General features: G+C 46.2%; 1 protein-coding gene across 1 annotated transcript; it reads right to left on the bottom strand.

The window, feature by feature from the left end:
* Nucleotides 1-42,991: 42,991 nt before the first annotated feature.
* On the bottom strand, nucleotides 42,992-88,552 carry SLC6A1 (solute carrier family 6 member 1). The gene is made up of 15 exons (XM_032120653.1): nucleotides 88,291-88,552; nucleotides 61,235-61,639; nucleotides 60,151-60,282; nucleotides 58,678-58,778; nucleotides 57,182-57,291; nucleotides 56,940-57,072; nucleotides 55,547-55,681; nucleotides 55,326-55,429; nucleotides 54,986-55,110; nucleotides 52,904-53,016; nucleotides 50,709-50,840; nucleotides 50,127-50,229; nucleotides 48,771-48,871; nucleotides 47,231-47,398; nucleotides 42,992-45,372 (listed from the first exon to the last, which is right to left on the bottom strand). Exons 2-15 carry the CDS (start codon nucleotides 61,467-61,469, stop codon nucleotides 45,268-45,270), a joined length of 1,797 nt encoding a protein of 598 aa, XP_031976544.1. The 5' UTR covers nucleotides 61,470-61,639; nucleotides 88,291-88,552; the 3' UTR covers nucleotides 42,992-45,267.
* Between the last annotated feature and the right edge of the window lie 50,815 nt (nucleotides 88,553-139,367).

Below are 139,367 nucleotides of genomic sequence, written 5' to 3'. Positions count from 1 at the left end.
CTGTGTGCCTGAGATGGTGAATAAAACAAATGAAATGTGCAATTCACTGCGTGATTTGGCCTTGGCTCTTAGGTCACCTAAATAAAGCTGCCCTACAGCCTCCCAAATTTCTGAGCAGCCTTTTCCAAAGCTGGACCCATGCCATGCACATCCTGCGCCCTGTTCAGCATCAGAGGAACCGAGGAACTCAGGGAAACTCGTGGAGACCTCAAGATTTTGAGGCTGCAGTAAAAGAAATGGAGATTTTTAGCAGCACTCAGTAAGGTGCAGTTCAACTGTTTCCCTTTCCTCCCTCCCTCCCTCCGTCAAGGAAAGTTATATTCTGTATTTTTTGTGTGTGTCTGTGTTAAATCTTCTGCTTACTCGAGGTTCTGCACCGTGTGAGAGCTTTACCAGCTCTGCCAGCACTGGGCTGAGGAAAAACTTTCCATTTTAAGGTGTAAACTCACTTTTCACTGTGTTTGGTCCTTGAGTGTGTACTTTAAATCTTGTTATCCGGAGGAAGTCTTCATGTATTTTGATAAATTGCTGGCAAGCAAGGGTTCCATGCTGTGCCTGAAGCCTGCTGATAATCCCGAATTTGTGCTACAGCTGGAATCCCAGTTCCATTTGTAACAACTCCTTTTTTGTGTGTGTGTGAACTAAAATAACCAGGCAAAGCCCCCACCGTGCTCGGATGCACGATGCATGTAGAGCTTTCCTAAAAATTAAAAACAAACAGCCAAAAATCTTATGGCTTCAGCTGGCCACTTCCTGTCCTTTCTCTTGGCTAAAAGATTCCTTCTGAGGAAAGCCAACCACCTCTTCTTTCAGCAGCAAGATGCCCAAAGAAGGAATTTCATTCTTATCCTACTTAAAAAAACCTATCAGCCCTGCATCTGCAGCTGCTCAGATGGGAATAACGAATGGGAATTTGGAATATGGGAATAATGGATTATATGGGAAAAGTGAATTATATGGGAATAATGAATAACATTACTGAATACGTAGTGAACAATTTTAAGGATTCCAAGCCACATTCAGGCTGTTAGGCAAGGAAAGATGAGGTGCAGCTTAAATTATTGGGCTGAAACAGTGGGTTTTGCTGCCTCTGAAGCTGTTCTGTAAAAATCCAAGCCAAAATGAGAGATTTGATGCCTTTCCAGCCAAGCTGGGAACTCAGAACGTGTCTGAGAATGTTCCTGAGCACGACGCAGTGGTCGGGGCCCTGTTGTGAGATTTAGATGCAAATTCAGTCCCTGTGAGCTTTTCTTAACAATGATAATGAGCATAATTAGAGGATCCTGCTAAAAGGTTAACAACTTGCAGAACTTCTGGGAATTTTAAAGCATATGGATTTTTTTTTTCTCCCCCAGTTTCTAATTAAAAGTCTCATCTCCAGAATTTTTTCCCTGAAAATGTCCCACCAGGACACAACTCTCTATGCTAAAGAGAATGTATCTCCTTGCTTAGCTTTTTTCCCCTATTTTTTTTTTTTTTCCTTTAAAGGAGATGTTTAATTTAGAGCAGCCCTTTAATTAGTGGCTGGTTAAATGTCCCAAGGGAAGGCTTTCTGCAGGGGGAAAAGCTGAGCTAGGCTTGCTGCTGACCACAGTAAAGTGCAGGGTGGGTTGGGAAGGAGCTGGATCCTAGAACCTGATGGAATCTGATGGAATCTGATGGAATCTGATAGAATCTGGTGGAATCTGATGCAGAAGAAAGAAATGAAGTGTTCAGTTTGTGTTTCCAGCCTCGAGTGGGAGCTGGGACAGACTCTGAGCTACCTCAAGTATCAGGGCTGGTACAAGAAAAGTCCCAGCTGAGCTTGAACACCAAGGAAAATTTAAAAAGTGCTTTTCAACTCTCAGCATTTGCTCTGATGAGCTTCTAGCAAGGAGCTTTTATACCTGCACAATCCTTCTGCTGTCTGATGTGAAATTAGAGCTGAATGTGGCAGCAGGAAATAAAATTAACTGCTTGATTTGCCTGTGCCTTTTTGAGACCAGGTGGTGCCAGAAAGAGAGAGAGGATTTGTTAGTTGGCAGTGCCAGCACTGTTCTTCCTGCCACTGGATGGCAGTGTTTGACTGAAAAAATTAAGTATTTATGAGGAAATGAAACTGATTCCCCCTTTTCTTGACACGTCTTCCTCTGGGTTTACGGCTCTCTGAAATCTGGAGAGGAGGGAAATATTATATTGCATTAAACTGCAACTCAATTTCTTTGCTCTGCCTGTTATCATCCCCACAGTGCTTAGAAACCCCCTGGGCTCTGAACCTCCGTGGGTTGGATGTTGGAGGAAATGTTGGATGCTGCAGAAAATTCCCATTTTACATCAGGGCTGGTTGCAGACAGCTCTCTGTGAGCTCAGCACCGTGGCAAGCACAAACCTCAGTGCCCCCTTTGCCATCCTGCCTCTTGCTCTGAGAAGCAGGTTGATAATTAGGGCATATTAATTTTGCCACAATGAATATTTATGCCTCAAATTGCACAGGTGCTTTAAATCCTGAAACACTCTGGTGTGTCAGGTGAGGTTACAAGTGGTGTTTGTCAGACAGGATTAATTTGAGGGAAATGAATATAGGTTAATAGAGCTGTTTATTCCTGCTTAAATGTTGAATGTATAATTTATGGTAGAAGTTAGAACGTATTTAATTTGATTGGGTGGGTCAAAGGGAATATTTAACTTAGCACTGTATCTTCAAGAGGGAATAATGTAAGAGTTAGGTGAAAAACACCCAGAGGTCTCCTCTCTTGAAAGGCTTCTTCCACAAATTTGTTGGAGTTTTTTATGTTGTTTGATTTTTTAAACTGAATCTCTTCAGAGGAGTTCCACAGCTCTGTTACATTTTGTGCAAACACCTCGTTTCCTGGAGGTTTTGGACTTATTTTGTTGTACAAAAAGCATGTCAGAACCTTAGCAAAACCTCGTTCTTCGTAGCTCTGCTCTGCCACCAGCCAGCATTTGTGTGGATTATTCAGCTTTGGGCCAAGCCAGCAGTTGCTTGGGGGCTCATTTTGTTTGATTTATTTGCAAATGGTCAACGAGGAAGAAAAAAGTGGGTTGCAGTGGAGACAGAATGAAATTCTGTGATTGTGTCTGGACCAGGGCTTGTTTGCAGGATAAACTTGAGCAGTCTGGACATGAGGGAAGAGATGGGTGTGAGGAGGGCAGGTGCCCACCTGGCTGAGTAGACTTAGACTTAATTCACAGTTACTTCAACAGGCCATTTCTGATGAAAGGATCCTTTTTTACCATGGCTCTGAGTAAAACCTGCTAATTCAAACCAGTAACTTGATATATTTGGGTTATTTCCAGGGATGAGATGGGAGCCCTCCAGTCTGGCTCCCAAAGATGGAATTCCTGGTTGGAATCCTGCCCTGGGCAGCCCCACTCTGGTGTGCAGGAGCAGGCAGGGGCAGGACCTGGCCTGGCATCCCAGGACACTGAGAGAGGCACAGCAGCTTCCAGTCATGGAGCTGGTGCTGCTTCCAGGGAAAGCACGCTCCCGTTGAGGGAAACACATCATTTTTGTCTACACATAACAATTTGCACTCTTCTCACAGAGAATAATACCTGATGAACTCATAGCTCCTTGAGAACTCTGCCTTCATGCCAGGGCCTTTTCCTTGCAATAATTAAATATAGAAGTTGCAGGGAGGTTTGGATGCATAAATCATCTTTAAACTGCACCAGGGCTGGACATGATCCACTGTAAATGTGTCTTCTTCCATTTGCCTCTCCAGCTGTTGCACAGCTCCTGACACACGGAGCAGGGAACTGGAAATAAAACAAGAGCAAGTGTTAAAATTTTTATTTGCTATCAGCTATGGCAGCATGGAAACATTTGTGTTTGAAACCAGAGGTGTTGGGAGCACCAAAAGGACAGAAAAAGCTGGCAAAGCATGAAGGATAATGACACAATTTGTGGTTTGTGTTTGATTTAAGAAGTGTTTAAGTGATTGACAGATATTATTCTCAAAAACTTCCTCACATTAATCCACACACACCTGGGTCCTTTGCACTTGGTAAAACATCATGGATTTATGGGGCTCTCCTTGTTTATTTGGGGGGAGATCAGCTCCCTTTGCATTTCCATTTCAAGTTTCCTTGGGTTCACACTGCAAAGAGAAAGCTCTGAAGGTGTTTCAAGAGGATGCTCCAAGGCTCCTGTAATTGTGGAGCAAGGAAGAGAAGATCCTTCTGCAGTTCTAAGTAGTTTCTAATGGAGATAAGAGGAATGTTATCCCTTTGGATTCACTCTGATGTGCTTCTTTTTGTGCCTGTCCAGATCAAAGTGTTCACAGGGTTTTGTTCTGCTTTGATGCTGCTCCAGTGCTGTGAAGTGCCATCTTCAAGGTCAGGTTGCCACAGCCTGCTTGGGTCCCCTCCTTGGGGTACATGTAGCACAAAACCACTTTCTTTCCCTTTTTTCTTGGTTCTGTATCTAAGCTCTAATTGGATTTTGGCTACAGGTTTGGGAAGCATGAGGTGTGGGAAGAGAACATTAGCAAATATGTTTGATATGGAGAAATGGAAGGAGCGGGATCCCACAACCTTCCCCACACTGAGCTGCTGGTCGTGATAATTCCATTTTCCTATTAATATCTATTTATTCTGTGATGATTTTGATAAGCTTTTCTGCCAGCTGCATCTTTTGCCAGAGGATTTGCCTCCTCCCTTCCCATCTTGAGCTTTCCAGTATCCTGACCTGGGGGGGGGATGCTGTTTTGGGGGTGATGAGGGTACCAGGCTTCACTCTCAGCCAGAAAGGGAAGCTCTGCCCCATCCATCCCATGCTCAGCAGTGATGGGTTTCCTGCTCCAGATCAATAAAACAAGTGGAGGTCACTTTCCCAAAACTTTCTGAAGGCCATTTATCATTAAAAACATTGCAGGTGTACCATGGGTTTGGTCCAACTTCCACTTCCCGACTTGGATTAATTAAAAAGACTTGGTGATTAGGGGAAAATTGATGCTTCCCTTTGGTTGTGGGGTTTGGTGGGGGTTTTTTTTGTTTTTAATTGGGTTGTTTTAATTGAGGGGTTGTTTTGGTAAGGGACAGAATTTATTTGTCTGAACTCTGCCCCCAAAGAGAGAAAAAAACGGAGTAATTTTTAAAGCCTAAGGAAAAGCACAATTTGCTTCATTTTGGTCAAGAAGAACAGACTGAAGAGCTCCCTAAAGAGCTGACTGAATCCTTAGAATGGCACCATTTAACTGAGACACTTCTGTAGGTGTTGTCACTCGCCATTCCCACAGGATTTCCATCACAGCTGCATCCCGAGGAGTTACTAACATTCAAAATAATCTGGAGCTGGTGATCTGTAAATACCAAATGCAGGCTCTGTGACAGGGCACGTGGAAAAACGTGATGGGAGGGTTCTGAGAGGATCTGAACTTTCCATGACCTGTGACCTGTTGATCACCAGCTTGGCTAAGTCTGGTTCTGCTCCCGATTGGTGGCGTGGGAGCAGAATTTTCTTTTATATGTCAAATAAGAAACCTGGACTAATAGTTGGAATCCTGGTGCGAAAGCAAGAGTCTACTGCAAAACCACTCAGCGTTAAGTGTGCTATGAACACAGTAAAAGTTCTTTGACAGGTGAAATTACAGCAGTGTAAAAAAAGTTTTGCCACCCTCAAAATAAATTCTTTACCTGTAAAAGTGGTTGTAACTTATCCCATTTTGGTTGTTCATGATCACATATAATTTGTTATGTTGTTCATACCGCACCGAGTGTTTATTTCTGATATCGATTATTGTTGTATACTCGTTCTACTCATTCTGGGGAGATGGGAGAACTCATCTTGGGAAGAGCTAAATGGAGTAAAAATTCCCCAGAGCAGCCCAGGCATTGTGTGTGATAATGAGGCTGCCACAGAGGAGTGCAGGCAGTGTAATTTCTCTATCAATCACTGTCATCTCTGAGCGTGTGGGGCTGGTGGCAGCTGCAGGAACAGCTGTACCCCGGGTCCATTGTCCTTGTGACCACCCCGTGTATTTCGGCAGCCTATTCATGGCACTCTCAGGGCTTGAAAACTGGGTGGCAGGAATAAAAATCTGAATGTTCTAAATGCCACTGGCTCATTAGGCAGCGCTTCCCACAATAACATCTAATTTTTGAGAGTTCGCTTGGCAAAAGAAAAGACGTTTGCAATGGGACAAGTGTTTCACAGCTTTACAAATGCGAGCAGCGTTTTCCCAGCGAGCACAAAGGGGGGAGAAAACACTCCCCAGATGGATCTAATTGCTCCTTCCACTCCCCGTGCTTGATTTCTTCCCAATGCCCGAGGGAAGACTTGGCCTCTGTGGCACAGACAGTATTGCCTGGCGTGGAGATCCAGGTTCAGGTGGACCAGGAGATTCCTCAGGAAGATGGGGAAGATGGAGGATATGGAGAATTTCCTGTCATGTACCTGATCCCTCACAGCGTGAAATGACCCACAAGATCTCGGTTGTATTTGTTATCCTGCACTCCTGGAATTTTGGGATTTAAGCTCCACGTTCCCCCTAGCTGAATTTTTCTGTTTGCTGATTCCTTAACAGTTTTGTGCCTTGCAGATGTTGAAGTTTTCAGAAAAAGAGTTGGACTCTTCCAAGGCACATGGGAACCGGGCTAATGGCTGTGTTGCAGATGGGATTTTTATTTAATTAGAAGAGGAAAAGAAGGTGTTGGAGACCTTTGAAAATAAAGAACTTTTGAAGGGAAAGGAAGAATGATTTTAGCTCCTGGGTTAGGAGATGTTCCAATATAAATTTTGTAGTCTCAGGAGGCTGAGCCCTCCTTGCACTTGCTGCAGTGAATCGAAGATATTAATATATTTCAGCATTTTTTTCTTCAGGTATAAGCGCCTGCTAAACTTTCTGTAGGGTTTTATTTCTGCCCTGCATATCAAACAAAACTCTGTAGGCACTCTTCCTTTTCCAGAGTTCATCACTTTGCTGCAGTATTTTGGCTGCAGAGCCCTTGTGGGTTTGATGAGTATATTTTGCTTGGCAGTTGTAGGAGCCATATGGAGCCCTGCTGAAAGCTGAGGCAGGCTCGAGCCTTGTAGAGATATTGAAAAAAAATTAAAATCTGAACACAGCTGCTGTTTCTACTTGGGAATTGGAGGGAGTCCTCTAGTTTTACATGGCACTGAACCTCAAATCTGCGTGGTGGTAGTGGAGAATTAACTGAAATTGAATAAAATTTCTATTTCAATATATGGTGGAGCACTGCATTTCCAGTTCCTCTGGTCAAAGGTTGCCCCAGCTCTTTCTGTGGCTCTCACTTCATTTATTACAACTTCATGGCAACCTCCATTATTTTACTTCAAGCAATGACAGAATTAGCATTTGCTTTGTATAATTACACAATGTGGAGAGCGTTGGTTAACAGTGCTTTTTACTTATTTATAGTAAATTTATTTCCTCTTCCCTTTTTTTTTATTTTTTTAAATGTTTCTGGCTCAGGAAAAAAAAATGAGAAGCTGCTGAATCTCAGTCTCTTTACTAACACACAGCTCCTGTTATGTTTATCTGTTCCACCCCTCTATTCCCTGGAAACATAACTCTCTGTTCAACAATAAGGTCCAGTCTGGGCTGAGAGCAAAATTTTGCTGGTGTTAGAAACATTGAAGAAGTTTAGAAAGGAGGTGTGTGGATCTGAGGGACAGGAAAAGAAAGTGGTGGTGCTTTGGGATTTCCTGGCGCTGCTCCTTGGTGTCTCCTGCCCTCTCATTTTTCCTTGAATCCTTCTGAAAATGGAGCAGACATGAATGGTATATCTGAATAATGTATAGAATCAAAATAAATGGAGGGAATTATGGTTGTACAGCATTTGCAGCTGCTGAAAGGCACTAAAAAAACCCAGTTGTGTTTGGGTAAACTCACCCACATTTGTAGCATTTCACACCTCCCACCAGTGTGGGACTGCTTCTGTTGTGTGTTTGTGCTGTTATTTTACATATAGATCAAAACAACAATTGCCATGTGTCCTCCAGTGTTATGGCTAATAAAATGCAGCAGAATATTTTTGGTCTTCTGTGGTGATCTAGTGTATGGAATAACTACAGAGGATTCAGAGTTACAGGTTAGGACTTAATCTTCTAGATTTAGCCTTTCATTTTGAGCAGGTAAATGAATTCTAAGGGGCCCAGCTTTCAAAAATGGGATACTGGACTTGTGAGAGCAAGGAAGCAACTCCAGTAAAGCTCTAATAACTTCTGAAAATAAATATATATGTGTGTTATATCTAACAGAAGCCGAGTATCTGTGATCCAGCTTAGCTGAGAGCCGAAGGTAATCATAGGGATGGTTGATTCTGGCGCTTCAGAGAGTGGTTCTTCCTCTGAGGAAGGGGATGTGGGGCATGGATATATGAGATATTAGGAAAGATACTTGAGGAAACTCATAAAGAAGAGCTGCTTTTAACAGATGAGTGTGTTTTTAATGTTTGGACATGTCGGGGCTTAAGAAAGAGGGAACTGTAAATGTTGCCTGTGGAAGACCTGGGGAAGGGAGGGGATAAATGGAATATCCATATGCACATGCCAGGGAAAAATCCTGCTGGTGCAGGAATGTCTGTGACGTGTGCATTAATGGGCTTCTATTTTAAATAACACTCCAAATGGCTGGGCTGGAGGGAGCTGGTTCCTGGTTTTCTCTCTGTTGGAATGCTTGTTTTCCCATTTACAAACAAAAGGAATGATGGCTGGCCCTTGTGGACAGCTGGAACATGACATCTGGAGAATACAATAGAGAAGATAAGAGATTGCCCCTCACTTATCTTGTGTCATAAATGGATTTCTTCTCCTCCCTGGAGTCCTCCTTCTCCCTCCTTCTTCCTCATCACTAAAAGCTCACAGTCTTTTTTTTCTTCCTTTTTTTTTCTCTTCTTTTTATTCCTTCAAATGGAAAGCATGGAGCAAATTCCAAATGGTCTGCAGTGCATAACACCATAAAGTTTTCTTTTCCTATTTCACTGTAATTTGTGAAACAGTTTTCCTTCACATTCAATACTTTAACAATGAGCACGTTGAGAGGCACCTGGATGAACTTGCCAGCCCTCTCCATGTACAGCTGTAGGTATTGACCAGAACATTTGGATGACGTATTTTGGCACGTTCCAAAGGCTCCCCAGAGCCCTGACCCTGGAATTTTTGTGTTTCCTGAAACCAGGATGGCCAAGGAAGGTGTCATCCTTTGGCTCCAGTTGTTGCAAACAGAAGAAAAGTTCACCTTGGCTTGTTCTGAATCCTTCCTGCTAAAGCCTCTGCTCTGAGTGTGAGTGTGAAGTAGAAAATTGTCTTTATCAACAAAAGTACGATGCCAAGTGCATGCTTTTTTTCCCATTAGAACAGCCTTTTCTTGTCCCAAGGAGATGAACTATCCCATCGTGGTGTGTCCATGGTGTGTTCTGGCAGTGGTTTTTAGTCCAGTGCATTCTCTCATCTCATTTCAGTTTAACTTCACCCTGATCTTGAGGATAATAAAGACGATACATATTAATTATGCACATCAAAAAGTAATGTGTCTTACTTTAATTAGTTAAGTGATCATAAGCAGAAATATGAAAATACACAGTCTATATTTACCAAGCTGCTTTACTTAGAAAAAAGCCTAAAAAACCCCCACAAGCTGCTGCTGAAAGACACCCAACACAAATTAATTTATTTTCATGTCATAATTTTACTTGTAAATCCACTGCTATTGCTTAATTTTCAGATTTATTTCCTGGCTACTTATTTCTCCTTGATTAAAATGTATCCTGATTAATGCTGAGCTGAAAGGCTTTGACTGTTCAAGAACTGACATCGCAATGAATTTCCCAGCTTGCAAAATTGCCTGGGGGAGATCTGCTCCTTCAGATTTGTGTTTTCCCCCCCACGGTAGCCTGATTATCATAGCCAAACTCCCACATCTTTCCTCATGCACAAACTCTCCTGCTCACTTTAAGAAAATAAATAAAATTAGAATGATTATTCGCCAAGGTGCACAAAACAGAAATATTTACGCGTTGTGCGAGAGCACGGGATGTGTGTTCTGCTTCTCCCACTGAAGAATTCCGTGGCTCTGGCCCTGCCAAAATCCATGTACCTCATTTTCCAAGCCCAGCTTTGCCTGGTGAAGCAGACAGGATCACCTGCAGTGCATCAGCTTGGAGCATGCGAGGGGATTAAAAGCCCCAAAGCCTCTGGACTTCAGAGATGGAATTTACTGGCATAGAAAATGCTATTCAGAGGGGAATTTATTTACAGTGGTGTCAAGGAGACAATATTAAAGCTCTTTGCTGAAGAAATGTGTAAGTAAATAAATAGAAATTCAATCCAGAACATAAATTAGGGATCAATTATAGAATTTATTGGGTGCTACACGGATTAAACTCGGTGCATTTAAGTCTCTGCTGCACTGGAGGTCAGGCAGGTCCCAAACAGAGGATAAATGAATAAATGATGTCTATGTACCAGACACTGCGGTTGTGGGCAAGGTGTGAAAGGAGCTCCTGCTCAGGAGGCTGAGCTGGATGGTCTCAAACCCGACTGGGGCCTGGGAGCTCAGCACCCTGCTCAGGACCATGCAGGATAGTCGAGAATCCCCTCTGGGATCTGGGAGCTCAGCACCCTGCTCAGGACCACACGGGATAGTCGAGAATCCCGGCTGGGATCTGGGAGCTCAGCACCCTGCTCAGGACCACACGGGATAGTCGAGAATCCCCTCTGGATCTGGGAGCTCAGCACCCTGCTCAGGACCGCACGGGATAGTCGAGAATCCCGGCTGGGATCTGGGAGCTCAGCACCCTGCTCAGGACCATGCAGGATAGTCGAGAATCCCCTCTGGGATCTGGGAGCTCAGCACCCTGCTCAGGACCACACGGGATAGTCGGGAACCCCCTGCAGGTACCTAGATCCTCAGCACCCTGCTCAGGACCACACGGGATAGTCGGGAACCCCCTGCAGGTACCTAGAACCTCAGCACCCTGCTCAGGACCACACAGGATAGTCTAGTGCCCCGCTGGGATCCAGGAGCCCAGGACCTTGCTGCATGGAGATCCATGCTTCTGCTGCTTGGGAGGATCTTGCTGTCCTGTATATGTTCTTTTCACATGTTTTCTATGGTCAGTCTGAAGTGTCCTTTGACCATCAGAAAGCTGTTTGAACCCACCCGGGCAGTGAACATTTGGTTCAGAGCTGAATTTGTTCCAGCAGACTCTGCACTGGGCCCACAATATCATCTGGAAGTCACTGTTTGTTTTTTATTTTATTTAAGCTCAGGACCCTGCTCAGGACCATGCAGGATAGTCTAGAACCCTACTGGGAACTGGAACCTCAAGTCGTAGTGCTCCCCAGGGACTTAGGCTGAGGACCTCTGTGATGTTTTGGGCTGGACATGGACGAAATCCAGCCGGGCTTTGCCTTCCTTCTTCTCCCTGTGCTGCTCCTGTTTGCCTCATACCTGGGTGGGTGTTGGGGCTGAATTCTGGAGTATTCCCAAGGCCAGGCCTTCACTCTTGTTTCCTCTGGAATTCCTTGATTATCAGAGCCCAGAATACAGAGAATATTTCTCTTCCTCTTTTGAGGGGTTCTACCCCCCCGGACAACACAATTTTTGACCTTCATCCATGGAGGAAACTGCCTAGCCTCTGGGAAAAGTTAGAATCTACAGCAGTGTGACAGGTGATAGAATATTATGTAGATTGTCACTGGGTGAAAAATTTAGAATTTTGTGGTTTATTAGTATAGTAAGTAGATAAAGTAGAAAAAAATCAAAATGGAGGGCTGTTGTTGGCCTCCAGACCTTCTTCTTCACCTACTCCATATTCTGCAGCAGTGGTGTTATGGGATGATTGGATAGAGGATTCCACAGTTTCTGCCTGCGTGTCTAGAAGATTTATTAGACATTGGTAGAAAAGTGAAAATATCATACGTCTTGATTGTTGGTTGGTTAGTTTACCTTTAAAAAGGTTGTGAAATCTTGATAATTCGGCTTTTGCTGCATTCTCTGTCTCATGCTATGTCTAGGTCACGTCAGTGGCTTGTACTTTGCTGATAAGACTTAATAAACTACCAGAAGACCGAGAAAGCCAAAGATCCCGTTCATCTCTTATTCCTGGCAAGGACTTATTCTCCTCCATCCAGGGAGGACTTTGGGGGTCAAGAACCCTTACACTTGATGGCGACAATCAGCCTGTGTTGGCACTTGGAACGTTCATTTTTCCTTTAATTACGGCTCTGTGGGGATGCTGGGTCGGGGAGCACTTGGCATTCCCAGGATGGGGAAAGCTCCGGCCGTGCTGGGCCCCTCCAGTGCTGCCTTTCCCTGGCTGCTCTTCCCTTCTTCTCCTGTCACCTTCCATGCTTGGCAGGAGTTGCTTGGGGCTGGGCTGGAGCCATCGCTGTCCCCGTTGGAATGGACGGGATAATTCCCTCCAGGGGACAGGTCTGAGGGCCAGGACAGGGCTGGAATCCTCGCTTGGAGAGCCCGAGAACTCAAACCCCTGCAATGCCTCATGTCCCAAGCCCAGCACTTCCCACTGCAAAGCTGGGCCATTGCACTATGTCAGAAAAAACCCCCAGTGAGCAGCAAATCTCAGTAAGAATCTCTCTTCCCTGCCCCTTTCCCAAAATCAACTGCTACAACAGAACAAGGCAGGACTTCTGTAGCTTTAAACACTTGAGGCTCTCCTTTTACTGCTCCTTTAGGTAAGGGAGAGATGGGCAGTGCTCTTCTCCACTGGTGTAAAATGTCGCAGGAGCTACAACAGTGTGAAAAGCAGGAGATTGAACATGCAACCTGGAAATAATTGGGGCCCTCAGTTATTTCAGCTATACATTGAAATCAAGCGGCTGCAAGCTGCACTTGGTTATTTTTAGATTGCTTTGATGGTTTGATGATTTAAAGTCCCATCACTGCCTCCAGTATTTATCCCAGCAATCTATTTTAAATTTGATCAGAGACTGTACAATCCTCCGGAGTTTGTTCTTGTGTTATTTAGGAGCTGGCTGGCGAGGCAAGAGGCTGCCCATATTCCAGTGTTCAGCAGCAGTGTGTGCAATGCAAATGGGAACTTTGGATAAGTTCCTCCCTGATTCCTCAATTTTTGTGATATTCAGGGGATACTTGTGAGAGCAGGAAACCTGTCAGTGATGTGAGAGTAAAAGCAGTAAGGCTGCTTTGGCTACAGGCAGAATCTAAGGCTGAAAGAAGATGGAGTGAATGGGGAAAGGAAGGGAAGGAAAACCCATCCGAGGTTGGGAGAACTCATGAAGTTATAAAAAGGTGTGCCAGACCTCCATGGTAATGTTGGGCTTCCTCTCTGTGATGTTCTGAGTAGGACAGCGGTGATAAATAAACCCTTATATTCAGATGAACAGTATATTAAAAAAACAGTTTCCAGCTCTCAGCATCAGTGACTTGAGAATCAACCCTTAGACTCTTCCTAAAATTATGATTTACCAAGTTAAAGTAGAGGACTTTTGCACAGCCCTTGCTTGGCTCTCCTGGAGGGAAGAGGCACATGGAATTCTTTGTCCTGAGTGGATGAGCAGTTGCAGACCCAGGCAGGTATTCATGGCAGCTCGCTGTAAATCACTTCAGAATCACTTGGTTTGTTTTTCTCAAGTTCTCTGCATCTTAATCCATGCAGTATAATCTAAAAACATCCTGGGGAGTGACTGAGTTTCAGGGCTGACTTTGATTTAATAAACTTAATTTTATAAAGGAGAAAACAGGGAAATCTTGCTGTTGGTAGGAGCTTTGGGTTCCTACTTGACCCCTCCTAGGATTTTTTATTATTTATTATTGCTGGGGAATCAATGCACAGAACTTGTTTTTACGTGGGCCAATGTGAAATAGTTTTTTCAATTCAAAATTCAGGATTTTTTATTAAATTTTCCTGTACATGTATGAAACCCAACAGGGCTGAAATAATTGCAAAGTCCACCAACAGATTTTCTTTGGTTTGTTTGTTGCTGTTTTTTCGTTGGGGGTTTGGAACTCGATGACCTTTGAGGTCCCTTCCGAGCCATTCTGTGATCCCATGAAAATCCCATAAGTTCACTGTACTCCCATAGTTATTCTGCCAGAAATAACCATCAAATTTCTGACATTTTTCCTGTTGCAAGACCATCACAGACAGCTTCTTTTTTTCCAGAGCTGCCATCCTGAGGTCAGCTTTTCCAATGTGGCAGAGTCAACCCACCACTGCTCCAAAATTGCCATTTTTTGTCGTTAATACCTGCTGAAGCCTGTGTTCCAGCCAGGGAGCAGCTGCTGCAATTTTTCCTTTCTATATTTCATGCCCACTCGATAGTTGACTTCTGCCACGTGCTTGATTGGAGGCAGATTTGTATTTGACTGCTTTGGAACAGCTGAAAATTGTACAAGGGAAGATTTGTGCTGGGCCAGTGATAAAATCCAGGAAATAAATATTTAAGGAAGCATTTATCAGATGAATTTATTGCTGAACTTTACACAGGCTGGAAAACCAGGAAAATACCCAAGACCGGGAGGGATTGTTTAGGTTCCAAGTAGAAGTTCAGGTATGCTAATGTCTGTATGAGCAGTAGGATTAGCTAAAAAATGGATGGAAGACCATTTTTTATTTTGCTTTAAGCCTTTTGGCTGCAGCAGTTTAGGATTAGAGAGGGCCAATGGCTCCGGCTTAATTTTTAGTGTTCAGGGAACTGTGAATTGGGTTTTTTTTAATTATGACCAGGAGCAGGTTGGTGGGAAGAGGGCAGATTTTCAGGTTTTAATACACTGAAGGATATGGAGGAGCAAGTTGGGGGTTTGACTGAGAAAGCCCAGAGGTGGGGAACATTTTCTATTCATGAATCTTCCATTCCTTGTGATGTTAAATCTGCTCAGCAGCATCCAGGGATTTCTTGAGCCTAAGGACAAGAACACTCTTTTTGGGTGGGTGCCTCGAGCAGAATTTGTTTCCAGCTTCATCAAGTGCTTTCCACACTCAGAGGTCTGCAATAAAGGATGAAACGTGGCCTTCTGTTTTCTTTATCACGCTACATAAGAAGTTGATGTCGAATGAAATAAGTTCTATCCAGTTAAGGAGAGAAAAGTCAAAACTTCCTGTAATTTATTTGCTTAATTGAAACATATATTTGATGAAAAATATTGAAGCTTTTTTGTCTCATGAAGCAACTTAGTTTGGATTTTATATCTGAAAGGTTTTTGAGTTTTGCTGTTTAATGAAGGAAATGGACTATGACATCTTTGGGAAAGAAAAGAAGAAATGCTTGCACTCTGCAACTTAATACATTCATAAATATAAAGGGTAAAAATACAGAATATGAAAAGGTAAAAATACAGAATGTGAGAGCTGAGTGTTGCATGAGGAACAGCAAAGAATGGCTGTGCTCCCTCAGCGAACAGCTCATTGCCCACCTTGCCCCGTCCCCTCCCAGCAGGGCTCTGATATCTGCCCTGCAAACCTGATTGAGTCACGGCCTCATTGTCTCCCTCCCACCTCCCTTTCTGTCTGTGAGGTCAGAATTCCATAATTTAAGCAGATTATTGCTTTAATTAGCAGGCACATTCTCAGAGTTTATCAGGAGGCAAATGCGCTCCTTGCCCATGGTGCCGTCGGAGCCGGCGTGAAATGGGGACGTGGGGTTTTGTTTGCTGCCGGATCAGATGATCCCTGTGCAGATCTCTGGTGCTGAGGTCATGATTTGGGCGACATCAGGGGAGTGTTGCTAAGCAACAGGCAGCAGCTTGCATCCCACATTTTGTTCCTCTGGTTTCGTGGCTCGGATCTGTCCTGCCGAGTCCATGTTCCAGACCTGGGAATGGGGTTTGTTCTGGTGTGGGTTTCTCGCGTGCAGGAATTCTCCAACTCATCGGGTCCAGCCTTTTGGAATGAGGTGGACTTGAGCAAAGCTTTGTGGGTTGAGCTGCTAGCCCAGACTGTGAGGAAAAGAAACAAAATAAAGCATTATGGAAAGAGAAGGTGGAGAAATAAAGTGATACGAAGGAATAGAGAAACCCACTGTATCCTCTCCTGGATAAAATCCCAGCTGGTCCCACAGACACCTCTTTTAAAAACACGTATTTATTTAAAGCTGCATAGTATTTGTCCTCCTCCACACAGAGCAGGCTAAAAATGTCCTTTAAATTGTGCCACGCACAAGTGGAAAATGAGATTCATGACTACATGCCCTACATTTTGCATTCAGCTTTGTTTTGAATTGTATATTCTCTCCATTATTAGTTCTTTCTGTTTAATTCCACATGAACATTCGGCAGTAGTTCAGAAATGTTAATTAAACTTTACTATTCACCAGGGGGAAATTACTCTTGTTTGATAGACAGGGAGCACGAAGTGGAAATGGATTTGTATAACCTGTGTAGGTGGGGGACCAATATACAGAATGCACTTTTCCTGGTGTTTTTTTGGGGTTTGAATTAGCACTGGCAAGCCCAGGAGAACGTCAGGGGAGCTGCTTCCCGCAGTGTCTGAGGTCTGCGTGACCAGGGTCACATGGAGTTGATCTCTGCAGAACAACAGCTGAGGTCAACCTGCCTTTCCCAGCTGAAGCCCCAAATTGCTCATTAATTTTCCCTGCCTTGATGTGCTGATTTCAAGCACGTGGAGTGGGGGTTGTCTAGCCCTGATCAACATGACAGGCAGCAATTTCTTCCCCCCAGATATCAGTCTAATAAGGCAGGAGGGGACTGTTAGCTCTGGAGGGTGCACTGAGAGGGGAAGCACCGGCGTGATCAGGTGTTTGTTATGTCCCCACAGCGCCAGGACTGGTGAGCAGCCACCCCTGTAAGCCTCCAAATCCCACCTGCCTCATCCAGCTAAGCCCCTGGAGCCTGCAGACCCCTCTTGTTTCCCCCCACAGGAGCAGTGCCAGTTGAACTTTTCATCTGTGAACACCACAAAATGCAGTTTGGGAGAAGTGTCCCTGAGAAACGCTGCTGGTTTGGATTTTCTTGGCACTGCCTTGAGGCAGGTGCTTCCCCCTTCATAAAGGTGAATCTTCTTTGCACAGCAGCACTCTGCAGGAATTTCTGGTGGCAATAAATGTTCCTTTCAGATGGGAATTTCCTTTTTGCTCCCACTTGGAGCCAAGCAAAATGCATCCATGTGTGTTATACTCACAGTGGTTTCCTTCCCTTTACCCCACCAAGGGCACTGAATCAGTGCTGCTGCATCACTCCACAGCTCACTTAGCTACAGAAAATTAAAACTGGCTCTTTGGGTATCAATTTCACTTTTTCCCCCCCAAGAAACATGCTGCAGACACACGTCTTCCTTATCAAAGCCAGCCAGGGTTCATCAGCCAGCCAGAACGCAATATTTGGTTCTTAGGTTACAACAAATCCTTCTGGGGTGGTGTTGAAATCTAGCAGGGCAATATAATCCTCTTTTTTAGCCTTCTGATTATCCCTCTTTCTCAGAAGGTTTCTCATTGTTCCAGTCCATCTTTGTTTCAAGCAGATGGCTTGGTCTTTTCACATATTCTGCATCCTTAGTTAAAGTCTAATTATTGTCTCTCTTCCCAAGTGCCTCATACTTTGTGCTGACAAGCACACATTTCTGTTATCCCAGGAGTGATTTTAATTCTCTTTCTTCTTAGCCAATGTTAAGTTCAGCCTGTTCAATTAATGGTATAAAAGAGGTTGTGCATAGAACAAAAGTGTGTCTGGGCTTCTTCAAGTCACTGTGTGTATTTGCAGAAACACCTGAAAAATCATGGCACCTCTGTTGCCCAGTGGCATCAGGATTTTGCTACTAAAATAAGGTTTAGAATAAAAAAAAATTATAAATCCTAAGGCTTTGGTAGCTGCCAGTGTGAGGCTGATGGGTAGAGTTTCAGAAGGTCAGTGCTCAAATGTTGATGGATTTTGTGAAATTCCGGCTCCTCACATCACGTGCCTAATTAGGAGATTGGAGGCTCTTGGAAAATGAAGGCCACAAAGCTCAGTCTCCTCCAGAAGCAGCAAAAGGAGCTGAATTAGGATGCTGGGAAGAGACCTACAGGCTTCAATTAAACAGATCTGAAAAGCTATGTGTGTCTTGAAGGGCTGCCATGGAGGGAGCGAGGTCAGGCTGGAGCACCAGGGGAGAAAAACATCTGCATCCCACTGAGAGGGAGCCTGGGGCTGCAGGAAGTGCTCCCCAAGGGCTGGAAAATAATACAGGACTAAAAGGAGGTTGCCAGATAAAATGAGGGAATCTCAGGGCATGATTTGCAGCAAGTGGGTGAGGAACAGACTAACCCCATGCTGGCAACTGGAGTTGTTCACAATGCTGTCCTGAAATCCATCTGGCTGGATTTCCCAGCAGAAAAGGCAGCAAAGGGGCTAAAAGGAAAAGCCAATTCTCACAGATTAAATCAAATCTAAATTTTCTTAAGTATTCTCCGTCATTTTCCAAGAAAGAGGTGAAACAGTGAAGAAACAAGTTACTTTCTTCTCATGCTGGAGTGCTGGACATGCAACCCTCAGTGGAACTGAGCACCAGAGGAAAGGTTAATTCAAGGGACCCAATAGTTCTGGGACCCTAAAAGCTGCATGTGGTGGTTATTTGTCCATGCAAAGCATTTGGTCATCATCCTACTGGAGACCTGGAAAGCTAAAAATTGTAATGTGTGCCTTGGTTTCAGAGCAAGAGCACAGAGAAATGTAAACATCCAATATTGTCAGCCATCACCACCTGCTGCTCGGTGACACTGATGCTCAAACTGACTCTGTGTCCTTGTAGAGGAGCCAAATCCCACTCCTGAGATTCCCTTGGAGTGGGAGAACCTCAGGGCTTTGTCTGCATGCTCTGCTTTTGTCTATTTATTTATTTGTTCTTATTTTATCTGCAGTTTAAAAGCTCTTCTTGAATTAATTTTACGTTTATTTGAAAATAGTGTACATAAAACAGGTTTTGAGCAAGGCTTCCTCTGGAATATATATCCAGATAAGGATGGAAGGTGATTCATTTCCAGGTGAAGATAAATGATAAATTAATAATTTAATTGATGAAATGAAATGAAATGAAATGAAATTAAATTAAATTAAATTCCCCCCATTGGGGAAGGGGAATTTGATGCAGTGAGGCAGCTGTAAAATAATCATTGCATAGTGCTCATTTGATCTCACAAATCATTGTGAATCAATTTAATTCTTTGGATACCTCTGGAAAGTAATCTAAAATACCTACTATAATATATAATATATAATGTAAAAAATCTACTGGCTTTAGCTTAATGGCTAATTATGGCCAGGTGATATTTTGTGGTCTCTTGCTGTTTTCACCTGTGAAAACCCGGGGATTTATGCCAAGAAAAATGGCAGAAGCTGGGAGCTGGCGGCAGATGACGTGGAAACCTTTGCCTGGGAAGAAAAGGGTCAGTGAGGTGACACTGAGGGAGCCAAACAGCCTGGGGGTCAGCCCAGAGTGTTTGCAGAGCATGTTTTTCCCTTTCTGTCTTTGTGAGAAGCATTCCCTTTGGAATGGCAGGGGGAGCCTGGCCGCGGTCTCTGCGGACATTGAGGAGCTCTGACAATACCTGCTGCCCTTAATCCCGGGATGTTTTGATGAGCACGGGCCTGACAAGGAACTTGTTTCCCATCAGGGAGGGATGAGAAGCTCTCCCAGGTAACTCAGACCTCGGGCTGGGTTTGTCACCACAGGCACAGGTGCTTTCCCTCACCTTTGGCACTGACTTTGGCTTCACGTGAGGATGATGGAGGGGAATAAATTCCATATTTGCATGGCTCAGCTGAGGATTGATGGGAGGCAGATTTTTAGGACAAGCTAAAACAATACACAGTGAGCAGCAATATTACTTCATGCTCGAAAAATCATAATTCAAACCATTTGTGCGGAGAAAAACATCATTTCAGAGCTCCAAAGACTCACCTGTAGCAGCACTTTACAAGGTAAAGCAGCACAGGGGGACAATCAGTCATCAGAACCAATTAACTGGGCAATAAAGCGTGGGATTAGCTGAGTCTGGTCATTGAGAATCTGCAGTGTAAGGGCAGGCTGAACTTTGCTGTTCCTGACAGCAGCTCACGTGGATTTCCACCTTAACAAAGCCAGAATTCACCCCGGATACAGGCAGACATCGAAATGCCTTTGAAAGCAATTGCTCCAGGAAAATTTCCAGTATTACAGGAAATAAATGTATTTTATATGCCAGGACTTGACAGAGTCCAAAGCTATCCAGAAAAGAGATGGGAATAGCCTGAGACATGTCTCAGATGATGTGGAAGTTGGGAGAGCATGGCAAAGGAGCTGATTGAAAGAATCTGTCCATTAGACAGCACTGATGGAGGAAAAACCCGTTGGGTTTGGAGGGCATGGCTGGGTCTGGACAGCAGAACCTTCAGCCCTGGAGGAATTCCCAAAGGAATTAAATGAGGGGACTTTAAAAATCTTTTTCTGTCTCTATAAGCATTTTTAGAGGAGAGATTATCTTGGCTAGTTCCTGAGGAACCACCTGGAGTTTAATTTTCGTTTGGAGACCAAAGAGACACCAGTGAATAACCCCGACCCTCGCTGAGAAGCTGCACCTCAAGCACTTCTCCTTCTGCATTTCAGTAGGAAAATAAGGGGGTTGTTTTACGAGAAGTGAGTTAATTGTTTTGGCTCTTATGAGGTTCATCCTTAACTGTAAGAACTTATTTTATTCCAGTCTTAAAGAAGGCCTTACATGTACAAAACGAGCATTTTTCTTCAGCCTGACCCTGTTGGGCTAAACCTGAACAAAACCACGTTTTCTTCTCCCTAAAATCCTTGCTTCCCTTAAATCAACATCGATTAAACAGCTTTATTGTGTCAGCTTTATGAGCTTTGCACAGAAGGGGATCACACGTTAACAGCCTGATTTTTGAGAAGTTGCTATGGATAAACCCAACCCAATCATTATTTCTGTAACTACAGGTGAGCTTTGCACTTTGGTTTTCCAGCACCAAGGAAAACTTACTGACTGAGAATGAATTTGAGTTCTTTAAATTCACCTAAACTGCCAACTCTGGCAGCAGCTAATAATTCAAAGCTGCTGTAAATCAGTTATTTTAGGCTTTATTGGTTTGTACCTGTAAGCAAGAATTCAGCTATTCATGTTATTTCCCTGAATTGACTTCCAGGCTTTTCAATATATTTTGCTTGTTTATTTGGTCAGTTCAATCCCTTAAAACTCTGGAATGAATGTGTCTATACCTACCTGGGAGCAGGCTTTAGTTTTATGGGTGTGCCTCTCTGTATGTGGAGAGGAAAAGAGAGATAAACTAATTCAAACATAATTAGGGAAATCTGCTTGACTGGTAACCAGGACAGAATGGATCCAATTTTGCTTTCAACCACTTCATTAGAATTTCTTTCCCCTGTGGTTCAGCGGTGGTTTCCCACTTTCCCTTCTCAGTGTTCACACCAAGAGGTGATAACAGGGTGACAAGCAAGGTGTGTGATGGAAAGAGAGGTCACTTGGGCAAGTGAATCAAACATGGGCTGCCAAAATCCTAATGTAGGCATTAAGGAGAGATTAGGTTAATGAAGTCATTAATGGCTTCATTGTTCAGAGGAGATCTAGAGGAAGAGCAGCTCTGATGCTGCAATTACCTTCCACAGTGGGAGTCAGTGCTGCTGAGGGTAAATGATGATGATCAGGGCTGTGGGGCTGTAGAGGCCCCGTGTGTAAGGCTGAGGATGGGTACAAAGCTGGTGATGCTCCAGTGCAGGAATAGAAGTCACTGAGCCAAGGCTCAAGTGGCCTCTCCAGGAGCACAAGAAGCAATGGAAGTGTGGAGGGCAGGTCCTTGGTACAAACTGGGACCATTCCAGCAGCCCTGAAAGGACCCTGCCTGTTTTCCCGTGGACCTGCTGCCAGGAAAAGCCCTGCTACAAGCAGCTGCCTGTGCCAGACCCCAAATATTTACATATCGTGGGATATTTATCAACCAGAGTTGTTCAGAGCAGTCTGGCCTGTGAGAGCAAAATTCCCTGTGGCATCGGAGGGAAAATGCAGCGTCCTGGTCAGTGTGTGCAGGGAGGAATCAGGGGCAGTAATGCCCAAATCCTTGTACACACATGGAATGGATTTAATTATTAAAGTTATTACAACTGTTAAAGTCTCTCTCTCCTGAGACCAAGGAGATCCAGTCTTGCAGCGCTGCATCTGTCACAGAGCTGATTCTTGCACCCGAGGGCTGCCAGCCGGGAAATTCTGCTGGCTGCAAAGGGAGCTGCTCTGACCCTGTGAGGAGATTCAAAATCCATCTCTGTTAAGTCCTGCAAAGGGAACTGAGCTGAGAGTTGTCTGGAGAAATGAACTTTTTGGAGATTCCTGATTGATGCTCCTTTTTCAGCATAGCTCAAATTGCTTTTTCAGGATCGGACCTGGAGGGTGCTCCCTTAGAAACCTGAATTGTCTACAGGGAGTTGCTCGGTACTCTCTGTAGAACAGTGACATAAATCCTGTCCTCCCTTCCCCAGTTCAGCAAAAGCATAAAAGGTGATGCCCAATTTATTATTTGCACATCATTGGTGCAGCCCGTGTTCTCTCAGCACACACTCGGGGGCTTGCTGGAGTGCAGGAGGAGTTGGCTGATGTAAATCTGCCAGCAGGACTTTCCCCTCCTCCCACAGCTTTAGGATCAGTGCAGGAAAGAGCTGGATGTCCTCTTTGGGCACTGCCATGCAGTCCCAGCCCCACCTGCTTTGGGAAGCAACTTAGAGAATGAAACAAAGCCTAAACATCTGATCTGGCACAACCCTGTGATAGAAATTTATCCCCAGGATGGTTTTTATTCACTGTCTCAGACAGAAATCCACTGGCAAAATCACTTTTAATTTTTTATCCTTTTTTTTTTGAGAGGAACTGCCCAGTTAGCAGCATTCACCAGCACTGCTGTCTTTGTAGCCGTACCAGGCACGCACAGCAGTGCCGTGTAGCTCCAGGTTGTTTTCTGGGGCCACGGAAGAAGGACATGGATCTATTTGAAGAAAAGGACTTAACACTTTCCCAGCTCCTCTGGAAGAATTAAAATAGCCCTCAGAAGAGGCAGGTTGGGATTGTATTTTAGTGTGTGTTAACCATCAGTGAATGTAATGCTCTGACATGCAAAGGCTGCTCTTACACAGAGGAAGTTTAGGAAAGTGAAGTGATTTATGAGGAATAACGTTTGCATTAGCAGTTTGATGTTGTAACTCAATCCATCAGATTTGACTTTGGTCCATTTATTTTGTACTTGCCTTGCCCAAGGCCTTGTTTCTCATTGCAATAAAAGGTCAACTCCCAGCACTGAGTTAAGCAAGAGCAGGGCAGGAGAGAGTTCAAAGACAAGGTAACACACGGAGCAGAAGGATCCAGACGGGAGTTGATATTTAAAATACATTTATTTGAAATATAAACACATACTTAGGAATAAATCTGTCTTGGCTTTTAAAATCATCCACCTACAGCTTGCATTTGGTGTGTCATTTTGGGGACAGCAGCTGCTTTGAAAGCCACATGTACCCATCAGTGTCACACTGAGGCAGGTGCCACAGATTCTCCTGAAACCTGAGAGGCTGCAAGAACCCTCAGTGAGCCCAAAAATCCTTCCTGGTGACAGTGGTGGCATCAGCCTTTCACAGTGCTCGGTACCCAGGGTCACAGCAATGGTCTGCACATGAGCACTGCTTGAAACAAAACCACTGGAACTCTAAAAAGCAGAGTTTGTGGTGCCAGGGAGATCATGCAGCAATCCCAGCTTTTGCAGGGAAGATGCTGGTCAGGATTATTGTTGCTACCAGCTAAGACTGAGCCCGAATGGAATTGAAGTTCGGATGAGGCTCAAGAGGAAGCGGTGGAGAAGGTGTTTTATTTTTCACTAGTGTGCACTGGAGTCACATGTGGCAAGCACAACAGCTGTGGCTGTGCTTGCTGGACATGGCCAAACACAAGGGAGAGTGGCTGTGTCACATTTGCTTGATTTTCAAGTGATTTTGTGCTAAATTCAATCAGAGCTTTACCGCAGCAGCGAGAGCTCCTTTTCACTGGTTGGTGCAGCTGCCATCTTCCCAATAAATGTCTTTCCACAGCAGCACAGGCACTTTTTGTTTGCTTGTGGGGTTTTTTTTTTCCCTTCCAGTGGCTGGCTAAGTGTTGGTGCCAGAGCAGGGCAGAACAAACAGGTCACAAGGAATGAAGTGCTGTCAAGTCTCCCTTTGCTGCGGCTGCCACGCTGCTCCTCGCTGTTTGCTGAGCACCCAGCCCTCGTCCCAGAGTGTCCCCTCAAAGTGGCACATGCCACTTTCTTCACGTCTCGTTGGGCTGGTGTGAAGCTGCAGAGCCCTTCTCTGGCAGCCTTGAAGGGTTCAAACCAGGCCATATTTAGACACCAAAAAAAAAAAAAGGCTGCCTCTGGATTTTAGCCGCCTGGAGAACGGCTCTCCTCAGCACCCTGCCTCACTTCCACAGTGCCACTGTGGCTTTAGATTTGCTTTCTCTACTCTAAATGCATCAAACACTTGAACCTGGCAATGTATGGTGCACATTTAACAACAGAAATCAATGAATTAAATTGCAAATTAGTGCATATCAACACTTGAGTTCTTTATTTTGCCTTAGCCAATTCTTGGTTTTCCAGTTGCTCTCTAAATATTAAATATATACTTATCTAAATATAAACCCCACAACTTCTTGGCTTTATTATTTAATCCATTATACAAACAAAACTCTCATCTGAGAGGATCAGAGAGAGGAACTGAAATTAGCTGGTCAATGAACGGGGATATGGCGAGAAAAAGCTGCTGTGGAGCCCACAGAAGAACATGGGAAGTGTCAAAAGAGGCATTCGTGGTATTTACTGACAAATGAAATAATTAACAATAAAAAACGTGGTGGATATTTCTGTGCATGAAAGGGTTGGGCTGGATTTCCATCCTACAGTTCTCTGATTTGCATATTAAGGCATAATTGCTGCTCATGATCAGTTATGTTTTGTCAAATTCAGGATGAATAATGGTGCTGAAAAACTACCGATTTCAACCACTTTTGGGCAGTTCAAGTTGCTGTTTGAAAAGCAACATCCCACCAAGAGAACAAGATCTGTGCAGAGGGGTTTTAATTGACCAGTTGAACAGCACATAGTAAATGAGGAGATGAAAATACCCAATAGTTAATCTGGGAATTATTCATCTAAATACTTCTCAGATCAATACCAAACAAAATCAGGAGGAAATACAATGCTTTAGATGAGAAGAGACTTTTATAGGTGGCAGTCCTAGAGAGCAGTTTGCCTCACCTGGGAACATGAACTCTGGGAATAGGGGATATACTGTAGTTGCAAATGTTTATTTACAGAAAAAGCCACTAAAGAAGGAAGAAAATGCTGGAATAGGCTCCTGTGGGACTCATTCCTGGTGCCTGGGAGCTCCTGTGGTGCCAAACCCGCCAGGTGGGTGCATCAATTGAGCTGTACTTGGATAAATAGCAGAATATCAGTGTTGTTAAGGGCTGAACATAGAAGTTGCAGCAGTGGAATGTGACCTCCTCGTGGCACCATTGCTGGGAAATGCCGTCCTGTATCAATAGCCCTTACCCAAAGTGGCATCAGGGGATGGAAGGACAGCTCCAGCCCCAGCCCCCAGCCCTGGCTGGGCTCCCACAGCTCTCCCTGGGACACTGGAAGCTCGAATTTAAAATGCTGTCCAGAGAGGAAAACACTTTAATGCTTGGAGCTTGTCTTGATTGTGAGCAGGTTTCGTTCCAGGAGGTTTTCCCCTCGTGCTGGCTGGCCAAGGGACACAGCCCGTGCTGCAAAGCTGCTCAGCAGCCTCACAACATCTTCATTTCCCTTGCACTGGAATGGGTGCCCAGGGAAGCTGAGAGCTGAGAGCTGAGAGAGGGGCTTAGAAACCACAGGCCACTCTGCCAGGGGCCAGGGAGTGTTTTGGCTGCTAATTGTCTTGGCCAACATTTCAAGCTTTAATTAATTTTAGCCCGTTTTCACCTCCCCTGTTATTTCTGGGCATTCACCTGTAGGCAGCATTTATTGGGAGTCCTTTTTTTTGTCTGCATTCATTGCTGGACAGTCCCCAGGAGATGAGAGAGGACTTTTCAATACAGAAATATAAAAACAAACACTCTTTGTCCCCCTCTGCCCCTGTGCAGTGCACTAACCCCACTAACGACCACAGCAGCATCACAGAATGAGATGAAGGTTAGAGGCTTGGAGGAAGCTGAGGAAAACCCTCCCTACGTGCAGGGTCCATCTGGTTCTGCCCAAGTCAGTGGGAGCACAGATTTCCTCGGTGACATGAAGCAATTCAGGTGATATCCATGTGTTCAGAACTCAAATATCTCCCCACTGGAGCTGCACTTGTGTTTGTCTGAGGACAATAATTCCCTCCAAGGGCGGCTCCTCACACCCCTGCGCTGGGGGGTTCCTGCTGTTCCTCCCTGGAGAATTTCTGCTGCTGGTTGCAGAAGTGCAAATGCAGATGTGGGGTTTGGTGGGTGCAAGTCTCCTTCTGTTCCTGTTGGGCTGTTGCTTGCTGGCCACAAGGACTCTCAGCTTCAACCAGACACCGCAGATTTTGGGCACAAGAGATGCTTTGCTGAGAAAATATGGTTGAAACGGACTGGGACAGAGTTAAGCAGAGAAACCAGTTCCATACATAACTCAAGACGCCTTCCTTTAATGTTTTTGGAATGGAATCCAAGGTAGAAGATATTTTCTTGACTTCTTTCATGGGTGAAACATCTGTGTGGTGATGTGGAAGGTGTCAGCAGCCCTGCTGGTGTCCCTCAGGGTAATTTATTTCTGACACAGTTCCTACAGAGGGTGTGCCCTTCTGGAAAGGTCTTGTGGGAACGGCTTTGCCTCTGCAATTTAGCAGCTGTTTTGTCTTCTAATTCATTTTTCAGTGCTGGTGAGAGGTCTGTGTGAGGAACAGGTCTCTCAAAGGATTGATAGCGTGGTTCAGACAGATTTTAATATTTTGTTATGCTGATATGGGTGATAGTTTTAAGAAAACACTTTCACCCCCTCAAAATCTGCTTTTTGTATTTCTCACTTCCCCCAGCCTATAGCCACTAATCCTCTAATCGCCTTAAATTATCTCTGAAGGTCTCGTTTCTTCATCTTTGAAACTTTCTGGATGCTTTTAAAGAACATTCCAACCAGGCTGCACAATGGATAGTGCCCCTATTTGGCTGTGAAAACCCGTTTTTTTTCCCTGCAAACATCAATTTCAACCAGAGACTCTCCACACTGAACACCTATTTCCTCTCTCGAGTGAGATTTATGTTCCCCTCTCACTGAACGAGCAGCTGAGGCACAGCAGTGTTGCACTGAAGGAATACTCCAGAATTAAATGTTTTTCTGGGCCTGCAGGCTGAGAACAAAATGTATTGGTTTTATGCCTGTGGGCAAAACATCCTAAATCTCTCCCTGCTTGTTTCCCCCGTTGTTTGCTGCACAGAAACTGGAGTGATGGTCCAGCCACGGCTGTGAGCTCTCTGCACAACATCATCTGCTGCCCCTGGGGTTTGTGTTTTCAGAGCCATGAATCAACACAAGGTGATATTTACCCTGGTTGGATGGGATGATGCCACCGTGTCCCAAGGGTAAACCTGTCCTGTCACAGGGGGATGGCTGGGAATGGACCAAGAGAAGCACAGGGATTGCTGAAGGCCTCGTGGAGTGGAAATCCAGGGAAAATGCCCAGACTTGGGGCTTGGTTTTGGGGAATTTTGGACCGAAAAAGTCTCTGTGAGGCAAAGCGAAACCCAAAAATAACTCACAGGTCCCTGGTGGTGTATTTATAGAGGAGAAGGTGTGATCTGGTGAGCACTGCAGGGACACCCTGTCCCTTCAGAACTTTTGGAGGGTCTTACTTTAGGATTGGAGAGATCTTACAGCTGTGGGAAGGGTCAGGGGGATAGAAATGTGCCCTGGCCATGCCAGGAAAGGGCTCAGAGTGTGGGACAGCCTTTTGCTCTGGAATCCACATCAGTAATTGTGTGTGATCCTCGTGGTGGCACAGACACCCAGGCTGAAACCGCGGGGGCAGTGGCACATCCACAGCCTAGATGTGCTCTACCCTCTCCTGCTCTTCTGCAGGAAGTAATTCAGAGCCAAACCCCAATATTCTATTCAACCATGACTGCCTCAGCCTTGAAATTCCAGGAGATCTGAAAATCTCATCATTTCCTTAGAAAATTGTGGCTTGAATGAGATAAATTTGTCTTTGGGTCTTTGTTTCAGGAGTATGCTCAGTTGGCTTCATTCTGAAATGAAATGTTTGCTTGTTTTGCATCCTTCTTTTTTTATTTGGCAGAAATCTGCCACCAAGTGTGACTGTTTTACAGATAGTTTGGATGGCAAATAGTATTATCTGTCGGAAATGGAGCTGTTGTAGCAGCCAAAGTCATTCTCTGTGCTGAACAATTTGCATAAAGGAGGGAAGCAAAGGGCTCCGGGTATTTTACTGATGGTAAACTGAGGCTCAGAGCCGGATTTGTGCTCCAACCCATTTCCAAACTGGGGTCTGAGAACAAGGAAAAGTGTTCTGCTGAAGGGATCAGCAGTGGTGGGAAGCAAAGCACAGAAATGTATTGAATTTTGTGGTACTTTTAAAGGAAGCTTGGCACTGTGGTGATTTCCAGGGAATGCTGAGGGTTGGGAGTGAGGTGTGGACCTAAAAAAGTGGGAATCAGTATTGCTAAAGGAGAGCAGAGCAGTGCAGTTGGTCTTTTTCTGAACAAACATGTCTCTGCGTATGAAGTTGTAAACTTATTTTTATCCCAAGTGCAGTCCTGTGAGACTCCCCTCAAATAATTGGATTACACAGGAATAGAGGAGCACATAAAGAGGAGCTCAAGTGAATGGTACTTTTTGTTATTTCTTTGAGATGTTCGTAGTCTGTGTGGGCAGATAACAGGAGAGAGAGAGGGAGTTCAGGCAGCACTACGACCTTGCATTAGAAATAAATTGCAGCCCGGAGGAGTTCTGCTTTATGGCCACATTTTAAAGCCTTTGATAATAAGCAAAGTAAAGAAAATGGAGTTGCCATTGCTGCAGAACACACAAAGCTCCGTGTCTGCAACCTGTCCCAGATCAGCGTGGCACGTGCAGGATTTGTTGTAGCAGCAGCATCCCGTGGGAGCTGCTTGTCCAGAGGGAATTTCAGCACTTGCAGCAGCAAGGGATCTGCTCTGGGAACTTTCTCCTGTCTGGGGGTTTTTCCAGTGCCCATCCTGAGCGTGCTCTGGTTACCTGAGGTCTGTGCTGCTCTGCAGAGAGGGGAGGTGAGATTTAATGTGCTGGGAGAGACGCTGAGCACGGGAGAAAGGGGAGGGAGCGCAGTGAAAAGTTTGCGCTCCCGACTTGTCAGCATAATTTTGCCCCTGCAGGATCCTTTTTTTCCCCCTTTTTTCTCGGCTCACACGGGGATGCAGAGCATGTGAGACAGGCCATGTGAGACAGGCGTGTTGCCTGGCAGCTGGAGGTGAGCAACCTGTGCAGGGAACCGGGGGAAGAGAAGGGAGAGGGAATGGATACGGCCCTTATTGCATTGCTCCTTTAAAACTGAGACAGGAAACCTTTTGGTGAAGCTCTCCTGCATTTCTTTCCCCAAACAAGTGACTTCTCTCTCTCTCTAAGCAGGACACACCCAGCTGATGAATTGTTGTGGTAAAGGAGGTTGGGCTTCTAGAAATCATAAAAATTTGGGGTTTCCAGAGTGAACAAAATGCGAGAATGCACCAGAGGAAGTTCTGGTTGCTGGAATGGAAAAGGTTAATTTGCTTGGGCTGAACTCTGCGAGGTCTAGAATGAATTGGGGTGGCAAAAGTAGATCCCTCCCACCAACAAGTGTGATGATGTACTCAGGTATTAGAGGAGATGGATCTGGTTAACAAATCCTGTGTTAAGAGTCAGGATTTGGGATCTGGATTTCATGGAGTTATCTTCATCATTCTCTGCTGGTTTGTGTTAAGTACACAAAGAGGGGTCACCCTGCCAGATTCTGTGGGCACGGCAAAAATTTGGCTCACCCCTTAGGAATTTTAGGAGAAAAGCCAGGGAAAGTATCAGTTCCAGGCTGTTTATTGTCAGATAACTTTAACAGTAGGATCCCACCTCAGACCATCCAAACCACGCAAAAAGCACAAAATTCCCCCTCCTGAAAGTTTTATTTACAAGTGTAAGCAGAAATAGGTTGAAGCTGGCCTCTGATTGCACAGAATGTCACTGACTGCATGAAAATCCCTGCAGAAAGAGCTCTAAAATGGATTTTTACCAGCGGGTTCTGTGGGCAGTGAGTCCACGAAGCACAGCTGCTTGAAATTCATGTCTTTTTGGAATGCAGGGGCTGAAATTCAGGTGCTCTCCTGCAAGAGGCAGAAATGGGAGGTGGGAGAGGAGGCTGCCCAGAATATTTATTGGCGTGCAGGACACTGGGTGCTGACAGAGCTTGGGAGGGAGCACTGAGCAGATTAACAATTAGCTCTGGCTGGGCATGAAGCAGGATGACCTAATCTGAGATCAAACCCTTCCCCAGCCCGTGGCATCATCCGTATTTCTTCTTTGCCTGCTAGGAAATGCCCAAATAAAAATTTTCTTCTTTCCAGCGAGTCTGGAACATGTAACAGGCTTGAGCAACGTGAGGTGCCAGGGGTGCCTGCAGCTGAGCAGGATGCTCCAGCCTTGGCTCCCCAAAATCCTTCACGTGGGGCCTGGGGATCTCTGCTTTGCAGCTGGAGAACTGGGCAGGAGAAGGGTGGGAGGTGAGGAACTCCTTCCACTTCAAAGCCTTCCCTTTCCAGGGAGAGAACCAGGAGCATCTCAGCAATGCCAATGCCAAGACCTTTCCCCCTCTCCCTCACAGAGCTCTTCCCTAGAGACTGCTTTTGGAAACCAGGGAATTCCCAGCGATGGGAACCATTTGGTTTGGGAATTGCCAAGGGGAAAACACAGTGGTGTTTAGATCTTTAGTGGATTTCTGGTACAATTTCAGGATTTAGAAGGAGACCACACGGATGTTTGGGAGGGAGGGAGGTGGACAAGGACACGAACTGCCCAGACTTTGGGTTGGCACTGGGTTCACTGCCAGCCTTGGAGCCCGGAGCTCAGGCAGGGTTGGAGTTTTGGGGAGCAAGGGTTCCTGTGCAGAATGGAACAAGGGCTGGTTGTAGCCGGCTGCCATTCCTGGAGGCCTTTACCTGAGGGTTTTCCTTTGGCATTTGAGAGATTCCTGTTCCAATCCCGTTATCCCAACACAAAACCAGGCAGCAGCACACGCAGGAGGGCACAGAGCCATTAACTCTGGGCTGTGACATCCAATTTCATTAACGTCTCACGTTGCAAACCTCGCTTGTTAAGATGTTTTTTTCAGCCAGATTTACATACAAACAATTTAGATTTCAACTCAACCAGTGTATTTTCAGAAACAGCTCCAGTAAATCACTTTAATCCCCAGGGTGCTCTGTGAAATATAGTTGTTGTTAAACTTGAAATTGATATCATTAACAGATTTGGCTGAGTGATGTCATACTCTGCTTTATCTAAACTGCCTTTTGCAGTTTAAATAATTAAGCACCGAAAATTTTTCTCAGAGGGCATCCTGAATCCGAGAATATCCAGATATATCTTCTTTTTCTCCAGGTTTTGGGATTGTTTGTCTGCAGTTAAATAACAGAGTGAGCCTTGCTGGTACTATTTTATTTGGACTTTTTTTTCCTTTCTTTTGACCTTGGTGTGTCCTTAATCTTTGCTGGCGATGCTGCTGGATTGCTTGGAGGCTTGTCTGAGCGAAGAACCTTGTGTATGTGATGTCAGCTCCATGCCAGAAGGCTTGGAAGGTGAAGAACACTTAGATTTTCCTCTGAAAGGCTTTCTGAAAAATATTCAGTTGTGACAACAAAAAATTTCTGTCGCTGGGTCTTGGATTTTGCCGAGACACGAAGGAGGAAATCAGCAGCAAAATGGGAACAGGGGGAGAAAAGGTTGTGAGGAAATATTTGAAATTACCCTTCAAAGTATTTATGATTTACTTAGCAGAAGAGGTTATAAAACACAAAAGGCTTGTGATTAAAATAATAAAAAAAGTAATAAAGAAAGAAAGATGAAAGGAGGTGCAGTAAGAAGCTGCCAGTGTTGCTCTTCGGGATTAAGCTGACTGATCAAATAATAAGAGCTCAAAAGTGTGATCTGCTCTGTTCCTAAACCCATCCTGGATTAATTAAATCTGCCATTTGTTTAAATACGTCACAGTGCTGTATTAAGGTTTCTGCCTAAAACAAAAGGGTGGCTGGGAAAAATAGAACAATTTGGTTTAAAATCAAAGGCACGAGCACAAGCTGTAGATCAGAAGGTTTTATAAATTCCACGTGTGGCTGCCTGATCCCAGGCCCCCTGGAATTTCTCACCCCTCAGAGATCAGTCAGATGGGCAGTACCTGTCTTCTCCTGGAGCTTTCTAGGACCATTTTAGGGAATTTCCCTTTAGAAGGTTGTGCTGTTTAATGTTTGTCTCCATGGTCTCAGTTCTGTTGAGCTGCTATTAAACAACCAAATTATTTTTTTTATTTTCACCATCCAGCCAAATTCTGGTGATGTGGAAACTTGAATTTGTGCTGAGCTCTGTGGAGTTTCCTGGTCATGACCAAGCCCACAGACGACAGTGAGGCAGAATTCTGGTGTTGGGGCTTTGCAGAGCAGCAACCTGAGCAGAAAAATAAATGTTTTTTCCCCACTTTTGCTGCCCTGGATCCACAAACACAGCCTGTCTGATGTGGGGAAAGGGGAAACCCCTTCCAAACAGGCCCTGGGACCTGAGCTGCAGGTGCCACATGATGCTTTGTAAGGTTATTTTTCCATGAAACTCATTCCACGGTCTGGTTTGCACTGGCTGCACTTTGTCGTGGGCAAAGCTGGCCTCAGCCTTCTGCTCTGAAACTACTGAGTTGTTGTGCTCCAAACACGGGGAAATATTTGTGAAATAAAGGAATGTGAAGTATAAAAGCAGTGGGATTTGGACAATATCTGAAGGGTCACGTGGCTGCAGTGGCTTCCTCGCTGTGCCCTTGCATCAGTTCACCAGGAGCTGAGATTCCCCATGGAAAATCACTGCAAGTCACAGGGAATAGCAGGAGTGAACTAGAGGAGTCTTAGACTTCCCTTGCTTGGTTGGTGTTTTATTAGCAGTTCAAATTTTTCAGATTTTCGCAGGGTTCATGGACATTTCAAAGCCGTCTGTGCCTTCCTGTGTAGGAATATTAATTTCAAGCCAAGATTTATCACAGATAGAGGGAAATGAATGGAATTTATCGCTTCAGCAGATTCATGGGGGTAGTGAAGCCGTTGCCACTACAAAAATACTGTTGAACAGATTCATAGGAAAAATGGTGTTTTCTGTTTTCCCTCTCTGCTCTCCACACAGATTGTGACTTTCACCATGTGCATCTGAGAAAAGCTGCAGCAAAAATCTCATGGGAAATGCCTTTAAATCTGTAGAATCCTGAAATCCAGAGGTGCTGCTGGAGCTGATTCCTGCACGTTCCTCAAGTCCTGCCCTCAGCAAGGCAGAAAGGGCTGGGGGGAGCTCATGACAGGGAAAATATGTGAATATCCCAGAAAACACCTGATGGTCAAAGCACAATTCTCTGCTCCCCTCAAGAGCTTGGTGTGAGTGCAACTGGCCATAGCAATCATGTGGAGCAGGGAGAAATCAGGAGGAAATGGAAATTCACCACCTTTTGGATGTATTTTAAACTCCAGGACAGAACTGCTGGAAGCACACGCTCCAAGGAAGCTTTGTGGGGTTGGGTGCTCAACTCCAGCTGGTTCCCAAGACCTCCAATTTGTCCCAGCTGCAGAGCTCATGTGACAGGGTGATTATCTTGATTGGTAGGCAAAACAAGAAGGCTCTGAGACAGACTAATGAAGTCAATTGTGCTGTTGCAGGGGCCAGTTGAACAAACTTTGTGGGAAATGGATTCACCCGGCTCCTGCAAAATATGTGAAAAAAAAATCTATATTTCCTTAAATTCCTACCCCCCCAGATTAACTCTGAACCTTAATCCTGTTTAGACCCGTGATACATTTTGAAATAATACGTTCCAGGCACCCCTCATTTTTCATTGGGAAGGAATATCCTGGTTCTTTGCCCTCTGCAGTTCGAGGAAGGGGATTTTTTGGGTGAGTCCTTCAGGCAGTGACGTGTTGGGGTGACCGTGCTTTAGTGTCAGCTGGGGAGGGAGTCCCAAAGCAGAACTCCTCAAGGAATTCAACACCTCTGGAGTGCTGGCCTTGGTCTGCAGCTGAGCAGGGATGGGAGGGCAGTGATGGAGCTGCTGCACTGTCAATCCTGTTTATGGGCAAATGGGACTCATAGATTGAATATCCAGCCCGGAGTGTGCTGTTGGTACAACTGAAACCCCAGTGATCTCATTCAAGGATCATTAGCAGCCTAGATGGAGGTGGTGATTTCTTCTACTTCACTCTGGGATTAATTTGTGGTCATTTTTCATGTTTGCCAACATGCTTTCACATTTTTATTTTCCTTCTTCACTGAACAGCAGCTCCACAGTTCATCCGAATTTACATGGTGCCTTTCACATATTTTCAATACCATTTTTGGTTCTGTCCCTTTCTAGGTCTGCATTTCTTTCAATCCTGATGAGCTGTTTGCTGCCTTGGAGGTCTCTCATGCCCCAGATTTTACCATCCCATGTGTGTATTCCTCATCCTACAACCCCAGTTCTCCCTGTTGCACCAGGCCTGTGTTTCTCTGCATTTTATCTTTGCCTTGTGCTCATTAAAATTCCCCTTTCACATGGAATTACTGCCGTGATTATAAAACTATGTTTGTAGCACACGAAGATAACAAAAATAAACCAGATTATCCAGAGATAACTGGTTGTTTAGAGACGCTGCTGTCACAGCTAACCCAAGTAAAACAAAGCTGTGGGCAGGTCAGAAGTTCAGACTGAGCAGCCCTGAGGTTCTGCAAACCCTGCACAAAACTGGGGGTTTGTTACTAGCTCAGAAAATGCCCAAAAATCCAGTTCCTAAGGCCTCTTCCTGCTGGTGAAGATGATGATTTGCACAGGCTGAACTGCCAGTGTGTTTCCCCAATTTCCTTTGAAATCAGGGGGTTTTTGGACACACAGAGTTTGCCTGCACACACCCGCCACATCCCTCATTTGTACACATTTTTAGGGGTGTTCCCACCTGGGCAACATCCATCAGTGTGGTTTTTCTAACGAGGAATTCCAGACTCCTACAGATGCCCAAAGTGAAAGCGTTAGAGGCAAGCCCTGTGAGAAAGCTGCACGTGGGAAGATGGATCGAGCAAACATCCAAGGCAACCTTTAATTATTCACAGATTATATTATATATATTATATCACACCTATATATTATATCACACCTATAATTATTTCACAGAAAGAACCCCAAACCACACCTCCTGCTCTCAAGGTGCAGGATTGTTTACGGGAATGAGGAACACTTGCTCCGTGTTGTCACCAGCCAGGAGGATGCTGGAGCAGATTTCCCTCCTCCTCCTCCCCTGCTTTCCTGTTTCTCAGGAGGCTTTGGAAGAGCTGCTGCTCCCCCGTGTTGGGATGAAGCTGTCAGCACCTGCCCACACAGCAGATCCTCTGCATTTGGCACAGAAAACATCCTTACCTTGAGAAGGGGAATTTCTGGATGGAGAGCCACTGGAATTCCTGCTCCCTGCTCTGCCCTGTTCAGCACAGGTCCAGGTTTCTGGAGAAAAGGTTTTTTTTACAAGCTCCTAAACTCGGCCCTGCCTCCCTCTCTGCACCCTGTAGCTGCATTTTTCCTGTGGTCCTTTTCCTCCGAGGTGTTTTTTATCCCAGAAGGACGTGGTGCTCCAATAGAAAGTTCTTGGAATTAAAAATATACTTTTTTAATTAACAATTTCCTATTTCTCCTCATTACTAAGCAGAGAGGAAAATCAGAAAATCATTAAGGTTGAAAAAGACCTCCCAGATCCTTCAACCCAACGCCACCATGCTGCACAGTGCCACATATATTTAATTTTTACATTTCCAGGGATGGTGACTCCACCCCCTCCCAGGGCAGCCCATCCTAATAAATACCTGAACAGTTTGATTTTATTGAAAGTAGTTTTTAGCTTTGAAATGAGTTCATGTGTATCAAAAGCATGTTTATCTGTGATTCTTCAAGGGAAAATAAAGGGTTTTTTAACCATGAATAAATCTTTAAAAAAGTATGTCATCTGCAGCAATTTATTCAAAATATTTTTGTTCTAATTAATTTCTAAAGTGTTAGGAAATATTTGCATACGGAGATCTTTGTAGTTTTGACTGCTTTAAAAAATAAAACCAGCTATTCATGATGTAATAATTAGTGAGAAGTACAAAGTGATCTAATACCCATTTTTCTGCATCAAACTGGCTTTCGTTTTTAATCATAAATGCTGCCATTCTTAGCTCTGGGATAATTACAATTTCCATCGAGCTGCCTAGGGGATATGCTCAGCCCCGGGAGAAGGAAAACAGGTCACTCCTTTGTTCTTTTATTTCAAAGGCCAGACCCAAATTTTCCACCCATGGTGGGAAAGGTGTTGGGAACCTCACCCCAGAAACACCGCCACGCTTCTCCCTGAGCTTTTGGCGCTGCTGCTTTGCAAATGTGGGTCTGGAAAGCCTTAGGAAATGGAATCATAAAGATCTGTCTCATTAGGGTGTCATTAGGAAATGCTTATTACTTTTAAATCAGCTCACTGCATCCCCTTAAGTCCAGCAGGTGCCTGCAGGTTAAAAATCAGCCCAGCAGTTCCGAAAGCAGTTTTATTTTGCACGTTGTGTGTAAAATAATCAGGCTGCAGAGCCACCATTAATTACTGAATTTAGGGGCCAGGTGTTGGTGCCTTTTTGCTAAAGGCTGCTAGGCTGTTTTAGTGGGTAAATAGCACAAACAACCTGATGCTGCTTTCAAGGTGGTGGAAGGAAAAAGGAGCTAATTTGGGTTGAGTCATCACAGCCACCAGAGATGTCTCTGGAAAGGACACGTTCCCCTGAATGAGGGAGGTGTGCAGGAATATTGAGTGTTTGCCACCTACAGGTAGCGCAAATCCTGTGCCTTTCACAAGATTTCATGGAGGGATGTGTGAGAAGGTGATTTCTTGTCAGAAACTGCAAGACTCAAAAAGTTCTGGGGAAGATCCCTGTGAAAGAGCTGGAAGCTGGACCTGGTGGGGTTTATTTTTTTAAAAGATGCTGAGCACCTTCTGCGTTAAGGCTGCTCTTTCTCTTCCATTAGGATGCAGCTGGTGGAAATGTCACCTGGAGCTGTCCTCACACGGCCTGGGGTGTCCCCCTGCCATGGGAGTGCCCTGGTCTCTGCAGGGCTTTGGGTTTGTTATTCACTGATAAACAGAGCCTGGTGAATGAACCTTTCACCCTGCCTCGAAAGCCAGGGTAAAACACCAGTAACTGCTCCTGCCTTTGTGTCTGTGCAGTGCTGAGGGAATGAGAGCTTGGCTTAGCCAAGACCCCTGCTCCAGAGGCAGTGGGAAATGAGGATAAAGTCCTTGAGCAGATAAAGGCAACGACCTTAGTAACTACAGGTGGTGGCAAAGTTAAAATACGACTGATTGAGCTCTAAGGCCATCCTACAATCTGCAATTTGCCATCAGGGTGTTCCCAGGGTCCATGAGGGCAGTGTGTGGCCAGGAGGCCTGAATGAGGCCAGTTGAAATGGGGAATGTTGTCCACTGTGTCCGAGCTGGGGCTGCTCATCCCTGGGATGCAGGAGGAGCCACGGGCTGCCGGCCACCCGGCTCTCAGCATGTGGACTCCCCAGGGACTTCAAAGGGGATGAATTTCCCTCCTCTCTTGCCTCCCCTCACTTCCATCAGTCACTAAAAGAATGTCCCTGGCTGGTTTGAAGGCTCAGGCAGTTGTGGCATTTGTTCTTACCCTGACAAAAAGCTGGGGCTGCGCAGAGCGGCGCGGGAACATTGTTCTGACAGCCCAGTGAGTTTTACACTCCCAAACTTTCCTGGTTAATGTACCGTGGGCTCTGGCTTGCTCCCTGCCTCCCCGTGCTGATTCCAGGCCCCAGGAGATGCTGCACATGTGCCCTGGGATGGATCCTGGCAGCTGGGATCACCCAGCGGGAATGGGAACGGGATATTTCCGACCGTGATTTTCCAGGGGAAATCTACACGGGGGTGGAGAGGGAAAGTGGCCTTTGCAGGAGTGATAAAATGCTAAAAAAAGTGACAACGAAAAGGTGGTTGGAGCAGGGAGAGCTCCTTGGGAAAAATGGGGATTTCCAAAGGGACAACGCTTGGACAGCAGCATGGTGGTGCCATTCTCTTATTTGCATCTTTGTGCTAATGAAAGCTGCTAATGAGGCTACTCCTGCAGCAAGGACTTATCTTGGAGAATTTGAAAGGAAATGTTTCCTGAAAAGCCAGCAGTAAATAAAAATAACCCCCATCCACGAGCCCTGGTTTCATAATCTTGGAGAATCGAAGTTCACGAGATAAGGAAAAATCAAAGCAGAGTGTGGATGTACAAAACGAGCATGCCAGAAAGCCCTGGAGAGGACTGGGCCTTACAAAGGGAAAAGATGAGCCAAACCCACAGCACATCATTAAATACTGAATGTTCAGTAACACAGAGCATGCAAAGAACGAGGGAAAAAACTTCTCTGAGCTTATCTGGGTAAGTTTTTTGTGAAAGTGAGAAGCTGAAAAGCGACACACACAATGTTCATGCTGGCACTTGAACGTCTTTGAGTGATGGAGCCGAGCACAATTCCCCTTCTCCACCAGCAAAGGGCAGTGGATTGGTTCCTCGATGTTCTCCAGACTTGTTTTATTGTGCCATTTGCTTAAAAACGTGCATTTTATTATCTCAGCCTGGAGCAAAGGAGGCTCAGGGGGGACCTTCTGGCTCTGCACAGCTCCCTGACAGGACAGGGCAGCCAGGGCAGTCGGGCTCTGCTCCCAGGGAACAGCCTCAGGTTGTGCCAGCATCAGGAAGGATTTCTCCAGAGAATGTTAGAACAGTGATGGCTGAGTTGGGCAAGAGCAAATCTCCCTCCTCTGGCTCATTCCCAGCTCGCACTTTCTCATCCCAGCTGGGCTGGTGGATCGCTGGGAGCAGCTGCTGGGAGCTCAGTGCCTGCAGTGGGAAGTGGACTGGAACTCATTTCCCCCCAGCACGGCGGGAGGAGTGAGGCAGAGCCGTTCCTAACCCACACCCAGGTCCCACTTGCTAGGCTTGAAGCAGATCCTGACAGGCGAGTTCTGTCACGATACAAAACACAGGGAACCAGGCTGGGAAAGGTCACCCTCAGCCCCTCAGAGTGAGGCTGGGTCTGGGGAAAATCAGCAGGAAAGGTCATGTGCTGCTGCTGTGTCACAGCTGGTAAAGAGCAGGTTAAAAAGCGCTGAGCTCTGTCACTTTTAGGCAAAGTTTGTTGCCTGCAGTGTGAGTTGGTGTTTCTCCCCAGTGTTTTGATTAATTATTTTGGTCATTCATTCAGTGCAGTGCTTGCAGTGCAGTGCAGTGAACTGAAATGACCTAGAAATAATTCCCTAACGCAACCTGACTCTCTGGCTTATATTCAGAGAGAGATTTATTGCTTTACTCACAGGGCATCTTCGTCAGAGCGCTCCTCAGTCATTCCAGGGAAGCTGGTGCCATTCCTGCAGTACCAACCAGCTTTATACCCACCAGGGGATGTTCAGTGGCCTCCTGCTCCAGCACTGGAGTGGGTTGGGACAGAAATTCTGCCCAAGGAGCTCTGGAGGAGCCCTGTGCGACCTGCCCAGGGGTTGAGCCCCAGCAGCAGGAACTGCAGCTATTTTTTGGAAATCAGGCCTGGAAAAGCAGCTGCTCAGGCCCAGCCAGAGATGGGGAAGCTGTGGTTTGTGGGGTCTGGTTGGGGCTTTAGCCAGTGCCACTGCCCAGCAGGAGCTGTAGTTAATTGTCAGTGACTTCCCATCCACCGGGAGCACTGGGATGCAAAGGCAGCTCTGTGTCTGCATGTAGTGTGCCCAGTAAATGATAGTGCCAATGGGGCCTGGGAAACCTTTTCCTAGACTAAGCCGAGCCTTCTAGGCTTCTTTTTTTATGTTAAACATTTTTAGACGTTCCCAGGTTGCTTTAGAATAATTATAAGGATCAGGAACTGCATGATGGGGGGGAATAAGGCAGCGACTCGTTCCATTGAGTTTTACTCCCCTTCCAGCTCTGAGCGGGTTTCCAGTTTGGTAAAGTGCAGAGGAAACTCCAGACTCCCATTGAACATGACATTTTGGCTATTTTCTGCCCACTGTTGCTTTGTTTATAGCCACCTCTCAACTGATGATCCCCAAAGGCACGGCAGGCAGCTCTGGCAGCCTGACTAAAGCACTGTTGCTGGCAAAACACATTAGTTTTTGTCCTTGTGACAATGCCTGATCCGTCCTGTCCTTCTCTTAGGCACTGTTGGACACATTTAGCACCAGCATGTACTCATGACTCACAAATAACTCACAGGATTACTTCAGCCTGCTTGATATTCCAAAGTAATAACTCAGGATTTGCCACTGAGTTGAATGTGAGACCATTTACGAACCTGGGGGAAAGTGATCGGATATGGAGTGGCAAAATCATGGAATCGTGGAATCACAGGATGGTTTGGGTTGGAAAGGACCTTAAAGCCCATCCCATTCCACCCCTGCCCTGGGCCAGGACAACTTCTGCTATCCCAGGCTGCTCCAAATCCCAATGTCCAGCCTGGCCTTGGACACTGCCAGGGATCCAGGGGCAGCCACAGCTGCTCTGGGCACCCTGTGCCAGGGCTGGAATTTCTTCCCTATTACCCCACCTAACGCTGCCCTCTGTCAGCGTGAAGCCATTCCCTGTGTCCTGTCACTACAGGCTCTTGTGGATAGGCTAAATAAGTTCTCTCCCACCAGTCCACACATCTTAAAAATAAGGACAAATCCTGAATGAAAGCGCCTGCTGTAATGTGTGGTCAGGAGGACAGAACACACCACAACAGTACAACTCTAAAAATTAACGGGATTTCTGTGAACACAGAGGAAATTTGCCCATTCTCCATCAGCTGTCAGCAGGAAAGAGAGGTGTAATTATTGACTGGCCTCAAACTGTAAACACAGGAATGAGAAGTGGCAATACTTGGATCAGCTTCTTAAGAATACCAAGCTCTGTGGAGGGATGAATATTTTGTTTCACTTTCCCCCATTTATGCTGTAATCTTTTTTTTTTAATTATTTTTTCATTTTTTTTTAACTTCACAGGAAGGAGAGAGGAAATCAGGCAGATATAGTTTGCAGAAAAAATTGTGTATGGGTATATCCCTCCCTCCCACCTCATTTTTATTGGGTTTATTTTAAACACCCTGAGCAGGGCGAGAAGCTGGGAAAGAAGAGTGAGGGGGGAGTAAAAAGAGCCTTTAGGATGTAAAGGCTGGTGCTTTCCTCCCTGAGCAGTGAAACTGGGTAACTGTGGTGCTTTGGCAGAGTCACAAACAGCGGCTGGCAGCTGCTGCAGCTCTGAGCTGATCCTTGGAGGTTGCTGGGAGTGAGGATTTGGTGTTGCCGCTCCCTCGCCGTGTCTGTCTGTGGGTGTTTGCTGCTGCTGTGCAACATCTCACGGGCTCCTCTTCCTGGGACTGGAGTGAATCCATCCTGGAGGGAAAGGGATCGAGAGGTGGATGTCCTTTAGTGCAGCCCCTTTTTGCTGCTCCCTGCTGGGCCCAGCGGAGCTGCCAGAGGAGGCTGTGCCTGTGGAGGGGTGTTGGCAGCAGGAGCTGCTGCCCTGTGCCATGGGATCACCCTGCCTTTGGGTTCCAGCCCCCGAGAACCAGCCAGCAGTGGGGGCTGAGCAATTCTAATAGTTAATTGTAGTGTTATTGTGACCTGAGCAGAACAAAACAGAAATAATCAGGCTTAAAACAAACAAAAAACCCCCAAAAGCAACACAGTGTTATTTTAGAATAAAAGCACATGTAGCTGAACTAATACTCCTGACGAGCAAGGACATGGATTTCTCCCGGGGCATCCTGCAGTCCTGTAGGGAAGAAGTGACCTTATTTGCATTTTTCTTGTTGAATTGCTGTTGGGATTTCTGCAGCACAGCAAGAGCAAATTCCTCCAGGAGAGCATGGAAATATCACAGCGCTAACGCAATATCCTCCAAGTAGCTTCCTGCTCCTCAGCCCCTGCTGCCCCCTGCCCTCCCAGCCTCCCCCAGCCTGCACTGACAGCCCTCAGCCTCTTCCTTACAGCACCTAAAGCCCATGAACACAGTTCTCATTTCCCTCCATATTCCCAGAGTTTCTCCTTCCCCCTTTCCAGAACAATCTGGGCTCTCCCCTCCCCGCCGTGCCTTCGCCGTGCGCACCCGAGCGCTGCTCCCGAAGGTCAGCACTTGGCAGTTGAAGTCTATGGTTCCAGACGCCTCTCTCAGGAGCGTTTTCCATTCTAATCAGGTCCTCTAAATTGCTCAGGCTCTTCCCCAGCATGAAGTCCTGCTCCAATTTTGCAGGCAGATAATTAAATCCCGAGCCCAGGAGCGGCGTTGCAGCTGCGCCGCGACTTCTTCTCCGCATCTTCTCCGCATCTTCCCACCCTGCCAGGGCAGCTGACAGGAGCAGGGATCTTTTGGAGCAATGGATCATCTGCCTGTGGAGTATCCATGCTGGGATGGCTCCAAAACCAGGGAGGTGCTGCAGCTCACACCCCAAAGCATCAGCAGAAGTGCAGCCGAGGAACGGTCATCCCAAAATCCATTTTTTCCTTCTCCCAGGGCTCACTCTGCCATCTTCCCACAGGAGAATTAAAGCAGCAGGATGCCAGGAAGGACTATTAACTGTCACCTCTTAAGCTCCCTGTATAATGTATGCACATACTAATTACATCGTAGGAATAGCACGGATTAATTATACACATCACAAGTGTGTAATATTTAAAGGATATTTTTACATAAATGACACATTTGGAGCTTGCAAATAGCACAGATTGGCTTTGTCCAATGAAAGACGGCAAAATTCTGAATTTAATGTATAATATAACCTTTATTCTTTTTCCTCTAAACTCTTGGAAACTTACATAACAATCGTGCTTTAATTATGACACCGTTTATAGACATTTAAAATGCATCTTAATTTATAAATATTTTACATTTGGTCCATAGAACAGGTTGCAATTTACTAAATAATACTGTACTCTTTTAAACAGGCTCTGTATATATTTTTGAATATGTATATATTACATATATATTTTTATATAGAGATAGATTTGCTCGGTGTTGGATAGTTTCCTTATTGCAAAAAGCATATATGATCATACAATAATCTTTCTTTTTCAGGGCAAGTACTACAAAAAAGATACAGCTATTCACAGTTTACACACAGTAGTTCTACAACACTAGTTTGTGCTATGTGATAACGTTTGTACAGCTTTTTGCTAAAGAGCAGGTCTGTCAAACATCTGTCATAATTGTTTACAATCAAACATTAAATACTGCATTTTCCTTAGAACAACATGGGACTCGGTTACATTAAACAATAAAGAGAAAGTTGGAGTTTTTATCCTTAGTCTAATGAAATCCACAAGTATGATGTATCATGTGTGATGCCTGTGTAGGATGTAGGGGTTCCTCTAAATCCCAAAGACTTACAGGACGTTTGCATCTCAGCTATGGCCGTTTAGGATGGAGCTTAGATCTCGTAGTATTTTACAGTTGACCTAGGTATGAAACAGTTTAGAACCTACCCAACATACTCTGAGAGTTTAGGATGTAGTTCGAAATACATGTGTATTATATATATATATTATTTCTACATAATGTGCTTGACATTCTGAGAATAATACCTTATTGCAAGAACATGTTTGTCACCTTCAGACGAGAACAACGAAAAACCCAACATTCACAGGTAACATGTTTTTTTTTTTTCACGTAGTAGTTCTACATAAATTGTGCTATCTAACATTGTACGGTGCACAAAAAGTTGGCTGAAAAGCATGTTTTCATTGCACAGTTCTGTCACAGTCATTTACAATCAAACATCACCCTCCCAAAAAGCCTCCGTGCCTGTCTTATAGCTGCCAAACGAGAAATGCCAGCCGGGGCTCCCGCTGCATTCCCTACACAGGGAAAACTTCCAGGGGCTGGCCGGGCTCTCTGGCTGTGCGGCAAACGCAGGACGGCGCCCAGAGCGGGATTGCATCGGGATGAAAGAGCTCTCCCTGTGCCCTCATCACCACCCAGCCCCTGGAAATGGGAATCCCGCTGCTCTCAAAGTGCTAACCATGCGGAGTGTGTGATTGGGAACTGTCAAAGTTCAATTGAGCCCTAAATTGGAACTTACAAGGAGAAGCTGCGATCTTTAAGCCGTTGTTTTGGTTTCTATTTTGGTGGCAATGTGATAATAGTAGAGTGGTAACAGCATAATAAAAGCTCATGGTACTCTGAGCTTGAATGGCAAATACTTTGTGTTTTACTCCTGGGAATCTTTAGGAGCTCTTGGCTATTACTTTGCTAAAAAAGTTAAAATATTCATATTCATGCCTCTAACATTGATTCACAAAGATATCTTCTTTTCATAAGAAGCAACATATGCAGTTTTAAAGAAATTTATGACCTTGTTTGAAAGTCACCCTGAAAGGCTGAGCACAGCCAGTGTGTATGGCCTGGGCGGCTCTGCCACAAACAACTCGATTTTTGTGCTAGGAATGTTTATGAAGGCTGTGCCTGATGTTAACTGAAGGAAGAGTCTCTTCCCCCCTCAAATGGCCTCAGCTGGAACAAATTTTAAGGGCAGACTTTTGCACTGGAAACCACTTGTTTACAAAATACTTCATTCTTTTTGTACAAAACAACTCCAAACTTAATTTTACTCCTGCAAAGTCAGAAATAACAGTCTTGGGATTCAGCGGTAAGAAATAGTGATCAACTACTAAAAATCAGCAGCACAAAACTTCAAATAGTCGTGCTAAAAGGTAGATTAAAAAGGTCTTGGCACATCAATTTACAAATTCCAAGGTATGCAACTATCATTGTGAAAGGATAAAAACATTAACAGTCCGTGGATTGCCGGAGAACACAAAACGCTGTCAAACATCTGAGCTCGCGACGGCTGGATCGAACCCATGGCGATTCCCTCGGAGTGGAGATGACCTTGTTGCTTTTTTTTTCTTTTTTTTTTACATATTTTTTTTTTTTGCCACTAGAGGTAGGTAATTATATTCTCAGACATGAATTTGTGGTCATATTCAACCATATTTTTTGTTTTTCTGGAGAAGGAGCGGTACTGGGACGATGGAGGAGTTTAGATGTAGGCTTCTTTGTTGGCGGAGTTGCTCTGTTGGGCCTGGTCTGGCCCATTCTCAGGGTGGGTGATGTCTTCACTTGGCTGAATCATCACTTGGATGCGCTGTTCAAAGGACAACAACAAACGTGAGGCAGCCAAAAAACTGCTGTTAACCTCACTCTTTTTTAAAATTATTATTATTTAAAGACAATACTTTACAAGTGCCTGTCTCCCCAGGGACCAGCGGTGAGCCACGTCCACTGAACAGATTTCAGCTCTGTCCTGAACGTGACGGGAGGAGCTGAAAGACCCTGTGCCAAAAGCTGGATGCCAGCAGGGAGCTTTCCTGGGGAAAAGAAATGAGGAGAGGCCCTGCTGTGAGCCCATGGTCCAGCACAGGGGCTGCAGTGGGCAGCTGGACACCAGTGATGGGAACACAGGAGCTAGAGAGTTCCTCCAAGGATGAAACAGGTGAAACAGATCTGTGTTTAAGAGTGTTTTATTCCTATCCTGTCTGTCCTCGTCCTTTGGTCCTCTCTGTTCCTGCAGCTTCTCTGCCCAGCTCACGTTCACATCTCAAAAGAGATCCCAGTTTGGCTCCTCAGAGCCTCTCGCTGGTGCAGGCTCCTCCCATCACCTAATGATTATTTCTTAATGCCTTTCAAAAATAAAACCTTAATCCACAGCAAGGCTGAGATGAGGAACTTTTACCACGGTCTCACACAACTCTGCCCAAGCAGCAGCTGTATTTTAGGGCAAAGGTTCTCCTTTTGCACCTAAAAGTTTTCATAAGACCAGGGGAAATCTATTCAAAGTGTTGGAGCTCAGAACAGGCAGGGGGAAACAAAAAAAAAGGCCAAAACACAGAAATTTTTTGCAGACTTCTTTGAAGCCTCACTGAGTCTTTCAAAATTTGCTGAAGACAAATATTTGGATCAAGATCTGAGCATTTCATGAGGCATCACTCGTCAATTCTGCTTAAGATCATCCAGCCCTTCGCAAAGATGGCTCTGTCAGCTGATTTCAGAATATTCCAGAAGTTCCAACAAATTCTTTTTGACAGTCTTTGGTTCCCACAATCACAGAGTGTTTCAGTACTTGGGCTGGAGAACTGGCTGTGATGTACAGGGGGAGCTGGGGAGGGAAAACTGAGGAACCACCCAGACTTAAAAAGAGGTGTGGTGATTGCAGGTGGTTCCTGAACAGTGTGTGGGACAATAACCTGGCCAGTATTTCCCACTCCTTTAGCAGCACATCACTGAGGCCCTCAGAACTGACTGAAATAAAACCTGACTGAAATAAAACCTGACTGAAATAAAAACTGAATCTTTTCCATGAGAATTGTCACCTCCTTTTTAAAAATGGGATGAGGAATCAGGGAGAGGCTGAGAGCCATGAGAAAAAAGCCCCTAATGTTCTTCATGAAGTGACTGCTCACAGAAATCCCTTAAATAAAGGCTAAAGGGAAGGCCCCCCAAGATTTTTCATGTCCTTCCTCCCAGCTGCAGCAGAGCAGGACAGGGCTGACTCTGAGCAGGTGACATGCAGGAGCTCAAGCCTTGGATGCCATGAGGGAGATGCAGGACAGGGCCACTGAGCAGACTCCTGCAAACCCAGAGCTGGGTGGATTATTCCCTGAGTTTGGTTCCAGCTCCCCCAGAGCATCCCCTGCCTCCATCCACGGCCGCGTGTCTGGCATGAACCAGGACAGATTTCCATATTTTGTGAACTGCTCCTCTGTTTTCTAGGTGTGAGGAGCTGGAATGCCAAGAGCTGCCAGAGCAGAGATGAGGACCCCATGGAAGGTGGGGAATCTGTTCAGCAACAGATGGCTCTGACACTCTCGTGTCTTTGGGCTGGTGCTTTTAGGGTTCTTTTTGCTCAAAGCAAAATGACTGAGGGGGAAACAGATGATGGAACAGAAGTGCCCAGCAATCTTTGGTTGCACGGGCCTCAAGGTGGTGGGGACAGCCAGACTTACCTGCTTTAGGGAGCCTTTCAGGGTTAGGAACATGTATGCCATGTAGCCTGGTATCAGCACCATAGAGGACAGGGCCATGAACCAGCCAACCCCCTGGCCCCATTTTGGGAACACGTAACTCCCCATCGTCAGCGGGGTCATCTGCACAGCACTGAAGATGAACACTCCCTGCAAAAGCAGAAGGGAAGGTTTTGGATGAGATTCCCAGAGTGTTCTGGCTTCAAGAGTTTTTCTGGAGCTTCCAAAGATGCTTCTTACTGAAATGAATGTTTTTAACTCTGTATTTTCGCATATAAACCTACACCTCAGATCATCCAAGTGTGCTACTGGTAGCAGTAAATTCCTTGGATAACCTGCACAGAGCCAGAGGGAAGGGGGCTGCTGGGGAAAATGGGGATCCTGGGAATAGCTGTGGACATGTACACGGTGCCACTGAGCAGCAGCACCCACACATTGTTTTTGGGATGTTCTCCAATGGTGACCTGCAGACGTGGTGTTCCATACAGCATTCCCAGGGAAAACTCCTGTCCTGGCCTATCTCTAATGTCTAAACCAGCCAGGAAAACTTGCTACAGTGAACCAGGAGAGAGGAAGGCTCATTCTGGTGCCAGGCTAAAGACAGATTCCCAGAGGAGGATGCAGAGGCAGATTTTACACTAATCCAGGCTGGCCAGCACATTCTGCTGAGGACCTGACAAATCCGACCAGTTTTACAATGTTGGGCTTCTTCCTCCTGTGCCACTAAAATAAAATGAATTTCCCATGCCTTCCTGAACACTTGTTTTCAGAAAAATGAAAGCTGCCTTGATCTGGGAAGGGATGACTCAAGGAACCCTCAACTTGAAGACACTTCTGTGTCTCTTTAGTGCTCCTCATTTGCTTTTCTCTGGTTAAATACTGGGTCATGTACTGCTTGATTAGTTTGTTCTATTGCATCTGGGTTCGGTGTATGTGCAGTAAATTTACATTTCTTTGCTTATTCCTTCACAAGGTACTGAATGGGATTAACTGGATAAAGTTTAGGATCAGGAAAAGGCTGTCCTGTGGTTTCCAGTACAAATTCCTTGCAGAGTTTGCCAGAAAACCCACAGCAATGCAGTATAAAATGATTAAGACATGCCACAGAATCCCAGGAGAGAACATGGGTTTAGAACCATGCTGTGTTACCAGAAGGAATTCAGTTCACAGAATGTTGGCATTTTTGTGTATGTGGAAAATTTAGATTTTAGATCACTACATTCTATTTAAGAATAGAAAAAGATAGTCAAAATTTGTTCCTTGCAGTTTTCTAACTTTGCCAACCAAACTCTTGAGCATTTCCAGAGGTCTAATAAAAATCCTGGCTCCTCTTTTTGGGGCACAAACTTCCTCTAATGACACTGCTTTTTGTTTATTGCCTTCAATGGGATTGCTCAAATCCTTAAAAAGGGAGTGAGGTCAGAGCTACTATGAACCTGTGAGGGTGGAAATGCCAGGGCTGCAGCACCCAGGCCACCTCATTTACATCCCTTCAACCAGAGAATAAAAGTTTGCTCCTTACTGCCACAATGATAGGAGTGAAAAAGGACCAGCAGAGTTTCCACCAGATGCAGGGTCTGTATCCCACCATCTCTTGGATGTTGTCATAAAATCTATTAACACCTGGACAGAGAAATAAGAAACAGCAGAGAAATGGAATCAGCTGGAAGCTCAGTGGTTCTGAGAGATATTGTCATAAATTATCAATGTATTTGGAATCTCCACGAAGATCCCAAGATAACTTTTCACCTGTCTGCATGGGATAAAATGTGCAAGGTCAGAAGCACCAAAAATCTCCTGTTCTCACTCTTCCACATCATAATTAATTAATTAGAGACCAGCAAACTTATTCCCATGCAAGATGAGGAACTTGCAGATGTGAAGGTCAGATGCAAGAAAGACCCTTGATCGATTTCAACTCCAAGTCGAATTAGAATGAGAAATTTAGGGTGTATTTCACAGTTATAAAAACCCCAACCCAGCCCAGCATTAACCAGCTTCATTGCAGTGCACACCATGCAGAAGTGGATCTGACATCAGAGAGGCCCTCGTGCTGCTGCTGCTCTCCATCAGCTTCCCAAAGCTGTGTCTGTCACGCATTTATAGCTCTGATTTCCTCCTGGTCACAGCCTGGAGCTGATAATTCCAAGGTGTGGCTCAAGCCCTGTATGGACCATTCATTTCAGATCCTGTGGATCCTTTCCAGCTCAGACTAGTCTGTGATTTCTGTGGTAGTTTTGGTGTATTTTTCCATTTGCTGGATTCACCAGCAGTGCCTCTCCCCTGTCAAAGGCTGCTCCATCCGCTCAGCCCCACTAAAACCAGCAGGAAGGCCCCAGTTCTCCAGCTCTGGAGCAGCTGGAGTGCCTTGGTGATGGTGGGAGCAGCTCCTCAGAGGAGCTGACACAGCTCTGTGAATATCCCACTGATCCATTAATCCTTAGAGCCACAGACTGCTAGTCCAGGCTTCTGGATATTTTAGGGGAATTATTCCCTAACTGACCGAGGAGCCTGGCTCACTGCAGGATCCTGGAGTGAGGGAATTTCTGGAAAAACAAAATATTACAAAGCCCCAAAACCATAAAGCATTATGTACCCAACACCTCTGAAGATCCAAGCTTTCCAGGGAAGAGGGACAGGAAAAGAGATGAAATTTCACATTTTTAGTATTCCTGAAACACCTCAAGACTCCCAGGCCTTGGGGTAGGGTGTTCAAAAGGCAGCAGCACCTTCCACAAACCAGCTTGGAATTATATCCATAGAAACCAAGGCCACTTCCAGTTCCACCCCCAGCACGTGCATATTCAACTGGAGATCAGAGGAGGAATTATCCTCAGGTTGGGTAAAACTTAGGGAAAAAGCCAAACATGCTGTTTACCATAGCACCAGGATATCGAGATGCACTCAAAGAATACGAGGAACAAGAGACTCATTCCGCTGGCAGAGTAGTAGTCAAAAAGCTTAAATACATAGATTCCACCCTAAAACAGAGAGGAAGGAAGCATTGAAAATAGTGCCAGGCCTCCAGCTTCAGAATGTAAGACACAAACTAGCGGTGGTGGATAGGCTAGGGGCCTATTAGTGCAAATTAATTAAAGTGGTTAAAGTCTTTTAAGGCTTGAGGTCATTGCTGACAAAATCAAGATTGCTGCTGCTCAAACCTAAAAGTTTAATTTCACTTTTTGCTCTTTGTTTAACAATTTAATCATAATTTAATCATTAATCATCTCCCTCAAAGAGTTTGCAATGCCAACATCCATCCCCAGCTGCCACTCTTTGGACTGTAAGGGTGTGGAGCTGTGCATTTTTGCACCCAGGGACCACAGGGGTTCTACACTTGAGCTGCCAAAATCTTGGACAGCGTTGATCCCTGACACTTCAGTGATTCCTGGCTGGGTTGGGGAAGGGAGAGGCAGGGAAGATGCAGGTGCCAGGCACAGATCCCCCCTGCCAGCAGTACCTGAGTGATGTTGGACAGCCCTATCACGTAGGACACGATGCACACGAGCGCGATGAAGATCTCCCGGCGGTTGCGCAGCAGCTTGGGGAACTCGTCCACCAGGGCTGTGATGAAGCCTTCCACGGTGCAGAACTGCAAGGGAAGGGAAACATAAACCACAACAGCACAATGCAGAGCCCTGCCATGGCAGGGTGGAGTTTTGGGGAGCAGTTTGCTGCTGGACCCTTCGCTGGCCTAAGGCTGCAGCCGTTCGACGAGAAATGAAAATTCACTTGACTGCAGTGGAAGCTCTGCTCCTGAATATCCTTGTTTCTGTCTAAAGAGATCTGCGCAAAAAGATTTCCAGCTCGAGGAACACTCAAAATTCTAAGCTATGAACTGTAGCTTTCACTCTGTGAGCAGAAATTGCTCTTTTTTTGTAATAAAGATGATAAACCTACAGTTGAGGGCTTTGATCCCTCAATCCTACAAAATATGCTTCTTTTTTATGTGATTTACTCACATACATGAAAGCCAACACACAGAGAAAGTCTAACCAGATTAGTGCTTTGTGGAGAAGGTTAAAGATTCTCATATGATTCTCATATGGAATAAATCAAATCTCTTTTGTATCCCCAGAAAACATTCTAGCTGAGGCCGTGTCCTCCAAATGGAAATCACAGCCACACTCCAGAATCCTTCTGCGAGCGTGTATTCAGATTAATGCTGTCATTATGGTGGCTGCAATAGTGAAAACCAGAAGGTGGGTAAAGTTTTATTAATTTTCAGCAGTGCAATCAGAATTCAGCCAATGGTTACAGCTCCCGTAAATTACAGTGTATGAAATGTTCCCGTGACAGACAGAAAATGCAGAAAGCATGACAGCCTGTAGATATATATTCTTTTTAATAATATTAGACCACCTTCCTCAGCTGTTAGTTGCCTAGAGACAAGTGCTTTCAAGAATATTTTTGACCCAATTAATTTCACAGCAGTTTGCCCCCAGGTTGAGCAATAGGTTTTAGTGTCAAGCCTGAAGCTCACTGAAAAACAAAGAAATAGAAAGTATAAATTTTCAACTTTCTTTCATCTCCCGGGATAAAACGCCCTCTTGGAGTTTTTGTGTTCACAGGCTGAAGTCAGCTTGGATTTATAGAAAATGATGGATTTTCTCTCCTGCAAGACTGGTACAGTGCTAAGCCAGTACATCCCACATTCCTTTACGTGCTGGGAAGGCTGTGCTAGGAACTGGGAGCTGCTGGTTTGCCAGCTGCAGCTGATTGCAAGTGAATTAACACATCTGCCTAGGACAGGTCCCACAAAAATGATCCCACATTTCAGCAGGCAGGAGGGACTTCCCTGACCAAGCCCTCCGAGTATTCCTTGCAAAATCAGGCAGGGTGCTCTCCTCAGCGCTGGCAGTGTGGTTGTTCTCTGTATTAAAATCAGTGCTGATTAGCAAAAGCTTTTGTTGGACATAGTTATTACTGAAGGGTTTTATCCTGTGCCGTGTGCTTTTTTATTTGTGTCACAATAACCATTTCTAATTATTCCGTGTCTTAATTATTTAATTGTTTTACCTAGACAGAGAATATCTTACTGGGATTTGCAAAACCCCAGGGTGGAGCCTCCTCAATCATTTCCAGTTGTCAGACACCACCCAGAGCTTAGGTAAGGCCTGATCCAATAAAGCTGTGATCCTTTCCCTTGGGAAGTGATTTCAGAACACACCAAGACACAGAATGTCCTCAGTAATGATCCCACTGCCCCCTGAATTTACTCCAGATGCTAAAATGAAATGTGTGGTGCATCTTTTCACTCCAGTGGTGAGTCCTGAAATCACCTTTCAGAAATACCTGTGGCATCTAAACCTTGCAAAACTTATCCCAGTGTCTTCTACACAGCTGAGCGTTGCACAGATATTTTAAATATTGTGATTTAACAGGGAATATTTCGAAGGTGAGCTCCTTTTTGCCTGCAAAATAAATTTTCTGCCCATTTTTCATGCACTTCCAACAGTTCATGAAAGAGCAAAAGTGTCTTAGCATCAGTTTTTAACTCAGTCTTTCCTCAGTGCCTCTTATTCTTTATCTGATTATTCCAGGCACCATCCTGCACCACTTCCAGCTGGCAGTGGAGAGCACAGGGAGAGCCCAACCTCGTTCCACACCATGGCAGAAAATCTGTATTTTCCTTTGTTTTCAGCACAGTTTTACCTGACTGTCAATGCCCAGCATGAGCAGCATGGAGAAGAAGAGTATTGCCCACAAAGGGGAGATGGGCAACTGTGTCACCGCTTCTGGGTACGCCAGAAATGCCAGTCCAGGGCCTGGGAGGGCAAACAGGAGACAAAACATCAGTGGGGTGGGTCAGGGCTGGGATTCTCTGCTGCTGCTGCTGCGGTTTGAGGTTGGTTTGGACAGCTCTGGATGCAGCACCCAAGCAGGGATTTCAGCTGTTCAGCGCTTGCTGACCACGAGGGCACTGCAAGGACCTGGTTTTTAAAATGAACCAGCCAAAAGGAAAAAAACCACCCCAAAAGCGCCCAAACCCAACCAACCAGAATTCTGTCTGCAGCTGAGAAGCTGCTCCTGAGAGACCCCTTGGCATAGCCAAGGCAGGAATTTTATCCTTGGCTAGGGTTACGTCTGCAGGCGCTGCTCAGCTCTCTCTCCCCTCAAGCAGTTATTGACAGCTGCCATCCTCTGCTTGGTGCCGCTCAGAGGAGAAACAGAGACAGCTCAGAAAGGAGAAGACACTTCCCAGCATTTCCAGCATTCACATTTGCTGGTCCCTTCCATTCATTCTCTCAAAATAACACCTTTTAATAAACTCTGAAGTTGTGGACAGCCAAACTCTTTTTTCTTCTTGCTAACTGCTGATGGGGGGGCATGGTGTTGGAAGGAGGATATTAATTCTTATTTAAAAGGAGGTTTTTTTGTTCTCATGGCATAGCTGGATGTCAGGGTCAGAGGGAAAACTGCAGGAACTTTAATAAACACAGAAATAAAGCTCATGTGCTTCACCTAAGGAGTGGCCCTGACTTTTCAGTTTTCATTAACATTCTGTCAGTGACAAGTGCTTGGTCACAGCTCTCAAACCAGTGGAGCAAGGGCTGGCATCAACACCTGGGTTGTCAAAGCCTAATGAGGATTTTGAAGCGATTAATTGCTAGCAAGAGCAGCTATGATTGGAAAGCAGTTCAGAAAGCATTCCAAATAGCAGTGCTAAAAGCAAAATAAACCTCAGATAAATATGTTAATTTTACCCTGTTACACATTCCACAGGAATGCAGCTACACTTTTTAATAATTCCATTTGTTTTATAAAGCTGTATAAAAGATGGCAAAAAAAACTCTCATGGTGGTAAAATCTAGCACCAGCCTCCAAGCTTGCTAGGAGAAATAAAAGCCTTAATTAAAAGGTCAAATTTTCAAATTTCCTTTGCAATTAGCGGCCATGGGCATCTTTCAGAGGTCTCTTATCAAATGTACTTATTATGATGTAAAAATATTGTCCTGTTTGCAGGTGTAGCCTTTACATAACTCTATCCATATCAAACACATAAATCCTAAAAGCTTATTTCACACCCCACTGCCTTTCCAGAGCAGCTTTTAACAGCAGTGCCTGCCGTCATCCTTTTGCACCCAATCTCTTTGTATGCGCAATTTATTGGAGATTAACTTTAGGGCTTAAATTCCCCACTTTTCTAACTAAGGAAATACCTCAGTGGGTTGTGTTTGCTAATACAGTTATCCAGATTTTGTCCACCAGTGAGTTCCAACCAAGCTTTGAGTTATGAGATCCCTCCCTGTGGCCAGAACTGCTAAGTGAGTATCTGGTGCACCAGCTGGGTTAGGGCAACCATCTGCTCTGCTGCTTTGAGCTTTTTCATCTGGAAGGCAGACAAGAAACTGCAAGGAATAACAGAATCCTCCCATGGACGTCTCCCTGCCCTAAATAAAATGACTTTCATGATAGAGGGTCACCTGAAATAGGTGTAGGTCTGAACAGGTGAGAAATGGTTCTGCCTCGAGGGGCTTAACCTCAAGGAATGGGAGAAGGAATTAAAAACCCAACTGAATTGGGAAATATTAACTAAAAAACACCCCATAATGATCTATAGTGACCAGCGTTCCTCCTGCTCTGCCTGGAGAGGCTTGGGACAACGCTCTCCCTTTCGGAGGCTGAAGGGACAGGGAGCTGAGGAGCTCTGAGGAGGGGTTTTGAGCAGCTGCAGGAACAACCTACAAGCAAAAAATAACTGATGCACAGCTTAGAGGAAAAGATATCGGATACCTGATGCTGCAACATCTGCAATAGGCCTCTTTGTGACATTAGCCATGAATCCCACAATGGAGAAGATGACAAAGCCAGCAAACATGCTCGTGCATGAGTTTATGCAGCACACTATGATGGAGTCCCTGAAACAAAGGGAAGGGGCTTTAAGCAGCAGGGAAAACAAACGTTCATCCTTTGTCCCACTGGTGTAAATGCAGTTACACATCTCACCCCCAGCCAGATAGAACAGTTAATATTCAACACTAAACTTTATTTCAATTATCTGTACACAGAGACAGAGCTCAGCTCCAGCTGAGACAGGCAAGTGCCACTGCAATATGTGCAGTCATCTGCTTACCTGTAAACATTATTGTGGAAAGGGTTGTAACTTCCAAGGGCAATCAGTGAACCAAGACCCAAACCGTAGGAGAAGAAAATCTGTGTGGCAGCATCCAGCCAAACCTGATTGCAGGAAACAATTTTTTTAAAAATCTGTTTCTGCACTTGAGGAGCAGGTGATATGTCTGAAAGGGGAACAGTTAGGAGTGAAACTTTTGTTTACCAGGATGGAATATTTACCTCAGAGTCTGAAAGCTTACTGAAGTTGGGAGTTATATAGAATAAAATGCCTTCCTTTGCTCCAGGCAGTGTTACACCACGGAAGAACAAGATAAGCAGCATAACATAGGGATAAGTAGCAGAGAAATATACCACCTGATGTGAAGAAACAAGACAGTGTAAGTGGGAAAGGAAGAATGATCAAAAATATTTGCTCCCTGAAAATACTCTAGCAGCAACTGAGGATGGCTCTTAAAATTGAGGCATTTATCAATGGCAAAGCTTGGGGAATTCTACAGCAGAATTCCCTAAACTCCAGGTCTGAAGGCAGGTGGCTGTTGCCTATTTTTCTGCAAAGGGAATAGAGTGGACTAGGATATTTTCACACATTTTTTTTTTGTATTTAACACAGGGAAGTCCCAAAAGCACAAGGATCATGGCACCAGGATCCTGCTCATAAAACATCTGGCAGTTTATTTTTCCCACTCTCTCCTCCTCTGTATTACAGGCTCCTATTTCTTGCCTTTCCAAAAGTCCCATAAAAAACCCATTCTGAAGTCAGACTCAGCCCTCTTCTTGCCACGTACTTTGGAGGCAGGAGAAATAAAATGGTTTGCTCTGAGCTCAGCTAAGCCCTGTTCAACACACAGTTTGAAGTGGGTCATAGCTACAACCTCTTGTCAAAAGCTAACAATCCATTCCTTCAGTGTGAAGAAATCCCAGCCCCCGGCACCAGACCTGAGGTCTTCTAACCCAACCCTTCAGCTGACACCAAGCCCCGTTGCTGTGGCTTTTCATTTCCCTAGGATTTCTTCCAAGAGGGAAAGGCACGAGCCAATGCCAAGTGTTGCTGCCCTTTCATTCAGAAAGGTCTCTCAATAATTTCCTTTAAACGAGTAGGAAATCCTAATTTGCACTCACAACCAGCCAGATCCCAGGAAGCACGGCATGAAATCCTCTGGGAGAACCACAAATGTTTCCCACTCAGCGTGAGGGGAGGAGGGAGCAGCTCTTCCCAACACTTCCTTATGCATCCAAGCCCAGCAAGAGCTGTGCAATAAATGCACAATTCTTGCTAGAGCCAAACCACTTCATCCTCACCCTATTGCTGTCCAAACCAGCTGAAATATTCACCCCAGGAACAAGCAGGAATATTTTTAGCTGATTTTATACCTGGCCAAGCCAAGAAGCCTGTAAGTGAAGCCTTTAAGGCTGTGGTCTGACCTGGCTACAGAGGAGCCAGCTCTTTCAAAAGCATGGGGCTGCACCAATCCGAGGAAATACAAATAAAACACTTCACAGCACTGTGCCAGCCAAACTGCCCCCAGTGCCTCTTACCTCAGGAATTTTCAGAATATTTGAGCAAAATGGGCATTTTTAATTGAAAGGGATTTACAGTACTTTTTAATCTTACCTTTCCAGTCCAGCCTACCCCCTTCCAGATACAAAAATACACCAGAATCCAGGCAATTGCCAGGGTGATTGCCAGTGGCCATCGGATTTGCCCCGGCTTTTCCAAGCCGTCGGTCATTTGGTGCATGTTGCGTCTGCAACGAGCCAGAACGGGGCATTTGGCATTCAGGAGATAAAACAGGAAGGGTAACAAGGTGATCCTTGAGCATGCACGGGAAGGAGAGAGGAAAATGCTGAGCTTACTCCCAGAATTCCACCACGGCACTTGTCATGTTGGTGGTGTTTGCTAAGGTGTAGTTGGAGAAGCAGCGGTCGGTGTTCCAGGGGTTCTCACAGTGTTTCCACGGGAGGGTCTGGTGAAGGAACAGAACCAAAAATCTGAAGTCAAACACTTTTTAAGCAATCTTGACCTCAGGTATTGCTCTCTTTGCTAGAACTGACAGCTGAGTGCAGAACTAAAGCACCTGGAGCTCTGCAGACATTGATCTCCCTGGGGTAAAAGTTATTTAACTTCCTATCAGCTGTGGGAGGCAGATGTGGAAATATTCCTCCTTTTCTTTAACATAGCAGCCCAAATGCTCTGCATTCAATACACTCACCATGAGAGTATACTGAAACACAGAAAGGACCTCCTGGAGGTCCTGGTACCTCTTGTTGAACACGATATAATAAAGTTGTGATGGTTATTGATTAGAGATTTTCATTTTCCCCTCAGGTCAGGGGAAAGTAATTAGAAAAAAGTAACACTTCTGTTTGCTACGTGCATGTTCTGCATGTGTCCACTACATCTTTCAGAAGTTCTGAAGAGCAGAACCTGTTTCTGATGATACCCATTAGAATGGGCCTCATTTGCATACAACTTAGAGATCCTTCCCATGACAATTGTTGGAAAATCCTCTCACAGAACTGTTGTATCAGGGCACTGCCTGCTTTATACACAAGAATAAGAGGCTTCAAGGGAATTAGAAGTCAATATTCATTTAACATGGGCCACAGAAAACACTTCCAGACTCTGCCTGACCTTTCACATCAATGACAATTCTGAGGATAACAAAGAAGAAATGGTCAAGTCACTCCCAGACTAATTAATGCAAATTTGGTCGAGGGAAAATTCTTTAAAGCCGAGAACAAGCCAACATAAACAAAATGTATAGAAGAGACAACTGAACAATGATGCATTAATTATTGAGACTTATGTAAGGATGCTTCTTCAGATGGCCAAGCCCCACAAATCAGACGAGACTTACTCAGCTGATGAATCACCCTTGAGGGGGGAAAAAAGGCAGCTAAAAATAAAGTAAACAGGAAAGAAAACAAAGCAAAAATAACAACAATGAATGGAAGTTCAGAGCTAATCAAATCAGAGACCTTCCATTCCATGGGGTTTTTTTTAATCCTCCATCATTAAACCATATTGATAAATGATACTATTTCCCAAAGAACTCATGTTTGTGTGGCTGCTATTGAAGAAAAATGATAATTAGTCGTACACTAGAATTTTTCTTGGGGGAGTGACTGGCCTGTAGGCTCACAGTTTTCTGTTCTAAATCTCTTGTGGAGAAAAAGAAAAATTAAAAGGGATTTTTACGAAATAGTTTTTCTTCAGTAAGGATGGCTTATCCCACTGTGCATGCTGTGTTAACCTCACACATCTACACTGAGGCAGATTAGTGACTTATCCATATTTTACTTGGCTATACACTCAACAAACAATTCCCCATCCCCTGACACACACTTACAGTGGTAAAGGAATTATACAGGTAGTATATGGCCCACGAAATAATCACAATGTAGTAAATATTTAGCCAAAAGGACAGGACTGCAGCAGCCAGTCCCACACCTGTAAGGAAAACAAAGAGAAATGAAACAAGGGAACTTTCAGCTGCAGTTCAGGGCAAACACAACACATGGGGCAGGCACCACTCAGGAAATGTTGTAGAAGTGAGGATTTCAGAAGGGCCAGTACACAAAGGTCATTATTTGGGTGATGGCTCAGTCACCCATGAATTCACTGCCAGTGTTCAGCTCCCTGTGTGGTGCAGTCCCACCTGCTGCTGCTGCTGCTGAGAGTTCCCTGGCATGTTTAACTTGCAGGATAAAGAGCCAAATCAGCTCATTCTCTGCAACATCAGCCCCACAGGACCTCGTGGCAGATGCACACACAGTGAGAATGCGTTCAGAGGCATTTAGGACACGGGTCAGAGTGCCTGGTGCTCAGCACAGGGCTGTTATGACAGACTAAAGGAACGTCAGGGTTGCATGATGAGGATGCCTCATCTTCTGCTCCACGTGGACACTCCAGGGGTGTTCTAAACTATCCAGGACAGTTGTTCCACAGCCCTGAGCGGGAGGAAGTGCTCACAATAACCAGCAAAATGCAGAGCAAGGTTGTACCAACCCCTACCAACAGCAGCAACTCGAGCACAAACCCTTCTCTGTGAGAGACAATTTAATCTCTCTGGGTTTTCCCAATGCTAAATCTCCCAGAGCAAAATTCAATCCCAACAAACTTTCAGCTCACCCTGTGCTAATTGCCAGCCCTACTGTGTGAGGTGATTTGTAACACCATGTGCAGCTCTGCTGGGCCAGAACTCAGCTCGGGATCTTGGGAGTGTCAAAGGATTTGGGATTAGAAGGGTGAAAAGCATCGTTTGAAAGGTTTGTGGATCTGTGCAGAATCGGGATTAAAATCCCGAGGTTCTGGCAATCAGACCTCAAACTCAAAGTCTGAGTGTGGAGTGAGCTTGTCTTAAGGAATTCAGCATGAAATTGCCAAAGGTGTCTGGCTTTTGAGTTTCAGTTTTTTTAAAAAAAACCAGGAGATACCAACCTCTCTGAGCTCAGACAAATTTACCAAAGTTCACCAAATTTCTGTGAACAGTTCCATACCTGCTCACACAACTGCTGCTGGATATGCTATTTTCAACAGTCTTTATACATTTCTACAAAAAAAACCCTAAAAGTTTTTGAAGTTCAAAAATAAGTTTGTTGAGATTCTAATGCCTAAATGTTGCTATTTTTAATGAAGAATAAAATATATAGCCCAGCATGTTTCAAAATCATCGGTTACACCTCAGAAAATCAGTGTTTTCCCTAGAAAAATCATGGTTTAAATATAAGTGAAAGGCATCAAGAAACATTCTTGCCCCGGCACTTTGTGGAACTTCTGCAATATGGGAACAGGTGAGGAATAATTTGAATCCATACTGTACCTTTGAACATTGGAGCAAGCTTCCACACTCCAAGGCCTCCTATAGATGTATACTGACCAAGGGAACACTCCAAAAGGAACAGTGGAACTCCAGCAAAAATTAAAGTTAGAAAATAGGGAATCAGGAATGCACCTAAAAAGAAGTTTTTAAAAAGTCTGTTACAGCGGGGAAAAACACGGCTGAACTTCCACTGTTTCCATCCCTGTCACACACGAAAAGAAACCCACAGATTTTTTTTCTCTCAGATGTAACTTTGAAAAAATATTAGTGGAAATCACACGAGCACTTCTGAACCAGCAGCCCAAGAGGTGAAAATAGGAGGAAAAACTTATCTCCCCATCGTTTAAATATTTTCTGTTGAAGTAAAAAGCTGAGATCCAAAAACCTGTGGGCTTTGTTGCCTTCATCTCTCATGGAGAGCACAAAGGCTTGAACCAGCCCTGGCTGCTTTCCAGCTGGAGCCAGCCTTTTATGGGGAGCTCAGAGTCAGTTGCAAACCCTATGAAATCCTCTCAAAACTCAGCCCAAAAGAGAGGGATCTGCAGGGTTGGATGAAGGGCATGGTGCTTTAGTTCTGCTCTGATACTTTATGGTCTTTTAAGTTCAACTGCCAGCTAGGAGTTAGAATAAACTTCAGGGCAGAGCTCAAAGCAGAGCTCCCCACTCCAAAACGGCTCTGAACCTCCTGGAAAAGTGGAAAACAAAAAAAAAACCTCCAAAAAACTGAGAAACCAAAAAAACCAAACGAAACCAACAACAACAAAATCCCCCCAAAAACCAAACCAAAAATTGGAAAAAAAACCCGAAACCAAAAACACCACAGCAAACAAACAAAAAACAAAACCCCAAAATCCCTCCAAAACCAAACCAAACCAAACCAAACCAACCAACAAAAAGGAAAAAACCAAAAAAAACCAAAAAACCCTAAAAAAAAAAAACCCCAACCCCCCAAAAAACCAACAAAAAACCCCCAACCAAAACCAGCTATATGTATGAAAAAGCTATTAAAGCCAAGTTTTGATTTGTTGGTCATTTTCTGGTGACTCAACACACCAACCGAGCCATAAGGACACAGCAAACGTACCTCCACCGTTCTTGCCACACAGGTACGGAAATCTCCATACATTCCCTAAGCCAATGGCATAACCTACACAGGACATAAGAAAGTCAAATTTCCCTTTCCACGTGTCTCGGTCTGGAAGGTCCGTCTTCTTCTTCTGCACTTTTACTACCAAGGTTTTGGGCTTGTCGTTGGTGATGGAGGCGTCGACCTCGGTGGAGATCTGGCCGTCCGCCACTTTGGTGCCGTTGGTGGCCATGTCTCTGGGCTTGGCTGGCGAGGCTCTGGCGGCGGCCGGGCGGGAGATTTCAGCACCAGTCCACGTGGACAGCAGCTTTGCGGCTCGTGGCGATCCACGCGGGAGCGACGGCGACGGCAGGGACAGCCCCGAGAGCCGGGACACGGAGCCTCAGCGGGGACCGGAGCCACCTGCGAGACACGGGGACACCTCAGACACTCCCACCGAGCCGAGGCCTCGTGGAAGGGCTTGGCTCTGCTCTAGGGATTTGTTCTTGACCCAACACGAAGCAGGGTAGAATCAGCACAGTGTTGGAATTGTAAAAAGAGGAAAGGCCCCGTGGCTCCGGCGGGGGCAGAAAATTGCAGTCCAAAACCAATGTGGTTGATAAGAGCAAAACTCCGTTTATTAGCAATCCAGAGGCACTTATATAGCAAACCAGCTTGTTAACTCTTAAGTGGCTTAAAACTTTTCAAGGCGAATTTCTACTTCTACCTAATTGGACTTACATTGGCAAGCTTCTACAGTTATGTTATGATTAAAAGAATTCAGAGTTTACCTCCCCTTCTCTGGGTCTTATCTGAACAGCTGCAAATCTTCAAACTCCCTCTTTGTTCCCAGCCCTGTTTTTTCTTCACACAAGAATTTTCTCATGGAGAGTTTTTCTCACGCACAGGCCTTTTGCTTACAAGGCCTATTGCTACAGTTTTTTTATTGATCCCATAATTCTATCAATGATTCATGCCCCTGATCCTTTAATAATTGCAACAGCACAGTCCCTCCAAAACAATCTCTAAGATCCGCTGATTATATTTTTCCCCTGTAGATCTCTAATGAGTCTACAGAGAAAAGATTTAAAAAAAAAAATCAAGAAATAGCAGTTGCCACTTTTAATAGTGGATTAATACTAAATTTAGAATGTTCACTATTAACCAAAACAATCTCCAAGATCCACTTCATGTAATTTTCCCTATAGACCTCTTATGAGTCTACAGAAAGAATTAAAAAAAAAAAAAAAAAATCAATAGCAGTTGCCACCTTTAATAGTGGATTAATACTGAATTTAGAACGCTCACTATTAACCAAAACAATCTCCAAGACTCACTTATTATCATCTTTCCTACAGATCTCCTATGAGTCCGCACAAAAAAGAATTGAAATAAACACCAATCAAGAAGTAGCACTTGCCACCTTTAATAGTGGCTTCACAGTGAATTTAGAAAGTTCACTATTAATCCAAAACAATCTCCGAGACCCACTTATTATATTTTGTCCCTATAGATCTCTTATGAGTCTACACAAAAAAGAATTTAAAAAAACCAACCAAGAAATTGCAGTTGCCACCTTTTATAGTGGATTAATACTGAATTTAAAATGTTCTCTATTAACCAAAACAATCTCCAAGACCCACTTATGATACTTTTCCCTATAGATCTGAGTCTCCAGAAAGAATTTAAAAAAATAAATCAAGGAATAGCAGTTGCCACCTTTAATAGTGGATTAATACTAAATTTGGAATGTTCAGTATAAACCAAAACAATCTCCAAGACACACTGATTACATTTTGTCCCTACAGATCTCTACAGAGGACTACAGAAAGAAATTTAAAAAAAATAAATCAAGGAATAGCAGTTGCCACCTTTAATAGTGGATTAATAGTGAATTTAGAAAGTTCTTATCTAAAACACCTTTCTCTCAAGTGCTCCCAAAGGAATTAAACAATAAACCAGATCAAGCAACTGGCCTTAATCCTGGGTAATGATGTCAAGTTTTGCATGCAGTTATAATTAGCTGTTAATGTAAGACGAATGTTTCACGAAGCTGAAATGATAAGCACAGTAAGATGACAGCCTGCAAGGATCACCCCTCAGTTCCTGTTTCCAACCACTCGTGGCCTTTTTAAAAGACCATTTTTCTCACTATGTACAGTTTCAAAATCTAAATGAAAGAATCATCAAGGAAGCAATATGGATTATGAAAAATGACCTGGTGTGTTTCAGCCAACCCTGAAGTGCTTATGGCTCCCACAAACTTCCACAGCTCTGCTTCAGCTGGAAAAAACACACTGAAATAATGCTTTTCATGTCTTCTGTGACCCATCCACAATCAATTTATTGTCTATTTTCCCTTGATAACTCCTTTTACCACACGTCAGACCAGTGCTCAAACCAGAGGCTCCAACACATGAAACACTTGCCAGGGTGAAGCTGCACCCTGTGCTGGTAGCACCGGGCACGAGGTCAGGCAGAGATCAACAATAATTCTATTTACAGACTTGTATAAAAGAGGATTGGGGTTATTAGCCATGCACTTCTAATGGAAAATTATATAAAATAATATAAATAAAATTACAATTGAATTATATAATGAATATAATAATATAAATAAACATAAAATGTGTAAAGGCTGTGCTTTTCTTCAACTTCTCATTTTAGATCACTGCATGATCATAGTGCTTATTAAAAAGCCACATCCAACTATTAAAAAGAAAGCTTTTGTTTGGAAGCTGTAGAAGAATCGGCTGTAGGTGTGGTTGGGGTGAGGAGAGAACAAGGATGGTGCTTGTAACCTTCCTTCCTCTCCGTTCCACTTCAAGATGGGACTCAGAGAGGGAAAATCCATCTCTGCCTACACCCTCACAAGTCCTTCTGTGAGCAAATACCTCCCTTCACAAAGCAGTGGACCGAGTTTTCCACATCCCAACGCAAGCCTGTCCAATCTCCTGTACCAAACCCACCCTTCCTGGCTGTGCTCAGCGTTCCAGGCAGTCCCGGCAGTGCACTCCCTGATGCAGGAGGAAACAGGGATAATTGTGATGGCAAAAGGGGGCTCCTGTTGGGAGGCTGAACTGGGAGGACCCCAGAACTGGGACCTGTCCAGCTGCAGGGCCATCCATGGGTGGCTGGAGCTAGCTCCAGGGTGCAGCTCCAGATGTGCAGTTTGCCAGCTCCATCTGCTGCTCAGCAGCCAGAACTGAACGTGGCTCTTCTCAGCCAGCGCAGCCTGGATGGAAAAAAACCCATCAGGGTGTCCTGGTACTTCACAAACAGTCCTGCACTAGATTAGATTTGTTGTTGTTGTTGCAATTGGTGTTTGGGTTGGGCTTTGTCATCAGCAGAGCTTCCAAGTATTGGAAGAGGCTGAGTGTGTTCAGGATGAGTGGAAAAAAAAACCAAACCCAAACCACCATAAAATCCCCCTCCAACAACCCAACAGTGCAGGGAGAGATCTATATGTACATCTCGTTTGGTTCATAATGAAGGAGAAATTCCTGCTCCCAGCTGGCACCAGGGATCTGGGCTGAGTCAGAAGGGAGCAACCAAGCCAGGAGGAACATGGATTGAGAGGAGAAGGGATTGAGAGGAGCAGGGATTGAGAGGAACATGGACTGAGAGAAACATGGATTGAGAGGAGCAGGGATTGAGAGGAGCAGGGGTTGAGAGGAACATGGATTGAGAGAAACATGGATTGAGAGGAGCAGGGATTGAGAGGAGCAGGGGTTGAGAGGAACATGGATTGAGAGAAACATGGATTGAGAGGAGCAGGGATTGAGAGGAGCGGGGATTGAGAGGAACGGGGATTGAGAGGAACATGGATTGAGAGGAGAAGGGGTTGAGAGGAGAAGGGATTGAGAGGAGCAGGGGTTGAGAGGAGCAGGGGTTGAGAGGAGAAGGGATTGAGAGGAACAGGGATTGAGAGGAACGGGGATTGAGAGGAACATGGATTGAGAGGAGCAGGGGTTGAGAGGAGCAGGGATTGAGAGGAGAAGGGGTTGAGAGGAGACGGGGTTGAGAGGAGAAGGGGTTGAGAGGAGAAGGGATTGAGAGGAGCAGGGATTGAGAGGAACGGGGATTGAGAGGAGCAGGGGTTGAGAGGAGCAGGGGTTGAGAGGAGCAGGGGTTGAGAGGAGCAGGGATTCAGCCCCTCAGATCTACAAACAGGCTCTGCCGGTGAGTGCTGGGTGTGGAGCCTGTCCTTGCTGCTCCAGCCCTCCCAGGCCCTGCAGAGCCTGGTGGGCATTAAAGCCTCTGCTGAATGCTGAGAGAAATTCAAGACTCCGTGACAAAGAGAAACCAGAGGGTTAGTTAGGAAATCACAGGAATAAAGCAAGGAACCTCCTGGAGGAAGAAGCCCAGACCTGTTTCAGTACCTCTGTAATGCTGAAACTTCCCAAGACACCCCAGCACATCTCTGCTGAGGGCGAGGTGGGGCTGGCAAGCAGCCTTTTTATATTAAAAGACATTGTAAACAGTGGTTCAAACAATCACCTGTGGGGATGTGCTTAATTTTATGACACAGCACAACCACTGCATACACCACAAGTATCCAAAACCTCACCAGTGGCAAGCCCAGCAGAGGCTCCTTTTGAGAGGATGGAGGTGGGGATTGATCAATTTGCTTCTTACCCACCACTGCTGGTGTCATTATTCCATCTGGAAACCATGCTGGAGGTTTTACTGGCACTGGCACCCGTGCACGGACATTTGTGCATTTATGGTCCTATAGCAAATGAGCATCAGACAATGAAGAAATACTTCAGTTCCACAGTTTTGAAAGTAGGGATTTTTCCAAACTATGAGAAGTAACTTTCCCCCAAGCCTAGGAAATAATGATAATAAATGACAACAGAAGTAGAGTCTGATCTCCAGTGCACACTCTCCATACACTGCAGTGCTTTCTGACTCGCACACAACAACCCAGAAGAAGTGGCAGTGCAGCAGCAAAGATCCTGGGTACACGCTCTCTAATCAGATTAGGCAATATCCCACAGCACTGGGATTTAAATCTAAAATTGCTCTGACATGGAATGGGACAAAAAGACACTTATGTAAGCTCTGTGGGTTGGCCTGGGCAGAGGGAAATACAAATTGCAGCTGTCAGGCAGCAGAGCAGGTACGGCACTCGCTCTCCAGCGCTGGCTTTGTGGGAAGGAGATGGAGAGATCCGTTAAATAACTCGGGCTTTGCTCCCCCGCTCCCTCCACGCCAACCCTGAGTGTGCTAGGAAGGGCACAGCAGCTTCCCACCACATTCCTCAGGGCACAAAAGAGCTTCCTTGACTTCAGTTACTAGGGTTGCTGAGCCAAGGGCTGAAAGCCCTCTGGATCAGGGGTTGGATCCCAGCTGGTTGTCCCGCAGCACCACCACGCTGGAGAAGAATGGCCTGGGAGAGCCAAGCTCACATAGCGGCCAAGGGCATGGGCACTACCAGGGAAACTGCAACAAAGACAGGGCCACTGCACAAAAGCATTTTTCTCTCTCCTGGACTGCACAAAAGTGGATTGGAGGAGTTTAGGGCTGGCTGTGGAAAATGAAAGTGAACAGCAATATTGCTGTCATCTTTCACAAGTTTTCTTGCTTGTGGCAGCACAAAGCAGGAAAATCTCTATTTGTGCACGAGCAGCTGTGCAAACACTTCTGCTCAGGACCAGGCCAGGAAGTGGGGCAGAGTAGAGGGAAATGCAGCAGATGAACTCTCCAGAGTGTGGTGCCTAAAGTAGGACATGGAAAAGGATTTTTAACATGTCTGTGTAAATGTTAGTGTTGAGCAAAGCAGAATTCTCCACTTTGGATGCCTGAAACTTCTGAAGAACAGGGATCCAGTGCCCACTTCTGGAAATCCCAGCTCGCTGGTTTCAAAGTCACCTGTAAAACCTCACCTCAGCAAACTCCTAACTGTACACATTTATGAAATAACCAGAACTGCAGAGCTAAACCTGGGAAAGCCTTCTCTCTTCTGGCACAGATCTTTAACCCAGCTGTGCTGACAGAAAAGGCATCAGAACCTCAAAACCAGATGCTTGTGCACATCCCTGCCCCAAGCCCTGCAGAAAGGTACCTAACAGGGCATCAGGGCTGGGCTTGGGGAGGGCTCAGTGTCACAGGCGAAAATGCTGGTGATTGGTGGCCAAATATCCACCAGGAGAAGGCACCACCATGGTTTGAGCAGCAGAGAAGGCTCACCTCCATTAATTCTCCACTGATCAAAACCCCGACAGTTCCAAGGCATCTTTGCCCTTCTCCACACAAGACGCACTAAAAGTAGGGAAGGCTCCAACAGAAAGGAGGCATTGGACCAACTTGGACAAGTTTTGCCATTCCAGTACGAATTATAACCTGTCCTGCTGCTTCTGCATGTTCACGTTCCAGATTAATTCATGGTTTCCTTCAGCTTCTACAGACAGGCCAAAGCTCTCAGCCAATTCCAACAGTAGAGCATAGCTCAAGCAGGGTGGCAGAACCAAGCTCTGTCCAGCAAACATTTTTATTTAAAACAAATTTTGCATTGATGTGAAGCATGCGCTCCCACCTGAGCCAAGTTCCTCAGTGTAATCTGGTGCTGCAAAGAGCAGCACAAGAAGGACACAGAGGGAGGATCTGGCTCAGTTTCAAGCCTGGCAGAGGGGAGCCCATGTTCAGGTTTCACATTTTGCAACTTTTCTGATGTTTCTAGCTGAGCTCCCCACTGAGAAGGTGTTAAATCAGATCCCGTCCTTCCTAGGATTATGGGCTGTACTTCCTTCCCAGCCTGCTCTCTAAATCCTCCAAAAAGCATCTTCACCAGGCAGCCAGAGAAACCAAAATGAGCCCTGGACTCGGAGCAAGGGGCCAGTGTTGAGGTCAGGATGGCAACTGAGGTGGAACCAAGGCAGGGCCCCGGCAGCAGCTGGAGGCTCCGTCTGCCCCAGCGGGGGCTGATCCAGCTGCTGGGGCTGCCCAGAGCCAGCAGGGCACTGAGGGGACCATTCCTGAGGCAATTCCTGCTGTGGGGAGGAGAGAAGGGCTCAGCCCCAGGCCAGAGGAAATTTGGTGTTTTGAGCAGCAGCTTTTCCAAGGAAGGAGCCGCTGGAGTGGGGAGGCAGAGTTGGGGTCAAACAAGGTGTTATATATTATAATATTGGCTTCTCGCAAAGTATTAAGGTAGATATTATATAATGTTAGAAATGCTTTTGCTGTGCGGATGTAGTTTTCTCTCTTTTTAGCAAGAATGTTAGCAAGTGTGAGCAAGTAAGAGAACCTCCAAGCAAGTAGAGGATGAGGCCCAAGAAGCTGCTGATCAACACTTTGTCCAGAGAACAAAAGGGCCCAAAGGCTGCTCTGTCCAGAGAACGGGCGGCCAGGAGAGTCCGAGAGCCGCTATCACCGCTCTGCCCGGGGGGCAAAGAGGCCCAAAGCTGCAATCAGCCCTGACTGTCTGGAGAATTAAGAGATCCACCCCACCATCGACTCTTACCTAGTGGGCCCAACCCCAAGAATCAAAAGAAATAAAACCACAAGGCAGAAGACTACGCATGCTCTAAAAAGGCGGAACCAAGGAGTGGCCATGCAGAACAGCTCCGGGAAAAGTTTTAATATGAATAGAGAACAGACAGTAAAAATGGTATAAAAAGGACTCACCTCGAGCATCGGGTGTGCTCTTGGCAGAGTGCGAAGGCACCCGGCCGTTATCCCTTTGCTTTATTTTACGTGTCTCTTATTGTCTTTATATTAAACACTTTAAATTCTCACAGGAGAGTGAACCTCGTTTTTCACAAAGGGGTGAGACAAAGCCTGGACAGTAAGAACACAACAGGCCAGTGGATTTCCCTCTCTGCCTCCTTCCCCGCACGGTGCTTGGCACAACAGGGGGAAAATACAGGAACATGTTGAGAGATGACAGGACTGTCATGGAATCATCTAGGTTGGGAAAGCCCTGTAAGATCATCAGGTCCATCCCTGATTAACCCAGCACTGCCAAGCCCACCGTGAATCCCTGTCCCCCAAGTGCAACATCTACACATCTTTTAAATCCCTCCAAGGATGGTGACTCAGCCACTCTCCTGGGCAGCCACTTCTGATGCATGACAACCCTTTTGATTAAGAAATTTTTCCAAATCTCCAATCTAAATCTGCCCTGGAGCAACTTGAGGCTATTCCCTCTCCTCCTGTCCCTGTTCCCTGGGAGCAGAGCCTGACTGCCCCGGCTGCCCCCTCCTGTCAGGGAGTTGTGCCCTTAGACTCTGTGTTTCCCACCCAGCATGAAGCATAGTTGCTTTCTTCTGTGTTAACGAGTTCTTTTGAATTTATAAGTACTTGTATTAGCGGTAATGGCGCCCGCCCGCGGAGTGATCTGCCAGAGGGACTATTTGTGATGCGGTCCTGGCCCACGGAGGGATCAGCGCCCGCACAGGGATCAGCGCCCATGGAGGGATCAGCGCCCGCACAGGGATCAGCGCCCATGGAGGGATCAGCGCCCGCACAGGGATCAGTGCCCGCACAGGGATCAGCGCCCGCACAGGGATCAGCACCCGCACAGGGATCAGTGCCCGCACAGGGATCAGCGCCCATGGAGGGATCAGCGCCCATGGAGGGATCAGTGCCCGCACAGGGATCAGCGCCCGCACAGGGATCAGCGCCCATGGAGGGATCAGTGCCCGCACAGGGATCAGTGCCCGCACAGGGATCAGCACCTGCACAGGGATCAGTGCCCACACAGGGATCAGCGCCCATGGAGGGATCAGGGCCCGCACAGGGATCAGTGCCCGCACAGGGATCAGCGCCCGCACAGGGATCAGTGCCCGCACAGGGATCAGTGCCCACACAGGGATCAGCGCCCATGGAGGGATCAGTGCCCGCACAGGGATCAGCACCTGCACAGGGATCAGTGCCCGCACAGGGATCAGCACCTGCACAGGGATCAGTGCCCACACAGGGATCAGCGCCCATGGAGGGATCAGGGCCCGCACAGGGATCAGTGCCCGCACAGGGATCAGCGCCCGCACAGGGATCAGTGCCCGCACAGGGATCAGTGCCCACACAGGGATCAGCGCCCATGGAGGGATCAGTGCCCGCACAGGGATCAGTGCCCGCACAGGGATCAGTGCCCGCACAGGGATCAGCGCCCATGGAGGGATCAGTGCCCGCACAGGGATCAGTGCCCGCACAGGGATCAGCACCTGCACAGGGATCAGCGCCCATGGAGGGATCAGTGCCCGCACAGGGATCAGCGCCCATGGAGGGATCAGCACCCGCACAGGGATCAGCACCCACACAGGGATCAGCGCCCATGGAGGGATCAGTGCCCGCACAGGGATCAGCGCCCGCACAGGGATCAGTGCCCGCACAGGGATCAGCGCCCATGGAGGGATCAGCGCCCGCACAGGGATCAGCGCCCATGGAGGGGTCAGTGCCCGCACAGGGATCAGCACCTGCACAGGGATCAGTGCCCGCACAGGGATCAGCGCCCATGGAGGGATCAGCGCCCGCACAGGGATCAGCGCCCATGAAGGGATCAGCGCCCGCACAGGGATCAGCACCCGCACAGGGATCAGTGCCCGCACAGGGATCAGCACCCGCACAGGGATCAGTGCCCGCACAGGGATCAGCGCCCGCACAGGGATCAGCACCCGCACAGGGATCAGTGCCCGCACAGGGATCAGCACCCGCACAGGGATCAGTGCCCGCACAGGGATCAGCACCCGCACAGGGATCAGCGCCCGCACAGGGATCAGCGCCCGCACAGGGATCAGCACCCGCACAGGGATCAGTGCCCGCACAGGGATCAGCACCCGCACAGGGATCAGTGCCCGCACAGGGATCAGCACCCGCACAGGGATCAGCGCCCGCACAGGGATCAGCGCCCGCACAGGGATCAGCGCCCATGGAGGGATCAGCACCCGCACAGGGATCAGTGCCCGCACAGGGATCAGCGCCCATGGAGGGATCAGTGCCCGCACAGGGATCAGTGCCCGCACAGGGATCAGCACCTGCACAGGGATCAGCACCTGCACAGGGATCAGTGCCCGCACAGGGATCAGCGCCCATGGAGGGATCAGTGCCCGCACAGGGATCAGCGCCCATGGAGGGATCAGTGCCCGCACAGGGATCAGTGCCCACACAGGGATCAGCACCTGCACAGGGATCAGTGCCCGCACAGGGATCAGTGCCCGCACAGGGATCAGCGCCCATGGAGGGATCAGTGCCCGCACAGGGATCAGCGCCCGCACAGGGATCAGCACCCGCACAGGGATCAGCACCCACACAGGGATCAGCGCCCGCGCAGGGATCAGCGCATGCGTAGCTGGCAAAAACCAGCTTCACTCTTTGTAAAATTTGAAGGAAAGTTGAAGAAAAGGGACAGTTTAATAAAAGTTTAAGGAAATCAGGAGACAGCAGCACAAAGGGCGCTACGGCCGGGTGCTTCGCAGAGAGACAAAGGCGCACCTGTACAGCCAAAAGATCGCCTTTAACAGCGAGCTCCCGCAGCCAGCTCCCAATCCCAGCCCGCCTTCCCGGGCAGGGTTTCTTTCAGACCAGGGCTGCATTTCCATCCCCCGCTCTGGGAATCACCAGGTGCGTTAGGAGCGAGCCGATCCCGCTCCCTGAGACGCAAGGGCTTGCTCGAGGAGACCGTTCCTGTTCCTCTGTTCCAGCCACTCTGCTCTCCCCAAAACACCATTTCCTCGGAGCTCCTCTGAAACTGCATTTCCATGGACCCAGGGCTCCAGCAGCTGCAGAGTCGTGCAATGGGGTTTTTTTGGGAAGGGACCTTAAGCTCTTCCAGTTCCACCTCTGTAATGAGAATTTCAGGGCTCTAAGACTCACAGAACGATTTGGGGTTGGAAGGACCTTAAAGCTCATCCAGTGCTACCGCTGCCACGGGCAGGCACACTTCCCACTATCCCGGGCTGCTCCCAGCCCCAAAGTCCAGCCTGGCCTGGAACATTCCAGGGGATCCAGGAGCAAATCCCCCCTCTCTGGGCAGACAGAATGAGCTAAACCTGGCTATTCCTGAGGGAGTGATGGCAGCACAGCCGAGTCCTGCATCCCTGATTCCCACTGGGACTCTCCATGTCCTTCCTGCTGTGGGATCCATGAGTTGCAGTAGGATTTTTGTGTTTTGTGCTGCATTCCCAGCACAGCAGAACCTGTCACTCTCGGAAACACGGCCAGCATGACAAGTTTTTGCTCCCTTTCTGCTTTGTTTTTGCTGTGTTTTGTTTCTCTCGACAGCTGTTTTATAACTTCTGTGTTGCTGTTTAGATATCAAGCTTTGGGGCTGAAGTTTTTTTATTCCCAAGTGCTTGCTGGGAGTAAAACTACACATCTGCAGTGTGTGCACGTGGCTTGGGCTGTGGATTCACAATTCTGGGGCAAAAAAATGTCCCTTCACACCTGTGCTGGTGGTGGTGTCCCCTGTGAGAAGTTTGGTGGCTCGTTTGTGGCTCTCTCAGTTGTTCCCTTTCACAGAGCCCGGCATTTCCTCGCTTTTCAGTTTCATCCTGCAGAGCTTCGTTCCTGCTGCCGCAGTGTGTTCTGAACCCTCCGCTCTCAGCCTGGGGCTGCCTTTTGTGCTGCTCCTCCGTGGGGCTGCCTTGAGAGCAGAATCAAGGTTGGAAAAGACCTCGGAGATCACTAAGTGCAACCAGCACCACCACGGCCACCACTGACCACGTCCGCCCATGCCACAGCCACAGGTGTTGGAGCACTCCCAGGGGTGGGCACTCCAAACCTCCCTGGGCAGCTGTGCCAAGGCCTGAGCGCCCTTTCCATGGAGGAATTTCCCCAATATCCACCCTGAGCCTCCCCTGGCCCAGCCTGAGGCCGTTCCCTCTCCTCCTGTCCCTGTTCCCTGCGAGCAGAGCCCGACCCCCCGGCTGCCCCCTCCTGTCAGGGACTTGTGCAGAGCCACAAGGTCCCCCCGGAGCCTCCTTTGCTCCAGCCTGAGCCCCTTTCCAGCTCCCTCAGCCTCTCCTGGGGCTCCAGCCCCTTCCCAGCTCCATTCCCTGCCCTGGACACGCTCCAGCCCCTCAGTGTCCTTCTTGTCCTGAGGAGCCCAGAAGTGCCCCAGGATTTGGGGTGGTGCCTCAGCAGTGCCAGCACAGGGGACAATCCCTGCCCTGCTCATGTGCCCTCACCATGGCTGGCACAGCCCAGGGGCTGTTGGCCTCTTGCCCCCCTGGGCAGCCCTGGCTCGTGTCCAGCCACTCTCCTCAGCACCCCCAGGGCCCTTCCTGCCAGGCAGTTTTCCTTCAGGCCCTAAGACATGCCATGAAAACTCATCTGCTTGCTCCCAGTTCTAGCTGCCTCTAAGGAAACAAATTTCCTCTTGAGCTACACAGCAGAGTCTGCATATGAAGGGAAGAAAGACAATAGTTTCCTGAAAATAGCCTGTCTTGCCTCTCCCTAAAGTGTACCAGCCTTCTTATAGCACTTATCTGTCTCTCTTGAGATGCACAAACTGCCACAAGAACCCAAAGAAATGATAAGGATGCCATATTTAACCATGGCTTGGAAACAAGCCCACCACCACCAGGAAGGAAAAGCAGCTGCTTTGTAGTTTTCCAATCTTCACGTGCAAGGATAACTCAGCACTCCAGAAATAAAGATGAAAACCAAAAGCCACAAAACGTGACCAGAACTGCTCACATGTTGGTATTCCTGAGGAGATACCTGTGTAATTTAGAGCCCAAAGAACAGGTATCTACTCCCCAAGTCCAGCTTCAGTTCAGTGATGAGATTCACAACTGCTTTCTGTAGCTCTCCTGGTATGAAATTCCCTCGTGGTGCAAAGAGACAAAGCTCTAACCTGCAGTGAGAGCTTGTCTCTTATACAGTGTTGCCATCAAGGACATATTCTGGTCAGTTCCTTAAATAAATATTAATCACTTAATCCTCAGAAACCAGAGTTTCATATTTCTGAAGAATTGACTAGCCAATGTATACCTGTGCAGTTTTACGGGATTCTGCAATCAGTCTGAAAAAAAACCCAGTAAAATTAACAAAAAGAGAAACAAAACAGAAATGCAAGATGCAAAATCATGAAAAGTGCTGGCCACGAAGCCCAGAGCAAGGTTATTTCTGAAAGACAATGGATTTTATTCTTCCTGCTAACATAAGGGTCAGGATACAGCAAAACACACTTATACCACAAGTGCAAAATTATCCTGACAACCCTGGGAGTCTGCTTGAGGCCCATTGCAAAATCTACAACATTTTCTCATAACCACGTAATGATATTCCCTTCTGGACCCTGTAAGATTTTTGTTTAAGCCAGACAATGGATGTTGGAGGGAGATGCAAGGAGAGAGAAGCTTTTTCCACTCATCATGGAATCATATCAAAATTAACAGATAACCAGTCCCTTGCAAAGCTTTCATACTGATTGCCACCACTTCCCAATCAATCCCAGTAGCTCCAACAAGGCTGGGGGCACCCATAAACTATTGTGGGTGGATTTTTCCGCAACTCACATTAGCACAATCTTCTCCTACTACTTTATATTTACACATCACAACATTTTGGGCCAAACCAGATGGATTTCCAGCAATTTACAGAAGAACCAAATGGCTCTGGGGTACCTGCCTGCTTTGGTGATTCCCACCTTCTGGAGCAGTGTTTCCTTTGCTCTTTGCACTGTTGTATTTCTTTGCAATAAGGTCTTTGCCACAATTTCTAATTTGACCTCCTAGGCTGATTAAATATAATAAATATAATAAATAAATAAATATAATAAATATAATAAATAAGTAAATATAGTAAAAATACTAAATATAATAAAAGATAATAATCACCATCTACTGCAAGCACACACTCACTTCTAGCTCCCACACAGTAAATAAGATGTGCTTTAGCAAAGCAAGGACAGCATTCCCATATTTATTTGGACTCTTGGTTGTACTCCCATCCATCTGAAGTTTGATGGAGCAGGTTGATAGCACAAGTTACTGCTGCATAAAAATGGGTTTGCCCATTGTTTTTACATTAGTTGGGTGCCATTCTTTAGCCCTGATCGGTGTTAATTGTTGCTGTGCAGACCCCAAGGCCTTCCCTGAGAGCACACACTGGTTGGAAGGGGAGGAAACGCAACAGCTGGGGAACACGGAGAGGCTCAAAAAGGTCAGAGCTGGCAGCATCGGGGTTGATGCTACAACGGGTTCCATCATCCATCCCACCTGACACCCAGGAAATAACCCAACATTCCTGGTCCACCTTGGCCACAGAAACAAGCCAGACACGAGGTCAGAGGAGCGGTGGATTTACTGTCCTGAGCTGCACTGCAGACATCAAAGGTGCCAACCCACAGGTACCACCAACCCCAAGATTCGCTCCCCTTCTCCCACCCCCTTGCCTGGGAGGAGATGAGGGTGATAAACAGCCCACCCAGCCCTTTTTCCTGCTGTTTAGCCCCTTTTTTTGGCGTTTGTGGAACAGCTGCCCCCCGGTCCGTGCTGTGGCCGGAGCAGCCCCGGGGAGCTGCTGCGGGCAGGAGTTGGGCAGTTCTGACTTCCTGCCTTAGGGGCATTGAGCTTCTGCTGGCCCAGGGAGCTGCACAAAGCCCGACCTTGGAGACACACCAATGCAGGAAGCCAGGACAGAAAAAGGGAGCAGCAAGTACTCAGAAAGGCAAAGTAATTTGCCCAAGCAGGAGGCTGGAGCAGAATTTAGAGCAGAGTTTCTTTGCGTGCCAGTGCAATCCCTTAACCTTCAATAATAATGCTGCTACACTCTCCTAACAGCCTCTTTTCATCTCCAGCATGTACAAATGACTAAGTATGAAAGACTTTTTGCCTCGTGGAAGCAAATAAAGGCAAATAAAAGCACACAAAAGCTCCGGCAAGGATCACGGTCACTGGGGAAGAAAATAAACCTCAGCGTAAGTAATTGGGGGTGGTGTTTGTTATTTAATTTTTACCAATCTCTAACCTGAGAAGAGAATGCCCTGGGATGCCATAGCCAAAATTGCTGGCAGGAGGTGTTTCATGAGGGAAAGGAGATGGAGAAGGTGCTCCTGCTGCCCTGAAGCTGCTCTGCCAGACCAGAGCCCAAATCTGCCAGAGCCAGGCCTGGGCACTCAGCACGTCAGGGTCACCAGTGGTGTTGGAAGCCTATGAAAACCAAAACATTGCCTAAATTATTTGGAGCTGCCACATCCCCAAAGTAAAACACTTCCTTTGGTGAAAACATGATGTGAAAACATGGTATCAAACCCTCTGCCTGCCTTCTGGACGTGCTGCTCCAGCCCCCTGGGATGTGGGTTTGTTTGAGGACTGGAGGCAGCTCCCATCTGTCACTGTGTCATTTTTTGGAGGTGTTATTGTTTTGGGTAAGAGTAGGTAGAACCACATGTCGGAATGCAGCAGAAAGAGCATCATTCCAGCCTGAATTTCTCATATTTAAAGCAAACACTGACTGTTGATCAGCAGCCTGTGAATGGCACCTGTTTTGTGTCATTCCCCACATTGCACCACTACAAGAGCCCAGTGCTGAAGAGGAGCAGCAGCCAACACTGATTTGACCAAGACTGCAAGGCCAAAATGTACAGAATTTGACCAAAACACCCAGATTTTCACCAGATACTCGGTGTTTCTCAGCCTCTAAATTCCTGTGTAACTCCCAGTGCCCAATCAGGCCAAATTTAGACCAGATACTGTCTTCAAATGGATCTCTAATCGGAAAAGGATGTTGATTTTAATGCTTGAAAAGGTGCACCTTCACCATTGCAGTGGGTGGGGTGGAGAGAGGGAAACAAAGTTTTAACACTTCTCTTTATTAGCCTTAAAAATATGACCCAAGATTCAATTTCATGCTTAAATAGGAAGCCACAAGGACTAGAAAAACAATTTCTGTAAAGTGGTGATGAAGAAAAATTAGAGCTTTGAAGATCAATTCAAACTCAAGTAAAGCTTCAAAAGTATTAATAAAACCAACAGAATTTGGGCCACAAAAATAAAGCATTTTTGTTCTGGATGTATCCCCTGTGCTCCTCCTGCCACCTCCAGTGAGTGCTTCTGATTTTGGGGATATTTGAGTTCCTCATAAACCTGAAAATGCTGCCTGAAAGTGCCAGGGCTGAGTTATTTTCATGGGATGACATCTTGGCACATTTGAGATCAGATTTTTTCTGTGTGACTGGGCAAGTCACTTTGGGTGACATCCAGAGGGGACCGTGGTCTGAAGCTGCCAGACCCACCCACCAGGCAGGCTCCACGGAGCTCCGAGCATCAGAGTGAGGGCTAAAAACACATTTTGACAGAGAGCTAAATTATCCCCTTTTTTAGAGGCTGGCTGTGCCACCTTTGTGCAAGATGAGCTTCTTTCAGTTTCTATCATTTTGTTGCAATTCTTTTTTCTTCCCCCCACAACTCCCACAAAACTCCTTTGCCAATTTTAGCCCAACACAAGGCCTGCACTTCCCCAAGCCTGGTGGAGAGGAGGAAGCTCTGGCAGATGCTGTTTCCTGGTTTACAAAGCCTCTCGACTGACAACAGCAGCTGCCAACACTGCTAATCCAAAGGATTCTAATTTTGGGGCTGCCTCTACGTTTTAGCTCGTGGCTTCTTTTAAATAGCCCTCCCTTCTGAATAAGAGAAGACTTTACATTGGTGATTCTTACATGCAGCTATCATATAGAGCAAAGCAAACAAAAAAAGGCTGCAGGCACATGCACATGTTAATGCAGTTAAGACTCTTGGCAGGAGAAACTGGAAAAATCAGCCCATTTTGGAGGGGGTGCAGTATAGAGAAGAAAAGACCTGAATCTGAGGTTACCCTTTTCAGATATAGCTCCAAGCTAAAGCCACATTTTCTATCTGTTCTGTTTTCTTTGATCCTCAAACTTCAATCCAAACCTTCAAGTTTAAATGGGATTTCAGTCTGAACTAAAAGCAGTTTAAATGGAAACAACGAATTCTTTTCCCCCCACCCCTCCTGCCAAATCAGGAATTTGAAGCTGCAATATCGAGGTGCTTTGCAAATCTATAAAACTTTCTGGCTTGAAGTGATAAGGACAATCAATCAGGGCACTCACTCTGAAGGTAGGAGATAAATAGAACAATTTGTTTTCTTTTCAGTTGAAAAAAAAAGGAAACATAAAAATAATAAAAATAAAAAGCTTAAGATAAATTCGAGCATTTTGCAAGTGGTCAATGCATGAAAACCAGTCCTTGCTGGTTTTGGCTGATGGCTCAATTGCATGGCAATACCAGCAGGGCAAGGCTTCACGCCTGTCCCAAAGGATTTCCAGCCTCCCTTGAAGACAAGCATTGGGGTCAGTCTGTTCTAAAACCTTGGCATCGCTCTGAACGGAACACAAATGCATTTGGGGGGATTTTGGAGCTGTGAATCCCAGCCCTAATTCCCATAACAACAACTCAGCAGCACCTCAGATCAACTTGCTGTAACTAATTGGCCTTTCAGAGATGCAAACCTTCTCCTGAATTCTCACACCCTCACGGCAGGAAGTCTTTGCTTGGCTCTGGGGCTCAGATTTGGATTTGTCAGGTGAGAGGCTCTGGATGCAGCCCCTGCTCGTGCACCTTTCCCTGGACCTGTCAGGCCCTGGGTGAGGGGACTTGGGATCCCTTCCTGGAGGGATCCTTTGCTCCAGGGCAGTCATATCTGTGGTGTGGCACTTTATTTGGGAGGTTAAAAGTGCACCTGCGTGGTTTTTACCTTCTGACTACTGTGGTGGTTTAAATAGGTTTATTTTGAATGTATTGAAGTATCCTACACGGATTTCCAGTGTGGAGGGCACGCACTGAAAACCATCACTAGAATTTTGGTTTGACCTGTCTGTAGCTTCAAAGAAGTAAAGAAGCTTCAAAGTTTTGCTGCTTTGGTCAAAATAAATATATGGAACAATCTCCTCAGGCATCCCTTGAGTGCCAACTAACTAATGGTCCCTTGCTTGGGACCATTACAAATGTCTGGCTCTCACACAAGTCAGTCATTTCTAATATAAGACAAAATATCCACTTTACTCGCTGCAATATAAACACAGATTAACAATTCCCTGCCTCATGAAGGAATTGCTTTGTGGTTTTTTTTTTTATTTTCAACAAACTTACCAGCAGATATCCACGTACCAGCAGTGACATTGCTCAGAACTGCCAACCAGCTGAAAGGGTCATGGAGGCACACAGCACCAAATGCTGGCTTCTGTCATGACTCAAAGCCTGCTGCTTTTATCAAACAGAAAGTTAAGGCACCATCTGGTGAACGTCAAGGCTTCAAGGAGAACTCAAGACAATCTGGAAGCAAAGGTTAGTTCTGCAACCTGGGAGCCACTGTCAACAGCTGGGACAATTTTCCCCTCAGCCTGTGCCCCAGAAGCAGTGCTTGGAGTTCTGGAACTCCTCTGGCAGTGATGCTGAGGCCACACTGGACCAGAACTCACTGGGAAAATCAATCAGGAGCCCAGAGCAGCAAGCAGGAGGAGAAAACCTGCAGGTCCCAGACAAAACAGGGGAAGTTCAGCACCAGGTATATTCCTGACAAGGGCCAGACAAATGTTCTGAGAGACAGCAGAGGTTCACCCTGCTGGTGACACGGCAGGTCCTGTCCCAGGGGAAGTGTTAAATCCTGTTTGAGCCCATTGACCATCCCTGTTCTGAGGGGACCACTGCTCATTCAAAGGCAGAAATTGAATTCTTTACTCTCAGCCACTACAAAACACATTTTCCATGATCTCTCGGGCATATTTTTCAGTAGGAAGCCTTAGGAGGACAACACCTTCCTTGAGGAGGTGAAGGACAGAGTTACCTTCCCCCCACACCATTTGTTTGAATAATAAACCACTTGAGCAAAAATATGACACATGGGAGGTATGATTTTTTTTCCCCTGGAGGAGATTAGGTTGAGCTTGCCTTTTTTCCAAAGGTACACAGTTCATCAGCAAGAAGTTTAAGGAGGAAAAATGTGTTTTCCTATCAGGTAAGAGTGCACACACACTGCTTGCCTTGCTCTCAAAATGGATGAGTCTGCAGCAGTCTGCAGGACTGACAGCTTTAATTTCATCTGCCTGCTCTGACAGAGCATATCAGGAAACATTTTTCCAGATCCACACTTGAGGATTTGAACATTCATACCGACACCACTTTAATCTCATTTGACTCTACAGAAAAAAAAGCCCAACCCAGTTATATGCATTTAGTTACATCAGATAAAACCTTATTTGCTGCAGCAGATAATTTGGTTTGGTGCTTTCTCCCCCACCCCTGTTTTTTGGGAACGGCTTTTTCTCCCCCTCAGACTTCCACAGCCTTCCAATTGCAAGGTTCGTGGCACTTGCCAAGGGTGAAGGAATCTAATTTGCTAATTCAATCATCATTTGCAGACTAATGACTGCGAGCACATATAAAACCAACATTAAAATATCTGAAACAGCAGCTTTGGTGGGGAATACATTCTCAGAGTAAACAAAACCACTTTGCAATTGAAGCATTTAAAGCCTGAGCATGTTTCTGGTTCAGGAATTCAGTCTCTTCCTGGACAGCAGCTCTCTTATTAATGAAATTAGCAGTAATAAAAGCACAGATCAAACCTTCCCCCACAGCTGGGCTCCTCCAAGATCTCCAGCTGGACCCACTTTGGGGTTAAGGCCGCACAACAGGAAGAGCAATAAACCCTCTACTTATCAATCAGTGCTTCAGATTCACTCAAGAAGCCACATTTCTTAGTGTTTTTCTTTAAAATTCCTCAAGCTGCCTATATTCCGGCTCAGATTAAAGTACATTTGTATGAAAATAAACAAAAAACCCAATTTGACCCAACAGCAACACTCAGTTCTCTCTACTGACATGGCTTTGGGCCAGGTCTGTAGCTGATAATGAAGTCTATCAGGAAAAATTCCGTTTCCTGAAGCACATCTGGCAATCCTACCCCTGGCCACCTGTAAAATCTGCCCGTGACCCTGAGCTGGCAGAGAGGGTCCTCACTGGAAAAGGGAATGTACAAATCCACCACGGAGCACACTCCTGCCATTCAAGTATTGCAAATGACCCTTAATCTCAGGGAGTCCAAATTAGATTATCGTGCCAGAGTTTCTCCAGTGGAGATGTGAGAGGAGTGCCCTGAGGCCCTCACAGATGCAATAAAAACCTTCCTTAATTTATCTGAGAAAGCAGCCTCAAAATGGGGACGGCTGTATTTTTTTGGGCAATCAGGAAAATGTGCTGCTTTTGGATAATAGGTGAGGAAAGTTATCCATCAGCAGGCATCCAGGGTCATTTAGGATGGATTAGCAACTATTCCTTTGCTGCCACACCATAGTACATGTTCTACTCCATGCTTTCCCCTTCATGGATGTCACTTTGTCCCACCACAGGGGCTCCTTGGGATCGATGCATTCGACTTCCATCAGCATCTCAGGGCTGCCCAGACAACCTTTCCAAAAAAGAGCGGATTTCCAGGTAAATACATGGAACAGATCTTAGGAAAACATGTGTTTTCACATTGGAACAAATGAGGGAGGTATTGATCTCACATGATGCCTGCGAGTTCTCTCGGCAGCAGCGATTCCTTCCTGCCAGGGCGTTACACAGAGCAGCTCCCAGAGGGCAAAAATCAATAGAGGAACATTTGTCTGTTTTACAGCAAAGGTGCAAAAAGAAAGGTGGAATGGCCACAGCCATTTAACAGGAACTGATTGAGCTGGAACAGGAACCTGGAATGGGAACCTTCTCCTCTTCAGGAAGCACAAAGTTTTCCACATCACCCAGCAGGCTCTGGAGGATCAGGTGGCTGCAAACACCTTCAAGTGCAGCCTCTCCCCACACAAAGCTCCTGTGGTGGGGATCATTCAAGCTTCCAAAGGTCACCATGAATTTAAGAATAGTTCTCATAATGCCTGTCCTCTTCCCCTCTCAAAATCAGAGTGCAATTTGCAGCATCCAAAGGATTTGTTTCACCAATTCCCACGTTTTGGTATGAGCCCTTCAGTAGCAATTTGGTATCCAGATCCTCGGGGAGGTTTTAGCTCCTGAAGTCTGACTATCTGGGCCATGAACAACTTCTACACGCCTGTGGAGTTTGTCAAAAGAGGGGCAGGCTAGAAATAAGCAAAAAATCAAATCAGTGTGTAGGAAATGCTTTGCAGAGAATGAACCTGGAAGGACACAGCTAATCCCAGCTCTGGAACGGGTCTCAAATGCAAAGCAGAAAGAGCCTCCTTTGGTTATCAGCTGTGTCAATCACCATTTCTGCCTTTCTACCATTTATTTGAGGTACGTATTGAAAATACTTCAGGGCAGACCGAAGGCAGGATGGTACTGCTTCAAATCCTTCACAAAGAAAGCCCAGAGTGCTAGGGGAAAGATCCCACGTGTCCCAGAATCAGCACCAAGCAGAGCATTCCAGCAGGCAGGCAGTTAAAAAGGCTCGGAAAACGCCAGCTCAGCTGCCACACACAGCCCTGTTGAATAAGCTCATCAGCTCACCCACTGGAGCATTTCCAGTGCCCCAGCTGACTTGCTGAGCTCAGGGATTTGCTTGGCTACACTGGCACGGGGAGTTTCAGCCCCATTTGCACGGCCACAGTCTGTGGGATCGGTTCCCTCGATCAGTATTTGCCAGTTTATCGTCGCAGGGCTGCGGTGTAAAATGATTCAGTGGTGCACTGGGGCTGAGAAATGACAGAGCAGTGCAGCAGCACACTGAGCCAAGGGAAAGGGAACCTGCCCAGCCTGCAGGGAGTGGGCAAAGACCAACCTTTGCTCAGGGAGATGTGACACTGTTGGTGAGGACATCATTGTTCCCATTCCTCACCTTTGCATTTCCATCTTCCCTGCTGAGGAGTGGCTGCTGAGGGGACTCTGCCAAAGACAAAGCGAAACACCCCTCTCATCCCAGGAGCTGTGATTATGGACCACACTTTCAACCTAAAAAGTCCATTTTGTGCTCTGTTTCTCCAGCCTCAAGTACCTGAAATCTCTCTGAATTACCCTTCTCTTAAGGGCAGACTGCCTTTCCAAGAAGCATTCAGATCAAAAAAGAGAAATATGAATATTTTTCTTCATTTTTCTTCTCCCTTCTGTCCCTTTTGCCATGCAGAAGTGGCATACTATTGGATGACAGGCTAGGACATGATTACTGAAACAGCTCCTAGAGGATCAAAATTATGGTGACCACAACACGGTATCACTGATATCAGCTACCAAGATATAATGTTTGGGGGTTTAAAACTCCTCAAACCCTAAAAATCCCAGCCTGTTCTTAATCCCAAATAGACCTGCTTGCTCTCAGTTGAAAATTTAGCTCCTGGCTTGGTTTTGATTGCTCTACATAAGCCTGACAAGTATTCCACACTTTTTGCCCCACTCCTTAAATTTCTCCACTCACTTGCTGGTGGGACCCACTCGTTTGGAAAAGATTGCTCAGATCCAGAAGTGGGAACTCTTTGCTGCCATCGGATAAGGCAGCAGATAGCCCCAGCTCAGAACCTTTCTCAATTGCAATATAAAACAAGCAATGCTGAAAAAAAACAAGTGAGATTTCCTTTTTTGGATGGGCTTTATATTTAACCTTCAAGTATATTAACTGTGCCATAAAAGTGGATGTACTACTGTCATTATGCACTGAAAAAAAAGCTACTTAAAATCCAAAATTGTATTGTTTCATTGCCTCACTGCTTGAGAGTATTTCCTTTTCCAAACATCTCCTACCCTCAGACCAAGGGAAATGTTAAAGGTGATAGGATCTCTCCAAGTGCTGAATATCCCTCAGAAAATTGCACTTTCAGGTCCTACAAAGCCAAGAGCAGCTTAATTGCCTGCAACTGCGATTCCAGCCACTGCAAATCATATACAGCTCTCCCATGAAAGCATTAAAGAGCTAAGACTTAATTAGCATCCCTGATTAAATAGCAATTCATACAGCCATTATATCTTCCAGTTAGGCAGCGCAGTGCTCTGAAAAAGCAGAGAAGGCAAAGAAAAAAACCACACACACTCCTCCTCCCAGCCAAAAAATTCACCTCCACCCACTTTCTCCAAACTTTATCCTGGGAAATGTTCATTATTTACGACTCAAAGGCCACTGCCAGACACACTTTGAACGCTCCCAGGCAGAGCTTCCATCGGCAAACTCGACCTATCTGAGAGATCAGAGGCTGCCTCAGAAACCCTGGCAAAGACAAGCCCAAAAAGCAGCTCTGAGAGCAGCACCGGTGCTCAGCATGAGAAGACTCCCACAGACAGTCACGTTTCAGCAGCCTGGGGGAGGGAAAGGGGGCTCTCTCAGCAGAGGAAACCCCACGTCGCTGATAAAAGGCTCCAGAACAGGCATTGCTGAAACTCTGCTCCTGCTCTCCCCTGCTTCCACTTCACACTTGTCAAACACACCACAGTGGGAGAGAGAGGATTAGCTCCTTCTCGGGACAGTGGGATGGCAATTCCACACCCCCCTTGCTGCCGGGAAATGGAGTGATGGATAAAGGGGAGCAAGAGCCATACTGGGAGGCAGAGACACATCCCTAGACACCCTCTCCGTGCTGGGATAGCACAGCCAGGGGTGACTACAGGCTGGACTAGGAGCTCGTGTTTTGTGGTGTGGGAAATCCCCTGGATTATGAATTTCCAGTCCTGAATGTAGTTATTCACCCGTTAGCTCTGCTCAGAAGTGCTGCCTTGTGCCTGTTTCTTGCTGGATTTGGAAAGATCTCCAGGCAAGGAGGAGCAGCATCTGTTGCATTATCTACCAAGTGGATAACGCAGCACAAACAACTCCTTCTCCCCAGCCAGCTCCCACCCTGGCCACACTCTCCCAGGCTGGAAGGATCATTCCAGCCCCTTGTGAATCTCATTTTATGAAGCCAAGCAGGAAAGATGTACAAGAAACAGAGATGAAATAACAACAGCAATGAAGAAATAAGGAAAGGCAACAAAAGTAAATTAGGAGCTCATGTGCAATGACCATCAAAGAACAACATTTTATCAGGACAGGTGCAGGATTAACAACACTGATCCTCTACTACAACACGGACTCTCAGTTCTCAAATCATGAAGGCAGATGATTTGTGGCTTTTAATGATAAGGCACAGGGTCAAGAACTGCTCTGGGGTACTCCCACACTGCTCTAGGAAAGCACAATGAGATTTTGGTAGCTTATCTCTCAGACAAGTGGAGAGTTGCACTGCAGCAATATTCCTCCCTGCAGCCAAACTGGAAATCTTAGAAACATGAAATAAGTCTGTGATGAGGAGAAATAAACTGTCATATGACAAGACTCCAGTAAATTAGCCAGACAGACAGAACAATGACAGATGGGATAGAAGAGGAGAAGGAGTTGCTGTATTTAGTGTTTGAAATGTCATTTGGATGCTGCTCACTGCTAATGTGCCTCCTGGGCCTTGCAAAGTCCTGCTCCATTGGCCTTCAGAAAGCCAGAGGTCAAATTTACATAGAAAAATCGGAATACTCGCTCATATCTGAACATTCCCTGCTTCCTGCTAAAAAGCACAACATTCTCAAGTAACTTTCTGGAACAAATGTGCTCTCTGCAGCACAGCTGAACAGTCCCTCACATGCACCACACACACTCCTGTGCCACCTCTAGCATTCCTCATTTCCACCTCTTGTCCCATTCCACACTGTTCCCTTCACAGAGAACTTGGAGCAGCGTCCTTTCCTGTAGAACTGAAGGAAGCTCCCTTTTTCCATCACTTCTAAACCTTATCCAGCTATTTGATGTCAATATCCAAGGCATTGTTTGCTCCCTGATGCTCCCAAACCTCACCAGCCGAGTTCACCTCTGGCTCTTGTTTCTCCAGCTTAGCCACCGGTTCCTGCTGAAAGAGGGAACAACCAAGATTTTTGGACTTGCACAGCCCCAAAGAACTCAAGGCCATCACTGAACATGCAGAATATCTCAGAGATGAGTGTGGAGCAGTTTCAGCTCTTTGCACTGCAATACATGACTGCTCAGTTGAGGAAAAGATTGGAACATATGGTCCCAATTACCTCTGTCCTCCTGCAACCAATATTTTCCTTTTCAGATACAATCTATCTGTCCTGCTTGGCAGCTCAGCTGGCTCCCCCTCTTCTCCTGAGGAGCACAACCACATGCAGATGCTATTTATACACTGGGCAAATTATTTCTGCAACCATTTTTTCCCAACAAGCCCAGCCTCGTGTCCCATCCCAAAGGTGAGAGTCGTGATCTGTGACTATGAAAGATGCCTTGGCACTTTCTGAAAAGTAAATCCAGAGTCCTGGCAAGGTGTCAGCTTTGGCAATTGCATGCTGTGGACCTGTAGTAGCTCTTTTCTAACAAACAGCTGATGAATTCCACCCCAGATATGACTGGGAGTCTGTCCCAGGTTCCAGGAAGCTGCTAAATCAAAGAACAAACTTCATAATGAGCAACATAATTATCAGCCTTATTTCTCATGGATCTGTCCCTACAGGTATTGAGGTGCTCTTTTTCAGCTCCCACAATCCCTTCACAATAGCTGGGCTCAACAGGGATCACAGGAGTAAATCCCTTCCTCACTTTCTCTTCGAAATGCTGGTCAGAAACCCAGAGGGAATACAAATGGCACACGAAACCTCATTTCCCTCAGCCTACAGCAGCAGCTTGGGAGTGCTCACTTACTTCCCATTTGAAAGTTTCCAAGCCTTGGCTGAAAGGACAGTCCCACAGGCACAGGGGTGACAGTGCCAAACGCTGACAAACAGATCTGAAGGGGAGTGAAATGTGTTTTGGAATAATGAATTCAGATTTATTCCCCCTTGCACTGGTTTATAAGGTGCACTGTCACATTTAGGAGCGAAAGTAAACCAAAACAATTTGATTTGCAAAAAGCCAATTGCAGAACAGCTTCTTCTAGGTAAAAAAAAAACAGACCACACATGGAAACTGCTACAGAAAGCCCCACAAATGCCTAATATCTTTCTACCCTATGTCTTAGGGTCCATTTAATTAGTACAATTTGAAAATGAGCACAACATGCTATCAAAAGCACTTCACAAGCAGAAACCCAAACCCAGCATTATTATGAGGCCCCATATTTCTTGTACAGCAATGGCATGTCCTTGCTCAGCTTATCAATGTCCCCAAAAGGCCCAAACATGGGAATTTTGTAGCTCTGCAAGCTCAGCCAGAATGTGAAAGGGAAGAGGTGTTTGGAGCATCTCCTCCCTCATCCCCACCCCCCAGGCTGAACACTTGTCACAGAGCCATGTGCTGCCAGGTACCCAGCAATTTGTTGCAAAGCAGAGAGCTGGATGCTCAATAACCCTCCTGGACTAATTTTTCTTGCTCTCTGGAAACAATTTTCTAGGCCATCTCTCTGGGAATGTCACCTTCCTAATGGGAAGCAAATAACTGCTGCCTCCTCCAGCCCCAGGAGAACACAGCTGAGCTTTACTTTTCTTTTTATTAACAATCTACAGCAGTGATGGCACAGGAAAAACGTATTTTATTCAAAACTGTAATCAACACTTGATGAGAATTACGTGCTTTCCCTCTGTGCTTTTTTTTTCTTTACACTACCATGGATAAGCTTTGCTTTAAACTGGTGAGATTGATGCTGGAAATTAAGGTAACACCCCAGAAGTTTAACATAGCTGAGTAGCAGGAGGAAAACACTGAGCCATGGTTCCATGAGATATCTGCCAGGGAGGAGATGGCTCCATTATTGGAAATGTCCTTTCTTTGCCTCGCTGCAAATGCTTCCATTAAAAAAAGCAAAATATAAAAGCAGCTGAGATGTTCCCAACTGGCTCAAGGCTTCCCAGCAGCTGAGAGAACCCCAGTGAGCACTGAACTTTTCTGGGTCCTGTGACTGGGAACACTGAGAGAAATACTCAAAATACGATCTTACTTTGATGAATTCTTTCAAAAAAATTAAAAGATAATATTCAGTACCAACATTTCCGAAAGTAATGCTGAGCCTAAGGCAGGACCACCGAGCAGCATTGCCCTGCTCATGCAGAGCTCTTGGAGAAGAGCTACAGGAATAGGGAATAGAGGAGAAAAATCCCTTCTGCTCCCTCCACTGTCCCTGGCTCCTGGTTGGGAAGAGAAGGAAGGAGAGAAGTAGCGAGCAGGCAGAATGTTATATATATAATATGTATATTCCTTACCTGCCACAGAGAATCCCAAGGCAGCTCCTCATTCACAAGAGGCTGTTACAGCTTTGGGACCAAACCACCTCTCTGCCCCATCCACAACGAGTTCGCAGAACCCTGCCCTGACTCCTTTTCCAAATTACTTTTCTATTCACCAGCTAAAGGCGGCTGCACACACCATTCCCCAGCGGCTCGTTCACCTCCCCAGCAGCAGCAGAGCTGTCCACGTTTCCCCACGGCAGCACTCGGCCTTGGAAGGTCCCCTGACCCTTTTGTCCCTGATTTCAAGCTGGGAACACTGTGGTCTCACAGAGCTGCCGTGTTTCTAAAGGAGCCAAAAGTGTTCCTCAGGCTCTGGGCCCAGGAGTGCATTCACCCATCCATCCTGGGAGCCCTTCCCTCTCCACTCTGGGAGGGAAGTTCCGAGGGATTGGAAGCCAAATACTGCTCCCATTGTTCAGGGCCAGCTGAGGGGAGGCAGCACCGGCCCCACAGTTCCTGCAGCCCCAGGAGCGGGAGGCTGGGGGAACAGAAGCTCTTTTTGGGAACGCAGCGTTAACCTTGGAAAGGGAAGCATTCAAAAGGCTGAGGACTGTCCCAAAACAAATCCTGACCTATATAATAGAATAGGTTTTGTTTACTGAGGCATGAGCAGATACTACTCCGCTGCTTTAAGTGAACAGGCCCGGCGCCAAAGCTATCAATGGGATTATATCTGCTTATGCTGCTGGGAAGTTCTGCTCTTTGCACAGCATTCACTGAGGTGTAAAATGAGCACTTAATGTTACTTGCTTGGACTCATTGCAAAAGCAATTGCTGCACCTGTTCATACCAAGGCACAAAGTTCTTTCATTTTTTACCAGAGCCCAACACCACAAAACCTGGATTGAAATAATAAAGCTATCTTTTATATGGCTCCACATTTCTTTATTCTTTACTAGTCACCTCCTTTCCAAAACGCATTTTTTCCAAAGAAGTAGAAATAAAAATCTGTTTCTGCCTATTAGACAATGAGCAATTCCTTGGCTCTCCACAAGAACAGAAATCTTTCAGTATTGCACAATATTGAGTGTGAGCAACACATCCCAGCTCCTCTGGAGCTGCATCTTCCAGGTATTAACCAGGCAATGGGGACTCCTCAAGAATAAGACATGTTATAGTTCATTCTTTAGCCTCTGAGTGCAACGAAATAACAAAACAAGTCAGATTTTTCCACAGAAAAATCACAGTCCTTATCTGCATGGCACAGATTGAGTGAAGAGTTCTCCCCTGTGACTGAGCTCTAAGCCAGTCTAAAGCAGCTGTGGACCTACTCCAAATATCCTGCCAGACTGCAGGGATTGTGCAAACAGGGGCCTTGGCTCTGGAAAGCAGTGAATATCCTCAGCCTCCACTGGGAGCCCGTGTCACTTTGAAGGAAAAGGGTTTTTGGCTAAAGAGAGCAAATTTTAACCAGCCTAAACAAACAAACAGCACACCATGGTATAAAGTCATTGCAGTAAGGAGAGGAATCTTCATCTCCCTGTGGCTACAAACACTTGTGTGCTTGGAAGAAGCAGAGAAAGTGAGTGATGTGCATAATTTATTGATTTATTGTTATTTTTCTGCTACCTGGGCAAGTGCAGACACACAGCAAACCCAGCTCACACAGTGCTCGTGTATGAGCCTGGTGACCTCCAGAGGCTCTTCCCAACCCAAATTTTCTGTGAGGGTGCACCACAAATTTTGGAGATGTCCATCACCTCTAGAGGTGGCTCAGAGATCCTGGGGGAAGCCAGGCCCATGGGGGCAGCTGCTGTGGATGAAGCTTTCCATCAGAGAGGGCAGAACAAATCCTCCTGCCTTTATTTATTTATTTATTATTTTTTAATGGAGCAAATAGGCTCCAAATATTGCTTCCTGCTGGTGTAAACTGGCTGAAGTGCCCCCCACCATTCAGATTTTGCACTTCCATCATTCCCATCCTGTTCAAACCACAGGACCTTTATGTTTTATCAACACAAGCATCAAACTCTCCCTGTAATCCTGAAGGGATAACACTCAGGGCAAAGCTGGCTAAACCTTGTCACACTTGAGCAGGGCCAACGCTATTTGCACATTTTTATAGTGTTCTGTTTCTTCAGGTTTGTTCAGGATAAGAAAACTTGTGCAATCCACAGCAATTCACTGCCCACCTCAATGGGAGACAAGGAGAAAACTGAGGAAAGTCGGGTTCTCTTGAGCTGTGGAAGCATTTGTGGGTATCACGTGGTAAAATTAAATAGACAGAAAAAAAAACTGTGGGAGCATTATTGTTTTGAAACATTATATGGGCAATGGGAACATCAAACATCAAATATTTATATGTCATTAAGAATATGTTGCTAAAAGATCACCATTGGATTATATTGAATAGCTTGGCTGAATGTTTCAAAGGAGCCAAAAATACACACGTGTGCATTTCAGTGGGATGGAGGTGCCTGTCTTCCTTGGACTTCCAAGAAAAATTAAAAACCCCTGTGCTGGATGATTAATGTCTAGTTTGGGTCTGAAATACTAAATTTAATAATGTTTTGGTCTAATGGCTGGCTCAGACTAGGGAAGGAAAGATGTGGATGGGGGCAGGAGAGGGGTTACAGCTGCCAATCACCTCCACAAATAGCACTGCCATTTTTAGGATCCATTGGACCAGATCTTGAAGCCTTTTATTAGCAAAGAAATTCCCATTACCTGCGAGTGTTCCCCACAGGACAGCGCTCCACACCTCGCATAATTCAGCTCCTGAATACAAACCCCTGTGTCTAACTCTCCCAGCATGCCATTTTTATGATGATTTTTGTTATGCACCACATCCTCCAGTGTTCAGCAGCTCTTTTTAGGGCTTATCACGGCGCGATGACGAAGTGTCAGCTCCGAGCTCCCCTCGAAGATCCCCCCTCCCTGCGAGGATGCCAAGCTGAGATCCCACAGGCGAAGGCGCGCTCGTGTTCTATCACATGTCAGGAGCCAGAGACAACAGCCTGGAGGGTGCCTTTCCCCCCCCCCAACTCCTGTAAACAAAGGAACTCTTTATTCCTGGAGTAGTAGATCTGGCAGGAAAGCTGTGAATCCTGACTGCTACATGGCACAGAGAAACCCTGCTCCTGCAAAGCAAAGCTCCTACAAACAAACCGTGGTGGTGGAGACATTTATTTGCAAGTTTAGACACCCCCACACACAATTCACTCAGGGGTGTGCTGTGTATTTCAGAGTGATTCCGGTGATGGAATTTCACTCTGGTTTTAAGGAAGCTGTCACCATTACACAAACAAAATATAGAGCCTTGTTTTAAATTGGATGGAGGTTATTTTAATTTGCTCTTCCAGAACTGGAAACATTTTGTGGAAGCAGCACTGACATGAAGTAGCTGGAACTGAATTAAAACTGCGAGAAGAATAAATGGAAGCAGCATTCTTTTGTGATTCCCATCCTCCAGAGAGAACAATAACCAATTCAGCTTTCCTGGGCAAAATAAGGACCCTCCCACACAAAAAGTCACAGCAGCTCAGCTGCCACCCAGTCAACATTTTATGCTCCCCATAACCATCTAAATGCACAGAACTGCATTGTCCACTGCTGTAAGAGCATCCAGGCCAGTGGAGCTATGGCTTTCTGCAAAGGCCCCGTTCCTCTCTCTTCCAGCTGCCCAAACTCGACTCCAAGAGCTTCCTCTCATTTCCAGCAGCTGTGTGCAAACTCTCCGTCTTGAAGGCAGGAACACCATGGAGAAAAAGCTGCTGTACAACCATTCCAGCTCGGAATAAAGCTTAGAACAAACCCTTACAATCAATTCATATAAAAACACAGAAAATGCCTTTAAAAAATAATAAATAAACAAAGCAGTGTGGTCTTAACCAGCCCAACCCAGCAGAAAAGACAAGGGGATGTGGCAGATCCACAGATTGGCTCGCAACGTGCTTCCCCATAGAAACCATCCCGGCGTAATCACTGGTAGTACAAGCACAGCAGGATGGATGGCACCCATGCAAATCTCCTTACAGCACCATTCTCTGCAGGAATGCATGAATACAGCCCTGATGAGTACAACGAGCTGCAGACAGACAGATCTTTTCCTTTCACACACGAGCTAGGCTGCCACACGTGCCAGCTGCTAAGCAGTCTCTCGTGTCCCAGGGCTGCTTCTGAAACAATTCTTAGAAGGGTTTTGCTCTTTGCCTGGTTTGTTTGGGGTTTTCTCGATGGTTAAAGCATTCTGCAGAATATTTTGCTTGCTTATACTGCTAATCCAGGAGCAAGCAGTGAGCAGACTGAGGCACTGCAAGCTGAGGTTGTTCCCCGCTGCTGTTCAAACTCTTCAGCTGCAAACTCTTGGGCCCAGCTCCCAAACCTGCACCTGCTGGGGAGAGCTGGATTACATGGAGCAGAACTTCTTGCTACCAAAAATTAGCAGGCCAAGTGGAATAAAATGGAGCACAAGGACAAAAAACCACCCAGGCTTTGGCTCCTCGGCTATTCTTTAATCCCAGAGGATGCAAGAGGGAGCAACCACTCCTGCTGGACCAAGCAGCAAATATTTCTGCACTGCTGCCAAAACCTCCTGTGAGCAGCCAAGGCAGGCAGGGAGGGTGGCCTTGATGGTTCCCATCTGCTTCCCAAGCAGGACAACTCTGAATTCCCCTCTCTGTGGCCGTTCCCTTGCAGTGTTAATTATTTCCACGTGTTCCTGTCCCCGAGGGAAGTGCCACTGACACATCTCTGGGCACTCTCAGCTCTTTCCCCTCAGCTCAGCTGCCCTCAGTCTGCACACCTTGGTCACCCCCAGGGAGAAACCTGCCCAGAAATCTGCCCACCTTTATTCTGCATGCTTTACTATCTGTTTGTCATCACCAGCGTGGTTTTATATTGTCTGAGTGGAAGGAGGAAGCAGCTAATTTTGACATGAATGCAATTAATCCTCACAATATGTCCTGGCCAAAAATGAGCTTTGCAGGGAGTCTGAATACAAAGAATTTCAAACAACACTGCTCCACCTTTAAAGAAGGCAGTGATTCCCCTGCCCCTCCATCTCACCCCTAACATCAGCACATCGATAAATGAAAATAATTCACCTGTAGCCACTGCACACCTGGATTTTAACCACCAGGTACAGGGACACTCACATATCTCAGTAATCCTTTTTTTAACCTCTTGAAGCAAATCCCAACACAGGCAGCTCTGCCCTGGCAGTGGAATTCTGTTGAGGTTTTCTACAACTTCAAAAATAGTGGCCAAAGGAAAATTTAGTGGTCTCATGAGAGGAAAACAATCTCTTGCAGGGTTCACTCAGCAAGTGTGTGTCTCTTGGAAATAAAACAGCTTTTGTGTTGCCCAGAAGATGAGGCAGCAAGTGCTTATTTAAAGAACAAAAGAAACTAGATGGGGTTGCCTTTCTAACACTGTCAGTGCTGGCACAGATGTGAGCTGCACACAATACTGTGTGTGGTTTGTTTCAAATAGGCTTTAAAAAAATTACCTAGGAAATTCTGGGACATCTTTAAAGGCCCATCTAGGCATTTTCCAGGTGCATATTTGTCCATCACTAAACCACTTTGGCTAAGATATACAGGCTCCTGTAAAATAAAAGGTGTTCTTTGAGAATTTCCATTTGGAAATGAAATTCCCTGTCCCCAAGACATTACCTCCATCAGCTACCCATTTATTTTTATGTAATCTGCATAAAGACAGGAGCAGGCTATCATGCTGAAGCTCAATTTTCAATATGAAAAGGTAAAAAGCTGTAATAAATCCCACCAGTCACAGCTCAGCTCCCTTCTGTGGGAGGGACCACACTGAGACAAATCCAAATGTTCCACGGCCTCTCCAAATTGCTTTCCAACAATGTCCTTGAGCACTTCCAATTCTTTATTATTTCTATCAAGCCCAATTTCCACTGCGACCACTCCAGCAGTTTATCATCACTCTATAAACCTGTCAAGTCCCTTGGAGACCCCTGGCAACAGCTTTTGTCACTCCAGTGCCTCCTTGGAAACTCTTGTTGTGTAAAAGCAAAATCATCCTCGTGCTCAGTGGAAATTGATGTCCTCGGAGTGGCTGAGGGAGAATGTGGGAGAACAATCTTCCTTCCCCACAGCCCTGCCAGTGTGGCTGGGGAGCGCAGCCATCAATCTCCTCTTCCAGCCAGCCTTGAAGATGAGATTCTACCATGTGTCCGTGCACTGGCAGGCAAAGCTGCCTCCAGAGAACACTTAAAAAGGGAATTCTGGGTGATAAACCGCAGCCAGTCCCGTTTGCTGGTGTTTGAGATCCAACAGAAGGCTCCCTGTGCTCCTCAGGAGAGGGATCAACACACCAGGGCCAGATTCACAACCAGGGAAAGCTCCTGTTGGTCTGTTCAAGCCACTGCCCTTTCCAAGGTACACACTTGGCTCCCTTCCCTGCTGGTTTCCCAGAAATATTCCTTCTGATTCCCCTCTCAGCTCCACAGGCTGATCATGGGAACATTACTGTGTTCAAGCCAGCAAGCAGAGCTTTTGTGGGTTTGGGGAGGGGGCGACAGCCACATTTTTTCTCCCACCTGCACTCCTAAAACCCGGCCAGCCGCAGGGAGTTAATTGTACTTTATAATCCCAGTTTTAGTGCAGTGAACCAGGTGGAATTACAGAATGTTGTGCACCACACCTCAGCCATCAGCAGCAGCTCCTGGGGTCAGGGCAGGGCAGCCAAGAGAGGTCACCTGAGGGGTCACCTGGAAGGTGGGAATTGGGTGACTGGATGGTTTTCCATGCAACAGCAGTGCCAGATTCCCTGGCTTTCACATGGCTTTGGTATTTATCCCCTCAGAGTCCACTTCCAGAAAAATGGCAGCTGAAAAGATATCACAGCCCCTGATTTTATCGAATTTAGCACCATTTTGGTGCAGAAAATTCCTGGGTGCAGTGCAATAGGCTGACAGGCATCAACGCCACGAACCCCATAAAACCCCATAAAACCCCATAAAACCCCATAAAACCCCATAAAACCCCATAAAACCCCATAAAACCCCACAGGCACTCAGCCAGGCTGCTGTGCGTGGGTACAGACAGTTCCGCTTGTCCCCGTACTTAAAGCTGGGCTTTCTTCAAGGTGCTGCTGGTCCAGGACTAGCCCAGAGAGCCCAAGGACAAACGAGTGACGATGAGTGATGATCAGTGACCTGCCACTGCTGCAGGTGGGCTCAGAAGGACATTGTCACCTCGTTATGGCACAGCACAGGCCAGAGCAAAGCTCCAGCTGGCACTGTTCACTTCCACCTGAACTGAAGCACCTCATAACCCCAGAAATCATCTCCAACGCTGCCAGGTGAGAGCAGGAGCCTCCCTGACAGAGGAAAAAGGGGAGGGCTGTGGAGTACCCCCATATTCACACACACCAGTGGTGGTGGGGGGTGGATTTACACATTTCCATGCAGACCTGGCCAGCTGATCCCTGCCACCTGGCAGGAATGCCAATCCTCCTGTGCACAGCAGCTGCACGTGGAGGGATGGATCACAGAGCATGGTGCTCCACCACCAGAGTCAGGTTTCACTCAGGCAGAGGTCCTACTAACATCCAAAGCCATGCCCGATGTCCAAGTTCACTCATTGGTTCGATTATTGAATTCAAAATATATCTTGTGTTTAAAAAACCCTAAGATTTTCACCTGCAAAATTATTACATAAACTCAGAAAACATTAAAGAATTACAGAAAAAACCCAAAAGACCAACCAACCAAAAAAATCCCAACCAACCAAAAAAGCCCAAATGGTTTTAATTAAACATACCAAAGTCCACTAGTTCCTTACTGTGTTTAAGTGCTCTAAAATACAACTTTCTGTGCATTACAGAGCAGGTGTCCTGGTTATAAAAAGGTGTCTTAGATGATATCTCAGTTTGTCCTGGCTGTACAAAAACCCCAGAAGCCCAGAGAAGCTGGATGCTGTACAATCAGGATTTGGAACTGGCAAGAAAACCAGGAACTCTGCTGGGATGTGTGGCAGGATTTAAACCCAAAATCAGCAGGAAAGAATAAACTAAATTTCTCTCTGAGCACCACATTGGACATGACCTGTACTGGAGAACAAAGTCACACAAACCTGCAAATCGTGCCCAGAGGGCACAACAGCCTAGAATTTCTAATTCTGTCCTCTTAGACACATTTCTGACAAATAACACCTCAGATACATTTTGACTTCCCCATCTCTGCCTCAAGATAAGCATCTTATTAGAGCTGCCAAAACAACCCTCTCTAATTCACTTTTCCTAAAGGCCCAGCACTTCTAAGGCACAACACCCAGAGATCCAAACGGCACGAGGCAGGTATGAAACAACACAGATAATCTCCCAAAACCTGGAGATCATATCCCAAAACCTGGTAAGGTCCATAATTACACATTTTCTCTAACAGGTGGCCAATTGCCAGCAATCCTGCTGAAGGTGAGCGGCAGTTTGTGGCATCACCCTGCCTGGGGGGAAAACATGAGAAGGACAGGAATTTAATTTGCATTACCTCATCTGCACAATCCTGCGGAGCAACAGTGGCCCCAGCTGCCTCTTGCCAAGTCAATAAAGCATTGGGGAAGCTTTGCTGGTTTATTTCAGTGAGGATCTGGGCTAGAGGAGCAATAACTAGAGTTTCTTTGTCATTCCAGGACCCAGAACTTCAGGCTGCAAAATTACAGCAGAACCAGTCCTGCTTCATTCATTTTTATGGAAGAATCCCAATCTCACCTGAAAAACAGCATCAAGTGTGATCCTGCTCACACAGAATTGCTCCAAGTGAAAACCTTCATGTTTTGCGTTGCCCCATCTAAAACCTTCATGTTTTACCTTCCCCCAGATTAAAACCTTCATGTTTTACCTTCCCCCAGCTTGGGGAAATGGCCAATACTGCCAAAATAATAATGTTTGGCTGCCAATGAGTTGATATTCCCTAATCCCACTGTTTTGCACAGCTCTGCCACTAGTTAGACTCATCCTTGACAAGCTGGGACAAGAATGAACATTTCAGTGCTACCAAGAGGAGCAGTGCAGGGGTGCAGAGGGGAGCAGTGACACTGTGCAGGTGTCCAGGTGACAACCACCACAAGAGACATCCCACAGGTGAAAGTTCAGCTTCCTGGGGCACTTTATTGTCACGTCAAGTCAGGGCACTCACCTGGAGCACCTCAGTGCCAGTCCTCCAGTTTAACCCCCAGGACTCTGTGAGCTCCCCAAGGAAAAGCTGTGACCCTGACAATTCTCCCCAGGAATTCCTGCCCCTTCTTCTCCCATCCTGTGCAAAAGTCAGCTCTTAGAGGAGGAGGAAATTCTCCCTGGCCCGAGACCAGCTGAGGAGCTGCTCTCCCTTGCCAGGTGGAACACCCGGCACAAAGCCCAGCACTTCCAAGGAATCCAGGAAATCTCACAATCAATATTCAGCACAGATCCCTGCACTACAGCAGTTACATTATCTTGTGCGGCACATGCACCGTTCCCATGGCAACCAGCATCCTTCATCCAGCTCCATTATCACGGCTGTTTGAGGCTTCCAGAATCTCTGGTGTCCGAGCCATGGCTCAGAGCTACTTTGTGCTAATAAGCCTCAAGAACAGACACAAGAAGAAGAGAAGAAAATGCAGCAAAGTCTGTTTCTCTAATCTATCAGCAACATGGAAAGCAAGAAGTGGCATGGGAAATACAATTCCAGCAGCTGAGGGGAAGGGACTCTTACATAACCACCTTCATTAGGCGAGACTAACGTGCTGCAAACCCACTCCAGCCTTTTAATTCCACGAATTTAACAGCCTGCTCAGCCAGTTTGGTGACCAGGAACGGCTTTGTAATAGGTGTGAGGAAATAAAATCTCCCTGCACATCTATTGTAACATTAATGCCTCTGTAATTGATATCACACAGGTCTTGATTTTGAAAAACATAACCACCAGCAGCTCGTAACCACCAGCTGCAGGGCCCAGGAAAATAATTTGATTTTGGCCTTTTTATGATATCTGCTATTAAAGTTTTAAAGGGCCATTATCAAAATCTATAATCTTTATAGCATAATCTATATTTGCTTGATGTAAACGGTCCCTAGATACCTTAAGCAAGCTCTACCAATAACACCACTTTTTTCTCCTTTTTTTTTGGCATTTAAGCATTTCCACATCAAAGCATTACAGCAGCCTCATTATGCTCTGCACAGCTTAATACAAAGTTTCTCTTAGTCACCAACCAGGGAATTTCAGGCAGAAAATAAATAATCTCAATTACTAAAGCGACCCTTGACAAATCATCCCTAAGTTGCCAGCCAGGGGTTTATCCCTGGGAAATACACATGGGTCAGTAGGAACACAAATGCTTTGAAGATGGAGGGTTTGAAGGCTCCTAAAAAGAGATGTTAAAATAAATAAATAAGGCACTATGCCAGAAAATGTCCTTACAAGTGACAAAGGAGACTGACAGAGTGCTGAATTAAGCTTGAGCTTAATTGTGCTCAGCACCTGTTGGGAAGAGCAGGAATTCTCTGAGTGTCCTGAGCAGCATCTCTGCTGCTCCAGCCACATTCCCTGTCAGGGCAGCTCTGGGGTCTGCTGAAGGTGAGCAAGGTCAAAAGCAAGGTCAGTCATCCCCACGGGGAGCAGGGAGGTGGAGGGAAGCAGCTGTGCCCCTCTCACCACCCCCATCCATCCCCAGAGCAGCCAGGCAGCACCAAAGCCCCATTTCCCAGTTTCCCAGGTTTCAACCAGTGCAGGAGCAGGGCTGGCTGAGGTGGGAGCCATCCTCCCTTCCACACCAGCCACAAAGCAAACATTCCACCCCCAGCAGAGCCCGGCAGGGGTCCTGGCAGGCCCTGCTCTGCCAGGCTGGAGAACTGACACCACGCTTCCAGCACCATTTTCAAGCAGAAGTGATAAACACTGAAAATTTCTGCAGAAAATAAGACCCAAAAAAAGCCCTTTTCCCACTGACTCATGAACGTGTTAAGCACTGAGGGAAAGCAAATGCAACACGAGAGGTTTGCAGCTGCTGCCAGGGGTCGTGTCTGGGTGCAGTTCGCAACCCCGGAGCCTCGTGCCCTGCTCGTGCCCCCAGCCCAGGCTGACCCACTGCTCCCCCAGCCCCAGGGCTGCTGCTGCCTGCCCAGCTGGCTGAGCCCAGCTCAGGACACAAAGAAAGCCATCATTCCCACGCCAGGATGGAGCTTCCATAAGATTTCAGGGGTTTTACACTGGGGCTGAAGGCGTGCTGCTCGTCGGCCCTGGCGCAGATTTGGAATTCTGCTCATGTTTGGCAGCCAGTGGAATCAATGGAATTAAATTCAGGCCATTTCAGTACCGTTTAAGCCCACAGAGAAGCTTAACATATTTAATCATATAGGTTCCTGCTATTAAATAATTTGCCAGAGGAAAAGGCATGGAATTTTCCATGCACACTTTCCCTTTGGAACGTGCATCACAAGTGTGCACCTCTCCATTTTTCCTGCTTATGGGATGGAGAACCTCTGTTGATCACCCAGGAATGCTTAAACTGCTCTCCTTTTCTTGTTCCTCAACCCAGACATGGCTGTTTCCATCCAGGCTCTGTGTTGCCCTCCTTTATGTGACCAGCAAGGGATGCTAAAATGGGAATAAAATGGGATTGGGAGGTGAAGGAAGCAGCCCATGCAGCTGAGGAAGATGACATTGTGTTACCCTGAAGCTCATTTGCTAAGCCAGAGAGGATCCAGCACACAGGAGCAGCAGGATCCTTGAGGAATGATATCTTTTTTCAGAGATGTTCAAACCCCGTTGAAATAATCCCAGTTAATTTTAATTTCGGAAGGTTAGATAGTCCTCAGAATTTTCTCTAATTGCATATTCCTCAGAATAGACTCCTCTGCTCGCTCTGTAATCAAATCATAATTAAAGCATCTGTGTGTTTTATCCATCCCTTCCTGCTATTTGTAGCGTTTACAGGAGGCAACAAGGATGCAGAACGCAAAATTCGCGCACCGAGGCTCGGCAGCAGCAGCAGCAGCAGCAGTGCAGCGGCGGGGCTCTGTGCTGTGCCACTGTCTGAGCTTCTCCTTCGGCTTTCGCTGGCCTGTACAAACAACCGAGGAGGAGAAGAACACCAAACAGTGCCCCCCTTGTTGTGGCCGCGACTGGAGGCCGTGTTTCATCGCTGGGTCCCGGTTTTTAACCAGCTGCCTCCTTTCATCCCGGCTCCTCTGGGCAAACAGGTGCCGGGGGAGGCAGCGGGGGCTGGAATTAAGGGAGGTGTTAGACAGCAGTATCACCCGGGCGGAGCAAAGGGCTTGCTCTTGGGGCACTCTGTGTTGTCAGAGGAGTCTCCACTGTGCCCCAGCCAGGAAAAAAACCCCCCAAAATAAAGCACCCAACGAGCAAAGTGATTCCCTGAGCTATCACAGAACTCAGAGTAACTAATCCCAGACTGGATGCTGGTGGTAACCTCTGCCTTCCAGAGCACCTTAGAAGTCTTATTTCAGATTAAAAGGGTTTCCATAACACACTGCTGTGAAGGGATGAAAACACTGAGCAAACCTCTCTGGGAAAAGAGTTTGCATCTTGAGTTTTATGTGCTTTACTTCAGAAAGACAGGGCAGGGAGGGAAAAATCATAATTGCTTGCACAAGCAGAGTTCAGGATGAGACTGGGGTAATTTCCTTAGGAATTTGTAGTTTGTATTGAAAGGAATACAATGATTGGTAAATGAAAGCATCTATTTTTCAGAAGAAAATGTTGTGATGTATTTATGCACCTCTGACAGGACTTTTTCTTCCTTTCTTCCACCTCAGATTTTAGTCTTGTTACACAATTTTGTAACACTACAGAATGAACCTCAGCTGTGGAGGCATTGCTTGATAAACTCCTGAATACAGTTGGTATAAAAAGTACTGATTTTTCACTGTGTGCTTTTCATTGTAACATCATTCTAATGAAACACAAAAATAATCGTTATTTTGCACAGAAAAATTCCATTTACACACAGGTTACTCTAAGACAGCACTTCAGACTAAAATCAGCTCTGAGTTTGCTCTTGACATCACTTTCCTTTTGAAATATAACTTAAAGATCAAAACTGGAATCAAATTAAAATTTTCCATCTTAACAATTCACTGTAGGAATTACTTTTAAATAACTTCTGGTTTTGGACAACGAATCCTTTCAGAAACGATTTTGAGTGGAAAAACCATTTTGGAACAATTGATACCTCAGGATGTTTAATTTATGTCTTAAACAGAAAGAATTTTCATAACTACTGGATAATGTTAGCTACAATATCTGGGGTGATTTTATTCATTTCAGGGGGTGTTTTATTTCACTGGGATTGCTGCAGATCTTTGGGATGGGATTGCTGCAGAACTTTGGGATTGCTGCAGATTTTTGGGGTGGGATTGCTGCAGATCATTGGGATGGGATTGCTGCAGATCTTTGGGGTCGGATTGCTGCAGATCCCTGGGATGTCTGCAGATCATTGGGATGGAATTGCTGCAGATCCCTGGGACAGCTGCAGGTCACTGGGATGGCTGCAGGTCACTGGGATTATTAATTATTTTACTTCCTAGTTTATAAGGGACAAATCCTGTCCATGCTCTGTCAGATTTTTCCCCATCAATAAAGAAGATCCACATGCAGATGAATTCACGTATCACGTTACCTTTCCAGCTGACTGAACAAAACACATTTCAAACGTCCAACTGCTGGTGTTGCCCTTATAAAAGGCTCACACAAGTGTGCTGTGAAGCTGTTATAGATATTATTTTCCCCTCATGGATCTACATTTAAAAAGAAAAAGAGTAAATCCAGTAATCCGGTTGGTGTCTCGTTCTGTCCTCACCCAGAGCTGAGGACGGGAGCAGAAACTGGGGCTCTCCTCACCCTGACAGCACCAGGACTGGAAGCAGGGAGACCAAACGTCTCAGTCAGGTTCTGAAGCAGATTGAGTTTGGTTTAAAAGCCTGAAGATTGAATTTCTCATTGCTATTGGCACAACAGGAGACGTGGCTGTCTGGTCTGTGCCTTGCTGAGCCCCTGCAGGAGCTGTGTGTGAGCTCTGCCACGATGTGAGCACGGCCCTGTCCCTCCCTGTCACCTGCTCAGAGGGTCAGGGCTGCTGCAGCATCACCCCTGCCCTGCCAGCACTGGGGAGGCTCTGAGGTGCTCTGCTTTATGTAACCAAGTGTGTCACCACATTCAGAGCACAACCATGCAAATGTCACAGCTGACCCCTAACGTGCACTGGAAAGGCACAGATATATCCCCAAGTCCAAATTCATCTCTCCTCTCCCACGTTCAAGGCAGACATGAGTTAGAAGAAATCATGGTAAGTGGAAAATCCTAAGATAACTTGAAAAGAAATTGTCACCAAGGATTCTCTTCAGAGATAATATATTTTTTTTTCCAAATCACTTGTTCGTAGTTGAGTCATCCCAGAAAGAATCTAAAGCTTGTGGAAATTTGTCACTGCATGTAGTACGAGGAGTGCAGAACTCTTACAGATTATTTAGAAATTTCTCTTTTGCATCTGGAGCTTGGATTGCACTCACAGGGTGAATAGATTCCAACACACAGCCAAAAACATCCTCCCCCACCACCTTCCCACTCGTTCCCACTCCTCATGTTCAATTACTACTCTGTTAGACTTAATAGTGCCATCAACGCCACAGTTCTTTAGCAGAATAAAATCAGCAATCAGTGCCTTCAGTAAATACATTAACACCAACTCATCCACGCCAGCAAATCATTGTTTACTTCTGAAATATGTTTAAGCAACCCACGACATCCATCAGACAAGCGAGGCTGGTCTGTGCAGCCTCTGAATGCTCCGAGACAGGCTCAGCTTTTAACTTCACCAAATAAAACTACATGTTCCACAGAACAAACGGGAATAGCTTCGTTTCCCCCTTTTCCGTGTGAAGCAGGAAGGTTTGCACGCCTAAAACACACACTGGAATCTTTCAAACTCACTGTCTGGGAAGAAATTCATGATCACAAAGTTATTTAGGAGGAAAACGACCACCTGAAATTCACGCAGACCATGCTCCTATGGACACACACGACACAAACCAGCTGTAAAAACCGGCAGTCCCTGCTGATCACCAGCAAACGACTCCGTTTGTGCCTTTAACCTCAGAAGAAACCAAACCCATCCATTCTGTACACACTCCACACACTCAAAAGATTTAAAACTCTCTTACAAGGAGTTCCCTGCGATGGCAGTGTTGCTATTAAAATCCTTCAAACTTACCAATTATGTTGCCTAATTAGAAAGATAAATAAATTCTGAGCTGTCTTCAGTGCCATTCAATACCATTCTTATCATGGCAACTCCTGACAGGTTTCATGCATTTACCATTAGAACTGAAATGTATTTTGGCAGCTGAAACAGCTCCTGTTGTCTCTGTGCCCCCTGCAGCACCTCCAGCATTCAGACTCACACACATTAAGTGACTTGATCCTCTTTGAAACCCGAGCCACTTTCGCACCTGCACGCGAATTTAATAAGTCCAAGTTTTAAATCACTGCCCTCCATATCCAGAGCTCCACATTTGAAACACAAGCTGCCAAGTTCCTCAGCTTTTGAAAAGACCAGGAGCAGCCACTGTTCCTTTATTGTTCCACCTCGTCTCCAAAAGAAACGTCTTTTTACTAGAGCTCAGTGTGATTCATTGGAATTTGCCAGGCAGGTCAGGAAATCCCCTGAAGCAGAGGAAGAATATTAAAGAGATGGGACATGTATATCAAATCTCATTACTGTTCTCTTCTGAGAATCAATCAGGTGAAAGGATGTGATGATGTCATTATGACATCATTGACTTTGGGATTAGGAATTCAGAGCTACTTAGAAACCAAAGCTGTCCAATACAGAAGTAAGAGATCCAGTGGAAGATGTTATCATTTGACCCACTTACTGCAAGATAAGTATTTGTCAATCCTGGTTTCAAGACTTTATAAGAGATGCAACAACTTCAGAACAGCTTTGTTTCAAGGGCAGAATATTAGAAATAAAACGTTCCCCCTGAACCTCTTCCATCAATATCCACGCATATTCTTTACCCCATAACAGCTCATATCCATGTTCCCTCTCAGTCATCTTCTTCCTCACCTTCCCATAGATCTAAACCCTAAAAACGCACAAAGAAAAACCTTGTGCTAAACGGACTTTATTATTTTACGAACCACAAGCTCTAGCAGAAACTCAAACCTCGTATAGTCAAGGGAGACTAATATAATTGCCTAAAACAGCAAGCTTAGAAAGCATGGTTATTTCATTAAAGTAAGCTGAAAATATCCAGTTGATGAGCTCCAGTATCTGTCAGAAATTCCAACCAAAATAAAAAGAAAGAGCTTTGTGCATGAAAAAAGAATTGGTCACGCTACTTCTGTGGCTATTTCTGGGACCTGAAAGGGTTTGATGCCCGGAATCTATGGCTGACCTGATTTTCTTTAAAGTTCACTCGTCTCCGTTGAAAATACAGTTTTAAACGAGTTCTAAAGCAACCGAGCGAGGCTCTCAGATGAACTGAAATTATAACTAAGGCTTTAAATCCATTACCAACAAGCCAGAAACGGAGCGCTGGGCTGACACTTCGCGTTTCCGCAGCCGCGCTCCGCTGCGGGCGAGCGGAGCATCGGGATGTATTTGAGGAGCAAACGAAAGAAAATAAACCACTCCGCCTTCTGCAAATAACTTTTATTGTTGGGGCGAGGCCGGTCCAGCTTTCCGCGGCTCCGAGAGCCCCGCGCTGCCGGGAGCGCCCGCGGGCCCCGCGGAGCCCGCACCGCCGGCTCTGCCGCCCGCACGGAGCGCACAGGGGCCGGCGGAAGCTCCGCAGAGCACGGCACGGCTGCCCGAGCCCCCGAGGGCCGGCTCAGCGCCAGCCCCGAGCTCCGACAGCCGGCAACAGGCGGCCGCCCCCGGCCACCGGCTCCGCCGCTCCGGCCGCTCCGCGCTCCGCTCCGCGGGGCTCCGCCGCCCTCCGAGGAGACGCCGCCTCAGTCGCCATCCCCCGGAGGCGGCCGCGTCCCCCTCTGCGCCCCGGCAGCATCCCGCAGCATCCCTGCATCCCGCAGCGTCCCGGGCGCGCAGGGCGCGGGCACGGCGCGGTTCCCCCGCGGGGCACGGCAGCACCGCAGGGCTCGGGCACGGGCTGGACTCCGCGGTCCAAGGCGCACAGCCTACCTGCCGCCGCGGCCGAGGAGGAGGAGGAGGAAGAGGAGCAGGACGTGCCGCTGCCGCCGCCGCCGCCGCCGCCCGTCCCGAGCCACCGGCGCTGCCCTCCCCGAGCGATATTAATGTTCATTTAAAGCTCGGCGCCCGCCGCTCCGCCGCGCCCTCCCCGCACGGCAGCGCCCGCGCGGGCTGGGGGCCGGGCCCGCACCGCCCCCGCCCGCCCCCGGACCGCCCCTCGGGACCGGCGGGTCCCCTCGGGGCCGATGGATCCCCCTCGGGACCGGCGGGTCCCCTCGGGGCTGGTGGCAGGCTGAGCCCCGTGTCACAGTGCCAGGTGACACCTGGGACCAGCTCACCCCTTGCCCCTCATCCTCCTCCGGGCAGGCTCGAGGGTCGTGCCGGGCACACCCAATCCAGGGATGGGTTCCCACTCTGCTGGTTTCCCCTCAGCCCCAGTGAACCAAAGCTGACCAAAGTTTGGAGAGCTGCTGGAGGCTGAGATCTCTCTGATAGGGTCTGGGTCATGTGTGCTACCAAGCTGGAAGTTATTTCAAACAGGAGTGCTTAGAGCTGTGTTTTGAACGTGGAGAGAGGCAGATGTGTTCCCAAGCCTCCTCAAAAATGTCCTAAGCATAAGAAGATGTGGCCAGAATGGCCCCATTGCTGGGATCCTGCTCAGTTTGGGGTTTCCTCAGTAAGATCCAAAGTCAGACAGGGGCAAGTGGGGTCACCTGAGCCACCCCAAGGACAGCCCCAGCCCAGACACCCAGGGAAGGTGAGGAGCAGGGAGAAGAAACATCGAGCTGAGCCGGAATGTCACAGGCAGGGACAGCTGCCCAGAGGGCTGAACCCACAGAACACCCTCTGGAGAGGGTTGCAAGCTGGTTGCTCTTGTGGCAGGATTAAAGCAACCATCGCCGTGATGGAATCAATCTTGTCTTGCCCTGTGTCTTGCTGCATGAAAACACAGCCTAGAGCATGAGGCGACACTCTCAATCTTTGTGCTAAAATACACCAAATCAGTAACAAAACCAGCCACATGAACTGCACTGTCAAGGACTTGTTGAGTCAGGAGGGCCTGGCCTCCTCCTTTCCATCCCCAGCAGGCCTGAAGGAGTTTTTGGCTTTTACGCCATCAGTGGATCATGAACCCATGGCAGATATTTATCTTCTTGATGTCTGCATGTCTCAGGGCGAATTTAAGGGTGATATGTGAACCGGTGTTTAACACATGATAATCACACAGCAACAGCAACACAAACACTGACGTTTATCAGGACATATGGATCAGGAGGCTACATCCCATAAAACAGGCTTACAAATTACCATTTCCAAACCCAGCTACTGGTGCAGAGGTTGCCAGATTGCTCGAAACCTTCAATGGCTTGCTCACAAGCTTTAATGGAGAAAACATGTCAGCAGAGTTAAACTCTGTTGCCCATTAATTACAAGGAGTATTTGTGCTGAGAATAATAATTGGATTGCCCTGTAATCCACCATAATAATCAGGAATTTTCTTTGCCTATGTGGCTTCAAAAAGCAATAGCTAATGATATTTGAGCTGATTTATACAGCAGAGCAACTCCTGCTCTGGCATCTCTATCATTACTTCAGGTTATAGATTTTGCCACTGATTAGCACTTGATTAGTCCTTGTCTTCATCATAGTCCCTTTGTGCTTGCATTTTGGCTAAGGATTGGTGCTGATTGACCCAGCTTTTTTAAAATACAGGATCTATTCGGTTGTTCAGAATTTGACACTTCATTTCCCTTGAGGCTGGATCTGGAACAGGAGAGGTGCCTTTCTCTGGGCTTGGATGTGCCATGAGCTCTGGTGACAGTGCAGCGGGGTCGGCTGTCTTGTGTCTCTGTGGCAATTTACTGTGGAGAGGTCAAAACTGCTGGAAAAGGTGAAAACTACATGACCCAGGCATTGGCAGCCATGGGGAGAAGCTCTTCTCACGTTTTTGATGCACTGCTCTAGCTTAGATGTATTCATTCTGGAAAGCTCCAGTTTTGCAGAATAAATTGACATTAAGGGAATCAGTTCTGTGAGGGAATTAAGGGAATAAATGACACTAACAGCCACCAAGGTGCAGACCAAAACCCCCAAACCCCTAACACAGTGGGTCCCAAATTGTTGCTCGTGACCTCCTGGCCAGTGCTGTGATCTGTATTAAGACAGCAGATTTCAAGATCATCTGAATTCAGCTTGGTCTGATCCATGAGAGATTTGAAGATTTAAAATAATCCTGTTCTGATACCGGAGAACAAGACACAGGAGAAGCAGCTGAGGGAGCTGGGGTGGGTGAGCCTGGAGGAAAGGAGGGTCAGGGGAGATCTTACCTCTCTCCACAACTCCCTGAATGTAGGGAGGTACAGTCAGTCTGTTTTCCCAAGTGACAGGACAAGAGGACACAGTCCCAAGTTGTGCCAGGGGGAATTTGGAAAGGACTAAGCCTGTGCTGGGTTTTGGAGGCAGTGCCATAATCTCCCTGTAAGCCCCACCTGAGAGCAGAGCTGTGACATGGTCCAGTGGGAAGATCTGCTTAAAATTGGGTGTCATGCTGCAGTTCATTGACTTGAGGAAGATCTGCAGCTCTCCCATCCTAACTCTGAGATCTGGGGGCTCAGAAGGCGCAGAGAAGTGTCCAAGCTACCTTTAGACTAAAAGCCACGAGATCAAGGCATGGATTTCAGCACAGGCTTGTGCTGCTCTGGGTACCTGCAGGTGGAACCCTGCCTGTCCCCTGAACACCCTGATTTGAATGCCTCTCTGTGCTGCAGAGTTCCTTAAAAACATCCAAGAAACAGGAGCTCCTGTTGCAAACAGCTCCTGTGAGGGAGGAAAACTCCGGTTTCCCCCGAGTTTCTCCCAGATTATTTATAAATGTGCCAGGCTTCTCCTGCTGTGTTGGCAAGCTGGTGAGTCAGAAGCTCATCTCTCAGGGAATCTGTTGGATGGAGGGTGCTGGATGCACAGGCCTGGCTCCTTTGGGGTGTGACTGGGTGCTGGCTCCCCTCAGGGACACTCTGGGGTGGCATGGGCTTGGCTGCAGGTGCTAATGAGAGAGAGAGAGAGAGAAGTCTGGAGCATCCCGCTGTCAGTTCTGTGAAAAGATCCAAGACTCCATGTGGGGCAGGGCTGTTCATAGGACTGAGCTGTTACAGGCAGCAGTTCAGTGTCACCTGGACAGTCTTGGCAAGAAAAGTTCCCCAGGCACTGTTCTAGCAACCTAAGGGCAATATTGGGGGTTTGAGGGCTGAAACCCTAGACATCTTTTCAAAAAATGAGAGTAAACTGGAAGCTGCTCCCCGCAGGCCTGAAGGAGGACAGGAGTGGTGCTGACAAGCACAAAGCACCTCAGCACTGGTTCTGGCAGGTGTAAGACCCCTTGCTGTCTGTGTCTGCTGCTGTGCTGTACTTGTGATGCTGTTCTAGGTGGCACATAAACAGACTGGTGCTTCGATCATTCCATTTGTCAACTGCTGAAACAATTCCAGAGTGTCATCTCTTCCCAAAAGGTAGCTGCTTTTTGTGCTGGAAGGAAAACACATCCTCCTGGTCAGTGCGGGCTGTTTCTTGGTTTTGCTTTTTGTTGTTTTGACATTGCTGCTTTGGATGGCTGGATATCAGACAGGAACTTACTCACAGCACTGAATAATGGACCAGATTCAAGCAGATTCTTTGCTGCTGATAATGTACTAAATTATCAACACTTGTGGTCATTGTGGGCTGTACATCCTCAGATCTCAGAAGTTCAGTGAAGTCATGGCCAGCCAGGGCTTTGGTAAGGGATGTCAGCCCACAGGTGACCCTGCTGGCTGAGCAGAGAGGTGCTTGTAGGGAAGGTTGGAAGGGGACCCAGTGAATCCCCAGGTTCTGGTGAGCAAAGCCCTGCCCGTGCTGTCTGTACCAGCTAAGAGACCATTCCCCTCACCCAGGTTCCAGCTGAGGAATAATTTCCAATTATTCCTGGGTGATTCCATTGATTTTTTCAGAGAGTCTTTACTCCAGGCCCTTCTCCTTGCACAGAGCACTTCAGGGGAGCAGGTCCAGTCTTTCCAATGTTCCTTCAGGTGCAGTGTTCCCTCATGGAAGGGGCTGCATTGCAGAGGTTAAAGAGCACTCACCCTCATCTGGACTTGTAATTAAGCACAGCATTTGGCCAACTTTTTATCGAGAGCTCTCGGAGCCTTTGGGATGAAATATGCTATTATGATTGTAATTTCCTCTTAATTATCTGTTGATTAAAGGCAGCAGGAATGTGTGTCACTATCCATAGCTCCCGTTTCCCAGGGTCAGGCAGCAGTGAAGGCTTTTGGGACAGCTGGGTTTGATGTGGAAGTATTGAAGCTGTTACAATGGAATCGGTACTCTTTATCCCTTATAGGAAGATTTATTGGCCTCCCCTCACCTTTCAGGTCTGGGATAGAGCAAGAACTGGATCTGTTGAGGTTGGGATGCAGAAAGGAACACAGCCAGAGGAGTTAACAAGGAAAGGAGTGACCTGCTTTCTAGAACTTGTTGCCCAAATGTCCCCGGGCAGTGCTGAGGAGATCTCTGTCTTTAACATCTCCACCCTCTGTGTTTGTATTGGCTTTGGTAGGACCAAAGGCAGCCTCTGCAAGCTTGGGCAGTTTGGAGCCTGATCCAAAGCACCCCAAACTCAGTGGGAAAAAGTTTCTCGTTGACTTTGACAATGGTGTTTGGAGCAGGTCCCTGGTGATGATTGCACTGGAGCCCAGCCACGGTGACTCTGTCAGAGCTATGATTTGGCCTCGAGAGATGATGAGAAATAATCTAATGATTATTGCAGCACTTATTTCTGCATTTCTATAGCATTAAAAGGCATTCATAAGGCTTTGTTATATTTTTACATCTCAAAGAAAGAAAGTTGGCTCGAGCTGTGTTTTAAAAAATAGCTTACATCTGTCTTGGCTCTCAAGAGCAGTTATTGGACTTCGACAACATCTGGAGGGGATATAAAACTTGCATCAAGGAGAGGGACTAAGTATAGCAGGGACAAAAAACTTGAACCTCTCATCACAGCTTTGAGCCAAGGGAAAAGAGGGACTATAGAGGCCTTGTGTGGCTGAGGAAGTGGCAAAAGCCAGCTTCATCAGGGACAATAGCTGGGAGAGCTGGTGCCAGGGCCAGCGTTTCCTGCTGTCCAAAAAAGTTTTCAAAATTTCCTCCTCTGGCACACTCTGCTTCAAAGCAGCCCCTCACACTACAGCTCACTGGTCCTACAGCTCACTGATGCAGCTGAGGAGGTTATTTTTCAAATGCAGTTAGCATTATTTTCATCCTGCGAACCGTGTCAGATTAACTTGGGACAAGCTGGGGTTGGGTTTTTTTCCCTCCTGCCAGAATAGTGTGTTGGGCACTATTTGGAAGCCAGAGGACTTTGCTGTCTAGGAAGGCATGTCACACAGAGGTGGCTGCAGCCACGTGTCCCATGGCCCCAGTGCCACACAAATTCTGGGGAGAAAATCTTTAAAAAATCTATAAAAGTTGTTCATAGGAGGAAAATAGAAAATCTTCATGGACACAGCACCAGGAGAGCTCACTCCTCAAAGTCATGGGAAGAAGAGCACAGCTCCACATAGGGGTTTTAATTTTTTCACCTTTAAATTCCTTCTTAGGTTATCAGTGAACAGCACAAAGGGATCAATGAGACCTCAGACCTTTCTTCCCACAAAACACACCTTTTGAAATACATGATTTCCTGATTGCAGGGTGCTTGTGCCAGGATTTGGGCTTGTGCAGACCCTTCTATAAGGTTATTTTTCCAAGATCTTTCAGAACCAGCTGTTTCAGACACTGAAAACTGGAGAAACCCAAAGGGCTTTGTACTCAATTCATTGATTATTGCCCTCTGGGGGTTTATTGCCTCTCATCTGTGGGAAATGGGCTCAGGAACGAACTGAGTCAATTGAGTGAGTTCTTTTGTACCACTTAATTGAATCTCATCAGCATTTCCTCCTGGTTGTGCAACTGATAGCAAGCTGTGTTCAGGCAGTGTGATTTGCTGAGCAGAAACTTTGTGTGTGTGTATATATACATATATATATATAATATATTTATAAATATATATATTTTTCCTGGTGTGAATGAGGTTTGCTTTCCTGGTGTGAATGAGTTTTGCTTTCTTTGATCACACAGAGGGGAAATAAAGCATTAAAACCCCAGAAGGATGACTTCAGAAGCACAGGATCCATCCTTCACCTGCTCTTGAACAGGTTTAAGGATGCAAGAAGCAACATTTTATTCTGTCAAGGAGCTTGTTCTTCGCTAAGAGATGAAAGCAAACCTCCCCTCACTCCTGTAACACTTCTCTACATCCAAGCCCTCAGTTTGTGGTGCACCTTGCAGATGAAGGTGGTGTTTGTTCAATGTATGGCTGACAAATCTGCCTCCAGATTTCACACCTCGAGGAGCTGGATATCACCACAAAAAAAAGAAATCAAGTTCTTCTCTCAAAGCATCAAATGCATTTTTATTTTTTTAAAAGATATAGTAAGGCTAAATATAAGAGTTTCTGCTTCACACCAGTTTGCTGGAAGAAAAGGAGGATCCCCAAGTACATATCTGAGCATAGGGCCTGATTTTCTGAGACAAGGGGATTTTTGGGACTAAATCCAGGGGACTGAGGCACTATTTGGGGGAGCTGTGTGCATAAGAGAAGTGAGAAAGAACATTTCTGTTACCAGCTCAGAGGAGATCTCCTAGCAAGGGGAAGGTAACTGAACCAGGACAAGAAATGGGCTCTCAGTGTGTACAAAGAATTGAGGTAATGTCATCCCTCCTTATCTCCTAACGAGCTCCCAAGTTAAAATAATCACTGACATCAAAAACCTTTAACAGACCTTTGAAAAGGGAGTCCTCAAATCTGTGCCAATCGCTTTTTCCCCAAAAACCCACATAAGCTGTGCTGTGTGAACTTGTTGACGAGCAGAACTGAGTAACACCCAAAGCAATGCTAGACACTCACAGGAATGCTAAAAATACCCTCAGTTATCAACCAAACACACCAGCAGATCTGTTTGGAAAGAGATTAAAAACCATCAGAGATTTAATTCAGGCTTTACATTGGAATTACTGGGACAAACCCTTCCCCAGTGGAAGTTCTGCCATCGTCTTCTGGTGACTGGATACCCCCATCCCTGTGTCAGGCCTTAATGTCAGGCCTTAATTGTGCTCAAAAATACAAATATTTAAATATTAACAGCGATTTTGTATGCAGAGCCATTTAATGCACTTTGTGCCATTTTAGGAGCCTGCCAGCATTTTGCATTTTCTGCTGGCGCTGTGACTGCATTCAGTGCTGTGCTTGCACGTCTGTTCAGGATAGTTAGGCAAATTAATTAGTTCTAGCTCAGTGGTGCAATATTTCCAATATTTTGATGTTTCTTTTTATTACTCCTTCTCCAGCCTGTTTTTTCCTCCGGTAGGATGTGCAAACAACTTCTAAAGTCACCTGCAGGCTCTGGATTGGCAGCAGCCCCCTGTTCCAATGGTGCTGTGCTCTAAAGTTTGGCAGCAAGTCCCTTAAAATCACCTGTGTGCTGTAGGGTTTGGGTCTGAATTGATTTGGCTTTTCCCCCCCCGTTTTCAAACCTAAGGCAATAAAGACCAGAAGGCAACAGGGACCAGTTCCCTGGGAGCCTGTGGCAACTAAAATGCTGACAACAGTGCCATGGGAGGTGCTGTGCTTCCGAAGAAGCCAAAGTAGGGCCTGGTGCTGTGGTGAAAGTGGTTTTTGTTCTTCCTTTCACAAGAGGAAGAACATTAAGCCCCGCTGTTCTGGCCTTGTTCCAGCCCGTTCCGCCTGCCCCATGTTTTCCCTGCAGCTGTAATTGCTCCCCATGTTCTGCTTTTGGCTGAGATGGAGTTAATTTTCATCACAGTACCTGGTTTTTGGATTTGTGCCCCAGTTTTGACAGCACAGGGATGATTGAGTTAGTGGTGAACAGCACTTCTAGAACATCAAGGCCGCCTCTGCTTCTGAGCCCTCCGGGAAGGCAACTGGGGGTGCAAGAGAAACTGGGAGGGTGCAGAGCCAGGACAGCTGATCCCAGTTATCCAGAGGGATATTCCATGTCCTAGGGCATCATGCTCAGCAACAAAAGCCGGGGAAAAGGAGGAGACGGGGTGGGAAACGTTCAGAGCTGTGCTATTTGTCTTCCCAATCAAAACTGTGCAAGACGGAGCTCTGCTTTCCTGGGAATTGCCAGACCTCTGGGACACAAGCAATGAGCTCCTTCCTCTGCTTTTTTCTGCACTTAGCTGCTGCTTCACCTCTGAAAACATCTTTATCTCAGCCCTTTCCTCCTTTCATCGCTGTGCTGATCCCAGTCTGCAGCGTGGGAATGCCACAGCAGAGTCACAGTTCCAAGCCAGGGCTTGGATCCCACTGCCACTTAGGAAGCTGCTGCTTGATTTGGAGTAAATCTCAGCTACAAGGGGGGTGTGTTGTGGGTTTTTCCCTCTGCCACATGTGGGATTTCTGTGTGAGGAAGTCCCATCCAGCAGGAGCACAGAGAGCAGGGATAAGACAGGCACTGCCACTTCGTGCAGCTTCTGAGAGTGGCTGCTCAGCCCACACGACTTTGAGTTTGAGGTTTATGTGAGCAACATCTACAAGGGAGGAAGTGAACTCCAGCAGCTGGAAATATATTTTGATTGCACTCTGATTAATTTCCTGGGGAGAGGGTGAGACGCTCTCGTTTTGCAAAAATGCGGCGCAGTGTTTTTTGTCCTCGTCTGAAGTTTTCCGAGCTGTATCCTTGCAAAGACATTGAAGCCCTCCACAGTGGATTTTCAGTCTCAGTTTATTTTGAGACCTAACTCTAACCCCAAAATTGGATATCTGTAGCCCACCAACAAAGCATTTTATGACCATTCTAATGATCTCTTTTCTACTGGCCATGGGTGTCTGATAAAGGGGAGCCCCCTTGCAAAGCAAGTCCTAAAATCAATTTTAGCTGGAAGAACAGGAGGGAGAGGGGAAAAGCAATTAAACAGCTACAAGAGAATTGATTTTCACTGGGAGAATAAACAAGTATTCTGTATTTCTCTGTTGAGCTGTGTCCTACTGCTGATGGTGATTGCACGGTCCCATTAGCACAGTGTCACGTGTTTTGCTGGTTTATTGCTGTCTGTATAAAGTTATTAAAAAATAATTTAGTGTGTGGGAAAACCCCCAAACAAACAGCACATGTGCACACACTCAGGAATACATATTCCAGCAGGAGTTAATGTTAAAAGCACACTGAAAGCCAGCACCTTTTCTACAGTTGGTTAAAAAAAAAAATCAATTTTTAAAAGTCTCTTCAATCCTTACCCTGTAATTTCCTGCTCGCCACACACTCCAGCCCTGTAGCAGAGGCTGGAAAAGCAGCAGCAGCAGTTTGGAAAAGGAAATTTCTATTCCACAGTGCCATCTCATCACTGCCCCATCTCAACTCGGGAAGAGAGAGGTGTAAAAAGAGTTGAGTGTGGCACAGATGTGTGAGGAATTCTTCCAAAATGACACCATGATCTTATTCCAGGGCAAGAGCCCTTCTGACTGGCATTTACAGACAGAAATGTTTGTGTCTGTGCCAGTGCAGACTTCGTGGGGCATCAACAATGTGCCAGCCACAAGCTGGCTGTGCACAACAAGGTGTAACCCCTGTTTAAGGCCGTAAACTCTGCAAATCTTGTTTAAGCAGTCTTAAAACACTTCCAAACTCATCCTTAAGTTTTTGAGCATTTCCTCTGACCTTCACTGTGCAATACAGCTCCCTCAGCATCACCCAGCACAGCCAGGGTTGGAGTTCAAACACTGAAAGCACAGATTTCATGGGGGTATCCCAGCAGCTGAGTGTGTGGGGAAAGAAATATCTTAAGGGCCAGAGAAGCCATGAAACACTGCCATGACTTGCACCACAAACACCATAAAAGCAGCCAGCTCTTCCCAGGCCTGCTTCATCTTTCTCCCTTCACACACAGCAGCTCCTGCTCGCAGCTCTGACGCCTCCTCTGCTGTTCTTTGCAGCTTTAAAGTCCTGTAAAAATCACCTGTAGGAACGGTGTCCTACAACCCCAAATATTCATTAACTCCACCCTGCAGGCTGTTCCTGGCCCTGTTCCTATCCAGCATGGATTTTGTGGATTGTTAGGATTACACAGCAGGGATTTCCGAGCTGTGTGGAAGGAGGTGCCCAGAAGTCTCCAGAGGTGGCATTTCCAGCAGTCTCAGCCATCCACTGCCCCTCTGACTGGTCTCAAGCAACCCAGGGACTGCCCTGTTAGCTGATTTCCCCAGCTCCTGGGAATTCCATGGTGTGGGACACGCTGGGGGTGCTCAATTTACTCAGCAGCTTCTCCACTTGCTTACATCACACTTGATGGAATTCCCCCTTCCAACTCTTTCCTTACTCCATTCTATAAACCAGTTTCAAACACGAATGGGCATTTATGCCGATTCTTGCCAGAGGAGCATCAGTGGGGCTCTTTCTGTAATACAAACTGGATTTTGTAGTGAGATAGAAAAGCTAAGATTGCTTAAATTTGTGATTTCACATCCTCAACAAATGGGAAAAGGATTTCTCTCTGGGAAATGAGGAGCAGCAGTGCTCTGAAAACCTGGTTATTCCCTCAAACTGAGCACCCAGGATGACTTCTTTTGAAAAGGTTTCCCATGCCATCTTAAAAAGAGCAAAAAAGGCTTACAGTCTGTGTTTTATGTCTTTCTTGAATAAGGATTTCCAAAAGTTCAGATGCAAAGTAGTTGTTAGGAATTATTTGAGGAAATCAGAGCACACCTTATTAAAATTTGTTTATAGCAGGAAAAGAGAAGTGTTTTCACCACACTGAAGAGATTGCCAGTGTAAAGATAATTTCTGCCTTACTCTGATAAGGACATTTAAAATAAAAGTCCTGTAGGTAAGAGATAAGTAGAAAAAACTGACAAGCTGATAGATAAGCTGATATCAGTAATTAGCTATTCATGCAAAGAGAAAGGACACAGAACTTGAACACAAAAATATGAGATCCCAAACAGTTTTCAACTTTTTATGAGCTGGCATAAAATCCTCCCGAGGCAGGTTAGTCTGAAGACTGATAACTGAGATAAAAATGAACAATGTAATTCTGGGTTTGAAAGTCAAAGTGTTTGGGATTGATCCCATCCCTCAGAGAGATAAACGTGGTCTGTCTTACACTGTAATTGTTTGTACCCTTCCCAATGGGCAGGAGCACACAAAAGCCTTGTAAACCCAAATCTGCAGCTTCAAAAGATTTATCATTTCCTTGGGAGGATGAGGGAAGGGAATGGAGGCAGCACAGCTGTTTCTGCAAATGCCTTCTTGCTTCGTGTGGAAGCAGAAGAAAGATTCAAAGTGACCATAAATTACATTTATATCATGTATATAAATTAGAGCTCCTGCTGTCCAGTGATGTTTGGACTTCAGAATCATTCTGGCTCTTTTCAAGCCTCTGTGTTTTGGTGGTATTTTAATTCCCTGCTGACCTTTCTCCGTTCTCCTGCTTGTCTCTGCCTTCATCAGCCATAAAACAATGGCCTGGCAAGTGCATGTGCTTTCTGAGAGCATTAAATGCTGTCAGGCACCTGCTCCTCTTGGTTACTGTCTGCAGGAGTGATTCCCACCTCCTGAAAAGCCTGTTCAGTGCCTTCCTGATGGATGAGGTCTAGCACCAGCTGTCAAGAAGTCTCAAACCATAACACAATAAATATTATTCACCCTCACCTAAGATCAAACAAATTAACCAGCTTCCCCTTTTCCTGAGGCTAACTGGGAACCAAGCTCTGCTTTTCGTGGGATCAGGAGGAGGCTGCAGCAGTGCTGCTCTGGACAAGGATTTTTCCCAGCTCACTTTAGCATCCACTGGCCTCAAAGGTGGCAGCATTAGCCAGAGAATGCCCATCCAAGTGTTGGTGGCTGCAGTCTTCCTGCCCTGGAGCTCTGCTGGAAAAGCATCTTCTGCTCAGAGACCAAATTCCCAGTGCTGGGCTGAGTTTGCTGCTTTTAGCACTGGTAACCAGCAGCTGGCTTGAATTTCCTTCTAGGCTTGGCCCTACTAAGCTCCCATTAAGAGAACACACAGGGTTTTGTGGAGAAGGACACACTCCCCTGCCTGCCAGCATCTTCTGTGGAAAATGCCTGTCAGGATAGAGGTGGTGGCAGCTTCGTAAACAAGAAGTAGCAGCAAATCATCATCTTCTCTGTGAGAGGTGCCAGTGAGGGAGCTCTTTGATTCCAAGTGGGTTTTGTATCATTAACTGTGGACTCTGGAGCTGAAGATGAGGAAGGTGAGAGGTGCAGGTGCCCTGGAAACCTTGGCAAGTATCAGCAGTTTTTAGTGGCCAGTCAATATTCCTGCTCGTGGTTTAGACTTTTTTTTGTGTGCTACACCCAGTGCCAAGCAGGATTCATGAGAGCAAAAATCAAAGCACTTTTAAAATTTATTTCCATCTATAATTATTTTGTAGGAAGTGTCCTGAATTCACCCCAGACTAAGGAGACGTTTCAGATGAAACTCTAAGTTTCATTAATGAAACTATTTGATAAAAGAAATAACCCAGTTTTAGCAGAAGCTGCTGAACGCTCTTCCCTTAATGAAAATTTTCCTGGGGCTGGGTCCATCCAACAGCTCCGTGTGGAAAGAAATAACACCACAGTGTCACCTGCAATGCTGAATCTCTGCTTCACCTCCCTTTTTTTTGCCATCATATGGGCTGGTTTCCTTTAGTCAAGGAATTTGGAACTGGAGATATTCCGCTGTTAAAAATATTTCAGTTTCCCCTTTGGTGACCTCAGCAGCTGCACACACAAATGCACTCATACGTGCATGTGTGATGGAAAAACAAATGTGAGAACGTGGTAGTTTTAAAAAAAAAGTGTTGCTGAGGTTGAGAGGTTTTTTGGTTTTTGTTGTTTTTTTTTTTTTTTTAATGCATGTCAGGAGTTTGTGAATTCCTCTCCAGATGTCTCAGCTCTTGGAGGCATGATATAAATAAGGTAAGGAGTGTTTTATATGGAGTAAATGGCTGGAAGAGCAGACTGCAAGAACAGTGCCAGGAAAAAAACCAAGCAAGAAATGCTAATCTGAGGGCTGTGAGCAGAACCACAGGAATATTTAAATTCAGCATCACTGTAGTAAGAAAATCCATGTGGAGGAGGAGAGGCAGAATCACAAGGCTCAATAATAAAGAGCAATTCGAGGGTGCTGCCAGGCACTGGAGACAATGGCAATCATCAGCTCTACAACTGGAGATGCTCTAATGATGGAAAGGCCACGTCAGTGCTGGTGGTGCTTTGTGCCTCCCATCTGCACTGATGCTCTGGGAGCTGCCCTGCCCCTGGCACCCTGACAGCATTCCTGGAGCTCAGGAGAAGCACCCAGGAGCAGTGAAGCACTTGGGAGGATGATCTGATCACACTGAGTTTTGGAAGTGATGCTTCTTGTTCATTGCCCAGTCAGCATCTCCTGGGGAAGCACAGAGCGGTGAAATTAGATAAAAAAACAGGCTAAAGAAATATAATTTTTAATGCTGGCTTCTTGCAGAACTGGTGAGGACACCCTGGTTTAGGGAGAGACATGAAATTATTTTTCCCCTACGATGAATTCGAAATGCTGAAATCAAAATTGGAATTTTTCAGAGCTATCTTAAGAGGCCAGATAGGCATCTACTATTCAAATTAATGGAATTATTTAAAGCACATTATGTAGCTTCCTGTCTTGGAAGCTTTTCACTAGATCTCAGAGATAAGAAAGTCAGCAGTGCCTCACCCATCTCTTTGAGTGTGCAACCAAGCATTTAATGGTCTGTCATTTCAAATTCATTGCAAAATAGCAATTTTAATCTAACCAGTAAACCACTCCTCGATAATGTGGGCTGGATCCCTTTGTAAAAGGGGAATATTTGGGCTTTACTTCAAGCAAGGCACGTTTGGGGATATTTTGCTTTCAAAAGGACACATTCCCTAAGCACTTTTGGAGCCAGCAGTTAAATGATTTTGTTCCTCAGGGGATGGGAAGGTGGATTCTGCACACACAGCAAGGTGTTGAGGCTCCTCACAGGCACTGAGGGTTCTAAGGGTGAATCTGTTTGAGGCTTGTGAGATGCAGAATGAGCAACTGCAGGTGGGATAACACAGAACAACTCCAAATCCCACCTGCTCCAACTGGATGTTCATCCTCATTGGTCCTGATATCTAAAAGAAAGAAAATTTGAGTGAATAATTTGTCTTCCTGTTGTTCCTGAGGAAATAGCTACAGTCTGGAGCCCTGTAATAGAAGCCTTAGGATAAGAGGATTGGTTGTCTGTACATTGCTGGGGCTGGAAATGCAGTTCTAAGCCCTAAGTAATGAGATATTCGAAATCCTATTAGAAACCCTATGGTTAAACATTAAACAGGGATCCCATGGTGCCACTGAACAGACAGCTGCTACAAAGCCACCGAGGCAGTTTTAGTGGCAAAGCCATCTCCAAGCTCACTGGCAACTGAAACAATCAGGGGCAAATTTGGGAGCTAAACCCACTTAACTCTGAAGGGAAAAGCAGGTGGGGCTGCTCTCAGGGCATCAGACACAGGGTGATGGACATTCACCAGAGAGAGGAAAGGAAAAGTTCCTTTAATGTTGCTTTTGTGCCCTTTGTATGGCAGCCAGGGCTGCCCTTGAGCTGCACGTTGCCCCTGATGGTGAACCAGGTCCAGCCCAGCCCCTCTTCTCCTCTGGAGAAGGGAATTCCCATCTGTGCATTCCAGGAACCTCCTGGATTTCTCCTACCCTGCTGCGTGTTCCTCCCACAGATGCTGGGCTGAAATGCCCCACAAGGACCAGGGTTTAAGGTGATGCTGCTCCTACAGAGTCTCCCTGGGCAGAAGGCCTGGAGCAAACCCCACTAAAATGTCACCTGTCCCTGCCCTGTCCTCAGTCCTGATCCTTGGTGGCTCCTCATCCCTCCCAGGTGAGCTCTGTGACACAGAGGTGCCACCTGCTCCTCGTGTCCCCTGCCTGTCCTTCCCACAGAGCCCCCATCCTTCCATCCCAACACTGCAGCCACGAGAGCCACAGAAAATACAGAAATATGGAAAATAGAGTTTTACTCTGAAATGTCTTGGAACATGGACACGGTTTTCCTTTTCTGCCCTCCTTCACATGAGAGAAAACTCTGCTGTTAGTGGTAGACTGGAAATGCTTTCCCAAAGCCAACAACTCTCTCCAGACTCGTTTCCTTTCCCAAATGTAGCCTCTTGTTGTCAGTACTGTTCTGTGGCTCTTCAGCAAAATGTACACTCTGATTTTATATGAATAAACCTAATAATCCAATTCCCTTAGACTGTCACAGGTAATGAATAACTTGCTGCCTACCTGAGGTTAATATTAAAATTATTTGATGCTGTATGGGATGAGCAGGAGGAGGTGACAGAAGTAGAGTTGATTTTGTCCCTCATGATTTATTTTGGAATTTGTTTACAGGCAGGGTTAAAATTTAGTAGAACACTTGCCTGGATCTCTGGTGCAGGTAGAGAAAAGAGTGTGCAAGGATTTGATGTCTGAATGTGAGAGGGGCCAGAGCTTGAGCATAAAAAAAGCTCAGGAAGAGCAAAGAGATCTCAACAGAAATCCCTGCCTTGGCTGAGTACAAACCCAGGAAAAAGAAATGTAGATCTTTTCAAAGCATGGAGGGCAACTTGACAGAAACTGGGAAGTGCCCTCAGTTTGGGGCTTTTTTAAATGTTTAGTAACAAATTCTCTGCTCATTTTCTGATCACAGCTGGTGACTGGATTGTGCTCAAAGATATGGAACTCCAAATTCGGCTGGAGATGGCAAAAATTGCCACTTGACCCTTACAATTCCATTTTTCTCAGCCCTGTCCTGTTATAGGACCTCAGGCTTTATGTGATGCCTCTGCTGAGTCCGTTTTTATTCTTCTTTCTGACCCTTTTCCAACCAGTTTTGGTTCTTGCCAAATAAAAGTTGTTCTCACCATGTTTTACCAACACTTATGTGTTATTTTGGAACACTGATAATTTCTCCTAAATCGAGTTGTTATTCAGAATAGGAAAGTCTGAGCCTGCTGAAGAAGAGACAAAACCAGGTATCTTTTCTTGAGTGGTGTTGGGATGAAAGAGGTGCTAACACTGTTGAAATGTCATTTTCTTACAGAAATATCCTATTCTTATTTATTGTAGCAGAAGAGGCCTAAACACATGAATAAGGTAAGGCATGCTGGGAGACCCAGTATCTTTTATTAGGCCAGATGATCCATCTGGAAAGCAGTCAAAGACCGTTTCTGTTTCAGACCCAAGGCAGGAGCTGCATGCCCCAAAGCCTGTTTACCAATAACAGCAGCTGGTACAATAAAAATTACACCATTTCCTCCTCCCTTACCTGCCTTGATGTTTTATTTCACAGGTTTCAACGTGCTCCTTTGAATCTTTTATTATTTTTTGTTGGAACTAGAAGAGAGAACAGGCGTTTTAAAGAGCCAGATACAGGATACGATTATAAAAACTGGAGGATTTTGTTCCATTTAGAAGCAGAGCTGAAGTGTTGAAATCTCACAGTCCTTCAGAGCAGAGAATCCGAGTCCTGCTCTTTTCACCTCAATACCTGATTTCTCAGTGGGACAATCCCTAATATTGCCTTTGCTGCATCTTTACCAATCATTAGGTCCACGCTGATGGTCCAGGCTGGAGGGAGCACTCTTTGTGAGGAGAGCTGAGTCCAAGAGCAGGGAGATGGGATAACCCTCACTCTCCTGGAAAGAATGATCCAGGAGGATCAGAGCAGCCCCAGATGAGCAGCAGGACAGCGAGGTGGGCACTCAGGCCCTGCAGGCTGTTTTCTCCCAAGGTTTTCCCTACCTTGGCCAAAGTGACCCATCCATGACATTCCCCATAAAAAGCCAGTCTGGCCCTTTGGAGAGCATGAAGATGGAGGAAAACTGGGGCAAGTTTCAGCAAAGCAGAGCTCTCGGGGCTGTTTGTTTAGCTCAGCAGTGCTTTCCTCAGCTCTCTCCACAGGAGTGGGACACGCTGTGTAACGGGGACGCTGGGCTGGGAACGGAGCGGGCTGCAGGGAGATGAGAGGATGCTTTTGCCCTGGTAGGGGGTGTTCATGCAGTGCTGGCATGACAGAAACCCTGTTTGCTTCGTGGCAGGGTGCTGCTTGTGTAGTGAGCCGAGGGCCTGGCCGTGGGGAGCGCAGGGTTGGAGCAGCCCCAGCTGCCAGGGGACTTTGTTGTTGTTCCCATTGCCGGCGCTGAGGCATGGAGAGAAGCAGCCTAACCTTTTGTTCCAGCTGCATTTTTTACATTTCGTGGTGGTTTGTGGTATGCTGAAGCAACTCCTGACATCTGGAGTCCCAGCAGTGCCTGGCCCTGGAGCACAGTTTCCATTACAAGCCAGACCCCCCTCTCTGCCTTTTTATTTGCACAATAACACAGCACCCTGGTTCTGTGTCCCTCTGTGCAGGGGCTGGGTCCCAGAAAACCACAGACACTTCACGTTCCACCTGGTTCCCTGCTCCTTTCCTGTATCCTGCCATTTGCAGTATGGATTGACTGTTAATCAGCTATTTTTTGTCCTTTCAAGAATTTAATTTAGAAATTAATGCATATGGCTGGACAGAAAGCCTCAAGGAAGGGATTTCTATTTTGCCTCTTTTGGTTTGGCTCTATCCCATTCCTTAGGCTTGATCCAGGTAATTTTGTCACCCTGCGCTGCCTAGCTTGGGAAACTGAGGCACTGAGGAGTTTAGGAGACGTGGCAAACTCTGCCCCAGAGTTCCTATCTCTTAGTTGGGGTTCATATTCTGATCCTTAAATCCATTTCTCCTTTCCCACAGACACAGGTGACAGTAGGGTTCTGCTTTGGCAGGAATGGCAGAATCAGCATATCCTTACAGGAGTTCTCCAGCAAATCTAATGTTAATTCCTCCTTGTTATGTTTTTAAACTGCAAGCAAAGCAGTTTTGTCAAGTGAGAAGATGTGAAGTTTTTGATTTGTGGGGTTGTGTCGTTCTCTTTGCTGAAATGATGGGAGGCAGACAAGGATTTGGCTGTGAAGGGACTGAACTCCTCCTGCCCTGAAGGAGTTCCCCTGATATTCAGAGATCTAGAAAAAAGACCTTGAAAGATGGTTGGCAAAAGCCTGAAGAATATATTTCAAAGCAAACTGTGGATTATCAACAACCTAAGCTTCACCACGAGAAAAATAAGACAGGTGCACTGAAACCTGCCTTTACAAAATGCCTTAACTCCATCGATAACACAAGAAATTTCCAAAGTTCACCTCTCTAAGGAGAATAATTTGCAAAGCACTCTTAGTCCACTGAAGGGTGTTAAATATGAAAGGAAGGACTCCAGCTGTCCAGAGATTCTAACAAGTGAGATCTTAGTTATGAGCTTCTCACAGAACAACAAGCATCCAGTCTTACATTTAATCTTGTAAGTGATGCTCAAATGGGTGAAATGTTCAAAAGCTTATTGTGAGGTTCTGATCTCTTGGAAAAAAATGGTGGCATTATCCCAATTGCCATCCCCAATTCCCCTGGAAGCACCAAGTTTCTGTTCCCTTGGCACTGGCACAGAAAGGTGCCTGATGTGTCCATCCCTGGCAGAGAGCAGAAAGTCAGATTTGAATGATAACCCCACAGGCTGACTGCCCTCAGTGTGAACAGCACGAGCTGCTTGTGGGACTGGGGAATCCACAGGGGCTTTCCAACCCAGGGCAAGCGACACCCGCTAATTCCAGGGCAGAAATGCAGAGGTTGGGCAGTGGGATTGCCCCAGATGGGAATGGGAGAGAGGCAGGCAGAGCAAGACAAGGTCAAATGTGCTCTGAGCACACAGCCCCTGCTCCCAGCCAGGAGCACTGGAGATACAGAGCCCTTCAAAGCATAAACCACTCCATATGTTCCCCCACAAATGCAGCTGATGAAATCTCACTGCTTCTTTCTTTTCCACTCTTTTTTTCCTCCCCCTACAGCTGCATTTTGTGAATAGTCCTGAATTCTGTTTTGTCACTTGCACCGTGCTCTCCCAATTAGAATCACAGGATCATTTAGGGTGGAAAAGACTCTTAAGATCCTCATGTCCAAATGTTAACCTGGCACTGCCAAGTCCCCGAACCCCTGTCCCCAAGTGCCACATCTACACATCTCTTAAATCCCTCCAGGGATGGTGACTCAAATACTGCCCTGGGCAGCCTCTGCTAGTGCTTGACAACCCTTTCAGGGAAGAAATTATTCCAAATATCCAATTTAAGTTTCCCCTAGGGCCACTTGAGGCAGTTTTTTCTTATTCCATCCCTTGTTCTCTGTTCCCAGAGCCTGACCCCCCCAGCTGCCCCCTCCTGTCAGGGACTTGTGCAGAGCCACAAGGTCCCCCCTGAGCCTCCTTTGCTCCAGCCCGAGCCCCTTTCCAGCTCCCTCAGCCTCTCCTGATGCTCCAGCCCCTTCCCAGCTCCGTTCCCTTCCCTGCTCCAGCCCCTCATTGTCCTTCTTGTCCTGAGGAGCCCAGAACTGACCCCAGGATTTGGGGTGGTGCCTCCCCAGTACCCAGCACAGGGACTGCTGTCAAATATTACCCCTGGCAACTCTGAGATTTACTCACTCTGAACACATTTGAGTGGTTAAAAAGACCCCAAAACATTTTCCTGTGTGTCAGGCAGCACAAGGACTGTGACTTCAACAGTTTGACAACGGACTAGTTGAGAATTTTCTTTTTTTAAACCCAGCAGGCCAAGAAATAGTGAGAATCAACTCAATGAAATCTAAAAGTCCACAGGAGATTGTCATCACAGACCCTCTGGTCCTGTGAATCTAATAGAATTTTCTGACCAGAGCATAAGTCAATTCAGCAGGATTCCCACATTCGATTGGTGGAAGGAAAGATGTGAAAAGATCTTCTGGCCTCAGTGTCTGACACGCTGCACTCTTCCATAGCTATTCCATAAAAAACAGGGAGATTAAAAGAATGCTTATGTTATTTAACTAAATTTTCAAAATAGATAATAACTTCTGAGGTTTTCTGTATCTCCTTTTTGTTGGTAGAGGAAGAGCTAAACCCAGAAATTACATTATGTTTCATTGCATTTCTTTTATATTGGGTCTTAGGCTTTCGCCATTCTTTTTCTCTTCGGAAAAATCACCATATTCTCCCTCCCTAATGCAATTCAGGTGAGCAAAGAGCAGCTCATAATTCTTTGGCAAATAAATAGCTGCCTTTTTTCCCATGTGCTAAGGTTTTATGTACAGAACTGCACTCCCAAATTGGCAGGGAAATGAAACCACAAATGCAGTTGAGAACACTCTTTGCCAACAGAGTGGATATATCATATTCTCAGTCCATTTTGGTTGGTTATGATCTGCTCCTATCACAGATTTCCAGACAGATGTACCCACTCGCTTGTGTGTGCAGAAACAAACAGAAAAACCCAAATAAAACAGAAAAACCCAAATAAAACAAACAAAAAAAATCCACCCCAGGGCTGGAGTGTTTTTTTACCTTACTTTACTAACTGAAACAACTTCAAAATGAAAATTTCCCCCTAATTGCACCATTGTAATTATTCTGAAATTGCATCTCCTGGTGATTCGAGGCGGGATCTTGTCTGGGTTTGGGGGGTGACGAGTCACACGCACATTTTTTCTCAAGTAATGACAGATGGCAAGCAAATGAGGGGTAAAGCAACCTGCTCCACAACACGAGGGCAAATGCAGCATTTAAATTCCCATCTGGAGAGCCTTCACAGCCCAGCGCTCTGCCGGGGTTTGGCCGTGGGTTTGTGTCACTTTGGGTCCCTGGGCTCTCCTTGGCTGCTCGGCTTGGGGGGCACAGAAGGCACCAATTACAGCCCCTCCCAGGGGCTCACGGCCTGGGGCTTGGGCACATCATTATTTTTGTTGCAGAAAGCTGGAAAACAGCAATTTTCCTGAAAGCAGCCCTCGTTCTGTCGCCGCATTTGGGTTTGGGTGCTCCCTGGTTTGCTGTTCCCTTCTCCTCCACCGTAAGGGATTTAGGTGTATGTTAAAATAATTTAAATCCTGGTTGGATTTCTCAGAAATCTGTTATCCATATTCGGATTTCTGTGCTCCCTGGGATTCCATGACCTGCTGTTCCCTTCACCAAAAGGAATTTAGGTGCACGTTAAAATCGTTCAAATCCTGGTTAGATTTCTCACAAATCCATTATCCCCTCTGTTAATCCAATCATCATCTCTATTGGCACTGCACTTTGCTCCAAAGTGCCTCCTGGAAATCCTGGATGGTCCCACATCACCTGCTGAGCAGTTCCGAGATGTGCCAGTGGTAATGTGGTTAAAAAAAAAATAAATAAATAACCTCTCTCACACACTTTTTATAGGAAATGCCAAGTTTTTCTAGACACAGTTTTTCAGAGTATTATCCTCTGACAACCCCTCATTAGCACTACCAATATTCAGGGCTTTGTTTCCATAGATTTCCCACTTTAAACTGCTATTTTATATATAAAAACTTATAATTATTACATGAAGTCCATTCCTTTTTGGTAATGCTGTATGGTCAGGCTTCTTCCTCCTGTTTTTTTCAAAACAATGGTGGCATTCCCTAACATTTATGCTGGTTTAATCACCGACTGTTTGGGAAAAAACTCCCAGCACCCTGTGTTTTACGTGTGGCAGGACTCTCATGTGCACCGAGCACAGCCCAGCTAAGCCTGGCTCAGCCAGATGATGCTGCACCGAAATAACAAACAATAAGCACAGCAGACCAAATTCCATTTAGCATCACCCACCAGCAAGACTCCCAAATCCACTGGCACCTAGCTTGAAAAAAAGGTGATTTAATACCTGATTTGCTTTAATTAGGCTGGGCTTGGCAACCTCTTTACATTTGGGATTTACTGGGGGAGATGTTTGCACAGGGGTTGCTTTTTATATTGTCGTATTTTGTGCAGAAGAGTAAAAATTACTAAATGATCACCCCAAAGTTCTGTTAGGAACTTTGTGTCTGCATTAAATCATAAACACATGAAAGTCTCCAAGGTTAATTCTTTTAGCTTTTGAAATGGAATTTAGTGATTTAATAGCTGAGCCTTTACCACTCATCTCACATGGTCGGTCAGCATTATATCTGTAAATATAAAAATTGTACTCTTAACTCAGGTTTTGGGCATAGCTGTACCTTTATTGAGGTATTTGACATGTTTTCATGACAGATTTTGTGACTTCCAGGCTCTCCTTGGTGTTCCTGCTGCAGTTACCCATGGGATTGTTTTCCCTGGAGTGAGTTGGCAAGGAAAGGGAAGAACACACCTCTGAGAGGTTTAGGATTGTCCCTAAAAGAGCCAATTTACACTCATCTCAAATTAATTCAAGGACTAGCGACGAACATCAACTCCTCCTGGTTCTGCTGGCTGTTTTTCACCAGTTTAAGGCTGTCTAAAATTATCCCGTTTATATTTTTGTCTTATTTTCCCTTTCCTTTCCCCCCCAGCTGCTGTTTCCCACACAGCCCCGGTGAGGGACACAGCTGTATTGTCTTTGTGAGGACACAATTCCCTGTGGCCAAATCTTTCCCACATTGCCTGCTAAGGCAGCCCTATCTTTAGTCCTCCAAATCTCATTTGCTGATGAATAAATAAACAGAATATGCCACAAACAGGGATCACTTTCTGGAGGCAGCTGGTGGAAAACAACCTGCTGAACAATTCTCTTTGTCATTTTTCCGGGGAGCTCCTCTGAGGGCAGGCTCAGATCCAGTTCATTGCTGGGTTCCACACAGGGCTGAAGCAGTCCAGCACTGGATAATTCCTTCCCCAGCTTTCAGAGCCCTTGTTTGCTCCCCTGAGGGACAGCTGGGATTTTTATATCCATTTCAAGAGCATAATTTGTGAATATCAAAGCACTGCTAACGACTGTGGTTTAGACTCTCCCCCAGTTCAATTCACCGACTTCAAGGAAACTGTGTCAAGTTAGAGCAGAGGAGCTCTGTGTTCCCTTCAATCAGAAACTTTCTGAGAAACTCTTGCTTGAAGATGAGTGTGTCTGTCTGTGTGGAGACAGCAAAAAAGACCTATTCACAAATTTATTTAGACACTGGGTGTCCAGGGCTTGAATTCTTCTCTCATCCCTGGGACCTGAATTGCCAGTCTTGCTCTCTGTCCCATTAAAAGGGGAAGATTTTTCTCCTAAAAATGAACTGAATGGTGAAAACAGGGAATTGACAGTCATTTGTCACTGGGGTGTTCAGCCCTCTCATCTATATCCCCAGTTTCCTTTCCAGTATTACCACAGGAGATGGTGTGAAACTCTTTTAGGTAATCTCAGCCTGAAAATTTGGAATAACCTTCCAAACAGCCTCTTAAAACTTATTCTACCCTTAAATCTAAGTAATGGTCCCTGTTGCTGTGCTCTGAGGAGCAGAGGCAGTGCCAGCTGCTGACAGAGTGCCACGTTCAGGCCTTCCCATGGGCCTTAGAAGGACCTAAAAGTTAAATGAGGCACATTTGCATTTAAATCACAAGCTCATCCCACCATAGGAATAAATCTTATGTGAATTTAAGATCAGAGATGTGATGGTTCATTCCTTTGTAGCTGCCAGTGAAGCTTCCTCTGCTGCGTGAGTGCAGAGCCTGCCAGCCGGGGTGACCTCCAAAATATGGAAACGAAGGTGCTGAGTGAACCCTTGCACACAGAGGGAATGTTTCCATCCACTGCTTCTCCACAGGGCTGCTCCTGGCCCTAAAGCTGTGCCTGCAGTGGGGTGGGGGACACGGGAACAGGACAGGTTTGGCACTAAGTTTAAAATCATCGAGGTGCAGGAGGTGCCAGGCCAGGCAGGAGCGTTCCCATGGTCACCCCAGGCCTTGCTGTGCCACCCCAGCCCTAAGGAGTCTCCAGGGACAGAGAACAGAGAAGGAAGCACAAATCCTCCTCTTTTTAAAGCTGTGTCTTTGGAACTTGCACCAGCAAGGCCTTTCAAATCTAAGTAAGGACTGTGACCCAAAGATATCCTTTTTGATAGCTCTTCAATCTGCTTGCTGCTGTTTTCCTTGGCTGCCCCTTGCTGGCATTCTGGGGATGCATTTTGCTGCCCCAGCTGGTGTCCACACCCACTGGGACTTTATTGCTGTGCCATCCTTCTCCTTTGTCTTTTTTCCAAGATCTTCCAGGTCTTAGTCTATGACTTATCCTTGCGTGAAAGCCAAGCCATATTTTTTACCATTGTCACACCTTTTTTCAATTGTCGACTTCAGTAATACATGAAATTCAGTAATACATCATCAAATCAGCTTCATTTTTCAGTCACTTGCCTCGAGTTAGAGATGTGCAAATAGTGAGAATCAGGCACAAAACCTAAGCAGACCTTAAACAGTGAGGGCAAGAGTGTGAGAACCCAAAGAGCTGCCTGTTAACAATGTTCCACAGGTTTTCATCAGACAACAGCCAGGATTAATCCAGCCTGAGGATTTGATCCCTGTATGGGCCAGTCACTGAAGAGTTGGACTTGATCCTTGTGGGTCCCTTCCAGCTCAAGATATTCCATGATTCTCTGTTATGATAAAAAAACCCAACAAATGCCACATTTAAGACCTTCCATGTCCTCTTTTTTTTTTTTTATCCCAGCATGTAGGAGCAATAACTTTAAAATCAGCCATATCAGCGTCTCAGCTCATTATTTGTTTAAGAACAGAAAAGAATTCATCCTGGAAATGAAAAACCTCCAGACAATGAGGTTATGAATTAACATGGAAAACCGGCCTGGCTCACCAGGTCCTTCAGGCCTCTGATAACAAAGCCTGTGCTTGGTGAACAGGGTAAGATCAGACCTGGACATTGATTCCTGCTCCAGGAGATGCCAGAGATCCCAGCAATGAGCTGCTGCATCATCTGCACTGGGGTTTGCTGGCTCCTGGAGCAATTGCAGCTCTATTTTCTGCTTTTGCTTCCAGCTCCAGCAGAATGAAGCCCTTCCTGCCTTTCCTGCACAGGGTGGCAACGATAAGCCAAGCAGTGTTCCTTGAAGCTCCCCTGACTGCAGGAAGGTTTCAGTCCAGCTGCATTTAATCCATTAAAAAGATAACACAGCCATTTCTCTAAAGGAGTTTGAGGCACGAGCAGAATGTGAAATGTTGGGGATGATTTCTCATAAGCAAAGGACGGGTTTGGGTGGTGTTGGTGAGAGTCAGGGTGTCAGGGGCTGAAGGGAGCAGGGCTTATCTGAATGCACGTGGTGTCCACGAGAGACCACCCAGCACAAAATGCTTTTCCTTGGTAAGTTCCTCACTGGAGGCTGGAGTCCTACTGATCCCCTTCCCTTTGTTTCATTCTCCTCACAGACACAGCTGGGCCTCAGAGCCGCACACTTTGTAAAAGCCACGCGCAGGGAAGGTTTTAAAAAACAGCAAAATGTGTAAAAATCTGCAAGGGGCTCATTTCCAGTGATATCAGCACTCAGGAGTGGAAAAGCTGTAAGGGCAGCTGGGTGTGTGCTCCTGGAGCCCCTCACACCTGCCCAGAGGGGCAGGACAGCCACGTGGGTGCCCACGCTGGGTGCAGGGAGGGTGGCACACAGTGCCTGGCATCAGCTGGGCAAACCAGGCAGAGAGGGAAGGGGAAAAGTCTTCTGTGAGCAGCAGAGCAGAGCAGAGAGGTGTCCTGAGGCTGCTCCAGCCTGGCACACACAGCCCATCCCTGCCCTGCTCTCTGTACCCTGGGTTCTGCCACCCCCAGAAAAGACAATCCCCTATAATTTCATTCAGCCCCATTTTGTGCAGACCACTGTCCCCTTTCAGCTGGGGGGCACAATTAACAAAAGCCCCTCCAAAGTGAGCCAGGCTGCAGGGAAATAAGCCAGGCTTTGCATGAAGGCTCGTCTAGCTGGGGTCTGACTTAAGCACTTCAGGGAGAACAACTTCTATCATTTATTTTATTTTGCATTCTTCATCAGGGTTAAATAATTTTCTCCTTTATTTTTTTTTTCTCCCCTCCCATTCCCTGCCCCCAAATTGACTCATCCATCACTAGAATCAATATGAATGCAAAGATTTTTGGTGGATTTGTTGTCATGGAAACCTCTTCTCCTCTCTGATATTCCCTTACAGGCTTTCCAGACCTTTTCTCGCCTTTAAATTATCATTCTGCCCTACATTCCGAACACACTGGGTTTTAATTCCACGTTGTGAACTCCATCTGGAAACAAACTGTGCACAAGCACAGCAAAACCAATGGCCAAGCGAGAAATCATTCCCTGCTGGAAGAGTGAACACCAAGAATGGTCCCAAAATGGCTGCAGAGGAAAGGGATGCTGCAAACCCCGTCAGGAATTCTGTGAGGCAGGATTTCTGTTTAAATTGTCTCTCCAGAGCTGCTTTGGGGCCCAGAGAAAGGCTCATTTTGTGATTAAGGCAGCAAGGCATGAAATGAGGCTCCGGCCCAGTTAGAATTACTCACACAAATCAAGTTTGCAGGGTTTCATCTTGCGAGTCCCTCTCCCTATTCCCACTTGGCACAAATCGCCAGCCAAGGAACCTGGATTTTCTTCTGCTGTGGGGGATCCATGCACATCCTGGCAGCTGTGCTGGGAGCCTGGGATGCTGCAGGAGACACCAGGATCAGGTAGAAATTTTCATATAAATATCAAATATCGGGGAGTCATTCCTCCTGCACTCACAGCCCACTGTCGTGTTCCAAGCTAACTGCACATTCCATCAGGAGAAAATACAAAACTCTTACATTTTTATGCTAATTTAGAAGTTATGTTGGAGGAAGTTTCCCTAGGAAGCCCAAGAAGTTTAGGGGCACGTGGTTCCTATTTAAAGCAAGCACAATCTGTGCTTTTAAAGTGAATACATATAAAAAACTTACTCAATAAGAAACCACCACCTAAGCAACGTAATTAAAGAGGGAATGAAGAAACAGAACCCCAAAAATGTACATTTTTTATGCATTCCCCCATTTATTATGGAGAGTTCAGGGCTGGCAGGAAGCCTCAGTGTGGCAGGATTTGGGGAGGGAATTCGATTTTCGGTTTCCCTTTGCTCTGCTCTCCTCTCCAGGCAGTTGCTCTCACTCAGCAGAATTTGCTGTTGGTTGCCATCCATTTACATCACCAACATTTTAGTAAAAAGCATTTAAATTCTTCCAAAAGGGGGCTCTATAAAGGTGCTGCATAAAGCACTGCGAATGTGAAGAGGTTCTGTCTGCTCACAGGGTCTGCAAGGAATTTCTGATTTATTACCTGCCCTACTCAGCAAAGTCTGCTTTGGGTTAAACTGGGTTTTTTTAACTTCTGGGCAGGTCGTTTTGTCTGGGAGGTTTTGGGGTTTATTTGAGCACCCTTTACAAATCCAACTAAAGCTTCTAACTGAAATCTTTTGAAAAGGAGAAGTCCCGATGAAACTTTACGACTTTGACAGAATTCAGTTCCTCTGACACCTGGAAGAAAGAATAATCTACTTTGCCCAGTTTGAGGCCAAGTTTACAAGCAAGAAATAAAGTAATGAGGCCTTAGGTTTAAATTCTGCCTTTCTGTTGGAGGCATCACACTTTCCACATCTACCTGTTGGGGGTTTGCATATTCTTGTTCAGTGCTTCTAAACTCATTTTTGGGTCAGGTCAGGTGCTGAAAGAAAAGGGGGTTGGTTCTTTCACTCTGTAGTGAATGTCAAGAGTGGAAAAAAGTCACCACACTTGCACTTTTGCCTGCATTTGTCTGATAATTGACCTGTGAAAGAATGGATCATCCTGAAAAGAAAATAAATTTGAAAAAAAAAAGAACTCCTAGGAAGGAGGAAAAAAAAAAAAAAGATAGCAGCAAATGCAAAAAGATAATTCTCCAAATAGAAGACAAAGTCTGTTCCAGTTATTTTTGTAAGGGGTTGATTGCAATTTGCATCCTGCTCAACCAGCATCTGCCATCAGCAGTGCTCAGTATCTTTTCTCTCTTTCTTTTTTTTTTTTGGTACTTTGCCTGTGAATGTGGCTTGATGACATTTCCTTCCCAAATCCTTGCACAGTGCTCACCCCCCTTCTCCTCAGACCTGCACATCTCTCGCCACAAGGCCCAGGTGATTTGCAGCTTTCGTTGCTCCCATGTCCCATTTATGGCCAGGGGGGTCCTGTGGAGCCCTCAGGGTGTGCTGGCATTGAAATTTATTGGAAAATTGGATTCCCCAGGGAGCACATTTGGGATGTGGGAGCTGTATGGTGCAGAACAGCATCTTGCACTGAAAGCAAGACAACAGGTGGGGGGTGAGAGGGGAAACGAAATCCCTGTGAATGCCAGGCTTTCCTTTTCCACCTTGCATTCCAGAGGCACACCTGGAGCCAGCAGAGAGCAAAGCACTGCTGGAGGGAGGACAGGCTGCCAAAAAAGCCTCTAAAGCCTCTTGCTGGAGGCGACCCTGCTCTGTGGGGCTGCAGGAAGTCCTCACACAGCTCACAGGGGTCTGGTGGGACTGAAAGCCACGTTTGCATTTTCCATTCATGGTGACAGGCGGCATCCATCCCAGAGTGCCTCAAACCGCCAGGAACTGCCTCTGTGCAGGGCAAACAGGGACAGAAAAGCAGCAGATCTGCTGTTCTTCTGTGTGCAGTGTGTTTTTTTAACTCTTCTTGCTTTCACGCAGTAATTAGATACAGATGTTGGTTTTGTTTATCCCTTTTGCCTTTGAGTCTTGCTCAGTGCATTTTGATGACTGACAGAGGGAAATTCATCTTTCAGCAGCCAGAGGAAACCTGCAATTCCTTTCCCCCACAGCTTGGGGGTTCAGCCTGCACCTTCCCTTGCTCAAAGGCCAAAGAGTTCTAGTTAAGGAGCACTGAGAACCTCCACAGATTTATCTTGAGGATGATATTCCTGGGAATGTCCAGTGCCTGGATATTGCTGGGAGAGAAGAAACCCACCCAGGCTGTGGAAGGCAGCAGGTGTTGGATCAGGGAGAGAGAAGAGCAGCTCCCAGCCACTTCCAACACTGGCTGCTGAACTAGAGAGATGGGGATGGATTTAGGGAAATGCTGCTTGCAAGTGGTTATCCAGAGAGCCCACCTGTGGAGAGGCTGCAGGGAAAGGCAGGGAGCACAGCCCTGATAACCAGGACATGGCGCAGAACTGACCACAGCCTTTTACAGCCAGCTAATAACTTCACTGCTTGTATTTATTTGAGATGAAAATGTGAACAAACCTGATATCCTCCCCGTTTAAAGGCACTCTGCTGGTGGACAAGAGCTGCTTTATTCGGAAGAGAGAGAAAAAGAGACAAAAGGAGGAGTAAAAGAGTAAAGGAGATAAAAGAGGGGGGCAATAATCGGTATTAGAAAGAATGAGTGGTGCTGTGACAGCAGGGATTTTACTCATGTAAGCATAATATGTCAAAAAAACAAAAGATAGCAGAGTTCTGCCTGCAGTTCAGCTAACTACAGGCATGTGCAGCTGTAAATTTGATTTAGCTGTGGCAAGTGAACTGCTCAGCTTCAGGTAGCTGGGGTTTGGAATGCTAAATAGCAAAGCAAAGAGGTTATGGGAGGGAGGAACCAAAAGAACAGCACAAATTGCAGCTTTTCGGGAAAGGAAGGACTTGAAGGTGTGAATTTTCTGTTAGCACTGATGGGACTCTCACACCTCATTCTGTACACACTGAGCCAGTCCAGCTGGAGAAAGGAATAGTGATTGCAGCTGGGTGCTCCCCATGAAGTTAAAAAAAGCAAGAAAAAAAAGCTGAAGTAAAAGAGAAGCAGAAAAAGGCAAACAGAATGTTTTCACATTTCCCTCATGACACGGAAGCAATGTTCATCCAAAGGCACAGGAGACAAAGATTCCCAACATAAACACAGCAAATCCATTGTCCCAAAGAGCCAGATCTGTGGAGAAACATCCCACAAAACAACCCGAGAAGCTGCTCCAAGAGGCCTTCTAGGAGAATTCATTTTCAACCGCATTTCGGTTCAATTATGTACCCAAAGTATCTCCCACTTGTCAGCTCTTGTTTCAACTCAGCTGCAAACAGGATGGGTAAAGAAATAATTGTGGCAGAGCCGGCGCTGAGCTTTGTATGAGCCAGCACAGACACGGGGAGAGCTGCAGTGGCCACTGCTCAGTGCAGCTGAACAGCTCTGCCTCGCTGCTCCGGCCACAGCCAGGCTCAGAAACGCCCTGGGTGCATCTCACAGGTTTCTAATTCAAGCCCCTGGGTCAGACACGGCCGTGTGGAGGGGTAGGATGGGCCTGTTTGGCATGGGGGGGGGTTGAGTGATACCACTCTCCCAGCACATCTGATGGTTGCACTTTGTGGAGAGGAACCCTGTATGAAGCCTCATACCCCAAATTCGCCTGGAAGTGTGACATTCCGTGTTTCCTGTACAGAGAAGCTGCTTCATTTTCTCTGAATTATGGCACATTCTACTTACAGCCCATCACTTTCCTGTGGAAATAGAGAAACATGTAAGTGGACACAGACTGACCGAGTTCAGGAAAACCGTGCCATTTGATGCACTTGCAACTAGAAGACTTCAATGGTCAAAACCTCAAAGAAATTTTGTTAGCAAGGTGCTTCCTATAGCATAAAGATCTAAGAGTATACACATATTTTTAGGGAATTTCAGTTTCTTCACTTTCCTGAGAGGGCCTCTTCCAGGCAGCCCCAGCATCCTGCTCAGCCGAGGCACAAGCACTGAGGGAGTGAATCCGGGGTGAATGTGCCAGTCAGCGTTCCCTGCAGTGCCAGTCCCGATTAGATGTGACTTTAACTAGTGTTAGCAGCTTAATCTGCTTTAGGTTAATGAGCCATTCAGGGAGATCCAGCGTTCTGCTTTGTTGGTTTGATGAATTAATCACCATTCCTTAAAGCTCCTCGTTTGCTTTGCCTGGCTCCCAGGAGAGGCTCTGGAGGGCTGTGGGCATGGGACTGCACTCATCTGGGGCTTCAAAGTGCAGTGCAGCCATAGGTGGGGGCATGTGGATTGCTGAGACACACCAGCTCACAGCCATCCAACACCTGAAAACAAATCTGCTCCCTGAGTCAGCTCTCTCTATAGAAAACTTTGGAAATTGCTCCATAAGCCCCCATGAGCAGTTTCAGATTTGGTACAACACTCTTTCAGGTGCCTCTTTTCCTTTATTTTCCCCTTCATCTCTCCTTTATTAACTCCATCCTTTTTTTTTCAATTTAACTTCTTTTTTTTTTTTCCCCAGTGGAAACAAGCACAAACAATTCAAATACTCAAATACTTCAGGTATTTGTTTGTTCTGAGAAATCAAATTCTGGAAAGCTGTTGGGTATGGCAGAGCCCAGAAATCCCCCCCAGATTAATGTGATCCTTGCACAGTGAAAGTAGAAAACCCTCCGAGGGGGCCAGACTTCTGGAGAAGGTTCCAGTGAGCAAATCTGGATGCTGAACCAACCCATGGAAAGACAGAGCTACAAAGGACAGGATGTTGGATTAACTGGCCCACGTTCCATGAGAGGAGGCGCCATGGAAATTGCACAGGCACGTAAAACACCGGAGGTGGAAGGTTATTATTGGCATGCCTCTGGTTTTAGTGGTCTATTCCATGTCCAAATGATGGATCTAGAACCAAGGCATGGGCGATTACCCTAGGTGGGGGGAGGAATCTGCTGCCAAAAAGCAAAATCCCCATGGGGAGAGCAACCCCCCACCCTTCCAGGGCTTCTGACAGATGCTCACGTTGCTCTTTGCACCCCATCCCTGCCTGCAAGCCCCACAAAATGGGGGATTTTTGAGTCTCTCCGTGCATTTATGTGCACACGCATACAGGGCTGTGTTATACACACACACCCAGACAATTTCATGCCCACACACCCGGGGGTAGCCAGGGGCTGTCCCTGCTGCCACTGTCACTGCACTGGAAGGTCTCAGTGAGCACTGAGCCAGAAGGGGCTGTTGTTGCTCCTGGCACAAGAATGAGACAGATCTTGAGGGCTCAGGGCACAGCCACCACTCCTGTGAGTGTCAGAGAGTGCAAAAAATCGCTGCAAATCGGGCGAGACAGGGAAGGATTCCTCTTGCCTTTTGTTTTCTCAGCATTCCTCGTGTTTGGCATGCAGGTGTGAGGATGGAAAGATGTGTGCCCTGCTTGGTTTTCTATCTTCTCTCTTTATTTACTGAGCCCATAGCTCAAGACATCACCCTGAGCACACTTTCTGCACAAAGGGCCCTACACATGCCCAAGGGAGGCGTTCTGTGTTATCCTGAATTTCTGCCTGTCTCTGGACCCTTTGGACTGGACTTCCCTTATTAATTCCTTGCAAAACCACCATTATTAAAGGCACTCTGCATTAATATGGCCTGCACAAACTGCTGGGATGATGCAGGGATTCAGAGGAAAAACTGCTCTCCTTTTTCCTACACTTTACATATTTGATTATGTCACCAATTTTGAAGTGGACGTAAACCCTGGATCCTCACTCTGCCTTGGATCCAATTCTTTGAAGAATTCTCTGGGAACAAATCCGTATTTCTGTGTGTAGGGGTGGATGCCACCCTGTTATACCCGTAAGGATGAGTTCACCTCAATCCAAGAAGGGATATTAGTCCATCCTCCTCTTTAGCCTCTGACTTCTGCTTCCCATCACCAACCCACCCCAAATCCCACAGCTTCTCTATCAAAGGAAGCCACAACACTGCAATCCCTGGTTGTCCTGGGGAAGGAAATGCTCTCCAGGAGGGTGTGGAGCATCCCAGGTGTCTCAGGCACAGCTTACCTGAGCAGACACAGCTGCAGTGCAGGGCCCTGGAGCCACTCACACCAAGGCTGGTGAAGGAATCGCTCATTCCAGTCCCATCACACATCAAATCAGAGGCCATTTGAGTTATTTAGAAAATAAACTGACAGAATATGATTGGAATGCAGTTGTGGTGAGTTTTGTTTAGAGCACCGAGAGCTTTTAATATTTTTTTTCCGGTGGCTGAGAGACAAATTTATTTATCAGGCAGAATTTTCCAGTCAGGAAACGTGCATCTATACATGCAGATACACATGGGCCTGCCCACGTTTACATGGATTTATCCACAGACACTCATGCAAACACTTGCCAGCAGCATCAAAAATGGATTTGAGTATGCAAAATTCCGAGCATCCGCTACAATTACTGAGTGTCTGCAACTTCCTTTGCCTTCGAGAGGGGAATAAAGACATTCAGCAGCTGCATGGAGGATGCAGCCCACTGCCACCACTGCACAAAGCTCTGAGAAATGCTCAGATCTCACAGTTTCTGCTTAGAGTGGTGAGAAAATCAATTCCAGACCGAAAGGGCTGGAGGCAAAGGGATAAGATGAGATGTGACTGACAGAGAGACAGCATCCAGTAATGCTCAGCCAAGTGAAAAGGCAGAACACAGGAATAGTAAAATCTCCCTGTTTTGGTTTTAATTGGGAGGGGACTTAACAGGCAGTTTTGGTGCTCTAGGCAGCCCCTGCCAGGCAGAGCCTGGAAATGTTCACTCTGCTCTGTTCTGAAGCAGAACATGCAAAACACACACAGGGCTCTTTCCCTCCAACACTGAGCCACGGGAAAATGAGACTGTGATGTCCTGTGACATTAGGATGAGATGAGGTTGTCAAATCAAGTCAGAGTGAAGTGGCAGGGAAATATTCCTCTGCTCTCTGCTGCTGAGGTGATTTTTTAAGCCAGTGTCCTGTGCCTTTGCTCCTCCTGCAGTTCGCCCTGATGTTTGTGTTCTTTAATGCTACAAACACAAACCTCTGAAGGCGTGGAAGGCAAGGCTTTGCCCCTCATTCCACTTCATGCTCTGGAAAGGAATTCAAGTCCCAGAAAGGAGCAGGACCCCGAGATATTGGCATTATAATCTCAACTGTTCAGCTTGGGTTCCTTCCCCACAGCTTCAGCTCCCCACCCACGGAACACCTTGTGAGCAGCACCTCCTGAGGGCTATAAGAGATTGCAGGGTTTAA

The sequence above is a fragment of the Corvus moneduloides genome, chromosome 11, assembly GCF_009650955.1.
Source record: "Corvus moneduloides isolate bCorMon1 chromosome 11, bCorMon1.pri, whole genome shotgun sequence".
Taxonomy (NCBI): domain Eukaryota; kingdom Metazoa; phylum Chordata; class Aves; order Passeriformes; family Corvidae; genus Corvus; species Corvus moneduloides.
This window is presented reverse-complemented; position numbering and strand designations above follow the sequence as displayed.

What these genes read in the sequence shown, in the direction of transcription:
- SLC6A1 (XM_032120653.1), bottom strand. Translation starts at nt 61,469, where the DNA reads ATGGCCACCAACGGCACCAAAGTGGCGGACGGCCAGATCTCCACCGAG. An exon ending in GTAAGCTTTCAGACTCTGAG is followed by an intron (nt 55,430 to 55,546) that starts GTAAATATTCCA and finishes TCCTGCAATCAG; the next exon opens with GTTTGGCTGGATGCTGCCAC. An exon ending in TGCAGATGTTGCAGCATCAG is followed by an intron (nt 53,017 to 54,985) that starts GTATCCGATATC and finishes TTGCCCTCCCAG; the next exon opens with GCCCTGGACTGGCATTTCTG.